We start from the raw sequence: 144179 nt of genomic DNA on the forward strand, positions 1-144179 counted from the left end.
ACTGCGGAGGGTTCCGTGGTGTACCCGTGACCAAGTCTCAGCTTGGGTCCTGGTTGGGATTACTCATCTATGGGCTCCTCTACCTACAGCATGCCTGCCCCTTTCATGTGTCTGAACCTTGAAGAACATCACTTGCCTCAGTAAAGTTCTAAGTAATTCCAAACAAAACTCAGATTAGAGTTTCGTTCCTAGGGAATTTGAAGGAAGATTACCTTAATATTTCCATGTGGTAGCCACCAGCGTGGAGGGCCTGAAACCATAACACATGAAAATAGTTACAGAATCTAGTGTCTCATAAGTCATATAGCCTTAATCTGTTGACAGAATGTAGTTCTAATGTAGTACCAAGAAAGCATGCAACAATGAAAACATTGTTTCATTTATACATATATTCATTCATTTTCTTAAAATGTGGGATAACTCTTCTACTCCTGGTAGATAATCAGCAGAGGACTCTACAGATGCATCACTACCAGTTAGTGTACCAGCTAATTGCTTTGATTAACTAATTAGCCGGGGCTTGAGAAGATTCAGAGCTGACAGCCAGTATATGAAAGAAATCAAGAAATGCTAGAAAAATTTTTATAATTATTTGTTTAATTGATTGATTGCTTTACAATATTGGTTTGATTTCTGTCATACATCAACATGAATAAACCATAGGTATACATATGTCCCCTCTCTCTTGAATCTCCCTCCCATCTCCCACCCTTCCCCACCCCTCTAGATTATTACAGAGTCCCAGTTTGAGTTCCCCGAGTTGCACAGCAAATCTCCATTGGCTGTCTATTTACATATGGTAATGCATATACTCCCATGCTACTCTCTTCATTCATCTCACCCTCTCCTTATGCTCCCCTGCCCTTGTCCACAAGTCTGTTCTCTATGTCTGCATCTCCATTACTGCCCTGCAAATAGGCTCAACAGTACCATCTGTATAGATTCCATATACATGTGTTAATGTATGATATTTGTTTTTCTTTCTGACTTATTTCACTCTCTCTAATAGGCTCTGGGTTCATCACATCATTAGAACTGACTCAAATGCATTTCTTTTAATGACTGAGTAGTATTCTGTTGTATGTGTGTGTGTGTGTGTGTGTGTGTACCACAGCTTCTTTATCCATTCGTCTGTCAAGGGACATGTAGAACATGGATTCCTTCCATGTTCTAGCTGTTGTAAATAATAATGCTACAGTGAACGTTGAGGTACATTTGTCTTTTTCAATTTTGGTTTCCTCAGGGTATATGCCTAGAAGTGTTGTTGCTGGGTTGTATGATGATTTTATGCCTAGTTTTTTTTTTTTTTTTTTAAAGAATCTCCATACTGTCTTCTATAGTGACTGTATCAATTCACATTCCCACCAGCAGTGCAAGAATGTTCCCTTTTTGCCACATCCTCTCCAGTACTTGTTCTTTGTGGATTTTTTGATGATGGCCATTCTGACCGATGTGAGGTGATATCTCACTGTAGTTTTGATTTGTATTTCTCTAATAATGAGTGATGTTGAGCATCTCATGTGTTTATTAGCCATCTCTGTGTCTTCTTTGGAGAAATGTCTGTTTAGGTTTTTTGCCACTTTTTGATTGGGTTGTTTGTTTTTCTGGCATTGTATGAACTGCTTGTATATTTTGGAAGTTAATCCTTTGTCAGTTGTTTCATTTGCTATTATTTTCTCCCATTCTGAGAGCTATCTTTTCACCTTGCTTATGGTTTCCTTTGCTGTGCAAAAGCTTATAAGTTTAACTAGGTCCCACTTCTTTATCTTTGTTTTTATTTTCTTTGTTTTATTTCAGGAGGTGGGTCATAAAGAACCTTGCTATGATTTATATCATACAGTGTTCTGCCTATATTTTCCTCTAAGAGTTTTTTAGTTTCTGGTCTTATGTTTAGGTCTTTAATCCATTTCAAGTTTATCTTTGTGTATGGTATTAGGAAATTTCAAGAAATGCTGGAATTTTAAAGAGATCTTTTAACCCCTTCCCATTATCTTATGAATTGCCCAAGAATTCATGACAGATATGGGAAAAAACTAAGCTCTTCAATCCTTGAAGCCAGATTTCCCTACATGACTTCTCTAAAAAGGACACAAAAGATAATTACCCACTCAAATATATGGCAAAAATTTTTTTAAAGTTATGAATTTTTGTGGTGCACTGTGGTGGAGGCTTATTGCCAGTCACTTTCACGTGTTACTTCACCCAGTCACACACACACATCATCCCCGTGAGTTAGGTCTCATAATTTGCATTAACAGGTGGGAAAGTTAAGGCCCCTGCCCTTTGACCCAGGGCCTTTTTTTTTTTTTAATCACACTTCATTGTATCTTTCTCCATAGATACAGATACATAAACATAGTAAAATGAAACACTTAAATAAAAATGTAAGTAAGAATTTCAAAGCATTCTCTTTCAGATTATAATGTCAGAACCCAGCAATCAACCTTATTACATCCCTGCCCAAAACAGCTGCCTTACTCACCAGAAGGTAACGCCAAATATATTGGGATAAAGAACAGTTGTGAGCAGAGTACTTCAAAGGGTATGGCCATTTGCCCTCCTGGCATGTCCTCAAAGTGATGCTCTGAGATGTTGTTTCAGGATGGTGTTACCTTTTGATGCAGTCACCAAAGAAAGGGTTACCAGGATATTGAGACCACTTTTGAAGTGAATATTCATCTCCAGTCTACCCATTGCATGCTAATTCCCCAAGGACAAATGCTCAGGAAAAGTTAAACTTTGACTAGTCATAAATAAATATAGAGCTCTCAGTGACAGATCTGTGACTACTTAGAAGTAAATGAGAGGATACTGTTTGGGAATAATTGTATTATTTTAGTATGGAGATATTTTAAGTGTATTGAACAGGCATCTTACCTGATGATTCTCTCTCTCTCTCTCTTTTTTTTTTGTTGTTGTTTGAGAGGATACAAAGAAAATGATGAGGCTGCTAGAGCCTTCTAGAAAAAAGAGCTTCTTAATAGAGGAAGCAGATCTGTACGCAGTCATAAAGCTGAGATTGTCTCTTGGGATTAAGACAGAGATTTGTAATACAGCAAATCCAGGCCTACTTGGCTGTGCTGAGAATCTTCTGGCTTGGAAAGCTAAACTCTCTTGGAGCATTCTGAGAGAGTGCATAGGGAGAAAAAAAGAATTATCCCCATAGGAATAAAAGCTATTTTCCTCCATACACAGAAAGGGAGAATGCAGTGAGCAAATCCTCCCTCGGGGTTGCTTGTCTTGAAGCAGCCTTTCCAACCCTAGAGAATGGTGTGTGGCGGTTCCAGGGTTGACTAAGGACCACACTGAACTCTCCCCATCTTCCTAATTCTGCAAAAGTGAGCTAGTCCTCCCTACTGTCCCAGAGGCCTTAATCTCTGCTTTGTAGCATATGCTGATTATGTAATTTACATAAACTCTTTGCCTTTACGTTATGGTATGATATTTGTTATCAAATATCACTGAAATGTCTCTGAAGTACTCTACTCTCAAGGATGGCTGAAGGCTCTTGGCACTGTGTCCAGAGCTGTCTACTTGGCCTGCTTCTGAGTCAGTCTGTGACTCCATGTTTTGCCTAAGTGGACCCCCATCTCTTCCTGACGTCTTCCCTGGCTTCCTTCAGGAGAGGAGCTTCAACAGTGGAAGATCCAGGTGCACTAGAACACAACGCCCACTCTCCCTACAGCGTGTACCCAGGTTGACATACCTCAGAAAGGAAGAGAGATGTAATGTGCTCCTTTGTGGCTGATGCCTCTCCTTTAAGGAACATATGTTAGAGCCTCGAGAGGGGGATAGCATAGCTATGTAGGAGAGAGAAGGCACTGATGCCTTTTGTGCTGGGCTGAGCAGGCCCTGGGAGGCCAAACACTTAGTGTGAGTTAAAGGCAAACTCAGCAGGAGTTTGGGAAGGTACTGGGAAGGGAGCACTGAGATGTCTATCAGACTTGGCCAAGTGGGAGTCGGGGTTGGGAGGGAGGAGGTGAGAACAGATCACTGACCAGGGTAGCCCTGGGCAGGCAATCCAAAGAGGCAGGAGCAGAAGGAACATACCACAGAAAGGAGCATAGCAGAAAAAATATAGGATGTTCCACAGCAATAATTAGCACCTTTGGCCCGAATGAAAAAATGTAGCAACAGCTGAGAAAGAGAGGAGGCTGCAGTGACAGATTAGGTCTGTGGATGCCATTTGCAGTGGGTCCAGTATGTCCTGCAACATTCCAGACCTTTGCAGCTTTGTAACAGGGAAGATACCTTGTCATGGTGGGTTTCCTCCTGCTTTCTGAACTTCTTGCCTTTATGTAATGTTTTGTAAAAAAAAAACAATTCTTCTTATATCAAGGAAATACAAGTTTACTCTAGAAAATTCAGAAAGCAAAAATATTGGAAAAGAAGTAAAAGACAAGAAACCTCAAAACCCATAAATAACTGTGAAACATACACTGCATTGAATTGTATCATTCCAGTTTTGTCAAAAAAAAATATGTATATATGCATACACAGAGATGCACATATATATACATATTCTTGTCATATTTAATCAGATTTTTGTAGTATACATTATTTTCTGCTTTTTTGACCTAGAAATGTCTTGATGTTCAAATACAGTCATATAAAACATGAATTTAGATGCCTTGTATTGTGTTCTGTCACATATATGGATTTTTATTATATTAAAATTTTTCTATAGTTGCTCAACTAGGTTGATTCCAATTTCATTATTATTAGCAATGCTGGAATGAACAAATTTTTACTTACCCAAGTTTATTTGTCTCATTATTTTAATAAAACTTGACAATAAACCTACTGAAAACTTCCAGAAAGGACTTGGGTCACCTAAAATATGAAAAAAGTGGTTTTCATCCAACCTGTAGGCTCTGTTCTTGTAAGTCTAATATGGAACATTTTGGATATACCCTGTCACTTTCCTAAGTAAGTCATTCATCTTGCAGTACACAGAGGTAGAGGCACTCCATTGTTTAGAAAGAATTCTGGACTTAAAAGCTGAAAATCAAGTTACAACATTTTGTCACCATGAAAACTTAATTTCTCCTCTCTGGACAGAATTTTCTCATTTGCACAATGGGTTAATCAAACCTCCCCTAAGAAACTCTTTGGAGGTTTAAGTGAGCTAACATTTCATCAACTGGAAAACTGCCTGCCTCGGGCTACTGATATAGGCACAGATTCATTGCATTGTATAAATATTCAAGGGTAATAATCAGTGTGAAATTGCTTCCCACCTGAAAATAATAAATAATTGCCATTTTCACCTTTGCTTTGTCACAGATTTTTTTAGGTTTTTACAAAATGTCTTTCTTATTTTAATGTTAGTTGTTATTTATTATTTTGTTTAATTGTTTATTTTTAGCTGCATTGGGCCTTGTTGCAATGTGCAGGATTCTCTATAGTTGAGGCACACAGGCTCAGTAGTTGTGGTGCACAGGCTTAGTTGCTCTGCGGCATGTGAAATCTTCCTGGGACCAGGAATCAGACTCAAGTCCCTTGCTTTGGAAGACAGATTCTTAACCACTGGACCACCATGGAAGTCCCATGTCACAGATTTTGTTATTAGTAGAACATCACTGGTTAAATGAGTTCCCACAGGCTTTTGCTGTCTGGGATTCTGGTTTCTCAGGAGTTGTATGGGCATAGTACTTCCCTGGTGGCTCAGCGATAAAGACTCTGCCTGCAAGGTGGGAGACACGGGTTCAGTCCCAGGGTTGGGAAGATCCCCTGGAGAAGGAAATGGCAAACCACTCCAATATATCTATATGCACTCCAGTATCTGTCTTATCTGTCTCATTCTGACAAACAGAATGAAAACCACAATTACAGAAAATTAACCAAACCGATCACTTGGATCACAGCCTTGTCTTAACTCAGTGAAACTTTGAGCCATGCCGTATAGGGCTATCCAAGATGGACGGGGCATGGTGGAGAGTTCTGATAAAACATGGTCCACTGGAGAAGGGAATGTCTAACCACTTCATTATTCTTGCCTTGAGAACCCCATGAAGAGTATGAAAAGGCAAACATATAGGACACTGAAAGATGAACTCCCCAGGTCAGTAGGTACCCAATATGCTACTGGAGAAGAGTGGAGAAATAGCTCCAGAAGCAATGACGGGGCTCAGCCAAAGCGAAAGCAATACCCAGTTGTGGATATGACTGGTAATGGAAGTAAACTCCAATGCTGTAAAGAACAGTACTGCATAGGAACCTGGAAATGTTAAGTCAAAGAATCAAACAGGAGATGGCAAGAGGGAAAATCAGCATTTTAGGAAACAGTGAACTAAAATGGACTGGAACGGGCCAATTTGATTCAAATGACCAATATATCTACTACTGTGGGCAGGAATTCCTTAGAAGAAATGGAGTAGCCCTCATAGTCAACAAAAGAGTCTGAAATACAGCACTTGGATGCAATCTCAAACACCACAGAATGATCTCAGTTCATTTCCAAGGCAAACCATTCAATATCATGGTAATCCAAGTCTATGCCCTGACCAGTAATGCTGAAGAAGCTGAAGTTGAATGGTTCTATGAAGACCTACAAGACCTTCTAGAACTAACACCCCAAAAGATGTCCTTTTAATTATAGGGGAGTGGAATACAAAAGTAGGAAGTCAAGAAACACCTGGAGTAACAGGCAAATTTGGCCTTGGAATACAGAATGAAGCAGGGCAAAGGCCTGCCAAGAGAATCCACTGGTCATAGCAAACACCCTCTTCCAACAACAGAAGAGAAGACTTACACATGGATATCACCAGATGGCCAACACCAAAATCAGATTGATTATATTCTTTGCACCCAAAGATGGAGAAGCTCTATATAGTCAGCAAAAAACAAGACTGGAAGCTGACTGTGGCTCAGATCATGAACTCCTTATTGCCAAATTCAGACTTAAATTGAAGAAAGTAGGGAAAATCACTAGACCATTCAGGTATAACCTAAATCAAATCCCTTACAATTATATAGTGGAAGTAAGAAATAGATTTAAGGGATTAGATCTGATAGCCAGAGTGCCTGAAGAACTATGGATGGAGGTTCATGACATTGTACAGGAAGCAGGGATCAGGACCATCCCCAGGAAAAAGAAATGCAAAAAGGCAAAATAGTTGTCTGAGGAGGCCTTACAAACAGCTGCAAAAAGAAGAGAAGTGAAAGGCAAAGGAGAAAGGAAAGATATACCCATTTGAATGCAGAGTTCCAAAGAATAGCAAGGAGAGTTAAGAAAGCCTTCCTCAGTGATCAATGCAAAGAAATAGAGGAAAACAATAGAACAGGAAAGTCTAGAGATCTCTTGAAGAAAATCAGAGATACCAAGGGAACATGTCATGCAAAGATGGTCACAATAAAGGACAGAAATGGTATGGACCAAACAGAAGCAGAAGATATTAAGAAGAGATGTCAAGAATACACAGAAGAACTATACAAAAGAGTTCTTCATGACCCAGGTAACCACAATGGTGTGATCACTCACCTAGAGCCAGACATCCTGGAATGCAAAGTCAAGTGGGCCTTAGGAAGCATCACTACAAACAAAGCTAGTGGAGGTGATGGAATTCCAGTTGAACTATTTCAAATCCTAAAAGATGATGCTATGAAAGTCTGGCAGTTAATATGCCAGCAAATTTTGGAAAACTCGGCAGTGGCCACAGGACTGAAAAAGGTCAGTTTTCACTCCAATCCCTAAGAAAGGCAATGCCAAAGAATGCTCAAACTACACAATTGCACTCATCTCACACGCTAGTAAAGTAATGCTCAAAATTCTTCAAGTCAGGCTTCAACAGTATATGAACCGTGAACTTCTGGATGTTCAAGCTGGATTTAGAAAAGGCAGAGGAACCAGAGATCAAATTGCCAATATCTATTGGATCATCAAAAAAGCAAGAGAGTTCCAGAAAAACATCTATTTGTGCTTTATTGACTATGCCAAAGCCTTTGACTGTGTGGATAACAACAAACTGTGTAAAATTCTTAAAGAGATGGGAACACCAGACCACCTGACCTGCCTCCTGAGAATTCTGTATGTAGGTCAGGAAGCAACAGTTAGAACTGGACACAGAACAACAAACTGGTTCCAAATCAGGAAAGGAGTATGTCAAGGCTGTATATTGTCACCCTGCTTATTTAACTTATATTCAGAGTACATCATGAGAAATGCTGGGCTGGATGAAATACAAGCTGGAATCAAGATTGCTGGGGGTAATATCAATAACCTCATTATGCAGATGACACCACCCTTATGGCAGAATGCAAAGAAGAACTAAAGAGCCTCTTGATGAAAGTGAAAGAGGAGAGTGAAAACATTGCCTTAAAACACAACATTCAAAAAATTAAGATCGTGGCATCTGGTCCCATCACTTCATGGCAAATAGATGGGTAAACAGGGAAAACAGTGACAGACAATTTTGGGGGGCTCCAAAATTACTGCAGATGGTGACTGCAGCCATGAAATTAAAAGATGCTTGCTCCTTGGAAGAAAAGTTATGACCAACCTAGACAGCATATTAAAAAGCAGAGACATTACTTTGCCAACAAAGGTCTATCTAGTCAAAGCTATGGTTTTTCCAGTAGTCATGTATGGATGTGAGAGTTGGACTGTGAAGAAAGCTGAGTGCCGAAGAATTGATGCTTTTGAACAGTGGTGTTGGAGATGTCTCTTGAGAGTCCCCGCAAAGAGATCCAACCAGTCCATCCTAAAGGAAATCAGTCCTGAATATTTACTGGAAGGACTGATGCTGAAGCTGAAACTCCAATACTTTGGCCACCTAATGCAAAGAACTGACTCATTTGAAAATACCCTGATGCTGGGAAAAATTGAAGGCAGGAGGAGAAGGGGACGACAGAGGATGAGATGGTTGGATGGCCTCACCAACTCAATGGACATGAGTTTGAGTAAACTCCAGGAGTTGGTGATGGACAGGGAGGCCTGGTGTGTTACTGTCCATGGGGTCACAAAGAGTCAGACATGACTGAGCGACTGAACTGATCGAACTGAAGGGAATATTATGCAAAGATGAGCACAATAAAGGACAGAAATGGTATGGACCTATCAGAAGCAGAAGTTATTAAGAAGTAGCAAGAATACACTGAAGAACTATACAAAAAAGATCTTCATGACCCAGATAACTACAATGGTGTGATCACTCACTTAAAGCCAGACATCCCAGAGTGTGATGTCAAGTGGGCCTTAGGAAGCATCATTACGAACAAAGCTGGTGGAGGTGATGGAATTCCAGCTGAACTATTTCAAATCCTAAAAGATGATGCTGTGAAAGTGATGCACTTAATATGCCAGCAAGTCTGGATAACTCAGCAGTGGCCAAAGAAATGGAAAAGGTCCATTTTCATTCTAATCCCCCCCCAAAAGCAATGCCAAATAATGCAAACTGCCACACAATTGTACTCATCTTACACACTAGCAAAGTAATGGTGAAAATTCTCCAAGCTAGGCTTCTATAGTACGTGAACTGAGAACTTTCAGATATTTAAGCTAGATCTGGAAAAGGCAGAGAAACCAGAGATCAAATTGCCAACATCTGTTGGATAATAGAAAAAGCAAGAGAATTCCAGAAAAATATCTACTTCTGCTTCATTGACTATGCTAAAGCCTTTGACTGTGTGGAGCACCAGAAACTGTGGAAAAGTCTTCAAGAGAGGGGAATACTGGACCACCTTGCCTACTTCCTGTGAAATCTGTATGCAGGTCAAGAAGCAACAGTTAGAACCAGACGTGGAACACCCTACTGGTTCCCAATTGGGAAAGGAGTACGTCAAGGCTGTATATTGTCACCTTGCTTATTTAAATATATGCAGAGTACTTCATGCAAAATGCCAAACTGGATGAAGTGTAGGCTGTAATCAAGATTGCCAGGAGAAGTATCAATAATCTCAGATATGCACATGACCCCACCCTTGTGGCAGAAAGCCACAAAGAGTCTCTTGACAAAGTAAAAGAGGAGAGTGAAAAAGGTAGCTTAAAATTCAACATTCAAAAACTAAGATCATGGCATCTGGTGCCATCACTTCATGGCAAATAGATGGGGAAACAGTGGAAACAGTTACAGACTTTATTTTTTGGGGCTCCAAAATCACTGCAGATGGTGCCTGCAGCCATGAAATTTAAAAATGCTTGCTCCTTGGAAGAAAAACTAGGACACACTTAGACAGCATATTCAAAACCAGAGAGAGACATTACTTTGCCAACAAACGTCTGTCTAATCAAAGCTATGGATTTTCCAGTAGTCATGTATAGATGTCAGAGTTGGACTATAAAGAAAGCTGAGTGCTGACGAATTGATGCTTTTGACCTGTGGTATTGATCTTGAGAGTCCCTTGGACATCAAGGAGATCAAACCCATCAACCCTAAAGGAAATCAGTCCTGAATATTCACTGAAAGGACTGATGCTGAAGCTGAAACTCCAATACTTTGGCCACCTGGTGTGAAGAGCCGAGTCATTTGAAAAGACCCTGATGATGGGAAACATTGAAGGCAGGAAGAGAAGGGAATGACAGAGGATGAGATGATTGGATGGCATCATTGACTCAATGCACATGACTTTGAGCAAGCTCCAGGTGTCGGTGATGGATAGGGAAGCCTGATATGATGCAGTGATGAAGTCCAAAGATTCAGATATGACTGAGTGACTGAACTGTACTATATCAGCTTAGAAAGTACAGTAGTGAATAAGAATGGCATCTTCTTTACCCTAATAGAGCTTATACCTTTGCAGGAGAACATTATTAAACAAATAATCACTCCTGGAAGGCAGACTTAAAGAAGAAAATTTAATATTTGAGGTTCCTGAATTTTGCAACATTCCAGTAATAATCATGGCCCCTCAGAGTCTCATCCATATCAACACTGATAAATCAACAATGAATTCCACAATAACACAGGATTATAAGCCATTATACTCCTGTTAAAAAAATAAATCCCACAAGTCTAATACATTGACTAGGTAAAAGTGAAGCAAACTTTCCTAGTGAAAGTGAAAGTTGCTCGGTCGTGTCCAACTCTTTAAGACCCCATGGATTATACAGTCCATGGAATTCTCCAGGCCAGAATACTGGAATGGGTAGCTGTTCCCTTCTTCAGGGTATTCTCCCACCCCAGGGTTAGACTGCAGTCTCCTGCATTGCAGGTGGATTCTTTACCAGCTGAGCTATATCAGACTGAGAAATCAAACATTAAATTCCACACTAACACAATATTGGAAGCCAATTATACTCCAATTAAAAAATGAATAAATCCTACAAGTCTAATACACTGATTAGGTAAAAGTAAAGTGAACTTTCCTAGTGAAAGTGAAAGTTACTCAGTCGTGTCCAACTCTTTAAGACCCCATGGACTATGCAGTTAAATAATAAAAGGAACTGGGGTTGCAGTGATATTCTCCTGCCAAGGTATAAGCTCCATTAGGGTAAAGAGATGCCATTCTTTTTCACTGCTGTACTTTCAGTGCCAATACAGTACAGTTCAGTCCCTCAGTTGTATCTGACTCTTTGCAACCCCATGTTAAATAAAAGGAATTGCATGTTTTTACCATGTGACTCTGTTTAATAGATGCAAAAATAAGATAACATAGAAAGGTATACAAACAGTATTTAAACCTAAAGCTCATAGAAGAAAAAGTAAAACATAGGAAAGAAATCAGACTGCAATATTTTTAGCTTTTCCAATGACCGCCAAATTCCAGTTGAACTAATATTATGAGTGGACAGTAGGTAAGACTGAGGGATCAAAGAATCCTTAGTCTGTGACTTCTTCACCATCTGTCATACCCATGGTTTACTTCCAGAAGCCACAATTTGGGGCTTTGTCCCTGGATGTCAGGCCCCTTTTCCTAGCTAGGAAATAATTCAATTTGTTTGTTCCAATATCATCTCAAATGAATACTTTAAAAAACTAACTCCTCACTCTGTAGTCCAAAGCAGATTCTTTTTCTTTTTCTTTTTTTCATTGAAGTATAGTTGACTTACAATGTTGTGTTAGTTTCAGGTAAGAATACATAGAATATATATATATATATATATATATATATATATATATTCTTTTTCAGATTTTTTCCATTATAGATTATTACACAATATTGAATGTAGTTCCCCATGCTATACAGCAGGTCCTTATTTTTTATTTCATATATAGTAGTGTGTATCTGTTAGCCTGAATCTCCTATTTTATCCCTCCCTCCTCCTTCCCTTTTGGTAACAGTAACTTTGTTTTCTACATCTGTCTGTTTCTGTTGTTTAAATAAGTTCATTTGTATATATTTTTTAAGTTTTCACATATAAGTGATATTATATTGATCTGATACTTACCTTTTACTATCTGACTTGCTTCTTTCAGTATGATAATCTCTAAGTGCATCCATGTGGCTATCAGATCAGATCAGTCGCTCAGTTGTGTCCGACTCTTTGCGACCCCATGAATCGCAGCACGCCAGGCCTCCCTGTCCATCACCAACTCCCGGAGTTCACCCAGACTCACGTCCATTGAGTCAGTGATGCCATCCAGCCATGCGGCTGTAAGTGGTATCGTTTCATTGCTTTCTACTTTAATGTAATAGCTGCACAGTGTTCCTTTGTATGCATGGGCCACACCTTCTTTATTCACTCCTCTGCCAGTGGACATCTAGATTGTTCTCATGTTTGGGCTACTGTGAATAGTGCTACTGTGAACATAGACGTGCATATGTCATTTTGAATTATAGTTTTTCCAGATGGATGTTCAAAAGTGGGATTGCTAGATCATATGATAGATCTACTTTTAGTTTTTTAAAGAGTCTCCATATTGTTCCCTATAGTGACTGCATCAGTTTGCACCCCCACCAACAGTGTGTGTTGTTGTTTTTTCCACTCCATCTCCAGAGTTTTGAATGATGGCCATTCTGTCTGGTGTGCAGTGTAGAGTTTTTAACGATGGCTATTCTGACTGGTGTGAGGTGACAGCTCATTGTAGTTCTGATTAATTTGTATTTTTCTAATGATTAGCAGTGTTGAGCATCTTTTTATGTGCCTGTTGGCCATCTATATGTCTTCTTTGGAGAAATGTCTATTTACGTCTTCTGCCCATATTTTGATTTTGTTGTTTGGGTTTTTTTAATTATTATTAAGCTGTATGAACAGTGTGTATTTTGGAAATTAATCCATTGTCAGTTGCATCATTTGCAAATGTTTTCTTCCATGCTGCAGGTTGTCTTTTCATTTTGTTTGTGCTTTTCTTTGCTGTGCAAAAGCTTTTAAGTTCAATTAGGTCCCATTTGTTTATTTTTGCTTTTAATTCTGTAACTCTAGAAGAAGGGTCCAAAAAAATATTGCTGAGGTTTATGTCAAAGAGTGTTCTGCCTATGTTTTCCTCTATGACTTTTATAATATCCAGTCTTACATTTAGGTCTTTAATCCATTTGGGGTTTATTTTAGTACATAATGTTAGAGAATGTTCTAATTTCATAATTTTACACATAGCTGTCCCATTTTCCCACTTAATGAAGCAGTTGTCTTTTTCCATTGTACATTCTTGCTTCCTTTGTTAAAGATTAATTGACCATATTTGTGTGGCCAAAGCAGATTCTTACTACCTTTAGGGATGTAAAAATCCTTCATAGGATTTAACCTAAGATTCCATGTTCTCCAGTAGGAAAGAAAGTCTCGATTTCCTCTGTCTAAACCATAGAACTGTCACAATCTAGATGAGATCAGATCAGATCAGTCGCTCAGTTGTCTCTGACTCTTTGCGACCCCATGAATCGCAGCACGCCAGGCTTCCCTGTCCATCACCAACTCCTGGAGTTCACTCAGACTCACGCCCATCGAGTCAGTGATGCCATCCAGCCATCTCATCCTCTGTCGTCCCCTTCTCCTCCTGCCCCCAATCCCTCCCAGCATCAGAGTCTTTTCCAATGTATCTTTCCCTTTCTCCTTTGTCTTTGCTTATTTTCTTTTCTCAGCTATTTGTAAGGCCTCCTCAGACAACCACTTCACCTTCTTGCTTGCTTTTTCTTGGGGATGATTTTGTTCACCACCTTTTGTACAATGTTACAAACCTCTGTCCATAGTTCTTCAGGCACTCTATCAGATGTAATCCCTTGAATCTACTCATCACCTCCACTGTATAATCATAAGGTGTTTGATGCTGGGAAAGATTGAAGGTGGGAGGAGAAAGGGACAACAGAAGATGAGATGGTTGGATGGCGTCATCGACTCGATGGACATGAGTTTGAGTAAGCTCCAGGAGTTGGTGATGGACAGGGAAGCCTGGGGTGCTGCAGTCCATGGGGTTGCAAAGAGTTGGACATGACTGAATGACTGAACTAAACTGATACCTGAATGGCCTAGTGGTTTTCCCTACTTTCAATAATTTGAGCCTGAATTTTGCAATAAGAAGCTGATGATTTGAGCCACAGTCAGCTCAAGGTCTTGTTTTTGCTGGCTGAATAGAGCTTCTCCAGCTTGGGCAGCAAAGAGTATAATTGATCTGATTTCAGTATTGGCAATCTGGTAATGTCTATGTGTAGAGTCATCTCTTCTGTTGTTGGAAGAGAGTGTTTGCTATGACCAGTGCGTTCTCTTGGCAAAACTCTGTTAACCTTTTCCTGCTTCATTGTGTACTCCAAGGCCAAACTTACCTGTTATTCCAGGTATGTCTTGCGTTTGCATTCCAGTCCCCTGTGGGGACTCTTGCATTCCAGTCTCTGTGATGAAAAGGACATCATTTTTTTGGTGTTAGTGCTAGAAGGTCTTGTGGGTCTTCATAGAACCGTTCAGCTTCAGCTTCTTTGGCATTAGTGGTTGGGGCATAGACTTGGATTACTGTGATATTGAATGATTTGCCTTTGAAACAAATGGATATCATTCTGTGGTTTTTGAGACTGCACCCTAGTACTGGATTTTGGACTCTTTTTTTGACTATGAGGTCTACTCCATTTCTTCTAAGGGATTCTTGCCCACAGTAGTAGATATTATGGTCATCTGAATTACATTTGCCCATTCCCATCCATTTTAGTTCACTGCTTCCTAAAATGTCAATGTTCACTCTTGCCATCTCCTGTTTGATCACATCCAATTTACCTTGATTCATGGACCTATTCCAGGTTCCTATGCAATATTGTTCTTTACAGCATCAGACTTTACTTTCACCACCTGATACATCCACATCTGGGTGTCCTTTCTGCTTTGGCTCAGCCTCTTCATTGCTTCTGTAGCTATATTTCCCCTCTTCTCCAGTAGTGTATTGGACACCTACCAACCTGGGAGACTCATCTTTCAGTGTCTTATCTTTTTGCCTTTTCATATTGTTCATGGGGTTCTCCAGGCAAGAACACTGAAGTGGTTTCCCATTCCCTTCTGCAGTGGACCACATTTTGTCAGGACCTGACTACCAGGGCCATGCCCTTCAGCTGCTTCACTTAGGTGGAAGACATGCCCAGTGCCCTGTTTCTCCCACTGCTGGTCCTCTTGGGACTGTAAAGCTTCACGGGCCGCCAGGTGTTGGTCAACATGCGGCCGGGGGTCCAGGGCAAAGGCCCTGCTGCTGGTGTTGGCTGAAGCTGATTGATGTTGGAGGATGCCCAGGGACAGAGGGCTCCCTGGCCTGACTATTGCCACTGGCTTCCCTGGGCCTGATCCGCCTCCCAGGCACCTACAATATGTAGACTTTGTCTTATTGTTGTTTTCAGTTAGGTCAATTGCTTATTATTATAGGGTCAACCCCCATGTACCCACCATCCCAGTCATGACCTAGAATGGCCATCAACCTTTAAGTCTCCTGTGTGTTACTGCCTGAATGTTTGCGTCTGCCCCGGCCCCCCTCACCAGCTCCAAATTCATATGTTGAAGCCTAACCCTCAGTGTGATGGTGTTAGGAGGTAGAACTGTTAGGGGATGGTTAGGTCATGAAGGCACAGCCCTCATGAATGGAATTAGAGGCCTGATGAAACAGAGTCTAGAGATCACCCTTACCCCTTCTACCACGAGAAGACACAGCAAGAAGACAGTAGCCTGTGAATCTGGAAGTGGGCTCTTGCCTGACGCCAAACCTTCTGTGTCTTAATCTTGGACTTCCCTGTTTCTAGAACTGTGAGAATATAAATTCCTGTTGTTTAAGCCACCCAATCTCTGCTATAGACAGTTTCTTAACAATTTTTTGACTTTATGGTGATGTGAAAGCAATACACATTTAGTAGAAGTTTTACTTTTAACTTTTATATTTTCCTGAGCTAGTGATAAGTAGTATAGTATTCTCTTGTGATGCTAGGCAGTGAGCTATAGTGCCTATTCAGCCAGCCAGACGATCACCAGGGTAAACAGCTTATATGCTGACAACCATTCTGTACCCACACAGCCATTCTGTTTTCCACTTTTGCAGTATTCAGGAAAGTACATGAGATACTCAGTGTTGTTGCTTGGCAATAAGTCATGTCTGACTCTGCAGGCCTATGGATTGTAGCCCACCAGGCCTCTCTGTCCATGGGATTTCCCAGACAAGAATACTGGAGTAGGTTGTCATTGCCTTCTCAAAGGGATCTTCCTGACCCAGGGATCAAACCTGCATCTCTTGCATTGGCATGTGGATTCTTAATTTCTGAGCCACCAGGAAAAGGATATTCAATACCTTATTATAAAATAGGCTTTGTGTTATATGACTTTCCCCAACTGTAAGCTAATATAAGTATTCTGAGCACGTTTAAGGTAGGTGAGGCTGGTAGGTAAGGTGTATTTTCAGTGTATGACATTTCCAATTTATGATGGTTTTCCTTGGAAGGAAAGTTATGCCCAACCTAGATAGCATATTCAAAAGCAGAGACATTACTTTGCCAACAAAGGTCCGTCTAGTCAAGGCTATGGTTTTTCCTGTGGTCATGTATGGGTGTGAGAGTTGGACTGTGAAGAAAGCTGAGCGCCGAAGAATTGATGCTTTTGAACTGTGGTGTTGGAGAAGACTCTTGAGAGTCCCTTGGACTGCAAGGAGATCCAACCAGTCCATTCTGAAGGAGATCAGCCCTGGGATTTCTTTGAAAGGAATGATGCTAAAGCTGAAACTCCAGTACTTTGGCCACCTCATGTGAAGAGTTGATTCATTGGAAAAGACTCTAATGCTGGGAGGGATTGGGGGCAGGAGGAGAAGGGGACAACAGAGGATGAGATGCTGGATGGCATTACTGACTCGATGGATGTGAGTCTGAGTGAACTCCAGGAGTTGGTGATGGACAGGGAGGCCTGGCGTGCTGCGATTCATGGGGTCGCAGAGAGTCAGACATGACCGAGCGACTGAACTGAACCCCATGCTAAGTGGAGGGAGATCTGTATTTTGTTATGGCAGCCTGGGCATACTAATATACAAGCTCATTGTGTGATTAAGACTGTCCCCCACCCCATCAGTTCTTGCTGGAATTTTATTAATTCTGAAGTATACTGTTTTTATATTTAGTAATCAGCTCTTTACAAAGTCTGTCTCTTTGACTAGCCTACAAATTCCTTAATGCCATGCAGGCTTCTCTTTGCCTCATTGTATTCCCTCTCCCCACAAGGTTCCCTCTCTAGTGACCTTTCTATATGTGTTGTTAGAAAAGTCACACAAATATTTACAGCATAGCTGGCAAGCGTTTAACCACTCTTTGCTAAAAATACATTGTGCTTTGGAAACATGAACTTACAGGGCATCACTGTGTGCTTATTTGCAGACTCGCTATTAAAAAATTCTTTACCAAGTTAAATATTTATCTGTGCACACTGTATTCAACTGAGTACTCTGTGGAGACACAGCCATGAGAAAGTTCTCATATCTCTACTTCCTGAGAGTCCAGCACATAGCCTCATATTTCTCAGGCTTTGTTAGTGACTTCACCATTTAGAGAGAGAGAGAGAGAGAGAGAGAGTGTGTGTGTGTGTGTGTGTGTGTAATCTCTTCCCCAACATGAACCATAAGGTACCTTCCTTTGCAGATGCCCACATGTGACTGAGCTCTGTTTAAATGGTGATACCTAAAGTATTATGTTATTCCTAGCCTGTTCTGATTCATTTATAGTGTTAAGGATTCTCACTCTTATCTTTCTGCAAATCTGGATTTTCCACTTTTCATTAGTGTAGCTAAAGGTAATGTAATAGTAATGGTCAGATACACACTTTGATCCATGTTTACTTAAAAAAATTTTTTTTAATGGGATGCTGAGAGCAGATTCTTTTTTCACCACTCTATGTACAATCTTTTCTAGCTTCCAACCTGAGTGGAAACAGAGGAAATATTCCTGTATGACTTATAGTTTAGGGAAAGGACCATAGGTATGAGAAGAACTGCATCCACAGAGAGAAGCCTGACAACTTTTTCTGCTGCGAATCTTTTATTGAAGAATTAAGTTCCATACACTTGTCCCCATAGCCATCCTAGAGAAACTGGTTCGCTGCCAAAGGAAACTTGGTGCGCTTGAACATCAGGGAGACTCAGAGCATGGTCCATATTTTACAAAATAAAGTGTGCCACGGCTCTCCCTACAAGAAAAATAATACTTTTAAAAGGGGAGCTTTGGAAATCTTAAGTTGAAAGTTGCATCATCTTAGATCAAGCCAGCCAGATGAATACATAACATGAAAGCTGAACAATTAATTACCAAGCTTCAGCATGGTGGAAAAAAGGGAATTCAGTGTACCAGTAAAAGCCAGTGTTAGGAGCCAAAAATTCTGTAAGTTTCTCTTTTATCTACCACTGAATAATATTATGATGACAATCAAATGTTTCTTCCCCTAACTTCAATTCTTATTCTTAGGCATTTTCTTTTTCTCTCATTTTCTCTCTTTTTCCTTCCTTTTGTAAAATATTATGATTTTCAGTCAGCCATCTCTTAGGCTTCATAGCAGCATCTGGCTTACATAGCTAAGATGGCTTCTGGTTCTGTGTGAGGGGCTCTTTCTACAAATAAAATACTGAATAAAGCACTTACACAACAGCATTGCAAAATACACATCTGTTGCCATATACTATCCCATCAGATCCACAGTGAGGTAGGTACTCCATGGTGCATATTTCTGAATATGTGGTGCACTCAACCTCCCTCTGTTCAAAAAAAAAAAAACCATTAAATCATAGAAAAGAAACTCTTTTAAAGCCTTGAGAGGATCATTAGTTCAGAATCCCACTTGCAGAAAGGTGTATTTTCTGCAGTTTACATAACCTGACCCAACATTGGTGAGAATACCATCACAGCAAGAGATTGCTCAGCCCAAGTTCAAGGCTGCCCTCTCTCTCATTCTCCCGTGTAGCTAATGAACAGAATCCATCCTGTGGCTTATGAATAAAGGAGTATAAATAAAGTTTCTGGAGTCGTCTGGGTAAATAAATTATATTTCAGATTTTCTGTTTAGGCTGGCCAGGTGTGTTACCTGTGACTACTCATAGTCATAGATAATTTGTAGAATAAATACCTTAAAATAGTTGTTCTTGATGAAAGGGAGGAATTGTTGAAACATTTTATATTAAGGATATGTAAAATTTTTGTGTATACTTACGCATTCATTATTATGAAGTTTCCTGAGTTGAGATCCTTTATCCCTGAAAAATAAGATTTTATTGAATCAGTAATTTGATATTTCTTAATCTACAGAGTAAAACATGGTCATATGTCATTCTGTGTTGTCTGACCTGAACTAAGTAGTTCTGGTTAATATTCTTCCCCAGTTAGTTAATATTTGTCATTAACATCTTTGATAAATGATCATTTTGCAAACAAATTAAAATATAAAAAAATAAGATCAACACTAAAAGGAGAGTAGATTGGGCATTTTTAAAATAATCCATGAATACTCAGATGGAAATCAAAGGTATAATAAAGTATGTGGATATTTTTGCAGTTTTAAAAGAAAATATTCACATATCCATATCTGGCACTTATAGTCTGTGTAATTTTGTTATAATCACTTCTCCTTTCTGAGTATTAGATTTCCTCCTTCTAAAAAGATACAAGATAATATAATCAATCCCATCTCAGTGTTTAGTCTCTGGTATTGCATATTCTGAGGGGTTTTATTTGACTAACACTTGCTATTATATTTGACTATGACTTTTCAGAAAGGCTAGAAAAGAAGGAGGAAAATGATTAAAAGGAAGAAAAGCTCATTTCTTTGAGTATTCACTCTGTGTCAGCTGCTTAGTTAAGATTTGACATGTTTTCTCACAATGAATCCTAAACACTATTATAATTTCTGCTTTGCTGAATACAGAAGTACATAGCAGAATGGGTATTTGTTTGCCTAATGTCAGAGATCTACTAAGTGCAGCCTGGATTTGAATCCAGATGTCTGACACAAAAGTCCACGATTTTAACTGCTAGTCGGAAAGCAGTGAATTCAAGTTGCTGGAGTGACTGGTAATAATCATTATTGTAAAGTCTCCTAGAAGCTGAGATGTTGTTTATAGTGAGAACTTAATGTGTGGGGATGATGGTGGTGAGGATTCCAACAAATTCCAACTATCCGTTTGTACTTTCATTCTCTTCCCTAGATTTTTCCAGACAATCAGAGAAGCAACATGATTTTCCTCTGGGGTGTGAAGGGTAGATCAAAGTGTTACAATAGTGTTCATGGCTTACAGCCCAAGTAGCAACATCTCTCTTCTGAGTTTCCATTAACTGATAAGAAAGATCATGAAAGTTTGACCAAAAATATGTTTCCTGCCTGAGACCCAGTTTCCTTAAATGTAATTTGGGAATAAAAATGCCTATATGTAACAGCTAATGCCTGAGGGATACCATGTAATATAATACACATGAGAATTTGGCCGGATAGCAAAGAAATATACATAATATATATCCCTAATATAACTAGTTTTGGGGTTTTTTTAAACAAAACAATGTCCACAGAGTAGTAGAGGAACATGACAAAAGGTAAGATGTCAAACCATGTTTTCAAAAGCCGAGTAGATTTTGGCCAATGTGACTTTTGTGATTGTAAAGCAAAACAAAACTGGGCTCCAAATTGAGTATAATACTTACCTATTTAGGAAACAGTACATACATTCATTACTGTAAGTTTTCATATCTATGCCACATATTGGACTCCATATCTTTGTGCACGCAATCCCGATACCTTTTATGTTGTATTTGGTGCAGTTCACCTGTAATTGGGACAAAATAATACTCTGCATTCTGTTTCTTCAATTCTGTTATCATTCTTATATCTAGATGGTGAAGAGTGAGAAGAGAGTAGGAAGATTCCCTCCTCAGCTTTTCAGCAAACATGTCTAGAAGGCCTTTTGTGGACCAGGTGCTGTGCTGCAAAAATAAATCAGACCTAGAACAGTATTTAAATGAGAATGAGCAGTTTAAGCAAGAAATATTAGTCTCTCTCTCTTTTTTTTTAGGGTTATAATGACAGTCCAGTAGAATAATGAATGATACTGAGAAAAGTTTAAAATACTACCTAAAAGTAAGAGCTTCCTTGATCTCCTGTTCTCCTTTTGCACAGAGACTCGTTTAAAGAAACACCATTAGAAAAGTAGAGTAGAAACAGTTTTTACCTCCCACGGAATTATTTCAGCCCACTGTGAGTCAATTTAGATACCTTCACCACTCATTTACATATTCACCCTGATTTCATTTTTACAAAGAGCATGCCAAAAAGGTACTCACCTCTATCCCTATTTCTTGATCACCAGAAGAGACTATGATGAGATGCATTTGGAGAGAAGGAATTAGAGAAATAGTAAATTCTACAGTTAGAAATGCAAAGCTGAATTCATTGTTCACAGTAACTAAAACCCATTTCCCAACATCCCTTGCCCAGACCAGACCGAAAAGAGGTCACTTCTTTAGTCAGGCCAGCTAAGGGTGAAGTCAGAGAAATATGATCCTGACCCCCTGACCCCACCAAAAAAAAAAAAAAAAAAATGAGGTTGGGGGCGAGAATCTCTGATCACTGGAGAAGGAACTGTAGAGGAATCCAGGAGATCCTGTGGGCATGCCCAGGGAGAGTTGGACTTAAGGTCCCAGAGTTGCATAGTTGATTTCTAAAAGGGCAAGTCAGAAACCTGAGAGATCTAATGAGGAACTGAGCAGGAACTTCTCAGTCCTTTTCTTCTCAGTCTCTCTTCCTCTTCCTGAAGGTCTGATTTACCCCTACTCTGTTGATCAGACCAATCTAAATAGATGCCTACTAAATTTTCTTTTGACTTTAATATTCTATGGGCTTCCCTTGTAGCTCAGCTGGCAAAGAATCCACCTGCAATGTGGGAGACCTGGGTTTGATCCCTGTGGTTGGGAAGATCCCCTGGAGAAGGGAAAGGCTACCCACTCCAGTATTTCACTTTCACTTAATATTCTATAATTACTGAAGGCCAAATATACTGCAGTTAACATAAGAGAATGAATATTGAAAAGGAATCCTAACTCACCAGGTGGAGTGACAGCCCATGTCATGGCTGCCAGAGTGAGGATGGCAAAAGTAGTGATGCTGTTCATAGTGATGATGAATGAGGGTATTCGAGAGCCGCTGCCCCGAGTCAAGAAGTTCAGAGAGAAACAGACAAAAAGCAGTCTGACAGATGCATGTATATATACACTCAGAGCAGAGACCTACCCTCATTAAAACTGGTCTTTGCAGTGATGATTGGCTGTTAATCCAAGCAAGGTTGTTTCTTTTCATTTGTCAAACAAAGCTTCCTTATTATCTTGAGTTACAGACAATTGGAATAGTTACATCCTGATACCAACTACCAGATGTTTTCCATAATAGTCCTTTGATCGCTCAGCAGTTATAATGGCATGGCTATATTTGAGGACAAATAAAGTCATAGGTGAAATGAATAGCAAATGGACTCTTAAATGACACGTAAAGGGATTTTACAGTTATGTGAAATGCAAGAATGTTGAAATAGATCAGAGAAATGCTGAGGACATTTCTTTAAAATGTACTGTAATAGACAACATTAATAGCACCATAAACCTTGCTTTTGTAAGTATGAACACACTTTACAACCTTCTGTGAAGGCTTGTTAAATGATTAACCTTATGAAATGTGAAGACAAGTATTATTGTTATTTTGCAAATAAAATAACAAAATCAGAAAGATTAAGTATATTCTTTTTAGTCACATTCTTAACAGTTAGGAGAGCTGGTCCCTTCCAATTCTAGGCCTACCTATACTTTAAAAAACAAAAAACTATGATATACTACTTTGGTCACTAAAATGGATATTTATAATGAAAACCTATATTCAACATGTTATCTCATGCCTTTTAAGATCATACCATGATATTGTGTATGACCCATTCTCCTGCACCCATATCTGTAAATATTCTGTTTATCCACATGACCAGTATTTTTTCAACAACACACACCCAGTGATTTCCAATTATTTAGCATTTTCACCTCTATTATCCCTTGTGCTCTTCACATCAGCTCTCCAGAAGACAGAGTTAATATAAAGGAAAAATTCATTCACAAAGGACAGATTCAGAGATTGGAGGAGGTAAGCAAATTCCCCAAAATAGATAGCTATTGTGATCTTCACTGAAACCAGATCTTCCAGTTTCAGATCTTACTATCTTCCAGTAATCACTGTATTTGTTTCTAATTTTTTAAGATATGTTTCTCTCATTTGTACTTCCCATTTTCCAATACCACCTCTTTTCTCTCTGAATTCTACAGTTTTAGTTTATTGTAAACATTTGAATACTTACATTTTACATATATTTCAAGGCTTTATCAACATTTGAAATATGTATACCACAATGAAGTGCAATCCAGAAGGTTTTCTGAATGGGGTAAATGGTCATCTTTCCAGGTTATAGTGAAACACCTGTTTAGAGGGACCGTGTTCTAAGCAGGTAACAGAAATGAGAACAATGACTCACAGAATGTGAGAATTGGTGAGTCCCAGAACAAACATCTGGATCTGTGGTCTTCAGACTTTCTGTTGTTGTTGTTCAGTCGCTAAGTTGTGTCCGACTCTTTGCAGCCCCTGGATTGCAGCACACCAGTCTTCCCTGTCCTTCACTATCTCCCAGAGTTTGCTCAAGCTCATGTCCATTGAGGCAGTGATGCCCTCCAGCCATCCCATCTTCTGTCACCCCCTTCTCCTCCTGCCCTCCATCTTTTTCAGCATCTGGATCTTTTCCAGTGACTTGGCTCTTTGCATCAGGTGGCCAAGGTATTTGAGCTACAGCTTCAGCATCAGTCCTTCCAATGAATATTCAGGACTGATTTCCTTCAGGATTGACTAGTTTGATCTCCTTGCTGTCCTAGGGACTGTCAAGAGTCTTTTCCATCACCACAGTTCAAAAGCATCAATTCTTTGGCGCTCGGTCTTCTTTATAGTCCAACTCTCACATCTGTACATGACTACTGGAAAAATCATAGCTTTGACTGTATGGACCTTTGTTGGCAAAGTGATGTCTCTGCTTTTTAATGTGCTGTCTATGTTTGTCATTTTTGTTATTGTTGTCAAATTTAAAAAGGGAACTTTTTCCACACTCAAATGCACTTTTATGAGGCAAATGATAAAGAAGCAGATTTTTTTTTTAAAAAAAAAGCTAAGTTAAATGGAAGCAATATAGGGCTCAAGAGTACTTGCATTTCTACCATGCACTTCAAGGCTCCATGGAAATCAATTTGGAAAAGAAAAGAAGGAAGTGAGGCCCTCAGAGGAAGAGTACCATGATGAGGCCATTCAGTGAATTAGATCACCTGATTAGAGTACAGGATTCTTCCTGCTACTTCATATCTTCTCACGAGCACACAGCTCTAAGTCAACATGTCTGGCCTGACTTACTTTCCCAAATAAGATGAGGGAAGATTTGCTACCTGGGTCCTAGACTCAGGTCTCTACTGTTTACTGAGGAGTGCCTTCTGGGCATCCTGTAGGATCTTCCAGGTCAACTTGCTCCCCCAAAACCTTGCTGCTTAATCTCACTTTTAGGCTTCTCTCCAGTTTCACTGTGCTGATAGCTGTCAGTAGTAACCCAACCCAGGAAAATTTAGGAGTCTTCATATCCTGTCTAATTTTCACACCATCTAATCTCTCTACAATTAGGTTTTAATTTGTGTATGTGCTTTCCTCTCCATGAAGTTTTTTTTTTTTTTTTTTTAACTTTGTTTCATTGATTCATTCCTTTAAATCCAGAGTTTAAGAAGAATGACCTATATGTCTACCTCCCATGTTCTTCTCTTTCTGGAAATCTTCATTAAAAAAAATGAATCTGCTCAACAAACTAATAAGACTCCATTTCTCTTTCTTCCTTTATCTATTCAGTAACTAAGGATTTAAAAATAGTATGTAGAATTACATTAAACTCAACATCCTCATAATACATTGCCCATATCAAAAAACCCATCAGTAAATCCACACCTATTTCTATTACCAGTTCCTTAACAGGCACAAAGTTTTTGTTTCAAAACTCGTAGGTTGGCTGTGATTCTGAGGTAGCCAGGCCTTGATGCAGACATGCACTGCATGTGAATTCCTAGCAATCCCCAACATGGTTCCATGGAGTAGGTGTCAGTTTTGATCAGTAAATGTAGATATACAATACTGTCTGTCGTTTTCTCTAAATAAAATTACAGAATTCTGAGCTCTTCACTCTGCTTGGATTTGAGTAGATTTAGTCTCATTCATTATTAGAGTTTGTGATTATCTGAAATGCGTAAGCAGTGCATGGGAAATGAGAGCAGGCCCTCTTATCTCTGGACAGGCATGGTTTCTACCTGCATCTCTGCCGTGCATGCCAGCCTTAAATGGCTCCCTTCACTGAGGCAGCTCCCTATTCCATGCCACACAGGAGACAGGGTGATTTTTGACTGAGATTGAAAAACTCCTGAGTCCAGGGTTCAGCAGATAACTTTGTATAGGCAGGCACTCAGCAGTCTCTGCCTCTTCAGGAAGCGGCCAGCAGCAGTCTCAGTCAGTGTTAGAACTCAGTCCTTTTGATTTCTCTTGAAAATTTAATTTCTTCTGTTTTTGCATTCCTTTCTAAAGTACTCAAGCCACTAATGTTACCACCCAAATCTTGGCTTTCTCTGCCCTCTGATGCCAAGTAAATAACACAGAGACAAAGTCTGGAGGAAATAGAAAGGCTGTTTTGATCCTCAGCTGGCCTAGCGGAGAGAGAACACAGCAGGCTGGTACCTCAAGAACCGTGGTTCTCCCCCTACCCTACCCCCACCTCCCCACATGGGGAATCTGAGGAGATCCTGTAGATGGGGCTCCAAGTCTGGGGTAAGTGATAAAGACCAAAGTAGTGAGTCTTGCATATTCATCCTACTGGGCCTACTTTCTGAAATGCAGAAAGCTACAAGGTCTGCTTGTATTCATTGTATTTATTACATTCATTGGAAGGACTGATGCTGAAGCTGAAACTCCAATACTTTGGCCACCTGATGTGAAGAACTGATTCATTTGTAAAGACCCTGATGCTGGGAATGATTGAAGGCAGGAGGAGAAGGGGACAACAGAGGATGAGATGGTTGGATGGCATCACTGATTTAATGGACATGAATCTGAGTAGGCTGTGGGAGTTGGAGATGGACAGGGAAGCTGGGGTTGCAAAGAGGCAGAAAAGACTGAGCGACTGAACTGCTTGACAAGGTCTGCAAAGGGAGTGCCAGAAAGGAAAGCACCGGGTACAGGGTGTAATTTGCATAGAGTTAAGGGGTTGTAGGTCTGAGATGTAATTTACATAGTGTCAAGTTAGTTTTGTAAAATAGACTACAGGTTAGTAACAGTTAAAGTAAAACTTAAAAAAATTTTTTCGATAGGGCAGTCAAGAAAAAAGCATTCTTAGTGAAATTTTCATACTTTGTGTTGGCATTTCCTACTGTGCTTATAATATCTTGTCTTTGTTATATAATATCAATTTTTCAATAATATTTTTACCTCATCCTATGATTTTTCTTCAAGGTTGATCATGAATATTTAATGAGAATATACTATCAGTCACAGTGAAAATAAAGCAGCATTTTACTAAATAATTTTTTCTTTTAAATAAAATAACTAAAAGAAAAAAATAAAACTAGGTGTTATTAACTCTTTCACGCACACTTATGTTTCTTCTTTAGTCTGTTCTTTGTTCCCTTTACTTTCCTCGTTCTCAGGAGAGGAAAAACTCCATTTCTATTTTTGCTGCAACACTAGGAGTAATATTTTACCTATTTTTATGTTTTTGTCCAGGGAATTACTAAGGCAAAAATTCATATCATTTCTTGCAAGTTTTGTCCAAGGAATTACTAAGGCAAAAATTCATATCATTTTTTGCAAGCTTTGTTCTTGATGGTAAAGGAAAGATACAAAGAAAACTAGTTAATAGCTTTTAACTACTGCTTGAGTTGTTGATGCTGTGTTACTATTTCTTGTTTGACATACTGGCATTAAAATGACTATCACGATTCCATTCTCCTTTAGAGTCTTATCTTGTGCTTCTGCTGCTGCTACTGCTAAGTCTCTTCAGTCATGTCCGACTCTGTGCGACCCCATAGATGGCAGCCCACCAGGGTCCCCCGTCCCTGGGATTCTCGAGGCAAGAACACTGGAGTGGGTTGCCATTTCCTTCTCCAATGCATGAAAGTGAAAAGTGAAAGTGAAGTCGCTCAGTCGTATCCGACTCTTTGCGACCCCATGGACTGCAGCCTACTTCTATGGGATTTTCCAGGCAAGAGTACTGGAGTGGGGTAAGTGCTAATATGGGGGGTGGGGGGAAGAGCTCTACCAGAAATTCTTCAGTGGGCAATTATAACTGGAGGTTATCCAACTGCCTACACATCTTCTGAGTGCCTGGCACAGCGTCTGGGCAGAGACGGATGTGGCATTTCCTGCTTGATTCATCAATGCCCATCTTGCAACCAGAGGCTGGGCCCTGAGCAAATATCCTTTGCAAGCACAATTGTCAGCAGCTCATTTTAGAGACTTCTGCAATGGAGTTTTGGCAACTTTTTCTCACTTAAAATTTTAGGAGCAGATAGAATCCAGACGAGAATATACTAGCTGGCAGTTTTCTGTTTCATTACTATTCCAAGGACTTCTTTTGTGTTGTCATTAGAATTTACTTTTCGTTGTTAATTCTGTTACTCTTTGCTAACAAATCTGCATGTGTACTTACCCCATAGATTTGGAATTGAAGTATTCCACAAATGAACAGAAGTGACATTTCTGTAGGTAATAAACAGTTTTCTAGGATCACTGGATATAAACGCCACCCTTTTGTCTGAAAACATAATCACATGGTTAGTTATTTTCATGAAAAGTGTAGAACTGTGGTTCATGAGGCCAGAGGGAGTGGTGTAAGGGACATGAAATTAAAAACCATTTATTTGAATTTATACCTCATTTACTCCCATCTGGGTAAGCTCAGAAAATCACTTCCTCTCTTTTGGCTTTAGGATTCCTATATATTAAACATGCTGGATAAATCATGGGGTAGTTTTATTCTAGCTCTGTCAATCTAGGAGTTTATCAACCTGAAATAAAATAATTGAGATTTTCTTTATCACTATGTATCATATATTTAGTTGACTAAGAGCAGTTAATTAGTTGAAATTAAGGTTAATTATAACAATATACTTCATAGCTTTTTTTTTTTTTCTGGGCTCCTACTGCTTTTGCATTCCTCTTTAGCTACAACCTTTTCTAATATTTCTAAGAAATACCTCATGAATCTAGCCTTGTCTAGGGAGAAGATACATTTTATAAGTTCATATTTTCATTTAACTAGCTTGTTTCCAACCATCATTGCCAGCAGTTTTTGAAGAGAAAAGTCCTTGTAGGCATTGACAGTAACTAAGAGGCGTGTTCTAAATTTCCTTTAAAAACTCTAAGCGAGTATAGCTTTACCCAACAACTTTAATAAGTAATAGCTCCAAGTTAAGTATTACAGTATGTATGAACTAGAAAGAAAAGCAAGAATATTAAGCCATCTTTTCTTCTCTTAAAGCAGTCACAGTCTAGTGAGAGAGACAGACTTGTAAATAAGCAACTAGGAAACAAGTGACAGCTGGTAATCTGGGTGTAGGGAGAAGAGGTTATGGGAGCATAAGAGAGGAATAACTAATTCACATTCAGAGGGGAAAGAAGTTGTGGAAGGTTTCTAGAAAAAAGCCTCACCTTTAATGAGGTGAAAATAAATTTATCCTCGAGTTTAAAGGAATGAACCTTAAAAGATGGAAGGAAAAAAATGGGAGAAGGACCAGAGGTGAATACAGAGGCTATGTTAGGAGGAGAGGACATATATAAATAAATTTCAGGAAATTATTCAAGGGTAGAAGGGAAAAAGGATAATATAGGAGCTGAGACTAAAGAGGTAGACAGAGGCCTTACACGCCAGAGGGAGTTTGGTATTCATCTTGGGGACTAGAGAAATCACTTAAAGGCTTTATGCATAATACTACCAAATTGGGATTTCAGATCAGTACTCTGCAGGGAGATCATGTATAAAGTTGTTACAGTCAGTCATAAGAGGATGATGGCTTAAACGAAAGAGTTAATAAATTTATTGATAAGTGAATAGAGGACAAAAGGGAGTAGGGAACACATTGCCTTGGTTTCAGGTTTGTCTTGTTTTACTGTGTTTTAGTGCACCCTGGCTGCTTAGGAGGAATTTTCCAAAAAACAAAACAAAACATTAAACTGGGGAATTAAGCAGATCTGTGTTTCAAAGAGGTCATTGGAAGATTGTTTTAAAAGAGAGGGCTGTAAAGGATGGCGACAAGCACGTCTGGTAGGCCATTGAAAAAGTCCACTGAAAAGATAGAAGGTCTAAAATTCATTAAAGAAAAAAAGTTAAAAAGTAAATTGTCTTTAGGCTTGAAAGGTATTTACAAGGACTGTAATAGGACAGAGTGTATAGAACAGCCTGGAGGAAGACAGCACATCATCCCGCAAAATGATCCACAAGAACTACCGTCTTGTGAAAAGTCCCTCAAGGATGACCAATGTTTTATTAGATTCTTTTCCCTATGACTCCTTTTCAGATGACCAAGTCTTTCTCTCTGTCCTCCCTTCATGCTTAAAGAGTGACTTATGGTTACATATTATTTATATTGAGCTTTAATTACAATATTGGAAAGAAAAAGGTATTTCTGTGGCAGGATGGTACCAGGGAAAGAATAAGATGCCTTGTTATGCTCGTTACTAAGAGGGAAACAAGTATTATCTATTACTGGTAAAGGTCACAGGGAGTGTAATTTGAGGGTACATTCACTTCATTTACCATAATCCGTGTTATATATGAGACTGGCCTTGGTCAAAGTCAACCAGCAAGGCCACAGAGAGTGTTGGATTGGGGTACAAATGTGAGTCTGATTATATGCTTGTCTCAGTTTTAGGCACATACTAAATGTTTAAATGTCAACATTTGTTACTTTTTATTATTATTTTCATCGAATAAGAAGTGTGGTTTTTATTTAAATGTATAGAAAGGAGCAAAGAGAAGACAACCACTAATAACTTACAAAGAAGGACAAGAGACTCTTTTTTAAAAAAATAGAAATGTAGTTAATTTACAATATCACATTAGTTTTGGGTATATAGCAAAGTGGCTTAGTTATCTATCTACATAGATATATATTTTCAGGTTATTTTTCACTATAGATTACTGTAAGGCATCGAATATAGTGCCCTGAGCTACAGTAAATCCTTGTTGCTTGTCTATTTTATGTAAAGTGTGTGTGTCTGCGAGTTCAGTTGTTCAGTCGTGTCTGACTCTCTGTAGTAGACTGTAGTCCCCCAGGCTCCTCTTGTCCGTGGAAATTTTCAGGCAAGAATACTGGAGTGGGTTGCCATTTTCCTCCTCCAGGGGATCTTCCCAACCCAGAGACTGAAACCCTGTCTCTTGCATCTCCTGCATTGGCAGGCAGATTCTTTACCACTGTGCCACCTGGGAAAGCCCTTATGTACAGTAGTCCGTATATGTTAATCTCGTATTCCTCATTTATCCCTCCGCCCCTTCCTTTCACCTTTGGTAATTATAACTTTCTTTTCTATGTTTGTGAATCTGTTTCTGCTTTGTATGTAGATTTACTTACATTATTTTTTTAGACCTCACATATAAGTGATATCATATAATACTTCTTTCTTTGTCTGACTTTACTTAGTATGATATTCTCTAGGTCCATTCACGTTGCTGAAAACGGCAGTGTTTCATTCTTTTTGTGGCTGAGTAATATTCCATTGTGTGTGTGTGTGTGTGTGTGTGTATATATATATATATATATATATATAAACCACATCTTCTTAAACCAATCATCTGTTAATGTATACTTAGGTTGCTTCTATGTCTTGGCAATTATAAATAGTGCAGCTGTGAACGTTGAGGGTGCATGTATCTTTTTGAATTAGCATTTTTGTCTTTTCTGGCTATATACCAAGGAGTGAGATTGCTGAATCATATGGTAGTTCTGTTTTTAGTTTTTAAGGAACCTGCATACTCTGCTTCATAGTGGTTGAGCCAGTTTACATTCCCACCAACAGTTTTCTCCATATCCTTGCCAACATTTGTTATTTGTATGCTTTTCAATAATAGCCATTCTGGTCAGTGTGAGGCGATAATTCATCCTGATATTGATTTGCATTGGATGGAAATGCAATGTCCATCCTTCCTGATGGACAAGGAGGCCTGGACGGGCTGCAATTCATGGGGTTGCAAAGAGTGGGACATGACTGAGCAACTGAACTGAACTGAATGATTAGTGATGTTGAAAATCTTTTCTTGTGCCTGTTGACCATCTGTGTGTCTTCGATAAAATGTCTGCTTAGATCTTCTGCCCATCTTTTGATTGAGTTTGTTTTTTAATGAGATGTTTGTATATTTTGGAAATTCCTTGTCAGTCACAATGTATCCAAATATATCCTCTTGTTCCCTGGGTGGTCTTTTTATTTTGTTAATATTACCTTCACTGTGCAAAAACGTTTAAGTTTAGTTAGGTCCTGTTTGTTTATTTTTTCTTTCTTTTCCTTGGGAGACTGATGTAAGAAAATATTTCTGTGATTTATGTCAGAAAGTGTTTTGCCTATGTTCTCCTCTAGGAATTTTATGGTGTTATATTTATGTCTTTAAACCATCGTGAGTTTATTTTTGTGTATGGTATGAGGGAGCCTTCTAATGTCATTGATTTACATGTAGCTAAAGAGACCGATTCTTAACCATTACTGAGCTACCCACAGGTCAAACTTGGCCCACCACCTGTTTTTGTAAATACAGTTTTATTGGAACACAGCTGTCCATATGATCTTACATAATGTAAATTCATATATTTCTACAACAGCAGCATTGAGTGGCTGTGACAGGATTGTATGTCTCACAAGGTCTATCTGGCTCTTCAGTGGAAAAGTTTGTTGGCCTGTAGTCTCCACAAGTGCTCTCTGCACTTGTTTCTGAAGCCTTGAGAGAGAGAGAGGGAGACTTCAGGTGAGTTCCTTACAGGAAATATAGGAGTTGGACAGTGATAGTTCTCTGAAAACCCGCATTCTGCAAATGAAATCTGAAATATCAATTATAGAGAAATGCGTCAGTCTGTGGTAGTGACAGGAAGAGATAATAGAAATAGTTTGACTTTCTTAGTTCCATTTCAGGATCATTTGTCACTTCCCGGTTTAGAAGTTTAGGGCTGGTTTGGGGAACCTCAGTGAGATGGGTCTGGTTTTCATTTGCCTCCCATATGGATATCAAGATATAATTCAAGTAGCAACCCAGAAATTAGTTTACTTAATGCAGCTATTTTCTTGTGACCATTTGGACACAGGTGACGTTTTATGTTTGCCTCCAGGTTGTGTCTCCAAAATAAACAGCTTTCACACATTCACATCCTTAACGCCAATTCCTGAGCCTCCTTGGTCCCCATTCCATTCCTGACCTCTGCATCCCCACTTCACCCTTGACTTTCACCGGGTCCGTAGGCATTTCTCTATTCCTATGTCTCATCCAGTTCTAGACTACCTTATCCTTCACTTCACAGTATCCCTGAGCCACACTTTCCCTGGTGCTCAATATGGTTGTCGAAGGTTGCTTAAGTCTTGAATGTGCGATAACATAGTCTTTTGTGCATGTAACCTTATGACCATAATCATAATAATGATCAAAGCAGTACAAGGAATTTGCTATTTTTATCTCAATAAAATATTCATAATGATATAATAAAGTAACTATTTCTCAAACAATTATATATCTTGGTCAGGAAAATAGTGTTTTGGGATTCCCCAGAAATAACCAGGAAAGAGATACAATCTCATATGTTCTAGAATCTCGAAACCCATTCTGTATATCCTGGAATTACCAAAGAAAATAGCAATGTTGTTTTCTCACTTTTTCCCCCTAAAATGGCTCTGTGTTTTCATGCTTGAAAAATTATATGTAAGCCTTCTTTCTTTTTTCTTAATGATATCATAGAAAAAAAAAAAAAACACCTAGGGAATGATTTATCTTAACTTTAGTTAAAAAGGACAAAGATCACAAAATTTTGCTTTAATTGGCTTAGTGGCAACTTATCTAAAAGAAAAAGAACAGCATAATAAATACAAAATTAACTTCCCAAATCCAGGTAAGCCAACTATTCCTGGCATAGCTCTAGAGCTAAGAACAGTTTGAAGCACAATGGGTTCCCCATAGCTTCCTCCATCTACCATCTGAGCCACCAGGGAAGCCCAAGTCCTTGCATCAGGAAGATCCCCTGGAGAAGGGAACGGCAACCCACTCCAATATTCTTGCCTGGAGAATCCGATGGGTGGAGGAGCCTGGCAGGCTGCAGTTCATGGGGTCGCACAGAGTCGGATACGACTGAGTGACACACACTTTTACTTTCCTGCATCTATAGTGTGTTCAGCATCAGCCCAGAATCTGCATGGGGACAATAACTAGGGGCAAGCTGTAGCAAGAGTCTGAGCTTGACAGTGTTTCAGCATCGAGGCGGGAGCTCACACATTGTTCTGTCCCACTCCTGTCTAGCGCTTACTTTGTCTAGTGGTTCTCTCATGTGTTATAAGTCACTAGTAGCTTCCAGCTACATATAGCTCTTGAGCACTTGAAGTGTGTCTGGTCCAAATTTCAACATGCTGGAAGTTTAAAATACACACCAATATCAAAGACTTAGTAACAACAAGTTTATATTGATATTATGATTATCATATTATGTATGTATTTTGAAATGATAATAGTTTTGATATATTGGGCTACATAAAATATATTCCCAAAATTTATTTTACCCATTTCTTTTGTAGCTACTAGAAAATTTGAAATTACACATGTAACTACTATTATATTTCTACTAGTCAGTGCTGCTCAGACTTGCATACATTGGTTACTCTTGTTGCATTAGTCTTCCCCCAGACTATGTATGGGTTCAAGGCTCTGATACAGGAAATTATCAAGAGGTAGCATGATTCAGTTCAGTTCAGTTCAGTCGCTCAGTCATGTCCGACTCTTTGCGACCCCATGAATCGCAGCACGCCAGGCTTCCCTGTCCATCACCAACTCCCGGAGTTCACTCAAACCCCTGTCCATCGAGTCGGTGATGCCATCCAGCCATCTCATCCTCTGTCATCCCCTTCTCCTCCTGCCCCCAGTCCCTCCCAGCATCAGAGTCTTTTCCAATGAGTCAACTCTTCGCATGAGGTGGTCAAAGTACTGGAGTTTCAGCTTCAATGTCAGTCCTTCCAAACACCCAGGACTGATCTCCTTTAGGATGAATGTTCTTGCATGGTTGGATCTCCTTGCATGGTTGGATCTCCTTGCATGATTACTATGAGAAATTACTAATTTGTGTCACTGGATGAGACCCAAGTAACTGAGACAGTTATGCTATCCATGGAAATACAGAAGCTAGATAGAGGAGCTGGTAAGGTAACAGTGAAGGTGAGGTTGAGTCATAGCCTAGGAGCCCTTACCTCCTCACCTCTCTTCTAGACATTTCTTCTGAACTCTGAGAGCAACTAGAATTTGAGAAAAGGATTAAAGAAAAAAAAGGATATAGTTAATTTTCTTCAAAAAAAATTTCTGTTATCCAGACAGTGACAAAAAAAATCCCAGAAATGGCATTCTGCTGAGTTTACTTTTATTGAACAAGCAGTTGAACAGACAGCATTGTGATCAGGAGGCTTCCACAGCACAAACTGGTTAAGATGTCTCTGTGCCCTTAGATCACAGAATCTAGGAGGGAAGAGATGGAATAGACTGAAAGTCAATGAGTCCATTCCCCCAACAGTTCTGTATTGTTTTCTATAGTAAATAAGATGAGCTCTGAAGAATTCTTTGTATATACAGATGGTGAAGGTAGGTAATTCAGAAGTGGGGTATACATTTTCCCTCATGGCTTTTACCAACTTTTGCATCATTTGACCTAGACAAGAAGATGAAGAGGTTAGATGTTAGAAACTCAGAGACATTGTAGAAATGCTGGCTATGCATGTATTATTGTAACATAGTCAAAGAAATCTGTAGATTCCTGCATTCTGCCAAGAATACAGGATTTCAAATCACTTTCACATTTTATTTAATTGATTCAATGAGTATTTATAGAGTATCTAGTACATTTTACCTATTGAGCTGGATGCAAAAATGACCTCTGCTCTTGATTACTTGTGACCCTCATGATAATGAAAGAAGGAAGGTGTCATTCATATCTTTTCAAAAAGGAAGCAATTGAGCTTCAGAGAAGTTCACTGACTTGCCAAGGTCTCGCATTTGGTCAGGACTTAAGTCTAATTCCTCTAACAGTTAATACTTTACTATTATAGTTTTAGGCCATAAGCATTTAAGTAGCTGTCTTCGTGCCTGACTCATCCATGCATATTCTTAAAATCAACATTTAAAACATTAAGTCGACATTTAAAGTTTTTTAAATAGTGACTGCATCTTGTCTGCTGGCAATCCCTGGAAGACTAGCAGCATTATTATTACAAACTCAAACCTCCATTTTAGTTCTCACATGGAACACATCAGGCTTTCTTTGATTTGGGTTGGCAACTTATGGTCTTGAATCCTTGAAAATCTTTGTCATGGAATTGAGAATAGTCATTTCTTCATCTCAAAATAGTATTGATATTTTTCTTAATATAGGAATTTCCTTCCAGTGTAGCTAATCTTTATTTCGTTCAGATAATGCCTTTTCTAGAGCCCTCGGTTTTCAGAATCTCCTGACAACTAAAGGATGGTGGCAGGTCTACAGTTGACCCAGAACTTAATTCTAATGAACTTGTGGTAAATGGCAGGATTTCTCCCAGGCTGATTTTCTTTAAAATGGGAAAGATAACGATCCCTGCTCTAAATACAGATCTACTATGAGGATGCAAAAGGAAAGAGCACAGGGAACTCTCTAAAGAGTTATATAAATCTTAGAAGTTACCATATAATGAAAAATATTTCTTAGAATATTGGGTTTTCAGTCTGTTTTTCCAGGAAAGTTGTTACTGTCGGGTCTTTTATTCATTCTTGGGATTCTAGACTCTCTTAGAGAATCATCTACTCATGAACTAGGTTCAGGCAATAAGTTTCAACCTCTGGGATTTACACCCATAATAGTTATCAGAGCAATGCTGGGCCATGACCCACCCATACCACCTTGGTGTATCCAAGATCCTTTGTTCGATCAGATAAAACCATAAGTAATATCCATTATATAACTCCAGGGGAAAGAAAACACCCTCATATGAAAGGAAGGAACTTATAAAACGTTTTGGTCTTATCTCTGGCAAGATACGTCATTATTTGAATAAAAACATCTTAGTATTATTTTATGGCAAATTCCTCATAAAGTAGTTTTCATCAAGTTGTCTACGTGAGATTGCAGCAAGGGATAGTCTAAGGTGTGGTCTGTAGGACTTGCAGAAAGATTATTTTTACCTTCCTGTTTTGAGATATATGTGACCAGATGTGTTTGTAAGATGGGGAGACAGTATATTCTGGCAATAAAATGAGAAGCAAACCACTAACAGTTTCTATGTAGTAAGATAGCAAACCCCATATAGGGACTAGGGCAAAAGTTTAAAACCTCTCTTTGTACATGTGTAAAGACCCAGAGTAGATAAATGACTTTTTTAACCCAGAAGAAAAAACAGCAAAGGTCTCCTCATTTCATTCCAGTCCCCTGCCTTCCAGCTGCCAATGTAAAAGCAGAAACATCTAGCTTATAGCTCTTTTATTTTTCCACTTTCCCATATCAGTGCTTACTGAGTAGTTCTTTTGAATATGGTCTCATCTAGTGTTGCTTGAGATCCTCAAATGTGGTAGAATCGTTTTTAATTCCATTATTGCCAAAGTGTTATTGCCAAATGCTTAAAAGTATTTACTAAAAATTTTCAGTAACTCAGTGAGAACTTTGGTTTACATATTTATGTGATTTGCCAAAGGTCTCATACATGAAAAACACCAAAACTCTGAACTTATACTTATCTGGTAACAACATTTTTCTCTTATTTGAAACTTCCTAATATTTTTACCCAAGTCAAATATCCTCTTGCTTGAGGAGGAGATTACTCAAATGCCATCACCAGGGACAATGTAAAACTCAATACAGTAGTTCTCTTTACCCCCGAGGTATACATTCCAAGACCCTCAGTGGATGCCTGAGACCATAGATATACTATGTGTAAACTGAATTTCATATATGTTTTTTCCTATACCTACACACCTAAGATAAAGTTTAATTTTAAGTTAGGCATAGTAAGAGATTAACAACAATAAATCTAAAACAGAACATTATGTGAATGTAGTCCCCCCCCCCTCTCTATAAATATCTTATTTTACTGTACCCACCCCTTCTGTGATGATACAATACAATGCTTGTGTAATTGAGGTGATGTGAAAGAGGGAGGTTTTGTGACATAGCATTAGGCTATCACTGACTTTCTGAATACATCAGCCAGAGGATCATCTGCTTCAAGCGATCCTGTATCATCAAACTGTGATGGTGTGCATGGCTGGATGTCAGGAACTGATATCCATGGTTAGGAATCTGATAGCAAAAGGTTTTTTTGAGGAAAACTTTTGAAAGGATATTGTAGTTAGAAGTTGTTGCTCTTTCTAACTCAAAGTGTTGCTGCAAAAGTTGCAATCCTTTGGTGATCATATGGGTGACTTTAATGCTGGCTTCCATTCAAGGATTGTACTCGATGCTGCTGCTGCTAAGTTGCTTCAGTCGTGTCCGACTCTGTGCAGGCCCATAGACAGCAGCCCACCATTATATTCCATAATTTTGCCTTAATGTTTGTGCAGCTTGAAACACTGGCAAAGTTTGCTAATGTTTACATTGCTGGTTCTGCTTCAGTTTCTTCTTTGTCTTCCTCTCCCTCTGTGGATGACTCAGTAAGTTCTTCTAGCCCCTCATTCTTGGATACTTGTCAATGGCCTTCAATATGTTATTCCACTTCATCAAGCACGACAGAATATCCTTCTCCATCAACTTGTCTTCTCCTGTGAATGAATTTGCTAACTTCTCCATCAATCCCCAGGAAGCCTTTAAAATCATTCACAACTTCACTCCATTCATTTTTCCAGCAAGCATTTACACTTTCTGGTTCTAATTTATCCATTGTAGCTTTGAGGAGTGTTACTGTGTCAGCAATAGTAAGCGATTTCCAGTAGTGTTTTTTGTCCAAATGAAGGTCTGCATCAATTGCTGATCAAATGTAATTAAACATCAGGCAGGTGTATGTGACTTTGACAAATTGAACAATGCTCTGATCAAGGGACTGAAGCAATGAGATTGTATTTAGAGGCAAAAATACAACCTCAGTGTTTTTATTTTCATAGCAGATAGATTCAGGATGTCTAAGGGCATTGTCTTTTATTAGTAGTACTTTAAATCCCAAACTTTCCTCTTCCAAATATGTTTCACTTCTGGGATGGAGCACTGGTGGTACTATTCCATAAATAAGATGACTGTCCCCCACACTTTCTGATTTTGTTACCAGAACATGGGCAGTTAATATTTGTTCTTCAGAGCAGGGGGTTATTTGCTCTTCACACTTTGCCGGCCTTAATCCCCTGTGGCATTACTACGTAGTAGCAGAGTTAATCTGTCCTTCCCTGCTTTTATGACTTGGTGTCTCCTTTGTGCTTCTGCAAATGCAGGTTCTATTGGATATCTTCTTTCAGAGGAGCCCGGTCTCATTGTAATTGAAGATGTGCTTTGAAGGATAGTCTTTCTCTTTAATCAACCTTTCAACTCTGCTAGAAATGTGGCAGCAGCTTCTTCATGGCAGATGCATCCACTCCACTCACTTTTATATTTTTCGGTCCAGACCTATTCCTGAATCTGTGTAACCATACTTTATTATAGTAAATGGCTTGGTGTCACTAATTTCAGGGGATTCCTTACTGAAATCTCATTATAGTCTTAATGCTTTTTGGCCAAACACCTTGTCACCAGTCAGAACTCATTTGCTGTTCATGTCTTCCATCCAATAAATATAATGCCTTTTCCATCTTAACTAAGCACTTATCACATAATATGTCTTTAACTTTTGCCATTTGAGATGAAGCAGCAAAACTAAAATAAATTTCTTTCTCCTTCTTCACAATTTCATGGATAGAAGATTCATTTTTACAAAAGACCTGAGCAACCTCAGCAACCTTAATAAGTTGAGAACTTCCACTTTGCACATAAAGGAACTTTTTGGCTTCTCTTTGGCATATACGAATTGCCCGTGTCACTACCCTTGCACTCTAAGGGGCATTATTTAGCAAAATAAGGGTCTCTGGAACAAAAGATGGTAATATCACAAGAGTTGATCTGATAACCTAGATAGCTACTAAGTGACTAGGAGATGGGATGTGCTGGACAAAGGATGATTTACCTCCTGGGTGAGATGGAGCAGGATGGTGCAGGATTTCATCATGCTACTCAGAACAGCAAATGATTTAAAACTTATGAATTATTTATTTTTGGAGTTTCCCATTTAGTATTTGTGAACTTTGGGTAACTAAAACTATGGAAAACAAAACCTCGAATAAGGTGAGATTACTGTAGGGTGTGTCAAAACATCCTTCAGTTCAGTCGCTTAGTCATGTCTAACTCTTTGCGACCCCATGGACTGCAGCACTCCAGGCTTCCCTGTCCATCACCAACTCCCAGAGCTTGCTCAAACTCATTTCCATCGAGTCGGTGGTGCCATCCAACCATCTCATCCTCTTTTCCTTCTGCCTTCAATCTTTCCCAGCATCAGAGTCTTTTCAAATGAGTCAGTTCTTCACATCAGGTGGCCAAAGTCCTGGAGTTTCAGCTTCAGCATCAGTCTTTCCAATGAATATCCAGGATTGACTTCCTTTAGGATGGACTGGTTGGATCTCCTTGCAGTCCAAGGGACTCTCAAGCATCTTCTCCAGCACCACAGTTCGAAAGTATCAATTCTTCTGTGCTCACTTTTCTTTATGGCCCAACTCTGACATCCATACATGACTACTGGAAAAACCATAGCTTTGACTAGATGGACCTTTGTTGACAAAGTAATGTCTTTGCTTTTTAATATGCTGTCTAGGTTGGTCATAGCTTTTCTTCCAAGGAGCAAGGGTCTTTTAATTTTATGGCTACAGTCACCATCTGCAGTGATTTTGGAGCCCAAGAAAATAAAGGTTGTCACTGTTTCCATTGTTTCCCCATCTATTTGCCATGAAGTGATGGGACCAGATGCCATGATCTTAATTTTCTGAATGTTGAGTTTCAAACCAGATTTTTCACTTTACTCTCTCACTTTCATCAAGAGGCTTTTCAGTTCCTCTTCGCTTTCTGCCATAAGGGTGGTGTCATCTGCATATCTGAGGTTATCAGTATTTCTCCTGGCAATCTTGATTCCAGAAGATTCCAAAGTTGATTCCAGAAACTTCCTTATAGGGACTTAAATGAAAAGGTCAATTTTTCATGTTGGGGAACAGTTTAATGCAAAGTACAAGGATAGAAAGTTTAAGTCTGCTTCTATCCCTGTCTGGCCTCTGTATCATAGTCCACAGAAAATAAAAGCTACTCTAAAGAAGTGTTGGTGACATTATGTACATTGCTCATAAACAGTCTGTTATCAATCCCAGTAAACTATAAACATTTAGAAATGTTAACTACTATATTTTAAATCCCACACATTTCAGTAATTAATTATCTTCACAATGAAGATAATTCTGGGGTTACGTGACCTACTATCATCTCCCTGGCCAGAGAAACATCCATCACTTAATACAAGAGAACAGCAGCCGAACCACCTGGGTCTAAGACTGTGATTCTGAACGCCAGAGTACTCACGTCAAGAGGTGTTGTTTCTTCGATGCTGTTCTCCTCACACCTTCCTTTACTGCGTATGTGTGTATTCGTTTGGCGTATTCTAAAACAGAACAGGAAGTTTCAAAGCTGGGAAAACTCAGCTTTAATGAAAACAAAACAAAATACAATCAAGCATCAATATGAATGACATTTGGGCATCAAATCAAAACTGAAATCAGGGGTAGGAACTGGTATCCATTTCCTAGTAGGCATCATTCAGGTTTATTCTCCCTCTTCTGATTTAGCTCCAGATTTATGCCCCAGGCCTGGATCTGTTTCATCATATGTCATTCTCCTATACACTATATATTCATGGAATTGTTGAATGTTAGAAATAAACATCATCTAACACAAAAGCCATTATTTTATAGATGAGAAAACTGGATCCCAGAGAGGAGTTTGACTTTATTTGATATCTATAATGTGACTTGGGGATTATAAAATAGGACACATTTTACAAAATAAGTTTTACATAAATATATATAAATTATGTATACATGTTATAAAACATAACTATATGGTCATCGTGAATTTTATACTTGGAAAGAATCTTAAGATATATGAATTTTAATGCCTTTCTCATAAGAAATATTATATAGCAAACATCTACTTGTCTGCTTTGGTGATAGGAGACTAACTGTCTATCAGGACAGTTCATCTAGTCTTTGAACGTTGCAAAAATTGAAATTTCTTCCCTCTAGCTTCTTCTAAGACCTCAGAAATCAGTAATGTTCCATCTTGCCTGGGACAGCCTAAATCTTCTCTTTATAACATGTGTTCTCAGTTCTTGAGCTAAACAATCCATCTTGAGACATCCTTTATCAGTATTTTTATCATGGGCATTTCTGTAATTTCTAAAGTTCCTTTGAATAAAGTATAACTTATTATAGGTTTAAACAGTTAATGGAATGTTTGTAGAGCATTGCTTGGATAATTTAGGGCCTGGTATTTACAGTAAAGAGAAATTGAAGGATTTCTGGGAGAGAATAAGACACATGTTGTAACAGATTCATGAATGGTTTTATTCATTTCTTAAATGTTTAAGACATTTAAGAATTAAGATTCCTTAGTTATTAAAACTGTGTGATATCCATAGATGGACTTCAAGAGATTTATGTGCCCACAGATATTCTGCATACAGATTTTTAATGTTTCATCATTCTTTCTTTTGTAGAAAGAGATGACTTTCTCCATATTATCAAAGGAATCTTTGATCCCCTTTTGTTTACCTTTGATATAACAGTATTGTAGTAGACAGAAAAGCAAACTGTATTTAAACCCAAATCAACAAGGTTACAATCCGGTCTGTTCTATTTCCAAAACGCTGTCATTTTAAACAGATTACCTGGACTCTCTGAGCCTCAGATTAACCTTCTGTACAATGAAAATAATACCGCTCTATAGTAAGTAGTGAGGTCAGTGAAACTGAGAATATTAAAGTGTCTTACTTACAGATATAACACATAAAGGACTCATATTCAAGTTTTAGTCTACATATATGAACTGTAGAATGTTTTTTTTTTTCTTTCGTGAGTTAGTTGATTTTAAAGAAATAAATGTAAATTCAAATATCTTTCCAGAATTGAAAAGGAGGATATCAGGTCCATCTTCATATTCCGGGTCTTGTTTATGGTGTTCTAAGAAGGACAGGATGAACATTCAGGGACTGCATGTTCCTGAGGTGGGATGTGGTAGAAAAGGCAAGATTTGCCACCATGCCCTTTTTTAAAGCTGGTGTAATGCAGGCTGGAAACACGTGGAGAATGAAGGGAAATCTGTGACTAGAAGCTAGTCATAAGGTTATTAGAGATTAGAGCCTGGGCTGACTCTGTACAGCAGTGATTCTCAACTTTTTTCTCTTTACATAAAGTATAGCTGATGTTCACACTCCCATGAGTGAACATGGGCTTAGAGAGATTTTCTCTAGTTACGTTGTAACCCCACCACTTTTCCCTTTCTCTTCCACTCAGTAAAGTATATGAACAATTTTATTAAAGGCATACCCATAGATATTCTCTATTTTATGCATGAACAGAATCACTCACATCTGAATTTTAAACTTCTACGATGAGGTGCAGTACCTTGCATTCATATCAGTACTCTACTGTGGGTCAACACTGTCTTCAAGAACCTCTACACTAGAAGATGGACTCGTATACGTACAGATTTTCATGGCAGAGCATGCAGGGATTGTTATATGTCTGGCCGTCATCACCACAGACAGGCTGTAAATTCTTTGGACAAAGGTAACCCATCCTGGGTAATATTCGGTAGTGTTTGCACATCTCAGAATTCTGAACAAACAAAACATAAAGTAGATTTGCTCAATGGCACTTAAGAGATACGGACTTGGTGAAAACCTCTTGATTTCCTCAATCATGTGTGACTAAACAGTAAAGGAAGTGTAACATAGGTTATACAAACTCATATATTCATTTCCCATCACTGTTAGGTAACCTGGATTTAGTTTCTTTTTTACTAAGGAAGTAGCCAAACCAAGATACAAGGAAGAACAAAGCAATTAGAAAGCAGACATCCTACCAGATAGTGCTGTGCTTTGGAGAAGGCAATGGCACCCCACTCCAATACTTTGCCTGGAAAACCCCATGGACAGAGGAGCCTGGTGGGCTGCTGTCTATGGGGTCACATAGAGTCGGACACGACTGAAGCGACTTAGCAGCAGCAGCAGCAGCAGTGCTGTGCTTAGTCACTCAGTCATGTCTGACTCTTTGCAACCTCCTGTACTGTAGCCCGCCAGGCTCCTCTGTCCATGGGGATTCTCCAGGCAAGAATATTGGAGTGGGTTGCCATGCCCTCCTCCAGGGAAATCTTCCCAACCCAGGGGTAGAACCCAGGTCTCCGGGTTTCCCGCGTTGCAGATGGATTCTTTACCATCCGAGCCACCTAGGCACAGATAAACTGAGGTATGGGAGAAAACTCCCATACAGAAAATAATACCTTTTTTTTTTTTTGTCCTTTTAAATGAAGACATTGGTTATATACAATCTAGAAAGACTCAAAATAAATGTTAGGTAATCACATGGAGTTTTGAGTTCCAGCTCTGCCACTAACTAAAGTGAGTGATTTACTTGACTTCTTTGAGCCTTAGCTTCTCATCTGAAAAACATGAATAATAATAGCTCTTGCCTCATATTGTTGTTTTAGGGAATCAAATCAGATAATGTACTTATATGCATACATAATACAGTGTTTGGCACATACTAAGTGCTCAATATATGATAGTTGTTAGTTTCCTAAGGTAAAACATACATAACTTTTTCATGTAGAAAAAGGAACATATTTGTTCTTAGTAGTTTTTTGGAATTGTGAGTTTCATGATGATGATAATAAATTTATTAATCTTAAAGGAAGCAGGAAAAAGGAAAAAACACAGAAATTTTAAAAATAGGATTATGGAAGACAAATTCAGTGGTGTCAAAAATTACATTAAGTGTTAGCAGGACTAACTACTCCAGATAAAGAACAGAGACTCTTAGTCTGGAGAAACAAAATGACTCAACTTATAATATTTAAAAGAAGTATACTTTATATTTCAACTAATAGGGTGAACATGAAAGGATGGAAAATAGATATGTACAAACACTCATCACACAAAGGTGATATATCTATATTAATATCACACAAAGTAGAATTTAGGATAAGAACTAATGTCAGAGATAAAGAAGAGGATTTCTAATTATAAAATAATAGAGTCCATAATTAACAATCTCAAACATTTATGTACCTACAGTAGAGTCTTAAGATAATGAGGCAAAATTAGCTGAAAGGAGAAAAAGGCAAATTTATCAAACTTTATATTTAACACTTCTTTTTGTCATTAATACCACAGACACAAACATAAAAATATGTATTTGAAAAACAATATAATCAGCTTGACCTCAATGATATTTGTAGATCTCTATATCCAACAACTGCAGACTACACATTCTTCTTAAGTAGACATGAAATTGTTGCCCAAATAGACCACATTCTGGGCCATTAAGCCAGTATTGATAAATTTGAAAACTGAAGTCATAAAATGCAAGTTTTAGGATCACAGTGAAATAATATTAGTAATATATATGATAGCTATGAAGCTACTAGGCATTTAGAAGTTATGCAACATACTTCTAAATAAATCATGACTCTAAAGCCATAATGGAATACAGAAATGTTTTGAACTGAATGATAATGAAAATAAAAAATACTCAGTAGTTAATTCAGTGATTTGAAGGAAAGTTTTAGGTAGATACATAAATAGAAAAAAATCTTAAAATCAATCTAAACCTCCATTTCAAGAAGCTAGCAAATAATAGGCAAAATAAGCTCGAAGAAAATAGCAGAAAATGAATAAATTTATGAAATAGAAAACAGAAGGCCAAATGGTTGTTTGAAAAGATCAATAAATTGATAAACTATTTGCAAAATTGACAAAAGTCAAGAAACACACATTACCAATATTAAAAGTGGTGCTTATATATAGATATTAAAAGGATAATATGAAAATGTTATGAATAACTGAATGTCAATAAATTTGACAACTTAATAAATTCCTTGAAAACTAATTTCTGAAACAGACACTGAGTAGATATTTAATAGTAGTATAATTTTTGCCTGGAGAATCCCAGGGACAGCAGAGCCTGGTGGGCTGCTGTCTCTGGGGTCGCACAGAGTCAGACACGACTGAAGCGACTTAGCAGTAGCAGCATATCTATTGATAATCATTTCAGAGGTGTAAAGAAGTATTTGCTAATTTGTATTCTAAAATAATTCAAACATCTAAAGGGACTGCTTTAGATTGAGGTGAATTCCATGTCAATAGAGATATTCAGGGAGAGTTTAAACAAGCACCTTCTGTAAGTCACTGGCAAAGGTGGGACTGAACCAAGTATATCCTTAATGTTTTTCAGGTATCTGCCACTCCAAGGTTGAAAACTACCAAAATAAAGGGTGATAAAGAAGCAACAAGCAGAATTATGCCTTTTTTTCTTACATAGTACATCAACTCTGAACAAATTATCCACCTTCAAAATAGACCTAGGATTCAGCTACTTCTTATGACCTCCACTACTACCACCATAAACCAGCCTCTCTGGTTAGTGCTGTGGCTAACTAGCTGTCCAGCTTTTGCTCTTGCCTTCCTGCAGTGTATTTTCAATACAGCAGGTGCAGTATCCTTTTAAAACATAGATCATGTTACTCCTCTTTTCAAAACCTTCATTCAGACTAGTAGACAACATCCTTAAAATGGTCTACACAACCTTACATAACAGGCCTCCTGTTATTGGAATAATATCTTCCTGTATAACTCTCACTGAGGTCACTCTGTGTCAGCTGTACTGGGCTTCTGGCTGTACTGCAAGCCCTGTCTCAAGGCTTTGCTGTTCCTCTTCCTGGAATGTTCTTCCCTCACTTATATGTATGGAATTAATCTCCCTAGGAGGTGCAAATGGCACCTTCTCAGGGAGCTCTTTTCTGTACAAGATACTTAAAATTGTATCTCAGCATTTACTATGTCATTTTTCTATTGAGTCACATTGCCTGTGATCTATTATAGAGAGTTTTGTCTATTTTGTTTACGGCTATTGTTCTCATAAGGCTTCTCTGGTGGCTCAGTGGTGAAGAATCCGCCTGCCCATGCAGGAGCCTCAGGTTCAATCCCTGGGTCAAGAAGATCCCCTAGAGAAGGAAATGGCTACCCTCTCTAGTATTTTAGCCTGGAAAATTCCATAGACAGAAGACCCTGGCGGGCTACAGTCCATGGGTTGCAAAAGAGTAGGACACAACTTAGCAACTAAACCACCAGCACCACCGTTTTAATCATACACATAGTAATGCTTGGAAAATAACAAGTGCTCAATAATTATTTGTAGCATGCATAAATGATGGCTAAATGACAAACTGAATAAAGAATGTTGTTCTCTTCTCCAAGAGAAAGCTCAGCTCAAAACCAGGTTACACAGGAATAAGCACGATGGGATTTCTGGTCTGCTGGTGATACATTATTTCTTGACCTAGGTGTCAATATCACAGATGTGACCACTTTGTAATATTTAGTTGTATACTTATGATAGGTACACTTTTTCTTTTTGACTATTATACTGCAGTAAAATGTTAAATAACAGATTTTATTATGATAGCCAAGATACATACACACACACACATAGAAACAATAGGATATTATTCAGACATGAGAAAGAAGAAAATCCTTCCTTTAATGATAACTTGGATGAATCCTAAGGATGCTAAGTTAAATAAGTTAGACAAAGAAAGGCAAATACTGTACAATAAAGCCAATCGCATAGAGACAGAGAAAAGAATGGTGATTACTAGGGGATTGGAGAAAATAAGGAGACACTGGTCAAAGGATATAAATTTTTAGATACAATTTATGGTGCTGTAATATATGGTGTGATGATTATAGGCAGTCAGTTCAGTTCACTCATTCAGTCGTGTCCTATGGACTGCAGCATGCAGGGCCTCCCTGTCAATCATCATCTCGCGGACTTTACTCAAACTCATTTCCATTGAGTCGGTGATGCCATCAAACCATCTCATCCTCTGTCGTCCCCTTCTCCTCTTGCCCTCAGTCTTTCCCAGCATCAGGGTCTTTTCCAATAGGTCAGCTCTTCACATCAGGTAGCCAAAGTATTGCAGTTTCAGCTTCAACATAAGTCCTTCTAATGAATATTCAGGACTGTTTTCCTTTAGGATGGACTGGTTGGATCTCCTTGTAATCCAAGGGACTCTAAAGAGTCTTCTCCAACACCACAGTTCAAAAGCATCAATTCTTCGGCACTCAGCCTTCTTTATAGTCCAACTCTCACATCCATACATGACTACTGGAAAAACCATAGCTTTGACTAGATGGACCTTTGTTGGCAAAGTAATGTCTCTGCTTTTTAATATGCTGTCTAGGTTGGTCATAACTTTTCTTCCAAGGAGTTAGTCCCTTTTTATTTCATTGGTGCAGTCACCATCTGCAGTGATTTTGGAGCCCAAAAAAATAAAGTCAGCCACTGTTTCCCCATCTATTTGCCATGAAGTGATGGGACCAGATGCCATGATCTTCATTTTCTGAATGTTGAGCTTTAAGCCAATTTTTTCACTCTCCTCTTTCACTTTCATCAAGAGGCTCTTTAGTTCTTCTTCACTTTCTGCCATAAGGGTGGTGTCATCTGCATATCTGAGGTGATTGATATTTCTCCCAGCAATCTTAATTCCAGTTTGTGCTTCTTCCAGCCCAGCGTTTCTCATGATGTTCTCTGCATATAAGTTAAATAAGTATGGTGACAATATATAGCGTTGATGTACTTCTTTTCCTATTTGGAGCCAGTCTGTTATTCCATGTCCAGTTCTAACTCTTGCTTCCTGACCTGCATACAGATTTCTCAAGAGGCAGGTCAGGTGGTATGGTATTCCCATCTCTTTCAGAATATTCCACAGTTTATTGTGATCCACACAGTCAAAGGCTTTGGCATAGTCAATAAAGCAAAAGTAGATGTTTTTCTGGAACTCTCTTGCTTTTTTGATAATCCAGGGGATGTTGGCAATTTGATCTCTGGTTCCTCTGCCTTTTCTAAAACCAGCTTGAACATCAGGAAGTTCACGGTTCACATATTGTTGAAGCCTGGCTTGGAGAATTTTGAGCATTACTTTGCTAGCGTGTATGACGATTGCAATTGTGTGGTAGTTTGAGCATTCTTTGGCATTGCCTTTCTTTGGGACTGGAATGAAAACTGACCTTTTCCAGTCCAGTGGCCACTGCGGAGCTTTCCAAATTTGCTGGCATATGGAGTGCAGCACTTTCGCAGCATCATCTTTACTATTTGAAATAGCTCTACTGGAATTCCATCACCTCCACTAGCTTTGTTCATAGTGATGCTTCCTAAGGCCCACTTGATTTCACATTCCAGGATGTCTGGCTCTAGGTCAGTGATCACACCATCGTGATTATCTGGGTCATGAAGATTTTTTTTGTACAGTTCTTCTGTGTATTCTTGCCACCTCTTCTTAATATCTTCTGCTTCTGTTAGACCCATACCATTTCTGTCCTTTATTGAGCCCACCTTTGCCTGAAATATTCCCTTGGTATTTCTAATTTTCTTGAAGAGATCTCTAGTCTTCCCCATTCTATGGTTTTCCTCTATTTCTTTGCATTGATCGCTGAGGAAGGCTTTATTATCTCTCCTTACTATTCTTTGGAACTCTGCATTCAAATGGGTATATCTCTCCTTTTCTCCTTTCCTTTTTGCTTCTCTTCTTTTAACAGCTATTTGTAAGGCCTCCTCAGACAGCCATTTTGATTTTTTGCATTTCTTTTTTGTGGGGGATGGTCTTGATCCCTGTCTCCTGTACAATGTCATGAACCTCAGTCTATAGTTCATCAGGCAGTCTGTCTATCAGATCTTGTCCCTTAAATCTATTTCTCACTTCCACTGTATAATCGTTAGGGATTTGATTTAGGTTATACTTGAATGGTCTAGTGGTTTTCCCTACTTTCTTCAATTTAAGTCTGAATTTGGTAATAAGGAGTTCATGATCTGAGCCACAGTCAGAGCTCCTTGTCTTGTTTTTGCTGACTGTATAGAGCTTCTCCATCTTTGGCTGCAAAGAATATAATCAATCTGATTTCGGTGTTGACCACCTGGTGATGTCCATGTGTAGAGTCTTCTCTTGTGTTGTTGGAACAGAGTGTTTGCTATGACCAGTGCCTTCTCTTGGTAGAACTCTATTAGCATTTGTCTGGCTTCATTCTGTACTCTAAAGCCAAATTTGCCTGTTACTCCAGGTGTTTCTTGACTTCCTACTTTTGCATTCCAGTCCCCTATAATGAAAAGGACATCTTTTTGGGTGTTATTTTTAAAAGGTCTCATAGGTCTTCATAGATCCATTCAACTTCAGCTTCTTCAGCATTACTGGTTGGGGCATAGACTTGGATTACCGTGATATTGATGGTTTGCCTTAGAAACGAACAGGAAAACTATAGGAAATAGTAATGTGTAATATACTCAGAGTCTGTGAGTAGACTTTAAATATTCTCACCACAAAAAAGAAATGGTAATTATATAAGGTAATGGAAATGTTAGCTAACACTATAGTGGCAATCATTTTATAATCTATAAGTCTATCAAATCAATATGTTGTACACAGGTTTACATAATGTTACATGTCAACACACATACAATAAGGGCTTTGCAATGGCTCAGCAGGTAAAGAATCTCCCTGCAATGCAGGACATTTGGGTTTGATCCCTGGGTTGGGAAGATCCTCTGAAGAAGAAAATGACAACCCACTCTAGTGTTCTTGCCTGAAAAATCCCACAGACAGAGGAGCCTGGCAGACTACAGTCCAAAGGGTCGCAAAGAGTCAGATAGAACTGAGCAATTAAGCACACACACACACACAGACACAACACAATAAAGCTGGGGGGGGGGGAGCAGATTTTGTGGCTAGCACTTCTCCATGCTTAGGGATCCCCAGTCTGATTTACTAGAAATTTATAATTAGTATTTTGTTAGTGTAACTCATCTGTTGTTGTACTTGATTTGGGAAAATAATTCGATAAAATTCATGTTTGATACCTTTCTTTCTTTTTTGGGTCATCAGACTAGGTGCTAAAGTCTCCCTTCTAGGGACCAATTTGAGATTGCCCTTTGTGAATGAATATACTTCATGCTCTTATATCTTCTTCTTTCTACTCCTGACCTTGACAAAGCTCTAAAAAAGCAATCCCAAACAGGGTCAATGTAAATATGTAAATATAAGTATGTCATTTTACACTTCTTATAAATGTATAGTAAGTATAAATATGTTCAGCATAAATTTCCAGGTTATTGGGAAAAGGACTAGGTTTGGAGGGGGAGTAGGAAGTGGGTGAGGAGCCTTTCTAGTCTGCTGAAATTATAGGGTTGAGACTCCTAACTACTTATTTGACTGCATGTGCCAGAAGTTACATGCATTGTACACCCACTTTTTAAAATTTCAAAATAAATTCATTTAGAGCAAGACTAATAATCTCAAAGAGCACAGAATAATGCACCAGTGAGTAATCTTGAGACTCTTCCTAAGCATGAACTCCACGGATTCCTTGAAAGGACTTGAGGCTGTACTGAATCAGTCTTTCCTAGGCCTTTACATGAAATGAGGCTTATGGACGGCAAAAGGGGCAACAGCACTGCCCGCCCCCAGAATAAGTGAATTAAGTTAATAAGTAACTTTTTAGAAACAGCAGTTCTTACCAGAGAAGAAATGGAAGACTCTGAGCTGTCTTCCTCTTCAGAAGATCTAAAGTGGGATGGTTTTTCTTCAAGTCTTATCCTGTCCAAAGCTTCTTTTTCACTAGAAAAGAAGACAAAAGTAAATTTGGGTCCACAAAGACTGGCTCCTGTAATTTCTAGTTGGAAGTTAAACATTTCTAATAAAATATGATGGAACCACAGAACACTGCATGAGAAAGTGTCCAGGAAGACATGTTAAGAAAAGCACACAGCTGGGAACTGGCTTGGCACGCCCTTCACTTAACAGATGTGTGACATTGGACAAGTTCTTTAGAGTATTCCTTTCTCCAGGGGATCTTCCCGACCCAGGGATCAAACCTGGGTCTCCTGCATTGCAGGCGGAGTCGGTACCATCTGAGCCACCAGGGAAGTCCCATAAAAAGATGATAGTTCTGGTAATTCCTTCCTCAAGGAATGTTCTATGAGGAGCTAATATATACATATATATATATATATATATATATATATATAAAATATATTTAACTGTTGTGTTCATAGTGTTTTTTTTCAGAACCATCATCGTCCATCATGTTCATAGGTCCCCAAATATAGTTGTTCATCAGAATAAACTAGAAACCCTTTCTAAAAAACTAATTCCTTAGCCTTGGAGACTCTAACTTATTTTGAAGGACTAATCTGTGTGTGTGTGTGTGTGTTTAAGACCTCTCTTAAGTGTGATCTAGTTGTAGAACAGATTTGGAATAATTTTTTGTAACTATGATACTGAGGGTTGGAAACTTTTTTTAAGTGACATAGCTAGTAAATATGATTAGAACTTCCATCTGGATTTCCTGTCTTCAAGTCCAACTGTTCTTTCTCCTGTACTGGGTGTTGTCAACTTAAAAGCATTGCATCTAAAGACTTGGTTTAAAGCCTGCATGGATTCATGAGCACATGAGTATTTAATCAAGTCTCTAAAAATGCAGTCCCCGCAGTAGCTGAAGGGGGTACAGGATCCTATTACTCACAAGATGCTTCTGCACATGTAGCACTTGTTTTTGTATAACTTTCCATCAGCACCAAGCACAGGGTCGTTCTCTCTAGTGCACATGAGCTCATCATTCCTCACATGCTGCCGAAAGTTACTGCACTCATCCTAGAAAATAAGAAAAGGGAAGTGGGCATGGCTTTTTCCCTTTGTGACTTGGTTACTTTCTTAAACTTGGTTTTAGGAATTCCTCTCTTGGCTCTGATCTCAGACTCACTGCACTTATCCTGGCAATGGAGGCCAAGGAACGCCCAGACTCTCTAAACTTCCCATCCTCCGCTTCATTCCGAACCTCTCTGCACTGGTCCTGGAAATACAGGGAAACATAAAACAATATTTGAAAGACCTCCTGGTCTTGCTCGCTCTTTCCATCAATCTTTCCTTTCCTCTACTTTTCACGGGAGATACGCTCTTGACCAGAGGACAATCCCACAGTTGTCTAACTCTATGAATGACATTATCACTGGCAAAAGACTGATTGAAGATGTCTTCTTTGTGATCTTGAAAAGCAAATAGAAAAGGCAGCACCATGCATGTGCACTATTGATTCACTGATGCTCAGAAGACCCTCTGGAGAAAATGGGAAAGGCATCAAGGAGAGACGCTAAAAGAGAGACTTTGAGACTAGTTTATTTTACATAAATTGTTAAAATCAGTGTCAACAAGCAACATGAAGCCTCATTTCACATTTAAAGTGTCAGACATAAGCATGCAGTTAAGGTGGTAAAGAATTTTACCCACTATTTTTCAATCCACAATTCTCCCAAACAGGAGAAACCAAAGCAATAATCGATACACACTGCGGAGAATTCTCTATAAAATTGAGAAAAAAACATTAAACTTCAAAGCCAGGAGATAAATCTTATTATAACCCAACATGACAATATTGGCAAAATCAATTTTCTTTGAAGCAGAAGATTAGCAACTTTATTATCCAAAAAGTGAAGGGGAAGACAAGAATCTGAGGACGAAAAGTAAAATAGTTATCTTCGTATCTTAAAAAATAACCTTTGCATCATTTGAGGGCTTGGCTCTTGATTTTTCTTCTTCATTCTTTTTTCTTTCTTTAGCTTCTCGCTCACTGAAAAATTTTATAAAAGGGAGAGAGTAGTTTTTCCAGAGTCATTATTGAATTGTTTAACCAAATATTTCTCCAATTCTAAACATTAGAATGTCTAACACTGTTTTCTAGTATCTAAAAAATACATGAGATTCTTTTTAAACAAATAAGTTCTGATCATTGGGTTTTCATAATTGTGACAGTGCTGTCAATTTTCATAAACCCAGTTTCTATACCATCATCTAGAGTGATATACATCTGAAGGGTCATTACATTTTTTCCTAATAGGATTATTTATGACTCTCAGGTAGAGAGTTGCTTCATTTCTCCTTTTTATTTTTTTTATTGAATTATAATAACTCTTCTGTATTGATTGTTCTTTATATTACTATTATGCTTTAAAGTTTATAAACATTTTAAAAATATTATCTCCTTGAATCCCTACAAAAACTCTATTGTGTAGTTATTATTCTCTTTATATACAGGAGGAACTGAGGCTCTGCAGAGTGAATGGGTCTGTCCCATGTCACTTATCTGAGACACTTCCTCTTTGAAGGTCAGTGATGTTGGCATGATACAACAGGGTGTTCTCCTATCCCAGCTGCTCCTGGTATGATTATGCTTCTCATAATATTCAAAATAGAAATTCCTTATGAAAGTGCTTTGGAAACTTACTGTCCTCTTCTAAACTGAGGAGCTATTAGTATATATTTTTAATGTGTGATGCCAAACACCGTACGTTTTAAATCAAAAGGAACTGATTTCTGGGAAGCAGACACAGCATATCAAACTGATTCATAAACCTCTCTACTCACAAGATGCTCTGACACATAGCACACTTGTTGGCATACGTCTTGCCATATGGGCCTCGAACAGGGTTGTTTTCTTTGGTGCAAATAAGCTTTCCATCTCTCACCATGTTCCGGAATTCATGACACTGATCCTGCCAATAAGAACAACAACAAAAAAGAGCTGTTTCTACAATCATCTGATCTTTAAAACAGAAACTATGATCGGTTGGTTATATGTAAACTCATAACCCTTGAGGAGGAAAATTAAAATCTAGAGAAAATAAAATTTTAGAGATAAAATGTATTTTAAAGCAGCGGTGCCCAACCTCTTTGGCACCAGGGACCAGTTTGTGGAAGACGATTTTTCCATGGACTGGGGCTCGGGGGGTGGTTTTGGGATGATTCAAGCACATTACATCTATTGCGCACTTTATTTCTGTTATTATTACATCAGCTCCACCTCAGATCATCAGGCATTAGATCCCGGAGGCTGGAGACCCATTTTACGGGCACTATGTTCAGTATCTGCTTAAGAAGTCTGAATCCTCTCCACAGCATCCCTTCAAATACTTGTCAGCCCCAGTGGAATTTCACTGCCACCTAAGGCAGCCTGTGCCATTTTTATAGTTTCATTGGGTTGATCCCCAAACTTGTTGCACTGCACCTCAACTCATTACTTCACACATTAAAAAGCCCTAGACTGAATTGAAAGACATCCTTTGGCAAGGCGGCATATAAACATCTAAAGTTTTAGCTTTGTTCCTCAAGAACAAATTTTTTTTTTAATTGTTTCAGCAAATCTGTATTATACTCTTAGCATTTTGTTGTGTGTGGTAATGGATTTCTTTTGGTTGTCATTAAAAAGTCTGTAAGATAAGCACACATTATCCCCATTTTACAGATGAGAGGGAAAAAGTTCACAGATAGTAAGTGATTAAAATCAGTGTTGGAACAGAGATCAGAAACCTATTAATAACCAGGCTATAGGTTCCTTGCCTTCTTTGCCTTTACATGACAGAAGATAAAGACTCCTGGCACATCTCTAAGAACATGGAGCTAGCTGCCGTCTTTGCTCCTTGCAAAATAAGAACCTTAAAAAGAAGGCAATGGAACTGGGCCCACAGGATTTAACCCCTGTTGAAATTTTTGAACATCCATAGAAGTTTGTCTTAAACATTTTTTTTAAGCCCAAAGAGTTACAGTATATGAGAAATTATCTTTAAAAATGCTATCAATAACCTAGATTGGAGTTACCTTTCTTTAAATTGTGGTACCATGAATAACTCCAGACCTACTTTTCTTTGTTTAATAGCATTTTATTCTCTGGAACTGAACACCTGATCAACATGAGAAATGTCTCATAGCCATCATTTTTAAATTTGCTAGAATTTTGTTTTCCTCTTCCAGGTACCTAAAATGCCGCATACATCTGTGTCTATGATAGCACCCCTGTGAGGATATTGCAGCCTTTGCTCTTTGGGTGCAAATCTCTAGCTCTTCCATTTGTTATCTGTGGGTAGTTAACTTCTCTGAATTTTTTCCTCAACTGTAAAATTGGACGCTACCACCTACTGCACTGATTGTGGGCAGATTTAAATACGATGGTGCATGTACTTTATAAAGCTTATTTTAGTTTGCTTTTGTAGATAACACTGATTGTGGGCATATTTAAATACGATGGTGCATGTACTTTATAAAGCTTACTTTAGTTTGCATTTGTAGATAAGACTGTAGCTTTCTTTTTGCCACAGGCACAAAAAATATCTAGGTATTTTCTATACGTACATATAGGTTTTTTCCTTTTTAGAAATTCTTGAAATAGATATTTTTAAACTTGAAAGAAATTTAACAATCTAGAATACATGTCCAGTAGAGGTCATTTCAAGTTGTACAATAAAGTATTTTCTCAAAGCCGTTGATCTACCAAAATATGGGTAACAGATATTCCCAATTTATTTTTCAAAAATGACCATTACTACTACTGTTTCATTTTGCTTAGTCAGCATAAAACTAATGAAAAGTTGCCTCTTTAATGGGAAAACTTTCCTGGGGAAATTTCACTGTTTCACTCTTCTCAGTCCATAGCTGGATTAGAAGAGGTTGCACTGTGTCATCGTCTATGTGCTGGTAGTGTAAAACATTGAACCTCATTTTTAAAACCCCAAGTTGAACACAAGAGGGCACTAGAGTGCCAAGAATTTACCATCTGGAGCTCCAAGCTTTAGATCCTTTTCTTGTTTATAAATTTGGCATCTATTTGCATAACTGTTTTTAAACTTCAGGGGGGAGATCAAGTTGATAACAATAATTTGACAATTGCCATTGTTCCTATAATGTGTGGTAACTGCATCAGAGTTGCAGTTCAATTCAGTCCTGGTCGTGTCCGACTCTTTGCAACCCCATGAATCGCAGCACGCCAGGCCTCCCTGTCCATCACCAACTCCCCGAGTTCACCCAAACTCATGTCCATCGAGTCGGTGATGCCATCCAGCCATCTCAAGGACAGTTAAATTCCATGTTATTTCTTTGAATATCTGGTCATGTCTTTCTTGTTTATCATCAAGTTCACAACAACTGGGACAGAGTATGCATTCCATAATATGCATTCTGTTTATTTGTTGAATAAACCAAGCTTGCAACCACTCATCCAAATTTAAGCATAAGCATGCTCAGGTGGCACTAATGGTAAAGAATCCACCTGCCAATACAGGGGATGCAAGAGACGTGGGTTTGATTCCTGAGTCGGGAAGATCCCCTGGAGAAGAAAATGGCAAGCCACTCCACTATTTTTGCCTGGGAAATCCCATAGACAAGAGGAGCCTGGAGGGCTGCAGTCCATGAGGTTGCAGAGTCAGATGTGACAGCAGTTGAGCACAAGATACGTCTGGCATGTATTACCTGTTTTTCCTTGTCCTTTCCGGTTGTGTTCCTCGTGTATTCCCCCTCTTCCTTCTTTTTTTCAGCTGCTTCCCTTTCCCTTGAAGAGAAAAATGAGAAGAAACGTTTCAACCAAAATGAACAAAGACCTCAGGTATGCTTAAAAAAAAAAAAAGTTGTCTTGAATGGATGAGTGATTATTTAAGACTCAACAATTAAAAGCTCATTTTTGAAAAATACTCACAGCTTTTCCTTACACATAGCACACTTGTTACCATGTGTCTTGCCATCTGAACCCCGTACAGGGTCACTTTCTCGGGTACAAATAAGCTTTCCATTTTTCATTTGACTTCTAAACTCATCGCATACATCCTGAAAAGAAGCAAAAATTATATTGGAGATGGCTATTTTCACATAGTATTTGACTGAGCTTGAAAATTTTGAAGATTTTGACTTAGGAGTTGGGCAGCCACCTAATCTTGCTGTGGGAGGCTCTTTACTGGACCACAGAGGTGTCCAAGTGGTAATTTCTGAAGGTGAATTCCATCTTCAACCTTAATTCCTGCTTGCCATGTAAGGCTACATAGTCCAAAAATGATCACTTGGACACCTCTGTGGTCCAGTGTAGAGCTCCCCCACATCAAGGTTAGGTGGCTTTATAACCAGGTCACTTTAGAATGGGAAGATTATGCTGGATTATCTGGGTGGGCCCATTATAATCAAAAAGATTCTTATGAGTGAAACAGGAAGGCAGGCAAACCAGAGTCGGAATGATACAACATTAAAAAAAAAAAAAAGGCAAAGAAAAAGATCTTCCCCAGAACCTCCACCAAGGAAAGCAGCCTTTCTCTGACACCTTGACTTTAACACACTAAGACCTGTTTAGGACTTCTGAACTCCAGAAATATATGATGCTGAATCAGGGTTGTTTTAAGCTATTGTTGGTAATAATTTGTTATAGCAGCCAAACCTCATTTTCCCCATCTATAAAATGAGATAGGGAAAATCTTAGTTGACCAGGTTATTGAGATAATTAAATAAACTACTCTTTATAAAAGTGTTTTATAAAGTGTTAGGCTGGAAGATTTCCATTTGGTGTTAAATTTCTGCACCGAACAAGTTATCAGTGATATTCACATTCATGATGACTTCTGAGCTTCTAAGCATAAGATCTTGACTGGCAACAACTGGCATGCTCTTTCCACCTTTTTGATAGTCAAGTAATGACTTACAGAAAGACCATTCTTGCCCAAACCTAGTTAATGATTTACCTTTCCTGATGCTGAATCAGTCCCATTTGACCTGTAGACAGATTGCCTGTTTTTTTCCTCTGCTTCTCTTTGCCTAAAAAAGAAGAGTTCAGTAGTCATGTTGTTAACACATATCCAGGTTTGGAAGAGGCCTAAGAGTTTATGTATCCTAATCCACCTTCTTCATAGAGAATCTCTCTGCACCTCTCAGAGATGGACAGTCACCTTGGGTATTAAGAAGCTCCCCACCACAAGATATTCTAGTGAGATCAACTCAGTTAATGTCCAAGTCTCCTTCATATATGTCCAAATTAATCTCCCTGTAACTTTCATCCTTACTTCACACCCTCAGGAAAGCATGGAACAAGCCTGCTAAATCCATTATCTCTTCCTGATATTAATCCTTCTGATATTTAAAAGCAAGCTTCAGGTCTCCAAGTCCAGCTTCCTCAGTTCTTTCACCTTTTTTTCATAAGTTGTAGTTTTAATTCCTTACCAATTCATCATTCTTGTTCCTAAGCTTCCCTGGTGGCTCAGATGGTAAAGAATCTGCCTGCAATGCAGGAGACCCAAGTTTGATCCCTGGGTTGGCAAGATCTCCTGGAGAAGGAAATGGCAATCCACTCCAGTATTCTTGCCTGAAGAATTCCATGAGCAGAAGAGCCTGGTAGGCTACAGTCCATGGGGTCACAAAGAGTTGGACATGACTGAGTGATTAGTACTAATATTTCAATTTATCTAGGTTACCAGTGGATTCCAAGATAGAAGACAAGTGGTGTAGGAAGTACCTTAGGATTACGGTTTGGGGGGCAGGGGTTTCTTTAATCTTTTACCTTTCTGATAAAATATTTATGCTAGTGGTTCCTAAGTTTTCATGTACATTAAGAATGACCTGTGAGATTTTAAAAATCAGATTCACTGTCAATCCCAACAGTTTTACTGACAGGATCTACACTGAGATTCAGTAATCTGACTTTTAATAACCCAGGTGATTCTGATCCAAGATCCAAACAGTACAGAACTCTGGTACATGTATATCTCTTTCAAAGTTTCATTTGGCTTTATGCTTAAAAGAAATGTGTATGAATATATATAACATGAATATATGTGTGTGTGTATTTTAGGGAGCTCCCTTTTCATATATAAGAAATAGGTTGTTATATGACTCAGAGAACTCAAACCGGAGCTCGGTTTGAGTTTCATTTCTTTCAAACAACATAGAGGGGTGGGATGGGGAGGGAGGTGGGAGGGATGTTCAAGTGGAAGGGGACATGGGTAAACCTATGGCTGATTGATGTTGATGTTTGGTAGAAACCTATACAATACTGTAAAGCAATTATCCTTCAATTGAAAATAAAAATAGGGAAGTGGTAGTCAGTGTAACCTGAAGATTCAAACAAACATTAAGTCATGGAACCTTAACAAAATATTAGGAAAAAGAGACTAATGATTCAGTCTGGTGGAATTTAATTTACAGTCACGGATCTGATAAAAAATCTCCAGTGGCTTATAGTTCACAGAAGTATGATACAAAATAGAGTAGGAATCAGCTGCCCTTGTTTGGGCTCATTATTCCTTAGGAGATGCAATAGAAGGAGATATTTGAGAATTAACAGAAATTTCATGACAGAAACTACAGGCAAATGAGAAACAGCCATTAATTCAGGAGGAATATGTGTCTATCTCTTTTAGACAAACAGGTTGAGCAAAGTACTTACAGTATCTCTTTACACATGGTACACTTGTTGTTGTATGATTTGCCATCTGCGTCACGGACAGGATCACTCTCGCGAGTGCAGCTGAGTTTTCCATCTTTCATTTTTTCCCGATACTCAGCACATTGGTCCTGAAAAGGGAAAAGAGAGCAGGCCCCCTGGATGACTTGGTCTGTTGTATGTTTATTAAGTTTCTTAAATAATCTGAGTCAGAAGTTCTTATCTATCTCCTCTTATACAGCATGTAACACCTAGGATTGCTGTCAACAGAAGAGAGGCTGGAATCATCCATATTCTAAGAGGTCAGCTGTCATGGGTAATGTTGCTTTTAAGGTTTTACACAAGGAAATTATAAAGCTGGCTGGAATTTAATCGCATAGACCAAGGGTAAGCAGACTCTAGCCTACAACATTAATCTGTCCTGCTGTCTGTTCTTATATAGGAAGTTTTATATATAAAACTTGAAACACACCTTCACTCATTCATTTAGGTATTATTTATGGCTGATTTCCCATAGACGTGGCAGAGTTGAATAGTTGTAACAGAAACTGTGTAACCTGCAATACCTAAAATATTTGCTATCTGGCCTTTTACAGAAAACAAAAAAAAATTGCTGACCTCTAATGTAGATAGGAGAGAGAAAGAAGTGCTAGGAGAAAGCATAAAATCATGCAAAATGCCAAAGAAGACAGGCTTGAGTAAAGTCTAGACAAGATAGACAAAGGGTCTTAACAAGTCTGTACTTGAAAGTTAGAACTCAAACCTCCTATAGGAGAAAATACGTACAAACATAAAAGCCAAACTTTTTCAGAGGCAAATACTGGGCCTATGTCAGATCTGGAGGCAAAGAGAGGGTCTTAACATACCCAGGTCATACGACTAAAGACAAGGTGTCTGTGATCTTAGCAATTGTGTTCACATACCTGAGGAGTGGGCTTGTATGCAACATTGTCATAGTGACATTTAAAACATCTCAGGAAATGTGCCAACACTCGCCTAAGTTACTGTATCCCTATAAGAGTACTGCTAAGTATGAGAAACTATACAGTTGAATGAGATGAAGTGATTTATTCAATGCTTTGCAAGTCCAGGTGGCAAAGGTAGGATCACACCCTAAACTACCTGACTCAAAAACCTATGCTCTTTCACCATATTATCCTGTCTTGGAACAATAGCAAATATACCTCCCAAAAGTGGCTCCAGTCAGAGAGAGCGCATAATGAAAGGAACTAAAGAGCACGTGATGTGGATCATCGTTATATTTATGCCACTTCCTCTCCTAGGATCACGTATTGGCTTCAAAGCTAGATGACAGAAAGAGGAGTCAGGAGACTGGGATCAGGTCATCATGTTAATTATTTTCAAGTTCAGAGAAGTCAGAGTGAGCCCTAGAGAAACTAAAAATTGCTTGGATATTACTCTGCAGTCATAAGGGGGAAATCCCCTGTCCTTCCAAGGATGCTCTCCAGCTCAGCACTGTGTACACTCATAGCCTTTGACCACAGGCTCTGCCATGGCCCAGTGCCACTGAGTTGAGCCCACTCTGGTTATGGAACTCAGAGGCAGCTCTGACCTTAGCTTTCCCTCTTCCACCACCACTGGAACCATGGCCCGCAGCATTCCGCTGATCTTCCTCTTCTTTTCTCTTTCTTTCTTCATCTTCTTTCTGGCTGAAAATTAGAAAGTGGGAGGTAGGGAATAATAGATTACAGAAAGTGGAATGCATTTCTATGAGTTCCTCATCCTATGACCATATTAGATTTTTATAGAATCCGTCAGCTTTTATTGAACATCTGTTACATTGCAGGCCCTATTCTTTGAAAATAGAAAAATGCATTACGTTGCATCCTTTTGCCTGGAAGACTCTTATTGCAGTAGAAGAAAACCAGCATTTACGGAACCACAAGCAAGACTTGGTGAGCAATTAATTAGCATTTTGTAAATGCTCCCGTGAATCTCCAGAGGGATTTCTCTCAAACACCTCATATTAAAGAGGTCCCAACATAATTATCTCCTCTACCAAATGTGTTCTTCCCCCTGAATTCTCCTTCAGAAAGGACAAAACACTGGAGCCATCCCTAACTGCTCCCTCTTCTTTAGCTCACATGGCTATTTACCTTGGTTTCACTTTGCTGTGTCTCCCGTGTTGATGTACTCACCTTCTATTCTAGCTCTGTGTTCTAGTTACCTCTTGCTGGATTACTGTAACTCCCTACTACCACCAACAGTATTCTGAATTTTGGTACCTTGCTTTTCTTTTTACTGCTAACATATGAATCTTCCAAAAAGGAACCACATTTATGCCACTTATTCTCCTAGCTGAAAAATTTTAGCAGTTCACCACTATATACAAAATTGGCTTCAAAATCCATGATCTGGCCTTCAAAGCTGGTGAAGTAGATAAGTTCTAATTAAAATGACTTTCTCTTCTATGTACATACTACACCTTGCTTAATTTTAGATTTTACCTATGCTGTTCCCTGTTTTATCCTCATTCCTTCCTATACTGTTCACATATTATCCAAATTACCAGATCCAGTTTTATCCCTCCATAAAACTTTCTATTAACTCTCCCTTTCCTGAACTACCATAACACATTGTATACATCATTTTTCATTTAGCAATTACTCCTTTGTATTATATTAGTTTATTCCCACGTCTAATCCTTACTGAACTATATCATTTCTGGTAATACTATTTCATTCATCTTTGTATAACCATTATACACGTAAACATTCTAGATGTTCAGCAAATGACTGTTAAATGACAAATATTTCAGATGTACTTCCAAACCTTGTGTAAAGAGCTATCTTTAATTTCCTAAAAATGTGATTTTTTAAAAAAATGTAGGTAGAGGAGTTAGATTGGTAGTAAAATCTGTGCATTCTTTCCGATGAGGATTACAAAATAATCCAGAGAAGGGATCCACCTGACGGCACAGGACTTAGAATTTTATCAAGAAAGATGGTGTGATCCACTGTGAGGCGGTGTCCCAGGGCTAATGGAGAAGGTAGTGTAATAACTTGGCCATCTATTGTCTGTTTCTAGAATTGTGAATCTGAGCCTCTGTAAAGAAAGAGTCACCCTAAAATGATTTACACATGATCGTTTGTTGCTTTTACAATACATGTAAGGAAAGAACCAACACTATATACTATCCTCCCAGCTCTGCCACCCACAGCATGGACTTGATCTGCACACTCACAAGACTGCTTTGCACATGGCACACTTGTTGCCATGGGTCTTGCCGTCTGGGCCACGCACAGGGTCATTTTCTCGAGTGCAGAAAAGATTTCCATTTTGAAGAAGGCTCCGAAATTCACTGCATGCATCCTAAAAGGAGGAGAAAAGGCAAGAGCTTGGGTATTTTCTTGAAAATAACCCTACTGGGTCCCTACTAAGTGCTTCCTGGAGAAAAAAAAGGAAAAGGAAAATGACCTATGAATGTTTCTTTCTGGCAGTTGTTTTGTTCAATTCCTACTAAGACCACAGGACTTAAAAAGAGGTTCCTGTTTCTTTTTCCTTGAGATTTAGCTTCCAAGTCCAGACTGAACCTGGCAGTCACACATAAGCAAGAATCTCTTAATAAACTGGGTTCTCAGAGGATTGGACACAGTTCTTAATCAAGACTTCACTGTCTATCTCTATTATATTATAATGCAATAAGAACACTGTATATAGCATAGAATTTTAAAGAATTAAGGTTTAGGTAGAACTTTGAAGTTCACCTGATACTCCCCTTTATGTCACGCCTGCCAATAAGTTGTGTAATTTGCACTGTAACACCTGCAGTGATAAGGAGTTCATTACCCTCCAGATAATTCATTCCAGAATTTCTATTAGATCATTCCCACAAATTAGCCATGTGCTACTTAGGAGGATCTTGGAAGGGAACTCTAATCACTCCTATAGGATCCTTATTCATAGCGTTTTATTTTTCTAAGATGTCATTGCAAATAGGATGAGTATGTTCCTTCAAACCAGTAAGCAAAGTCAACATATCATACTTCCCTCAGAAAAACTGAGGATATTTTTCTTCCTCCACACGGACTCCTTCAAATATCTGGAGAAAATCCTCTTGTCCTTCTCCCATAGCAAAGCACCCCCAGATACTTCAGTCCTTTTGTTCCAGTCTTTTTCAGTCATTTGCACCATTTCTCATTCTGATTTCTTTCCCTTTCCTACAGAATTTAACATAATATTCCAGGTGTGTCCAGACAAACCCAATGTGTTGATGGCTATTTAATATTGTTAGTTAGAATTCTAATCTGTTGCCCTGCGACCTTGGGTGAGGGGTCTTACCCTCTCTGTGCCTCAACTGCCTCTTCTATAAAATGAAAATAATATAAATTCCACATAGTTAAAATAATAATGCCAATATTAAGTATTCAGTACATGTGCTGAATTATTATGACAATAATGTGAGATAATATATTTCTACACATATCTACAATGACTGACATCTCGGAAGTACTCAGTAAATTTATGAGGAATTGAGATGGAATAAGCAAATACTTAAGATCATATAATTAATTACTGATGGCAAGTAAGATTGACTTTGTATTTTTTTCTGTTTCTTTTAGTTCAAGTCGAAACTCAGTGAAGACAAGAGTGACTTTTCCTAGCTCTGCTGCAAGGTTCACTGCCAGATTCCCTAACTGGTCATATTTAGCAAAAGAAATATGAGAGGATAGTTTATTGGTAGTAGCTAATGTGAAATCAGAAATCATCTGATGCTAAAGACTAGTCTCCTATTGATGTTGAAAAAAGGAAAGCATATGAGCTAATATTTTAAAAATTCAGATTCTCAATTGTGGGAAATACAGTTGTAAAACAAACCAAATCATTCAGAATTCCAAGTGATATTTCATTAGAGATTATTTTTAACATCAATAGTTTTTGATGGGGGCAAGGAAATGACCACAAACCTGGAAAAATCTACCTGGAGTGAGTCCTTTTGGAACCAAGAAAATATTATTTGGGAGTGTTGCTCTAATTTTTGCTCAAATGCTGGCCCCAGAAATAATGAAAGCAAGGGACACTCCTGGTTTGACGAAATGTGTTCATCCAAAGCTCCATGTTGTATGGAGGTAATGCTAGATTTGGTGTCTTGAATTCTGTTGTTCCCATTTTTCAAGTGTGACAAATTTGGAAAAACATAAAGATTCTGAAACCAATATTCTCACTACCTTTGTACACAAGTTCTTCCTCTCTCTGGATTTTAAATCATTTAAAAATAGGGCAATGGAGTAAATTAGAAGTCTGAAGACTATGGCCTGTGAGCAAAACCTGGCCCACTACCTTATTGCATAAATAAAAAGTTACTGGAAAATTTTATTTATGCAAAATAAATGCCCATTTGTTTGCATATTATCCATGGCTGCCTTAGAGCTACAGTAGTAGAGCTGAGTAGTCATGACAGAGACCAAATAGTCGCAACCGAAAATATCTACTGACTCTTTAAGAAAATTTTATCGAGGCCTGGACTAACTGAACCTGAGTTCTCGCACATAGGCCTTCAGTGATCCCGTGAGTTATTTTTAAAGAGAAACTACAAAGCTTCATTGTGGTATGAAGCTTCCAGCATAACTACCTTTTCAGCTTCTCTCTTAGCTTTTCTGGATTTAGCGGCTGCTTTTTCTTTTGCTTCTTGCTGGCTGTAAGAGAAAGGCAAGAGGATCAATCCATTCCTAGTACCGTACCTATTATCCTAAAGGGGATCTCTCTAGATAGATATATTCCCTTACTTCTGCACCTCTTATTTTTAGTGTTACCTAAAGACACAGGCAGAAAAGGCAATGGCACCCCACTCCAGTACTCTTGCCTGGAAAATCCCATGGATGGAGGGGCCTGGTGGGCTGCAGTCCATGGGGTCTCTAGGAGTCAGACACAACTGAGCGACTTCACTTTCACTTTTCACTTTCATGCATTGGAGAAGGAAATGGCAACCCACTCCAGTGTTCTTGCCTGGAGAATCCCAAGGATGGGGGAGCCTGGTGGGCTGCCGTCCATGGGGTTACGCAGAGTCAGACACGACTGAAACGACTTAGCAGCAGCAGCAGCAAAGACAAGGGCATAGCCAACCAGTAAATAAATTTTCACTACTCTGCTTCCTTTGGAAAACAAAGATGTGGTCCTTCTTCCCAGGAAGCAATGAGGATACTTAAAAAATTGATGTGACGATAGGGTACTTTCAATTTGTTAGCACCCAGTGATTACATCTTTGGGTTATTCATGACAGTATGTATGCAGAACAAAAATGGCCAATCCTTGTATGCCATTAACTCTGGGGGAATTTCCCCTTAGTACATGGTCCCCCCTTAAGAGCAATTCAAGTACCTTTCAGAACACTGAGAACACTATAAAGAAATGCACTAAGTAGACAGCTTTGTAATAGTAAATCCCCAAACTCAGTGAAAAGGTCACCTTCACTGTCTGCCTCAGAGAGGGAGCCTTCAACATGCTCTCTCTCGCCCACCACAGACCTAGCCTCTCCAGCACTTAGGAGGAACAGTGGCCGCAGCTCTACTCACAAGAAGGCCTCACACATGGAGCAAGTGTTGCCGTGGATTTTCCCGTCGGGGCCCTCAATGGGGTCGTTCTCTCTGGTGCACGGAAGTTGTCCATTTCTCATGTAGTTACGATATTCACTGCACAGCTCCTGCCAAATGAGGGAGGAGTTAAGCATCAGGTAATGAAATACTGAACGCTTCCTCCACGTTACCGTTTTGAAAACTAGGATATAATGCCCCAAACATAATGGATGCATCAAGATGATGACACAGAAGGTCAATACTAGACAAGACACTTTTCAGATGCTGAGGTCACACATTATTGTGGAATATAAGATTACTATCACTTATCTCATTAGAAAACCTTCAACTTAATTCAAATATTATTCTGAAGTAAGCACTGTGAGAGATTAAAAACAGTTATTTATTGTCCCTTTCATAAAGCAGTTTGTGGTTGGCAGAATATTAGCTCCTGACCCGAAATCTATCCAAGTCTTGATATCCAGGACCTGTGAATATGTTGCAGAGCAAAGGTGACTTTGCAGTTGTGAAAAAGTTAAGGACCTAGAGATGGGGATATTATCATGGATTATCTTAGTGTGCCCAATGAAATCACAAGGGTCAAACCTTAAGACTGGACAAGTTAAGACTGCACAGTGAGAAGGAGCTGTGCCTACAGAAGAACAACTAGAGATGCAGTGTTTAAGGATGATGGAAAGAGTCCAAGACCCAAAGCACTTTCATGAAAGGCCTCTAGAAGCTAGAAAAAGCAGAGACAGGCTCTCCTGTAGAGATTTCAGAAAGGAACACAGCTCTGCCAATCCTGTGATTTAGCCCCTTGGGTCCATGTCAGAGTTATAACCTAAACAATCATAAAATCACAAGTTTGTAAGGTTTAAGCCAGTAAGTTTCTGGTAATTTGTCAGAGAAACCATAAAAAAAGTAGTACGTGGGGTCTTTCTCTCCCTTGCCCAGAGAGAATGGGGTGTTCATGCGGCTCCAAGGACCTGAAACAGTTACCTGTGCTGCTTCTCTCTTAACTTTCTCAGTCTCGGCTTTCTCATTTTCTTCCTTGCCAACATTTTTCTTCTCTTCTTCAAGTCTGCTGCAATTAAAAAAAAAAAAAAGATACAAACTAAATTCAGTTTTCCATTCTCTTTGGTAATATATTTTAAGAAAGAATGAGAGTTTTCCAGACCAAAAATCAGATTCAGTACAAATTTATCCAATCAAGAGGTGCTAACACTTTGCCCAATAATGCAGATAACTTCGATAGTTAACAATTGCCCTTAAAAATACAAAACTAGTATTTTTTTTTAATCAGTATGTGACCCTTGGGTGGACTTTTTTCTGTCAGTGACTTCAATCAATGATCTGAAAAAGAGCAACAATTGCCTTGATTTTTCAAAATTGCTATCTAAATAATTACAATTATAATGATGAGACTAAGGATTGCTACAATCCTATGATGGACCCATAATCAAAATAAACCATGTCTAACTATAAAATTAAAAATTTAAATATTATCTTGAATTAAAATTCAATTTTGAATTCAAGTTTTGGAGTATAATAATGATTCAAGTCCAAGAAGATTTCACACCTGATATTTTGAGGGAAATCATAAGCCTAAAATTTTGGCATCCTAGCTATTTTCTACTGACATGTACCATTATCAAAACTGGAAAAATCCTTAGCATATATCACACCTAGTATAGTCATTAATACAGCATTAGCAAATCAAGCGTGTGAGAGGAGAGCCCTGATTTCTTGAATCTCAGGCACTGTTTAATCTACTGGCTGCTTCTATCAATCTCTCCTCTAAGGAACTATGTGAATATACTTATATTAGACCAAAACATGTGACAGTTAAGAGACAATAACGCTGCACCTCTTTAAACAGATAAATTATTTAAGTTTTTTTTTCAGCATTTATTTTAGTGTGGGGCTCACTAGAGGACTGAGAATCTAAGAAGGAGTAGAATCAGAGGTGATAATGATTGCATTTCTATATTGTCCCACACGGTAGAGCTCTGGCCCCACTCAGGAAAACAGGGACCCAGAGGAACATGGATGTTGCTTAAAAAGAAGACAGTTCAGTAAACATCTATTATGTGGCCCTAAGTCTTAAGGCTTTCAATCTTTACAGTAACTCACTTATACAAATATTTATTTCATATGGTAATATGCATATGGTAACGCCCCTGAAAAGATAAATACAATCCATGCTATTCCATTTCTTGTTCAGGCTATTTTAGAAGTGTTTACACACTGATCCCAGAGACCTCTGTTCAGCTGGTTTTCCCTTAACCAGTATCTGAATATACTCAAGAATCATAAAATGTCAGGGGTGGGAAAAGAACCAAACATATAATCCCACCCAGATCATCCAATTTCTGCTTTTTGTTATGAATGATGGTTGTCAAGTGTTAAAAACAGTTAATCTCACCCAGATCAATCAACAAACTGCTGGTCTCTTTTTGTTACAAATGATGATTGTCAGGTGTAAAAATATATTTGCACTAAATTAAGATTCTCCCTATGCCTTAGGTAGAAGATAGAGAGATAGCTGAATAGAGAATAACATTGTCACTGTGACTCAGTGTTACTTAATGTCTTTTCCATGTGCTTTTAAAATTGTCTAGCATCTAAGTAATAGTCTATATTCTATACATTTATGAAGAAACTGAGACACAGGGCTGATAAATCATGAAGAGATTGAAAGGGAGGGAAGAGCTTAGACACTCACAACAGGCTTGCACACATGGCACACTTGTTTACATGCATTTTGCCATCCGGGCCACGGACAGGGTCATTCTCCCTGGTGCATATGAGCATTCCGTTCCTCACCTGGTTCTGAAACTCACTGCAGAGTTCCTGGAAAATGAAGAAAATATGCTCTCAGAGAGTGATTTTCTACCCTCTCTACACTTCTGTCTGTTTTGAAGAATAACTAATGCAGAGTAAGAAGGAAAAAGAAAAGTGAATACATATAGCAGTAAATCAAAAGCATTTAAAAAGTTTCTATCATGGACTCAAAATTGTGCTGACTCTATAGTGGATCTGAAAATGTTTAATGTCAGCATCCTCTTGAGGGTGCTTACAACAGAGGTGCAGAGGAAGGCTGATAAAATTGGTGGAGACCAATATAAAATATATATGTTTATGATGTGTCGCACATCACAATCTATAAAAGCTAGGAAACATTAAAGGGGAAGAGACTCAACAGGCCTAGAAGGGGAGGATTCCTAGAAAAACTTAGAATATTACTGGACCTTCATGAGAAAGAAGGAAATCCTGCCATTTACAATTTGGATAAAATGAGTGTATTCTCTCTGACATAAATTACAGCAAGATCTTCTATGACCCACCTCCCAGAGTAATGGAAATAAAAGCAAAAATAAACAAATGGGACCTAATTAAACTTAAAAGCTTTTGCACAATAAAGGAAACTATAAGTGAGGTAAAAAGACAGCCTTCAGAATGGGAGAAAATAATAGCAAATGAAGCAACTGACAAAGAATTAATCTCAAAAAATATACAAGCAGCTCATGCAGCTCAATACCAGAAAAATAAACGACCCAATCTAAAAATGGGCCAAAGAACTAAACAGACATTTCTCCAAAGAAGACATGCAGATGGCTAACCAACACATGAAAAGATGCTCAACATCACTCATTATCAGAGAAATGCAAATCAAAACCACAATGAGGTACCATCTCATGACAGTCAGAATGGCTGCTATCAAAAAGTCTACAAACAATAAATGCTGGAGAGGATATGGAGAAAAAGGAACCCTCTTATACTGAGGGATTACACTTAGTGGGAATGCAAACTAGTACAGCCACTATGGAGAACAGTGTGGAGATTCCTTAAAAAATGAAATAGAACTGCCTTATGACCCAGCAATCCCACTGCTGGGCGTACACACCAAGGAAACTAGAATTTAAAGAGATATGTGTACCCCGATGTTCATTGCAGCACTGTTTGCAATAGCCAGGACATGGAAGCAACCTAGATGTCCATCACAGACGAATGGATAAGAAAATTGTGGTACATATACACAGTGGAATATTACTGTTAATAAGAACACATTTGAATCAGGTCTAATGAGGTGGATGAAACTGGAGCCTATTATACAGAGTGAAGTCAGAAAGAAAAACACCAATACAGTATATTAATGCATATATATATGGAATTTAGAAAGATAGTAACGATGACCTTATACATGAGACAGTAAGAGAGACATAGATATAAAGAACAGACTTTGGACTCTGTGGGAGAAGGCAAGGGTGGGATGATTTGAGAGAATAGCATTGAAACATGTGAAATAGATCACCAGTCCAAGTTTGATGCATGAAACAGGGCATTCAATGCCGGTGCACTGGGACAACCCAGAGGGATGGGATGGGGAGGGGGGTTGTTCAGGATGGGGGACACATAATATACCCGTGGCAGATTCATGTCAATGTATGGCAAAAACCACAATATTGTCAAGTAATTAGTTTCCAATTAAAATAAATAAATAATTTTTTTTAATTTTTTATAAGTTTAAAAAAAATTTTTTTTAAATCTCCCGCCAATGCAGGAGACATGCGTTCAACCCCTTGTCTGGGAAGATCCCACATGCCATGGAGCAACTAAGCCCGTATGTCACAACTATGGAGCGGGTGCCCCAGAGCTTGGGAACCATAACACTGAGCCCATATGCTGCAGCTACTGAAGCCCATGTGCCCTAAAGCCTTTGCTTTGCAACAAGAGAAGCCACCGCAACGAGAAGCCTGTGCACCACAACTAGGGAAAAGTCCGAGCAGCAGTGAAGACCCAGCACAGCCCCAAAATTTAAAATCAAAATTTTTTTAAAAATGAGTTATGAAGCTGAAATAATATAAAATTTAGTAGGCATTATAGTGAATAGCAGTAAGACTGTGTGACAGTGTATTGTCCAACTGTTGGCCTTGACTTCTCTCTACTTTAGTCTCCTTAACTGTCAATTTATTACTATATCAATAAACATCATATATTAGATCAATAAATGTCATATCAGGGAGTCAAAAAAAAAAACTTGAATGTATTATGCTAAGTAAAATAAGTCAGAGAAAGACAAATACTATATGGTATCACTTATCTGTAGAATCCCCAAAAGCCAAAATTCACAGACACAGAAAGCAGATGGTGGCTACATGTATGTGTATGTGTGTGTGTGTGTGTGTGTGAGCAAGAGAAAAAGTGGTCAGAAGTACAAACTTGCAGATACAAGATGAATACATTCTAGTTCATGGTGATTATAGTTAAGAATACTGTATTATATACTTAAAAGTTCCTAAGAGATTCCATATTCTCCATACAGAAAACAGTTGCAATTATATGACATGATGGAACTTTTGCTAATGCTATGGTGACAAACACCTTTCAATTTATAAGTGTCCAGTGTATACACCTTCAATTTACCCAATGTTATAATCCAATTGTATCTCAATAAAGTTGGACATTTTTAAATTAAAATAATGTGCCCAAAAAACAAATATTATGACCCTTCTTTTGTCTTTAAAAGGCTGAAAAAGCAAAGACATTCCTAAGCTTAGAAATACATATCTGAAATAAAAATATGCGGAAAGAAAAATATAGGTATGATACCTAGAGAAACTGACAACTTTCTGGGAGTTTCTTGATAAAGTACAGGGATGGGAGATGCATATTTGAAACAGAAGAATAACAATGGCAATGGAGAGAAGGAAGCTTGTATTAAGACCATTCAAAAAACCTATGAGGATTTAGAAACTCTTCAGACATTATGGATAAAACACTTTCAGTTCTGAATTACTAACAAAAAGATGGTTCCAAGTAACAAAAAATTATTAAGAAAATGAGTCAGTTTAGAGGCAAATTTTTAGGCTGTGTCAACTATCCCCCCCCAAAAAAAAACACAATTATTAGAGTTATACTTTGGCAGCTGTTGTTAGGAAATAGAATAAATAAAGGTAAACCTTGTGAGGTTTACCTAAGACTATGTGAGAGTAGATGCAGAGTTTGCTGTGCTACTTGTAAATTGTAAAATTATAAAATAAGGTGAAGTCGATATAAAATAGTCAAAGGATTACTGAATAATCGTAATTGAAGGTGGGAGTACTGGTATTCCTCCATAGCTGGATGATGACAAACAGAAAATATGATAATTTATGTGCACTTTGTTTTGTAAATTAAACTAATGTGAATGATAGGGCTCTTGTATCCTGTTTTTGAAATTAATTAGAGGGAGAACAATTAGACATGCAGTGTTGTCAGCTTTGAAGATGATGGAAAAAGTCCAGGAATCAAGGAACAACAGCCGCCTCCAGAAGCTAGAAAAAGCAAAGGACCTTTCATAGAGATTCCAGGAAGGAAGCCAGCCCTATTAGCCCCTTGGGATCCATGCCAGATTATAACCTAAATAATCATAAGATAATACGTGCTGTTTTAAGCTACCCAGTTTGTGGTAATTTATCAAAGAAACCAATTAAAAAAAAAATAGAACACAGATTTTAGTTTCTTTGGATAAAATACGTAGATGCATCTATATGTTACAATTTTAAAATGGTATAATTGAGAAATAATAGATATTAGAGCTATTACATCTATGGAATAAATGGGGAAAATCTTTAAGAAATAGAAAATACTTAATCTGAGTCATGAGAAATGGTCAGAATTTTGACAGAAAGCCGCATAGAAGGCAGAGCTCACTGTATGTACAGTACTAAGGACCTAATGTGTGTAGGGCTGTGCTGTTATTCTTGGGTAGGTTTCTGGGGACTCCATAAACATAATATACATAATGATAACTATATTATTATTTTATAAGTGAGATGAAAATGCATAGATGTTAACTGTCTGACCTTACTGGTAAGGAGATGGAGCCAGTATTGAACCCTGACAGTCTGAGTCCAGAGCCCAGGACTCTAACCACAGTGTTCTTGAGTTCACAGGCTGGAAAGCCAGGAATCAATGCTTGGCATGTCCATGAAGCAACCAGGTGACCAGTACGGCACTGGGTAGAAGAGCAGGAAACTGGGTCTGAGAGGTGACAGAAGTCAGGTTCCATATAGCACTGTCAGTCACTAGAAGGACCTTGGTTCTTACTCTGAGTGAGATGAGAAGCCACTGGGTGGCATAAATAACCTGCCTTACATTTGTAAATAATTAGTCTTTCTTCAAAGTCAGAACCAAAGATGAGAGCAGAAAAAACAGTCAGAAATGAGATCTTCCAAGTTAGATAAAGACAAAGGAAAGGAGTGATGAAGACTGGAAGCACAGCCTTCAGAAATATCACACATGGAGGTTGGGGGCAACATCTAAAGAGCATCATAGGCTTCAGAGCCAGAACATGTGGTTCAAATGTTAGCCCCCAAGTTACTGTGCGTGTGTGTGTATGTATCTATATACACATATATAGTCACTAAATATATATTTCCTAACTTGTTATCTAAGCCTCCAGTTCCTTTTTTAAAATAAATACAGATAATAATATATACCTTGAATGGTTACTACAAAGATCAGTTATAAAATTGTTATACAACATGTCATACAGTAGCCACTACATAATTAATAGCCATGACCATCATCATTGTCATCATCATGTGAGATGTTATAGAATGTAAACTTGAGGCTTAAAGATGCTTTTAAGTAATTTTCTCAAGATCTTACAGAGAATTAACTGGGATTTTGTTTTAAACTAAACATTCTAATACAAAACAATGGGGAGAAAAGTCTAAACTCTACCTCTGTTGGTTTGCATTCAGATACATCTCCCGCGATTACTATAATTCACATGGTCAGTGGAGAAAAGGGTGGTTATCTTCTTAAACGCACAAGCACTAGATCAGATATTAGATAGATAAGCCGAGCAAAGAAGGAATCTTCTTAAGTATGGGGATCCAAATATAGCTCTTCAGTTTGCAGAGTCACTGAGGACAGTGGAAGCAGGAGCCTTGCCTAGAGAAAATGCAATGTTTATGTGGCTCTGATGATGTGAAACAATTACCTGCACTGTTTCTCTCTTAACTTTCACAGACCTAGCTTTATCCTTTTCTTTCTTGCCATTATTTTTCTTCTCTTCTTCTTCAAGTTTGCTGCAATAAAATACAGAAGATACAAGCTAAATGCAATTTCTCATTCTCTTCAGTAACGTATTTTAAAAAGGAGTAAGAATCTTCCAGACCAAACGTCAGATTTAGTCTTCAGTACAGATTTATCCAATCAAGATGTACTAATACTTTGCCCAATAATGCAGATAAATTCAGTAGTTTACAATCATCCTTAAAAAAAAATAAACCTAGTATGCTTTTTTATCAGTATGTGAACCTTGGCTAGTATTTTTTTTTTCGGTGACTTCAATCAATGATCTGGGGAAAAAATCACAGTTGCCTTGATTTTAATTTTTAAAAAATTTTTAAATTGCTTTTTATATCTAAATAATTACCATATTAATGATGAGAGCAAGGGGTGATACCATAGCAGGTGAGGGGCTCATATTGGTAATGAATCATGTTTTAATATAGAATTAAAAATTTTAATATTTTTTCATGGAATTAATATTCAAATTGAAACTCAAGTTTAATAATGATTAATGAGTATAATAATGATTCAAGTCCAAGAAGATTCAACAACTAACATTTTGAGGTCAGTCATGAGCCTAAAATTCTGACATTCTTGTTATTTTCTACTGACATATATCATATCAGAGCTGGAAAAATCCTTAGCATTTATCACATCTAATATAGTCATCTAATACAGTACTAGCAAATCAAGCCGATAAGAGGAAAACCCTGATTTCTTGAATCTCAGGCACTTTTTATTGACTGCCCCTGTTAATCTTTCCTCTAAGGAACTATGTGAATATACTTAGATTAGACCAAGACATGTGAAAGTTAAGGGGCAATAACTCTGCACTTCTTTAAACAAATATTATTTAAATATTTCTCAGCATTTTATGTGTGAGGCTCACTAGAGGATTGAGAATCTAAAGAGGAGGTGAAGCAGAGGTGGTAATAATCCATGTCTGTATTGTCCTACTCGATGGAGCTCTGGCTCCACTCAGAAAAACAGTGGCCCAAAGACCTGGACATGGCTAAAGAAGACGACTTTTAGTAAACATCCATATGGGACCTGCCTCTTACAGATTTCACTCTCTTACAGTAAGCCACTTATCCGAGTATTTCACCTGCATATGGTAATGCCCCTGAAAAGATAAATGCAATCCATTCTATTCCATTTCTTGTTTAGGCTATTTTAGACATGTTTACACACTGACCCCAGAGACTTCTGTTCAGCTGGTTTTCCCTTAACTGGCATCTGAGTATACTCACAGAATCATAAAATGTCAGGGGTGGGGGACCAAACACTTAATCTCACCCAGATCATCAAACTTCTGGTCTCTTTTTGTTACAAATGATGATTGTCAGGTGTTAAAAACATATTTGCACTAAATTAAGACTCTACCCATGCATTAGCTAGAAGATAGAAAGATAGCTGAATAGAGAATAACATTGTCACTGTGACTCAGTGTTACTTAATGTCTTTTCCACGTGCTTTAAAATTGTCTAGCATTCAAGTCATGGTCTATATTCTACACATTTATGGAGAAATTGAGACAGGGCTGATAAATTGTAAAGAGAATGAAGGGGAGAGAAGAGCTTAGACACTCACAACAGGCTTGCACACATGGCACACTTGTTTCCATGCATTTTGCCATCCGGGCCACGGACAGGGTCATTCTCCCTGGTGCATATGAGCATTCCGTTCCTCACCTGGTTCCGAAACTCACTGCAGAGTTCCTGGAAAATGAAGAAAATACACTCTCAGAGTGGTTTTCTACCCTTCCTACACTTCTTTCTGTTATGAAGGAGAAGTAATGCAGAGTTAAGGGAAAAAAAAGTGACTACATGTAGCAGTAAATCAGTAAGCATTTAAAAGTCTTCTTTCGTGGACTCAGAATTGTTCTGTTTAGTGGATCTGAGAATGTTTAACGTCAGCATCCTCTTGAGGGTGCTTACAATAGAGGTGCAGAGGAAGGCTGATAAAATCGGTGGAGACCAAAATAAAATATATATGTTTATGATGTGTCGCACATCACAGTCTATAAAAGCTAGGAAAGATCAAAGGGGAGGAAATTCAACAGGCCTAGAAGAGGAGGTTTCCTGGAAAAACTGAGAATATTACTAGGTCTTCATGAAAAAGAAGGAAATCCTGCCATTTACAACAATTTGGACAAACTTGAGTGTATTATGCTAAGTAAAGTAAGTCAGAGAAAAACAAGTACTGTATAGTATCACTTATCTGTGGGATCCCCAAAAGCCAAATTCACAGAAACTGAATTAGATGGTGTTTACTGTGTGTGTGTGTGTGTGTGTGTGTGTGTATGTGTGTGTGTGAGAGAGAGAGAGAGAAAGTAATCAAAGGATACAATCTTGCAGTTATAAGTTCTAGTTCATGGTGATTATAGTTAACAATACTGCATTATATATGTAAAAGTTCCTAAGAGACTAAATGTTCTCCACACAAAAGACAAATGTAATTATGTGACATGATGGAGTTGTTCACCAAAGCTTTGGTGGCAAGCATTTTCCAATTTATAAGGTACCAAATCAACAAGCTATACACCTTGCCCAATGTTGTAATTCAATTATATCTCAGTAAAGCTGAACATTTTTAAATGAATGTGCCCCCCCGCAAAGAATATTATGAGCCTCCATTTGTCTTTAAAAGGCTGAGAAAGAAGAGAAAAAACATTTTCAAACTAAGAAATAAAGACATATCTGAAATAAAGATCTGGGGAGAGTAAATAGGAAAGTATAATGGCTGGAGAAACTGGTTGACATCTTTCTGAGAGTTACTTGACAGACAGAGTCCAGGGTTGGAGGAGGCATATTTGAAACGAGAAGAATAACAGTGGAAGTGGAGAGAAGGAGGAATGTGTTAAGATCATTCAAAAAGCTTAGAGGATTTTAGAAACTGATCAGACATTCTGGATAGAACAAATTTTCAATTCTGAATTACTAATATTAATAAAAAGATCATTCCAGGTAACAGAGTTATTGAGAAAATTAGTCAGTATAAAGGAAAACTTTTAATTGCTGTTGACTCTGCCCCCCCCCCCACACACCTTCCAAAATTATTAGGCTTATACTTTTGCAACTCTTGTTAGGAACTAGAATAAAGATAAACTTTCTATAAGACTATTTGACTCTGGTGGTGGAGAAGACTCTTGATAGTCCCTAGGACAACAAGGAGATCCAACCAGTCAATCCTATAGGAAAGCAACCTTGCATATTCATTGGAAGGACTGATACTGAGGCTGAAGCACCAATACTTTGGCCACCTGATGTGAAGAACTGACTCATTGGAAAAAACCTTGATGCTGGGAAAGATTAAAGGCAGGAGGAGAAGGGGATGACAGAGGTTGAAATGATTGGATGACATCACCAGTTCAGTGGACATCATTTGAGCAAGCTCCGGGAGTTAGTGATGGACAGGGAAGTCTGGTGTAATACAGTCCATGGTGTCGCAAAGAGTTGGACATGACTGAGCGACTGAACTGAACTGAGAGTAATCCAACATAGTTTGCTCTGCTACTTGTAAAAATGTACAATTATAAAATCATGTGATATAGATTTAAAATAAAGAGTCAAAGGATTTACTTAATAATCATAATTGAAGGTGGGGATATGAGTATTCATCCATAGCTGGATCCCGACAAAGATCAAATATGATTCAGTTCAGTCACTCAGTCGTGTCTGACTCTTTGTAATCCCATGAATTACAGCATGCCAGGCCTCCCTGTCCATCACCAACTCCTGGAGTTCACCCCAACTCATGTCCATCAAGTTCATGATGCCATCCAGCCATCTCATCCTCTGTCGTCCCCTTCTCTTCCTGCCCCCAATCCCTCCCAGCATCAGGGGCTTTTCCAGTGATTCAACTCTTCACATCAGGTGGCCAAAGTATTGGAGTTTCAGCTTTAGCATCAGTCCTTCCAAAGAACACTGAGGACTGATCTCCTTTAGAATGGACTGGTTGGATCTTCTTGCTGTTTAAGGGACTCTCAAGAGTCTTCTCCAACATCACAGTTCAAAAGCATCAATTCTTCGGCACTCAGCTTTCTTCAGTTCAAGTCTCACATCCATACATGACCACTGGAAAAACCATAGCCTTGACTAGATGGACCTTTGTTGGCAAAGTAATGTCTCTGCTTTTGAATATGCTATCTAGGTTGGTCATAACTTTTCTTCCGAGGAGTAAGCGTCTTTTAATTTCATGGCTGCAGTCACCATCTGCAGTGATTTTGGAGCCCCCAGAAATAAAGTCTGACACTGTTTCCACTGTTTCCCTATCTATTTGCCATGAAGTGATGGGACCAGATGCCATGATCTTCGTTTTCTGAATGTTGAGCTTTAAGCCAACTTTTTCACTCTCCTCTTTCACTTTCATCAAGAAGCTTTTTAATTACTCTTCACTTTCTGCCATAAGGGTGGTATCATCTGCTTATCTGAGGTTATTGATATTCCTCCCAGCAATCTTGAATCCAGCTTGTGCTTCTTCCAGCCCAGTGTTTCTCATGATGTACTCTGCATAGAAGTTAAATAAGCAGGGTGACAATATACAGCCTTAACGCACTCCTTTTCCTATTTGGAACCAGTCTGTTGTTCCATGTCCAGTTCTAACTGTTGCTTCCTGACCTTCATAGAGGTTTCTCAAGAGGCAGGTCAGGTGGTCTGGTATTCCCATCTCTTTCAGAATATTTCACAGTTTATTTTGATCCACACAGTCAAAGGCTTTGGCATAGTCAATAAAGCAGAAATAGATGTTTTTCTGGAACTCTCTTCCTTTTTCCATGATCCAGTGGATGTTGGCAATTTAATCTCTGGTTCCTCTGCCTTTTCTAAAACCAGCTTGAACATCTGGAAGTTCATGGTTCATGTATTGCTGAAGCCTGGCTTGGAGAATTTTGAGCATTACTTTACTAGCATGTGAGATGAGTGCAATTATGCGGTAGTTTGAGCATTCATTGCCATTGCCTTTCTTTGGGATTGGAATGAAAACTGACCTTTTCCATTCCTGTGGCCACTGCTGAGTTTTCCAAATTTGCTGGCATATTGAGTGCAGCACTTTCACAGCATCATCTTTTAGGATTTGAAATAGCTCAACTAGAATGCCATCACCTCCACTAGCTTTTATTATATGTGCACTTTGTTTTGTAAATTGAACTAATGTGGATAGGTGACATATAGTTGATTTACAATGTTATGTTAGTGTACAGCAAAGTGAATCAATTATATATATATATATATTTATATATATAACATACATTATGTATTTATATAAATATAACATTATATATATATATATAAAATACAAAAATCATATTGATTATATTCTTTGCAGCCAAAAATGAAAAGCTCTATACAGTCAGCAAAAACAAGATTGGGAGCTAACTGTGACTCAGATCATGAACTCTTCATTGCCAAATTCAGACATAAAATGAAGAAACTAGGGAAAGCCACTGGACCATTCAGGTATGACGTAAATCAAATCCCTTACAGTGGAAATGACAAATAGATTCAAGGGATTAGAGCCGATAGAGTGCCTGAAAAACTATGGATGGAGGTTTGTGACACTGTACAGGAGGCAGGGATCAACACTATCCCCAAGAAAAGGAAATGCAAAAAGGCCAAATGGCTGTCTGAGGAGGCCTTACAAATAGCTGTGAAAAGAAGAGAAGTGAAAGGCTAAGGAGAAAAGGAAAGATATACCCATTTGAATGCAGAGTTCCAAGGAATAGCAAGAAGAGATAAGAAAGCCTTCCTCAGTGATCAATGCAAAGAAATAGAGGAAAACAACAGAATGGGAAAGACTAGATATCTCTTGAAGAAAATTAGAGATACGAAGGGAACATTTCATGCAAAGGTGGGTATGATAAAGGACGGAAATGGTATGGACCTAACGGAAGCAGAAGATATTAAGAAGAGGTGGCAAGAATACACAGAACTAAACAAAAAATATCTTCATGACCCAGATAATCACAATGGTGTGATCCCTCACCTAGAGCCAGACATCCTGAAATGCAAAGTCAAGTAGGCCTTAGGAAGCATCACTACCAACAAAGCTAACAGAGGTGATGGAATTCCAGCTGAGCTATTTCAAATCCTAAAAGATGATGCTGTGAAAGTGCTGCACTCAATATGCCAACAAATTTGGAAAACTCAGCAGTGGCCATAGGAATGGAAAAGGTCAGTTTTCATTCCAATCCCAAAGAAAGGCAATGCCAAAGAATGCTCAAACTACCACACAATTGTTCGTATCTCACACGCTAGCAAAGTAATGCTCAAAATTGTACAAGCCAGTCTTCAACAGTACATGCACTGTGAACTTCCAGGTGTTCCAGCTGGTTTTAGAAAAGGCAGAGGAACCAGAGATCAAATTGCCAACATCTGTTGGATCATCAAAAAAGCAAGGGAGTTCCAGAAAAACATCTACTTCTGCTTTACTGACTATGCCAAAGCTTTTGACTGTGTGGATCAAAATAAACTGTGGAAAAATCTGAAAGAGATGGGAATACTGGACCACCTGACCTGCCTCTTGAGAAATATGTATGCAGGTCAGGAAGCAACAGACTGGTTCCAGATAGGAAAAGGAGTACATCAAGGCTGTATATTGTCACCCTGCTTATATGCAGAGTACATCATGTGAAATGCTGGGCTGGATGAAGCACAAGCTGGATTCAAGATTGCCAGGAGAAATATCTATAATATCAGATATGTAGATGACACCACCCTTATAGCAGAAAGCAAAGAACTAAAGAGCCTCTTGATGAAAGTGAAAGAGGAAAGTAAAAAAGTTGGCTTAAGGCTCAACATTCACAAAACTAAGATCATGACATCTGGAATTATGACATGAGGAAACAGTGGAAACAGTGACAGACTTTATTTTCGGGGGCTCCAAAATCACTGCAGATGGTGACTGCAGCCATGAAATTAAAAGGCACTTGGTCTTTGGAAGAAAAGTTATGACCAACCTAGACAGCATATTGAAAAGCAGAGACATTACTTTGCCAAGGTCCATCTAGTCAAAGCTATGGCTTTTCCAGTGGTCATGTGTGGATGTGAGAGTTGGACTGTGAAGAAAGCTGAGCACTGAAGAATTGATGTTTTTGAACTGTGGTGTTGGAGAAGACTCCTGAGAGTCCCTTGTACTGCAATGATATCAAACCAGTCCATCCTAAAGGAAATCAGTCCTGAATATTCATTGGAGGGACTGACGCTAAAGCTGAAACCCCAATACTTTGGCCACCTGATGCAAAGAACTGACTCATTGGAAAAGACCCTGATGCTGGGAAAGATTGAAGGCAGGAGAAGGGGATGAAAGAGGATGAGATGGTTGGATGACATCACTGACTGAATGGACATGAGCTTGAGTAAACTCCAGGAGTTTTTTATGGACAGGGCGGCCTGGTGTGCTGCAGTCCATGAGGTCACAAAGAGTTGGACACGACTGAGTGACCGAATGGAACTGAAAATATATATATAGAGAGAGTTCCCTGTACTATATAGTAGGTTCCTGTTAGTTATCTATTTTATTTATAAAAGAAAAGAAAGTGAAGTCGCTCAGTCGTGTCCGACTCTTTGCGACCCAGTGGACTGTAGCTTCCAGGCTCCTCCATCCATGGAATTTTCTAGGCAAGAGAACTGGAGTGGGTTACCATTTCCTTCTCCAGGGGATCTTCCTGACCCAAGGATCAAACCCAGGTGTCCTCATTGCGGGTAGACATTTTACCATCTGAGCCACCAGGGAATCCCAGTTTTTGTATATAGTAATGTGTATATGTCACTCCCAATCTCTCAGTTTACCGCCCCTCCCAACTTTGCCTCTAGGTAACTTTAAATTTGTTTTCTACATCTGTGACTCTATTTCTGGTTTTTAAATAGGTTTATTTGTACCTTTTTTAGATTCCACATACAAGCAATATCATATGGTATTTGTCTTTCTGTGTCCCATAAAAATTAAACAGGGGAGCATTTACGCTAATGAGATACCTAGAGTGTTATTGTAGAGAAATCATGTCAGGGTATAATATAAGAACTTGTGAGAAAATTACCTTTGCATCTTCTCTTTTAGTCTTTGCTTTTGCTCTGTCTTCTTGCTGACTGTAAGAAATAGGAAAAAAGAGAAAAGAAATGAATCTTAATATGGTAGATTCTTAACACTCACTGGTTGATCATTCGTTGCTTTCATTATTCTCAAGCAACTCCCATGATCCAGTTATAGTAGGTGTCATTTTATTGGGTAATAATTAGAATGATTTATTTCATCTCAAGAGAATGGTATTCAAGAAATAATCATTTAATTAACAAGGAAACCTATTTAGCTTCTCAGCAAATAATTTGCAATGGGACTTTCTTACTTGCTGATTCTTTTGCATTTGCAAAAGGTACAAAACTCTTCATTGCAAGTCAAGGCGTTAGTGGCTCAGTCATGTCTGACTTTTTGCTACTCAATGGATTGTAGCCCACCAAACATCTCTGTTTATGGAATTCTCCAGGCAGTAATTCTGGAGTGGGTTGCCATTCTCTTCTCCAGGGGATTTTCCAGACCCAGGGATTGAATCTGCCTGGTTGCATGCAGATTCTTTACTGTCTGAGCCACCAGGGAAGTCCCCCTCCAAAAAAAAACTCTTTATAAAGTGGTAATATTTAGCTTCTGGGAGGAGTATAGCATGATGATTAAGAAGAAAGACTCTGCAGCAAAATTGAACAAGAAACACAGAAAGTGTCAACCTGTCTGTGTCTTTGTCATCTTTAACTGTGGGAGATAGAGTGGAAGGATAGGAGAAGTAATAAGAATACTTCTCTCATAGGACTGTTGTGAGCATTACATGAGTTGATACATAGCCAAGCAATGAGAATAAGTATCTGGTATATAATAAAGGGATTGATAAAAGTGATCAATATCATCAGCATTATCAGCATTATTGAAAATTAACTCTCCAAGAACAGGCCTATGTTTAAATGAGAGTAACAGCTCTTAGCCATTTTGGAAAAGTGACAGTGTTGCAAACTGAGTTTAATATGCTCAGTCTAGAGCATAATTTGATCTATAATGCAGATAATTCAATCATATAGAGACAAAAACAATTTTTATATGTTACAATCAGCATAAATTCTCATTGATCAAATTAAAACTTAAAAAGTTGAGAACTCTATTTGTATATGCTATTAAAGTGTGCAAGAAATGACTATGGAGGAAAGCATGATTCTTAAGAAAGGCAATAGCCTTTGCTAACATATCCTTAAAATATGAGATAATAAAACTTTAATTGAATAATTTTTACATTGATGGAAGAAACTAACTAAAATAGCTCCAAAATTGTGGAGTTTCTTAAACTTCATTATTTGAAAACTGATCCAAACTTTACTATGATGATTGTAAATTGTCTGTAAGATTTAACATATTTCCCTTTCATAATGTAGTTAGAGGAAACAGCAGAGATGACCATTAGGTGGCAGTCTTACTTCCTCATCTCTGAAAGATTAATATCAAGAATAGACTGAAATAAGCCTAAATACATGTAAATGTTACTACCAAAACAATGAGAAATCTTATCATTTTCTTCATTTTTCCTGTGCCAAAATTTATATCATCCTCATCTTCTCTGGGCCTTAATTTTTTTTCATCTATAACTTGTGATAATACCAAACCCATTACATACGGTTGCTGTAAAGATTAAATGAGACTGGGCAGCAAAGCCCTCAACAAGTATATGCAGATTATATGCATTCAATAAATGTTGGTTATGATAATTATATGGTCATTGTCATGATTTCCACGTAACAGATTTTTTTAATGTTTCCATGGCTCTCTCACACTAGGGGACAAATCTCCTGGGTTATATTGCTCTCAGCTAGGGGAGATGGAATGACTGAGTCCTTTCAGAAATTCTGCGGCTGCTGCCAAGTTGCTTCAGTCATTTCCGACTCTGTGCGACCCCATAAACAGCAGCCCACCAGGCTCCCCCGTCCCTGGGATTCTCTAGGCAAGAACACCGGAGTGGGTTGCCATTTCCTTCTCCAATGCATGAAAGTGTAAAGTGAAAGTGCAGTCGCTCAGTCGTGTCCGACTGTTAGCGACCCCATGGACTGCAGCCTACCAGGCTCCTCTGTCCATGGGATTTTCCAGGCAAGAGTACTGGAGTGGGTTGCCATTGCCTTCTCCTTCAGAAATTCTAGGCATATAGAAAATAGAATATCCCTTGGGACAAAGAGCAAAAGACTTAAGGAAAATCATTGACTCCGGTTTAAGAGGACATACCACGTTGTCTATTGAGAATAGAGTCATACTTTAGTCCCTATAAATGGGGTATTGAACTCCTGCACAATAAAATCATCATTCCTGAAGCAGTCCTTCTCTAACTATTGCAGAGTTCATCTTCATGTTGTATCCAAATCTGTCTCCCTGTATCTCTCATCAGTTTTAATCCTGTTGCTTGCGGTCACACAGAATGAGTAGAAAGAAAAATAGTGAACCAAAACAAAAAATTCCTAAAATCCGCTGTATACCATAATGATATCAATGTATATAATCTCATGTATTTCCTCTTTCAGTTAATAATCCTTCATAAAACTAAAAGCATTTAGTGTGGTTTTCACAGAGTAGTCTCTGCTCTGAAAAAAAGATCTTTCTGAAATGTCCTGAAATGATTCTGTATTCTTTGCATCACAGAAGTTATCATCTAAAAATTCTCCATTTGTTTTTTAGTTTTGGATTTGTTTTGTTTTTGTTTTTCAGTTCATTTAAATGTGACACAGAAAAAAAGGCTAGCTATGCCTAAGTGGAAAATGTGTTATTCATAATTATTTGAAAACTTCCCTTAGCAGTTCCCTGCCCCCAAGCCTCAGAAGCCCTGGGCTCTACTCACAAGAAGGCCTCACACATGGAGCAGGTGTTGCCATGCATCTTCCCATCTGGGCCCTGGACGGGATCGTTCTCTCGAGTACAGAGAAGCTGTCCATTCTTCCTGGATTTGCGGTATTCCCTGCACAGCTCCTGTGAAATCAAGGAGGGAAGTCTGAGCTGTTGAACACAAGTTGGATCAGATTGCAAAAAATCCTGAAGTTTAGACTTTTTTTCTCAAATGGGGTTCAGCAGTTGGTAAATTTTAGAATAACTTTGAGGACACAAGCAATTTTAAATGATGGAAGTTATAGACCCTCAACCTAGAAACAGTTATCTATGTAAATGTGTGCATGCACACATATAAACAAATACACAAACACAAACTATATTCGTGTTTCATACGGTTTTAGAGAATTTATGGGTGCCCTGAATGCCACCTATGGATCCCAGGTCCATATGCCTCTGACTTGTTGCAGAAGTTCCTCTTACCTCAAAGGAAGTTGTGGTCTCAGTTTGTCTTTTATTTCTTGATTCACCTTCCTTCTTTTTCTTTTCTTTTTCTTCTGCTTGGCTAAAAGAGAGTCATTTAAAGAGAAATGAGTAAGAATTCTAGACTATCCAGGTTGAAAGTGATCTAAAGTACTCAAATATTTGATTATTACAGTTGATATAAATTATGAACTAGGTATGCACTGTTGGGCATATTGATATGTTTGCTAGTGATCTGTCACATGATTTCCGATGATTTCATATCCCACTCCACAAGGGTGTGATCCTTGTTTCAGATCATTTACACTCCCATGGGAACTCAACCAGCAAGTAATACGCAAGAATCATTCTTGGATTCTTACAACATTGTGCTAAAATGTGCCACACACACACACATACAAACGCCATTGACAAGAAACAGACACAATTTAAGAAAGAGAATAAAGCTCCCAAAGAGAGAGAGATGAAGCAGAAAGGACAGAACCCTCCCTCATTTTCCCAGCAGCCGCTCTACTCACAAGAAGGCCTCACACATGGAGCAGGTGTTGCCATGCATCTTCCCATCTGGGCCCTGGACGGGATCGTTCTCTCTGGTGCATGGGAGTTTCCCATTTCTCACAAACTGGCGGTATTCACTGCACACCTCCTGCCAAAATAGAGAAGGTAATCTAGAAATACATTTCATCCCCATTCAAAGCAGAAGTTCAAAGCATCTCCACTGGTAGAAACTAATCTTTTGAATCCAGGACTTTAGTTGTGTTTCTCTCAAATATAAAATTCAACTCAAGGAACAGAACTCATGATTTGCTAAGAGACGGAAACAAACAAGACATCAGAGGATGCATAATAAAAGAGGGAGGCAAGTAAACTCTACTAGACATAGGATGAAACAAGTACACACATACAGGTCCAAGAAAATCTGAGAACCCAAATGTTGGGACCATGAAATCTGATTGTGGAAATCAGGGAAGATGTTTTCTGGGAATTACAATAACTTGAGTGAGACTTTGAAGAGTAAGTAGAATTTTCCTGGTTAAGAAATAGATTGAGAAATATACATTTGAGATTGCTAAAATGAGCTGAGGGGCACATGTTGGAGACTACATGGCATATATAGCAGCATATGAATTTCTGAACAGCAGTACGGAGCCAAATGAGAGCGAAGGAGACTAAAATGCATCCTTCAGTTGATAATGAGTGATTTGTGCATTTTAAGAAGATAAGTATTATGATCTGGTTGATATTTTGAAACTTTAGTCCAGCTGTGTTAGGGAGAATGGCTGGATAAGGAAAAAAAAATTAGAAAAGGAGGATTCGACTTTTATCATTTAAACAAGTTATGATAACTTACATAGGTCCATGAAAATGAATATTGTAGCATTTCAAAGGTAAAAATCATGTTTTTTCCAGGTGTGCAAGGTATTTTTTAACCCAACTCAGAGGTGAAATTTCAAAAATTCACCTGTAGAAAATACACACCAAGTGTCTCTGAAAACTGAGTAGCAAAAGCTAGTCCAGTCTGTTACATGATAAAAGTAGAACTAGTACTCAATTTTTTTTCCCAGACTGCAAATAAGTCCTTTTCATTGTACAGAGTTAGTCTCTGAAGCAGCAAAAATTGATCAATCTGCCATAGCATGCATCTCAATGTCATCTCTAGATTGAAGGGTTAAGGTTTTCTGGGGATTTTTGCAGGGCAGTATGCCAGCATTTAGGTTCTTTGAAGTGTGTTCAAATTATAGTCTACTCACTGCATATGAGGGTGCTTTTCCAGATTCTCTTTTACTTCTTGCTTTTGCTTCAGCCTTTTTCTTTTCTTCAGCTTCTGCTTGGCTGAATGAGGGGGTGGAAAAAGGACAGATCCATAGAACCAAACCCAGGCAATGGCTTCTCCATGTTCCTGCACCGCTAATCTGTCCTCCTTCCTTAGGAAGAAGCAACGTGGCCCCTTTATCACTACATATTAATGAGAAACAGCACACAACAGCCTCCACTGTGGTAAAGTACCATATCTTCTTCATAGTTTCTGCTTAACATTGAGATAAAGATAGCAATACTGGGAGACTTGCTTTCCGAAAATTACCTTTCTTGACCATGCTCAGAAAAGGAACATCATCGGCATTCATCAAGGAGATACCAAAACTACTAGCTTGGTGACATTATACCTGGAGGCTGAAAGTGGCCTTAACAGAGCACACCGACTGGTCCCCTTGTTTCACAGACACAAGGTGAAGTAGTGAGGGCTTTGCTTATAATCTCAGGATATGACCACAACTAACCAAGAGCTTTCATCTCAAGTCTATGTTCAATCTACCACCTCATGTATACCCTACATTTATTAATTCAATTTATATGTACTGCCTACTCATGACTGTGTTCTCTATAAGGAAATGTAGGATGGATAGAAAAAGATTAATAATTGCCATACCTTGATAAGCCAAATGAGCCTGTTTGTTCTATACAATGGAATTGTATGATATGTACAGTTAATTGATGGTATTTCAACTATACATGGTTGTCAGTCAAAGCAAAAGGTCAAACTAAATGTAGTGAACTACTTAATCTGAACTCAATCAAATAAACTGAGCCCAATCCCAGATTTTGAAACCAAACTCAATTATAACTTACTGAGAAATGTCACATTATAAAAAGCAACATGTACTGTTATTTTTGAGTTCATGGATGTTTCATGGACAACTTTAATAATCAATTTCTGCAGTTTGTGTGTTAATTTGGGGAAGACTAAATGCCTATAAACTTGTAGCTTCAGCAGTAGGAGAATTTGATATTTGTGTAAATCAGGATGTTCCAGTGCGAAGGAATAGATGTTGGGGGAAACAGACATCTTGGCATAAATAGCTCTAGATACGTACTCCCGCCTCTATTATTAACATTCTCTGTGTAACTTCTGTAGCTCCCTCCCCAGTTCTGAAAACAGGCTAGTTCTATTAAATTACTGTAGGATCCTTTTACTCCTCAACATTCTAAAAGTCTATACTCACTAGAAGGCTAGACACATGGAACACAGGTTGCCATGCATTTTCCCATCTGGTCCACGAACAGGGTCGTTTTCTCTGGTACAGAAAAGTACTCCATTCTTGGCACGATCCTGATACTCAATGCACAGTTTCTGAATAATGGAAATCAGACAGTTTAGAGATGGTTCTTTGTTTATAAATGTATGATATTCTTTATCAAAGATGTTAGAAAAGAGGAATTAAGGATCAAAAATAAAACTTTTAGGGTTTAGAATTTTCTAAAATTTGTGATATTTCTCCTTAAAATATTCATTCATTTAAGTATTCAACAGATGTATTAAGTTAGAGGGATTAAATATGAATGTGATTTGGCCCTTTTATGTTGAAAGAAGAGGATAAGGGATTACAATATAAAAAGCTAAGGGATATGACACATGTTTAAATTAAGTGTGCACAATGGCACTCCACTCTGGTACTCTTGCCTGGAAAGTCCCATGGACAGAGGAGCCTGGTAGGCTGCAGTCCATGGGGTCTCGAAGAGTTGGACACGACTGAACGACTTCACTTTCACTTTCATGCATTGGAGGAGGAAATGGCAACCCATTCCAGTATTCTTGCCTGGAGAATCCCAGGGACAGCGGAGCCTGGTGGACTGCCGTCTGTGGGGTCTCAGAGTCGCACACGACTCAAGCGACTTAGCAGCAGCAGCATAAAGGAAAGAATGATTCAAGGAAGTTCCCAGAAGAATTTATACATGAGTTGTATCTTTAGAATGTGTCTAGGAAAACAATGTGGCAAAAATGAACTCCAGGAGGAATTATGATATGCAAAGCCAGAGGCGTAAAGGAATAGGTTATTTTCAGATAATCTATCACAGCCATGAGTACAATGCTGCTGCTGCTGCTGCTGCTAAATCACTTTAGTAGTGTTCGACCCTACAGACGGCAGCCCACCAGGCTCTGCCGTCCCTGGGATTCTCCAGGCAAGAACACTGGAGTGGGTTGCCATTTCCTTCTCCAATGCATGAAAGTGAAAAGTGAAAGTGAAGTCGCTCAGTCGTGTCCAACTCTTAGCAACCCCATGGACTGCAGCCCACCAGGCTCCTCCATCCATGGGATTTTCCAGGCAAGAGTACTGGAGTGGGGTGCCATTTGGCTAAAGAATTATCAGGACACAAAGAGGAAGGTTTGGGAACTGGTCAAAAGGAGAATTTGAAGATAAGTCAGAAGCAGACCACTCAACTTTGAAAAGACTTCTGCACTTTATTCATTGGAAACAGGAAAACAATATTTATAGCAGAGAAAAATCTAATCAGATTTTTGTTTTAAAAAGTTTGTCCAGTCAGATATGTGGAGGGTTTAGGTGACTAAAGGCTGAAGTTAGGGAAACTATAGAAGACAAGGGAGGGATGGAGAGGGAAGGAAGGAAAAGAGAAGAAGGAAGAAACTGAAAATGAAACATAAAAGGATAGCTGGGGGGCATTTGATAGCTAAAATCAAAAGGCCTTTGTAACACAGAATTGAAGGGAGAAAGCAACTGAAACTGAGACCTTAACAATAAGAGTTACATGAAGACAGAAGGTGGACTAAGGGAGTGAGCTATTTGAAGTAGAGTTTCTTCATGGAGTGAAATGGCCCAGTATACTTTAAACATTAGATTTCCATAATGCCATTGGTTCATGGATGTTTCCTACTCTGAAAACAACATGGAAGATGAATCTTGAGGATTGAGGAGGATGCTGGCTAGAAGTATAGAGACCAGGCAGGATGCCTATGCATCAGTGCAAAGGAAAGCTGGTAGGTGTCTGAGCTAAGATGGTGAGTGAGTGAGTGAAAGTCGCTCGGTCATGTCCGATTCTTTGCAACCCCATGGGCTATATACAGTCCATGGAATTCTCTAGGCCAGAATATTGGAGCAGGTAGCCATTCCATTCTGGAGTAAAAGACACACACACACACCCCTATAAAAGTCATAACTAAGTTGATCAAACTAATCCTTACCTCAGTATCTCTTTTAGCTTTTTCATTAGCCTTTCTCAAGATTTCATCTGCTTTATTTTTTTCTTCTGAAAATTGCTGTTTGCTGAAGACAGAAACGAAAAGGGGAATGAATATAGATGTTTTGAATCTTCAAGCAGTAAAACAGTCATTTGGATGCAGGTAGAAACAAACAACTAAGTGTTCCTGAGTTTTAGAACAAACATTTTCAAATCACCCTGAAGCCCTGATTAAATTGAAATCTTTATTATTTTCCCAAAGAACCCCTTTCATTTTGCCTTCAAGTTTGCTGTTTGCCATTTCTTCCCGTTGTAGCAATCTTTTTTTTTCTTTTTTTGTCATCTTCTCTTTTAAATCTCCCCCAACTTAAATTCTACCTTCTTTAAGAAGACATCCCATACCTCAGAGTAGAAATGAGTTATACATCTTTTACTGTGTTTTCATATTGGATATTCTTCTCTTATAGGATAGTTTTCATTCTCTTTGGCAGAGAGAGTGTGTGTGCATGCACACACACATGTGCACATGTGCACACACATCCATGTATTGCTGTTAGCCTTAAAAAAGCTTCTTGAGAGCCGGGATCTTTGTCCATACATTCATCCATTATTTATTCGACATTTGGTTAGTAATTATTTGCTGGCAAGCATTAGATAGCACCCTGGGCATAGAGTACTTTGCAATATGAGCACATATTCTATCTTCTTAGAACTACGGACAAGTAGAGCAGAGTGATAGTCGATAGATAGTACTGGAAATAATTATACAAATATAAACTATTAAGATTGTTATGAAACTATTAAATGTTATAAAGACTGAATTTAATCAGTGATTTTAAGAGATCTTATCCAAAGAAGTATAATTTTGATATGAAATACACAGAAGAGACATTAGTTGACCAACAGAAGAACTAGCAGTTCAGAGGAAAGAGCTTATAGAGTTCAAGGACCTGAAAGAAAGTGTGATGAGACCTTTCCTGAGCCATCTTTATATATGTCCTCATTTATGTGTTGTGGGATTTGCTCTCTTCCCAGGGCCAGATGTCCAAGATGAAAAGATAGTTAATCTAGTTCACATATGAACATGAATTTTTTTGTGGGCATCCCATCTATTCTGCCACAGTGGGGTAATGTATGTATGTGTGTGCTCAGTTGCTTAGTCACGTCCACCTCTTTCGCGACCCTAAGGACTGTATAGCCCTCCAGGCTGCTTGCTCTGTCCATGGAATTCCCCAGGCAAGAATACTGGAGCAGGTTGCCATTTCCTACTGCAGGGGATCTTCCTGACCCAGGGAACAAATCCACATCTCTTGTGTCTCCTGCATTGGCAGGCAGATTCTTTACCACTGCACCACCTGAGCAGCCCTAATGTGGTAATAACTGAAGGAAAATAATCAGTCCTGGTGCCTACTTTTAACTCTCGATCTGTACATAGGTTTGCAAAGAGTGGGACATGACTGAGCACATGCATACTATGACTAGCTCACAAGAAGGCTTACAAAGGTGATGGGAAGAAATGGTAACAAGTATTTTGTGATCCAGTCATCTTACTGGAAACTAGAATCCACTTGTATTAAAAAAGAAATATTAGAGCTTGCTTGTTAGGTGGCATTATGATTTGTAGAGAATATAACATTGCTCAGATGTTCTCAACAGCAAATCTTCCCATAAACACTGTTCTTATCCCATCATTTTAGTCAATCTTTACTTCACCTTTGAGTCACTCCAAAGAAACCACGTCTATACTTACAAAATTTCAGCACACAGGGCACATTTGTTGCCATGTATCCTGCCATCAGGGCCACGGATAGGGTCACTTTCCCGTGTACAGAAAAGTCTTCCATTTCTCACTTGATTTTCATATTCCTTGCAAAGATCCTTTAAAAAAGACAAGTAATTACATTTAGCACTTTCCTACCCTTTAACCTAGAAAAATGTACATCATGTATTTATTTTCAAAGAATGTTATATCCAGAAGGTGTTCATAAACACATATATTAAGGAGAGTTAATGAGAAAATAGAAATTATATTGTCAAATTACTTGGTACTTGTATCTACTGTGTGGTTCATATACTAAAAGGTAAAAGAGCCTAGGAAAGAATCAGGCTGAGGAAATATTTTCTAAGATCAGATAGTTACTGTTAACTTGCAAATCTGTGAAAAAAATAAAAGGTCTGTCATGGGGTTCCAAAAGAATAAGAACATAACAAAACATAGCAGCCAAGACAAAAGAAATGTTGCCAATAAGCAGAATATAGAATCTGTGAGATAAGATATTTAAGAGCTGCTTAATAGAACAAGTCAAGAACAATCTGCATAATCTGCAAGGGAAAAGAAATAAGATGGCATCCAACAGTATGCTTACTCTGTTTTTCACTCTGTGGATCATTTTAATTTACTCTTCCTCATCAGTGCTCATTTCTAACACTGCAGGTGGAAACCTCAGAGAGTGAACCTAATTTTCTTCACTTTTCACTTAGAATTGTGGGCCATCAAGACTAATCTTTATCTTTTCTTGCTGTTCAGTTGCTCAGTCATGTCCAACTATTTGTGACCCCATGGACTACAGCATTCCAGGATTCCCTGTCCTTCACCATCTCCTGGAGTTTGCTCAAGATCATGTCCATTGAGTCAGTGATGAAAACCAACCATCTCATCCTCTGTCGTCCCCTTCTACTCCTGCCCTCAATCTTTCCCAGCATCAGGGTCTTTTCCAATGAGTTGGCTCTTCCCATCAGGTGGCCAAAGTATTGGAGCTTCAGTTTCAGCATCAGTCCTTCCAATGAATATTTACAGTTGATTTTCTTTAGGATTGACTGGTTTGATCTCCTTGCAGTCCAAAGGACTCTCAAGAGTCTTCAGCACCACAGTTCGAAGGCATCAATTCTTTGGCACTCAGTCTTTTTTATCATCCACCTCTCATACCCATATATGACTACGGGAAAAAACATAGCTTTGACTAGATGGACCTTTGTAGGCAAGGTAATATCTCTGCTTTTTAATACTCTGTCTAGGTTTGTCATAGCTTTTCTTCCAAGGAGCAAGCATCTTTTAATCTCATGGCTGCAGTCACCGTCTGCAGTGATTTTGGAGCCCAAGGAAATAGTCTGTCACTGTTTCCATTGTCTCCCCATCTATTTGCCATGAAGTAATGGGATGGGATGCCATGATCTTTGTTTTTTGAATGCTGAGTTTTAAGCCAGCTTTTTCACTTTCCCCTTTCACTTTCATCAAGAGGTTCTTCAGTTCTTCTTCGCTTTCTGCCATAAGGGTGGTGAAATCTGCATATCTGAGGTTACTGATATTTCTCCCGGCAATCTTGATTCCAGCTTGTGCTCCATCCAGCTTGGCATTTCATATGATGTACTCTGAATATAAGTTAAATAAGCAGGGTGACAACATACAGCCTTGACATACTAAAGGATTACTGGTCCCATTTTGGAACCAGTCTGTTATTCCATGTCTAGTCCTAACTGCTGCTTCTTGATCTGCATACAGATATCTCAGGAGGCAGGTAAGGTGGTCTAGTACTCTCATCTCTTTAAGAATTTTCCACAGTTTGTTGTGATCCACACAGTCAAAGGCTTTAGCATAGTTAATGAAGCAGAAGGAGGTTTTCTTCTGGAATTCTCTTGCTTTTTCTATGATCCAGCAGATGATGGCAATTTTCTAAATCCAGCTTGTATATCTGGAAGTTCTCACTTCACTGTTGAAGCCTAGCTTGAAGGATTTTGAGCATTATTTTGCTAGCATGTGATATGAGTGCAATTGTGTGATAGTTTGAATATTCTTTGGCATTGTCTTTCTTTGGGAATGAAAACTGACCTTTTCCAGTTCTGTGACTACTGCTGAGTTTTCCAGATTTGCTGGGATACTGAGTGCAGCACTTTCACAGCAACATTTTTAATGGTTTGAAATAGCTCAGCTGGAATTCCATCACCTCTACTATCTTTGTAGTGATGTTTCCTAAGGCCCACTTGACTTCACACTTCAGGATGTCTGGCCTTAGGGGAGTGATCACACTATCATGGTTATCTGGGTTATTAAGATCTTTTTTGTATAGTTCTTCTGCGTATTCTTCCACTCATTCTCAATTTCTTCTGCTTCAATTAGGTGCATACCATTTCTGTCCTTTATTGTGCCCATCTTTGCATGAAATGTTTCCTTGGTATCTCTAATTTTCTTGAAGAGATCTCTAGTCTTTCCTATTCTATTGTTTTTCTATTCTTCTGTTTTTCTATTGTCTTTCCTATTCTATTTTTTTGCATTGTTCACTTAAAAAGGCTTTCTTATCTCTCCTTGCTATTCTCTGGAACTCTGCATTCAGATGGGTATATCTTTCCTTTTCTCCTTTGCCTTTTGTTTCTCTCCTTTTCTTAGCTATTTTTAAGGCCTCCTCAGACAGCCATTTTGCCTTTTGTATTTCTTTTTCTTAGGGGTGGTTTTGATCACCACCTGTACAATGTTATGGACCTCTGTCCATAGTTCTTCAAGCACACTGTCTATCAAATTTAACCCCTTGAATCTATTTGTCACTTCCACTGTATAATTGTAAGGGATTTGATTTAGGTCATATCTGAATGGCCTAACGTTTTCCCTCGTTTCTTCAATTTAAGCCTGAATTTGGCAATAAGGGGTTCACAATCTGAGCCACAGTCAACTCCTGGTCCTGTTTTTGCTGATTGTTTAGAGCTACTCTATCTTTGGTTACAAAAAATATAATCAATCTGACTTAGGTATTGACCATCTGGTGATGTCACAGTGCAGAATCATCTCTTGCTATTACCAGAGTGTTGTCTTGGCAAAACTCTGTTAGACTTTGTCCTGCATTATTTTGTACTCCAAGACCAAACTTTCCTATTATTCCAGGTATCTCTTGACTTCCTACTTTTGCTTTCCAATCCCCTATGATGAAAAGGACATTTTTTTTTTTTTGGTATTAGTTCTAGAAGGTCTTGTAGGTCTTCATAGAACTGTTTAACTTAAGCTTCTTCAGCATTAGTGGTTGGGGTATATACTTGGATTACTGGGACATTGAATGGTTTGCCTTGGAAATGAACTGAGATCATTCTGTGGTTTCTGAGATTGCACCCAAGTACTGCATTTTGGACTCTTGCTGACTAAGAGGGCTATTCCATATCTTCTAAGGGATTCTTGCCCTCAGTAGTTCAGTTCAGTTCAGTTCAGTCACTCAGTCATGTCCAACTCTTTGCGACCCATGAATTGCAGCACGCCAGGCCTCCCTGTCCATCACCAACTCCCGGAGTTCACTCAGATTCACATCTATCGAGTCAGTGATGCCATCCAGCCATCTCATCCTCTGTTGTCCCCTTCTCCTCCTGCCCCCAATCCCTCCCAGCATCAGAGTCTTTTCCAATGAGTCAACTCTTCGCATGAGGTGGCCAAAGTACTGGAGTTTCAGCTTTAGCATCATTCCTTCCAAAGAAATCCCAGGGCTGATCTCCTTCAGAATGGACTGGTTGGATCTCCTTGCAGTCCAAGGGACTCTCAAGAGTCTTCTCCAACACCACAGTAGTAGATATATCTATTTAGAAAACCTAAGAAGGTTGCGACTTAATCCCCAAATTTGGAAGAAGTCTATATCCACAAATTTCCTGATTGATGCTTTCAGTATTTTTCAGTATTTTCAGTATTTCTCTCTGTGTTTTCAAAATTCTATTAGATGAGGGCCATAAATGTATACACATAAATATATATATGTGTGTATATATATGTGTGTATACATATATATATATAATTCTATTTGGTGAGGGCATATATATATGTATATATGAATAATGATGTATATAAGTAATGTTTTGGAATAAATATATATTTTAAACTTTTTATATATTTATAATATATATAATTAAATAAAACTATTTTGGCATATATATGTATATATCGAATCACTATGACGCATACCTGAAACTAGTGTGATACCATATGTTAATTATACTTCAATTAAAAACCTTATTTAATAAAAGAATGCGATTTGGAGTCAGAAGTGAAATGAAATTGTGGCTCTAACTCACTGGGAAACCATAGCAAAGTCCCCTCACCTTTGAGACTTCAGTCTCACTACCAACACAAAGGAGGTTTTCAGAACAGCTGCTCTTTAGGACCTTTCCTAGATCTAGTATTCTCTAATTTAAAAAGAATAACTCACATTTCACTAGGATACTTTAAAAGAGAATCTAATGAGAAGATACTTGTTTTTGGAGGAGTAATAGGTATGCTCTCAACTTCCTGATTGTAACAATCTAGGAATACAGACACAGAAGACTGTCATCTGATAATCATAGCATGGTAATAAAATTAATGCTCAATGGTTCCCATAAAAGAAACAATGATAATTTCAGTTTATAAGTTATGATTCATCCAAGGAGATTCTAAAGACATACTGTGTGATCAACCCACTGACAGGTTAATCATGGGGTAAATATTGAGCCATCACTCTAATGCAGTCCCATTCAACAAAATCACATCTAATGACCCCATCAAAACAATGACCCCAGCCATTGAGAGTAAAAGAAGGAAAAGTAGCTGAGACAGGATGAAAGACAAGGGAAAAGGAACTGTCTGTTGATAAGTAATGCAATATTGATCTCACAAGATGACCCAAAGTGTTAAACTGACATTTAACAACCACCACAAAAGAAGTGTTTTTGAAATCTCAGTGAGTGTTGAACAAAGTATTGATAATTATGAGTGTTCTGTGTTTCTTAAACTCTGAGTGCCCTATTTAGGGTGGGACATTTGATTCGTTGAATTGCATTATGAAGTGGAAGTTCAGCTCTTAACTACCAAGAATTGGACCTGCATGTCCCTTTAGGAAAATACAGGCCCTACAATCCGCAAAAATAGTATCCTTATATTAGCACAAAAGAGCGCAGGACACAGAATTGGAATCCAACAGGAGGGTGCGATTGAAATCATTTACCCAGCCTCCATATGTTACTAATAAGAAAATTGAGACATGGACAGAAGAGATGAGTTGCTCAGTTTGACACACTGAGAGCAGGACTAAAACTCAAGTGTCCTCACTTTTCAGCAAAAGACTTGGTTGTTGTCTGGTCACTCAGTCATGTCTGACTCTTTGTGACCCCATGGACTGTAGCCTGCTAGGCTCCTCTGTCCATGGGAATTCTCCAGGCAAGAATACTGGAGTAGGTTGGCATTTCCTTCTCCAGGGGACCTTCCCAACACAGGGATTGAACTCATGTCTTCTGCATTGGCAGGTGGCTTTTTTACCACTGAGCCACCAGGGAACCTTATTACCAAAATAACTACCATCATTTTCATTGACAGTAAGGTTTAATAACCTTGGTGATTTAAGAAATCCAGGTTACGTTACCTACAATGAGTATTCAATTAACAAAAAGAATAATTTTTTTATATTAGATTGAAAAGCTAAATCATCAAATAATTTGAAAAATCCTTAATTTTAAAGGTATTTTAAAAACCACAATATCAGTATTTGAAGTTTTTGTTTAATTAGAAGCATGACCTTTATAAATGCAGGCCTCTCTGAACATAATAACCATAATGGAAAAATGAATTACTAACTTGCATTAGTAGGATTATACAAAGACACCAGTGAATATACTGTTTAAAAGACTCTGGAATTGTTTTAAAGTTATTTCTGTCAAATTTATATTATATTGCTTTTTAAACTAACCTAGTCAAAGCAAAAGTAATTTAAGCCAAAGAGAAGACTGGTGGAAATGAAATAGTATTTAATTTGTATAAATTTTGTCTTTTTTTTTTAAGCAAGGACAGAAATTGCACATTTTGAGCTTTAGGTGGGAAAAGCTATTTTAAAGTTGAATCTAATGATTAATATACTAGGAAGATTATTCTAGGAGTAGTATAGCAGGAATTCAACTTGGGGAACTTTAAGGAAAAAAAGCTCAATATAATAATGGACAGTGACATTACTGAATTACCTTAAAGGTTCAAGTGTAAGTTGTTAATATTTATGTCCACAGGAACTAAATTATGTTGATGAGAAATTTACCTTTTCAGCACTACGTCGAATTCTAGTTTCATTTTCTCGCTTGGCATTTTCTTCAGCTTCTTTTAAGCTGTTAAGAAAACAGTTGATTGATTTATGACTGTATCAGATTTTCAATGTCCAGTTCTGTGCTAAGCAGTTCTATACCCTGTGCTCTAGCTTGCTAAACCCATCCACTTACATGAGACAAGCTTTCCCCTGTCTCAAATGTTTGAGCCAGAAAATTGCCAGAGATAAGGGTGGGTGTGAAACTGACTCACTGACAGTCAATTAGAAGCTTTGTTCTGTAAAACTGGATGGGTGTGGCTACTTGATTGACAAACATAAGACTGTCAGGAAAACTTGCTTTAACAAGCAGAACCAAGAGCTTTAAAACAATCCTGTGACAAGCGTGAAACCGAACTAAGCATCTGAAGTACATGTTGTCAAACACACCCTTATGTATAGCTTTTTATACCTTGTAAAGCATTTGTTTGTCTTCATGTAGAAGCACCCTTGTCACTAAAAAGTTACATTGAACAAAGCTTGGAAATCCTTTCAGATCTATTATATAATTGCAATCTTATCTTAGAAATAGGCATGACTATCTTAGTTCTATGGAGCAAGAAACCAACCAGGAGTCAAGGAGGTCAAATTCTCTTTTTTAGCTAGGGAATGAAAAGAAACACAAAATCACAGAATTAGGGCAGGTTTGAGCACTAAAAGTACATGCCTTGTAGATAAGAAAGTGGAAATGAGGATGATTTCCTGTCTGGAAACCAGTTAGTCTCTGCTTTGTAAACCTGAGAGGACACGCCCTTGAAATCCACAATGTGCTGTGCTTAGTCTGCTCAGTCATGTCTGACTGTTTGCGACCCCATGGACTGTAGCCCATCAGGCTCCTCTATCGATTGGGATTCTCCAGGCAAGAATACTGGAGTGGGTTGCCATGCCCTTCTCCAGGGGATCTTCTCAACCCAGGGATCGAACCCAGGTCTCCTGCATTGCAGGCGGATTCTTTACAGTGTGAGCCACCAGGGATACCCAAGAATACTGGAGTGGATAGCCTATCCCTTCCCCAGGGGATCTTCTTGGCCCAGGAATTGAACCTGGGTCTCCTGCGTTGCAGGCAGATTCTTTACCAGCTGAGTTACCAGGGAAGGCCTGAATTCTACAGTAGCATACTGTGATTTCCAAAGACAGGTGCAAAGTTCTTTAATCTGTTGAGTCTTTCTCTGTCGTGATCTTAAAGATCCAACAATGTAAGCAGAGCATTTAAGGCTTTCTAACACACAGATTAGAGAGTCTGTGCTTTGTTTAACAGCCAGAATATTAAAGACTACCTGGATCTTATTCATATCTGGGGCTCAGTGTTCAGAGTAGCATCAGGCACTGAGAGAAAGATTAACCCAAGAGTTCTTCCCTTTCACCAAGCCCACCCCACCTTTTATACAACTAATACATTTAGGCACACGACATAATTATTTTCAACTGCCATTTTCAGAAAGAGTATCTACACATGCCTGAATAAAGCAGTGCATGTCAAATTACTTATTTAGATTATTCCAGAAGAGAGCACCTTTTAAATTTTGAAATATTGTGCCTTAAACAACACTATGCATTTAAGTCATTATAATTAAAGAAATTAACAGTCTTGAATTAGATAACTAGTACAACCACTTTATCCACTCCCTTTAAGAAACATTATCAGATAATATGAAATAGAAAGAGAAGACACTGTGGAAGCAGGGACCATTTCACCCTATAAAGATCAAGGATAACATGCTTCAGGAAAAGGACTTTCTTGCTCTGTGGGGTGGTTCTCAGAACAGCAACCAAGTGCATTCTCAACAGACTCACCTGCGAGCCTGCGAGGGGTTGAGGATACTTACAAAAGCTCAGCGCACATTGCACACTTGTTGCCGTGCGTCCTTCCGTCAGGACCAAGAACTGGATCATTTTCCCTCGTGCATCCAAGTCTTCCATCCCTCACATAAGGCCGAAAATCACTACATATATCCTGAAGAACAGAGAAAGGAACGTGACGTTTACCATCCTGATGGTAATGCTTACAACACTGCCTTCAGAAATTTTATAGAGCCCAGTGGCCCTCTGCCCAGGACACACTAGCTACCTGGAGCAGTGCCAGTGTGTAGAAGCAGGTCATTAAGTGCTGTGTAATTCACATGGTTAACTATAGAGCTCATTTACTTGTTTATTCATTTGTTAGTAAACGTGGATAGCCTGTGATGTGCTAGAACCAAGTTAGAACACAGTCCTCGCCCTGAACTCGTTCACAATCTACTGGGTGATACAAAGAGACTTTTAAAATACAGTGTGCTGCAGAGAACTGTATTGAGTATCCTATGATAAACCATAATGGAAAAGAATATTAAAAACAATGTGTGTGTGTATCTGAATCACTTTGGTGTACAGAAGAAAAAACTGATACAACATTGTAAATCAACTGTACTTCAATTTTAAAAAATGAAAAAAGTATAGTTTAAATGAATCTGAGGAAAAAAAAAATACAACGTGTTAAATGTCTCGGTGGAGGTAACCTCAGGTGCTGCACTTGCATATTGGAAGGGCACCAGACTTTGACTCGGGAAAATCATCCCACTATAAAAAATCAAGTGTGAGGTGTACGAGGCACTCACTCACTTCCCCTATTATCACAGGCTCACAGAATTTTAGCATCAAAAGATGGTATGTGGTCCAATTCTCATTGTAGATATGGAAACACTGGTAAAGTGTGGTTGAGTAATCTGCCTGAGATCCTGACTGTCAGGGACAGGGCTTTCTACTCAGGTTCAGTAGCTGAAGTAGATCCCTTTGTACAACACATGTAGCTTCCTTTCTTTCCCTCCTTCCCTCCTTTTCTTTTCTCTTCTCTTCATAGAAAGCAGAAATAGAGATGAAAGGTCTAACTACCAAAGTAATCCACTCCAGTTTCAGGAGCTATCAGTTGCTTTTCATCTATATAAGCAGTATTCTACTTCAGGTGCAGCAAGAATTCGTTCTTTCCAAACACCTCCATCAAAGAAGGAAGAAGAGAGCATCTTCTTTCTTTTCAAAGTCAGTCCCCCCGTGTTTCCCCCCATTCTGACATTTATCAAAAAAAATTGTTGTCATTATTGTTATAACAAAATGTTTTAATTATAGATTTGAAAACGTAGAATATGGTCCTATGCCCTAGTATGCCACATAATACCAAAGATAAAAGTAGCACAGACACAAATGTAAAATACACTTGTGAACCAGAAGATTACACTGAGGAACTCTCCTAGAAGACAATTAAAAAGGAAAAAGAATTTAAACTAGAAAAGAAAATCTTTAAACATAGCCCAATCTTCATGTCGAATGTTTAGGAAGAAGTTAAAAATAGAGAGAAAACAGGATAAGCCATGGCCATATGTGGTATGTTATTCATTTGGTGGTTCATTTATTCCTCAAAACCAATTATATATTTACTAGTCTCTAGGTATTCCACTAGACTATGACCCTAGCATAGCACAAAAGAGAAATGGAATACGAACTCCAGGGGATTTACATTCTAATGGGACAAGACAGCCAGTGAACACAACAACGTTAAGTTATAGTAAGTGCTATGAAATGTAGCGTCCACACGGTGGCTGTTTTAAATATAGTGTCGAGACAGATCTTTCTGCAAAGGTAACATTTACTGTGAGATGAGATTCATGAGCAGGAGCCAGGCATTAAAGATCCGTGGGAAGAACATTCCAGGCGTGGAGAATTGCAAAGGACTGGGGATAGGAACTAGATTCTCCTGCTTAAGGAGCAGAGGGAAGAGAAGTGTTGCTGGAACATAAGGAAAAAGCAGGAGCATGAAGAAAAGCTGTTGATTTTCTCTCACAAATTATTTCTGGAGAAACTGAAGAAGCAAGGGGATAAGGACCCAAGCAATTAGCTTGGGGCCATCCCTCCTCTGCCCCTTCACCAATGAACTCAACAGCAGATACTAAGTCACAAGTGTTGGCAGGGTGATGGGCAGATGAAAAGCCCAGCTGGGAGGTGGTGAGAACAGGTGCAAGCATTTACTACTCCACCTCCACCTCCTCCTCCAAACTCCAAGGGCTGGTGGATCACAGCCCACAGAGAACACCTCTTCCTGATGCTGACAGTTTCTGAGAGCTTACAGGTGGATTCCTGACCTGGTCAAGAGGCAGCAAACTAGAGTTAGCAATGCTGGTTCTAGAACCTTCAGCTCTGGCACTTATCCCTTGTCCTCTCCTGACACTCACCAGGAGAGGCAGAGGCTGAAGCTTGGCCTTGAATATTTTCTAGCTCACTTTAGCAGAAAAAAAATTACTAAAAAAAATTAAAGTTGAAAAATACACAAATATAATAGGATAAGAAAAGTAACTAAGAAGAGAGCAGAAGCAACAATAATAATACTTAATATATAGAATTTAGTCCAAAATGCATCATAGATAACAAAGAAGGACATTACATAAGGGAAGAAAATAATGAGAAAGCATAATAATCATGAGCATATATTCAATAATATAGGTTCTAAATATGTCAAACAATAAGCAATAGAATGTAATCATTACATAAATCAATAACTGATATTAGAGGTTTTAACACACACTTCTCAGAAACTGACATATCAAAGGAAAAAATTAAGATGTTTAAGTTATTAGATTTTAATAGAAAATTACATCCAAGAAACAGAAAATAAACAATTTTTTCAGAACATATAAAACATTTATAAAAGCAGAATATTTATCAGGCCACAAAGTTTTATGAAATTCCAGAGGATCAATGTCAAATGGCCTATGCACTTTAGACATAATTCAATCACATTAAAGGTTAATTTTAAATGGAAAAATTATCACATATTTGAAAATCAAATAATGTATTACTAAATAACTTTGGGAGGGAGGAAAATTAAGAAATGACTGGCAAAGAATGACACAGGAAAACGCTTCAGGAGCAAATCTGAGGTAGATGATTACCGATACCTTCAAATACCCTTGTCATGAAATTTAAAAAAGGAAAATTTAAAGACCAAAGTATTGCTCAGCTCATTGTAAAATGAGCAGCAGAGCAGACATAAATAGGAATGAATGACATAAAGAACAGAAACTACAGAGAAAATTAATATAAAGCTAATGTTGGGCTTCTCTGGTGGCTCAGTAGTAAACTACTAAAGCACAGGTAACCTGGCGCCTGTGTTCAAGAGAAGCCACGCGCTGCAACTGAGGGGTGAGCCCCTGCTCAGTGCAGCTAGAGAAAAGTCCACAGAGCGATGAAGACCCAGCGTAGCCAAAAGCGAATTAATGCTCTTTTAAAAATCTAAGGTTATAGTTTCTAGTACAACTGATGAAAGAGAGGATAACAGTTTAAGGATAGCGACTTAGCACCCATGCACAATGATATTAGAAATAATTGTATCAACATTGAGAAACACAGTTGAAGCATACTGTGAGTATCTGTATGGATATCAAAATGGAGACATGGCTATAAAAATCATATAAAATATCCACACTGGGATAATAAGCAGGAGGAAAGTTGAACAGATGAATAAATATTAACTGATATATTAGTCTCGGAGAAGGCAATGGCACCCCACAGTTGGGCACGACTGAGCGACTTCACTTTCATTTTTCACTTTCATGCATTGGAGAAGGAAATGGCACCCCACTCCAGTGTTCTTGCCTGGAGAATCCCAGGGACGGGGGAGCCTGGTGGGCTGTCGTCTATGGGGTCGCACAGAGTCGGACACGACTGAAGCGACTTAGCAGCAGCAGATATGTTAGTCTAAGATATGCTCTCCCCAGAATGCCCAGTTCAAATAGCTTTAAAATCCATTTTTCTAAAACTTTGAATTCAAGGAGTATGTACTAGAGGCACAATTGCTTTTTTTTCTTAGCATATAACAATCTCAGCCTTTTTATTGGGATGTCAAAACCATTTCACTTAATATAATTATTCATAGGATAGTATCTATATATGCTATGTTTCTATTTGTTTTCAATACACTCTTGTTCTTTTTACTTCTTTATTCTACTACTGCCTTATTTTGGGTTAAATATTACTAGTGTGTCTCTTTTATTCTCATGTTGATTTTATGTATTTATTATACATGTCATTTCTTTTTTTAAATTTATTTTTAATTGGAGGTATACATGTCACTTCTGATTGGTTACTCTGGTGATTATAATAAGCATCCTAACTGATCACAATTTACTACCAATTAATACTTAATTTTAGTAAAATATAGAAACTTTGCCCTAATTGTAGCTCTATTTCCTCTATCCCTTTTTGTACTATAACTATTATATATGTTATATAATATTTGTACACCCAGTAAAACAGCATTATAATCATTGCTGTATGTAATATCTTCAAAAGAAGCTAGGTGAAAATAAGCAACATATATTTATAGAGTATACCATATTTACCATTTCTAGTGCTGTTTATTTCTTTGTATTATTCCAGGTTATCATCTGGTGGTCATTCCTTTTTCTAAAGAACTATATTATTACTTGTAAAATCTGTATGCAACAAATTCTCTCAGATTTCATTGATATGGGAATATCTTTATTTTGACTTAATTTTACAGGATAATTTTTGTGGATATAGAATATTGGTTAACATTTTTTTTTTTCTTTCAGCACTTTGAGCATCTCATTCCATTGCCTTCTGAACCTCATTATTTTAAATGACAAGCCAGTCATCAATTATAACCTGTATATATAATGCATTGTTTTTTCTTTTGCTGCTTTTAAAATTCTTTCTTGATCTCAGCATTTTCATCATAAGGAGCCTAGATGGTGGTGGAGGTACTGTTTAATCATAAGTCATGTCTGAGTCTTTTGTGACCCCATGGACTGTAGCCGGCCAGGCTCCTCTGTCCATGGAATTTTCCAGTCAAGAATACTGAATTGAGTTGCATTTTCTTCTCCAGGGGATCTTCCCAACCCAGGGATGGAACTCAAATCTCCTGTATAGGCAGGCAGATTATTTACCACTGAGCCACTAGGGAAGCCTGAGCCTAGCTGTAAATCTCCTTTATCCTATTTATAATTTGTTGAAATCCTTGACTATAAAGATTAATTTTTTCATCCAATTTGATACATGAAGTGAAAGTCACTCAGTCATGTCCAACTCTTTGCAACCCCATGGACTACACAGTCCATGGAATTCTCCAGGCCAGAATACTGGAGTGGGTAGCCTTCCCTTCTCCAGGGGATCTTCCCAACCCAGGAATCGAACCAGTGTCTCCTGCATTGCAGGCAGATTCTTTATCAACTGAGCTCTCAGGGAAGCCCAGTAATTTGATACATTTTAAGCTATTTTTTTCTTCAAATAACTTTTCTATCCAGTCTCCCTCTTTTATTTCTGACATCCCTGTTTCACATGTATTGATATACTTGTCTCAAGGGCTCTGCGACTCTGTACATTTTTGGTCAATATTTTTTTCCTTCTGTACTACTTCTGTTAAACTTTATTAATCTATCTTCAAGTTTCCTAATTTTTTAACATTTGCTTTTATTTATTTATTTGGCTGTGCCCAGTCCTAGCTGGAGCACACAGGATCTTCAATCTTCATTGCAGCATGAGGGATCTTTAGTTGTGGTACGCGCTCCTACTTTCAGCATGAGGATTCTTGGTTGCAGCATACAGACTCTCAGCCACGGCAGGTGGGATGTAGCTCCCAGACCAGGGATTGAATCAGGGCCCCCGGCACTGGAAGCACAGATTCCCAGCCACTGGACCACCAGAGAAGTCTCCTACTAATTCTTTTTTAATGCAGTCTCAGAGCTGCTTCTCCCTAGATCTGCGTAACTTAGCAGCAGGCCAATGATTGGACACAGTTTATGCACAAACTTCTCAAAGCCAGTAAAGTTTTCATCCTCCACAGAAGGACCTATGTATGTATGGGAGAATATTAAAAACTCAGGCTATTTTTATATCTGCCTCAGCATTTGCTTTTCTTGAGGATATTCTTGTGTCTTGTAAGTGCTTGCCCATAGCTTCATGATTGGCCAGGACTTTGTGAATTGCTTAGTCCCTTTTAGCCTCTGCTGCTCCTTTATGAAGACTTAGCCAGAAATATGCTTACTGCTACAGCCCTAAGATCTTTCTCCTCACTGGAGCAACCAAAAATATCTCTGGATATGACAGTTTCCCACAACTCCAAATTCAATAAACCCCTTTCAACATTGGCGATGCAGTTACTGATCCACAGTCTTCTCTTCTTTGGTAGACCCTTCGTATCAACCAAGCCATGGGGGTGAGATGTGATTATTATTAAGCAAGAGGACCATAGACTCCCATCATTCTTATCCAAAGTTCAACAGTTTTTAAAACATAACTGATTATCAGATTAACATAGGCTGCTGGTCAATTTCTAGAGTGCTAAAGTGGTTATTTTACTCAATTTTGGGTAGCATTATTGTTGTTCCTTGGGGAGGGAATTTGCTGAACTCCTGATTCAGCAATAGTTTGAAGTGCCACCCCTCAGGGTAATTTTACATTGATTCCCAACCACATGAGAATAATTAAAAGGGAAAAGTAGAGACTCATTTCACTTATAAAAATAGCTTCAAATTTTCTAAATATTAACAATGCAAATTCAACAGTGTACTAAAAATGCAATGTGATTAGTATGATTTACTCTGAGAAAATAATGATTTAGCATCAGTGTGGTTATCCAGAAATGTATTATATTAATTGATTGAAAGAGAAAAATTGTAAAATTATTTCAATAGTTGCCAAGAAGGCATGTGATAATGAGTAAAACATATTGAGAAGAATAAAAACAGAAAGGAACTTCTAAACTTATTAAAGTTTACAGAAAAAAAAAAACCTATAGTAAACATTATATATAATGGAGAAACTTTATAGATATATAGCATTTAAGATGGGCCGAGAAAGGGCTATCTTAAGGACTTCCCTGGTGCTCAGACAGTAAAAGCGTCTGCCTACAAGTGGGAGACCCAGGTTCGATCCCTGGATCGGGAAGATCCTCTGGAGAAGGAAATGGCAACCCACTCCAGTATTCTTGTCTGGAAAATCCCATGAACGGAGGACCCTGGCAGGCTACAGTCCATGGGGTTGCAAAGAGTCAGACACGACTGAGCAACTTCACAACAAGAAAGGGCAGTTTGAAGTTCATTATCATTGCTACTGTTGAACTACTGTATGAACTCTAGATTATTGCCAATGATGAAAGAAAAAGAAATAAAGTAACAAAATTGAAAAGTTACAGAACTTCTATTATTTACAGATGATGTGATCAACTTCCAAGAAAAATACAAGAGAATTAACATGTAAAAAATAATAATTAACAAGGTATCATAAAGGTTTTTAATATGAGATCAACTTATAGAAATCAATAGAATTTGTCTATGCCAACAATAATCAGGTATAAATACCATAAATAACAAAAATACCACTCAAAAGAGCAGTAAAATTGCCAATTTTCTAAGTCTTAGCAAAAACATAAAAATACCTGTGGAGAATATTTTTTGGATCTCATAAAGTGAAGTTGCTCAGTCATGTCTGACTCTTTGCAACCCCATGGACTGTAGCCTACCAGGCTCCTCAATCCATGGGATTCTCCAGGCAAGAATACTGGAGCGGGTTGCCATTTCCTTCTCCAGGGGATCTTCCCAATCCAGGGATCGAACCTGGGTCTCCCGCATTGCAGGCAGACACTTTAACCTCTGAGCCACCAGGGAAGCCACAAAAATTACATGAATTAATGATATGATATTCTATGCCTTTGGTGTAGGCAAGTTACTATTGTAAAAAGTCAATTTTATGCAAATTAATTTATAAATTCTCTGTAGCCTGAACTATCTCGAGTTCCCAAACTCGTTTGATTTTTTAATAAACTTAGTAAATTTTTTTATTTCAAATATTCATGTGGAAAATGTATTTCCTGTGCATAGGTAAGTCAACTTTGAAAAAGTGAGAAAGAGGAATTGCATTATTAGTTATTAAAGAAATGAACTAATATGAACAAATAAGGAACTCTGAAACACATACATGTAACCCTACTTAATATACTAGAAAGCTGGCAACCGAAATCAATGAGAAATACTGAATGAATGAAATGATCAATTAAAAAACAAAAGTTTCTACATAGACCAAAGATGTTATGCTTAGAAATTATGCAAGTTCAGAAAACTTGGGTGGTAGGAATGAAAATCATGAAAAGGAGTCAAATTGAAATATTAGTTGGAGGCAAAACCAACAAGTCTTGTTGATGGAATGGATATCAGAATTATAAGGTTAAAGAATGACAGATACACTAATGAAGAATAGATTGATGATGCAAGAGAGAGGATGTCTGCAGGAGAAACTTTCTTGAACAGGTAGAGCATCTTACTCTGAGAGTAAGAGGCAGGGTTAATTTTTGATGGGAGAAATCTAAACAGAGAGAGTAGATTGTTTTCTTTTATAGTGAGGAGAAAAATAGCAACAATAAAAATGTATAGTTGCATTAATCTATTCACAGACATGTAAAAATCTAGAAGGAAATTACTTTAAGGCACACAACCAAATATTAACTGCCTTCATTTATAAGTAAATCATTTCCTAGGTAGCAAAATATGTAACCATAAGAATGTTATTGAGAGGTCAAAATTATAATTCAGGCATAAAATGATAACAGAGAAGTATATTGTTTCGATATTCTAGAATTTTCTTAAAGCTCTTATTTTAAAATTCAGCAAATATATGTCTGTGTATGAAAACATATCACTAGTAATGTTTTAAAACAGTAGCATTAAAAATGATATGTGTGTGTGTGTGTGTGTGTGTGTGTGTGTGTGTGTGGTGTATTTGGGGGATTTTTGTCACTTACTTGTATTTTGAATTTTTTAAAGCACCATTGATATATATGCTTTTCATGAAGAAAAAAGAGGAGGAGGAGGAGAATGGATTTTACATTATAAGCCTCTCTCTAAATGTGACAACGAAAGGCAGATTTGAAAAATCAAGTAAACCTTTCTGACCCTCACAGATTTGGGGAGCATAAAAGCAGCCCCCTTTTCCTCAGAGTTTGTAGTTATTGATCAGTTGCATGGTGACTGTGTCATTGTTGTAAAAGTGAGACCGTTTGAGCCCAGGCAAAGACTTTGGTTGACCAGGTCTATTGTGGAAGCTGAGGTGCTCAGACAGTCCTGAGTAACACTGACAAGGAAGATGTTAGCTTGGTTAGACCAGGGATATTAAGGTAATTTGGGTGTGCCTTCCTTGACTGATCATTTTGGTTATGTGTCAGAGGCATGAGAGGAGGAAGAGAAAGAAGATATTGGAGAAGAAGCTACATAGGAGACCTGGAATAATATGACTAGTTGTCAGAACACCTTGTGATAGCTCCAGCTTCATCAATACCTTATTGTGAGATGTTGTAGGCCAGCCAGAGACTTTGCCCAATCAGGGCTTAGAATTTTCATTTATTTATACAAATAAAAATTTTTGTATCATGGAAAAATTATGTATAAAGGGAAGTGGTTGTGTGTTGGGTTGCATCTGTATAGTTTTTTCATTTTATTTAATTTTTTAAAAATTTTACCACAGAACAGTTTTCTCCAACAAATATTAGCCTGAATTCCAATTTGCAAAACAGATATAAACAAGCCAGTCTACTTGAATTAGAGGAAATCTCCAAGTATTAGAAAATATGTTCAGAGGAAAAGAGAAAGGAAATGAGTCACATGCCTGCTAACACATGTTAAACACTGTAGCTGACCTTTTAAATTTAGATTCTCATTTGACCCATGTTCCATATCAAAAGCGAATAAACTGAGACCCAGAGATACATAAATTGTCCAAATTCTGAGACTTGAACTTAGTTCTATAGTCCCATGAAGGCCTTGTTGGAACCAAGACAGGATAGTAGGAATGAGAAATGACCATGCAAGGCAGTCACCACACTGGTTTACTCTTACATCTGTTAGTGCCCAGAATGTTTTCAGAGAGTTGGGTCATGGGTTGGGCCTGTGGACAAGCGGTACCACATATTTAGCCCACCCCTGGACTAAGCCCTGTTCCCTCCCTTCTAAGTAGCTGGCTTTACAACAGGTGATGACCTAGTAATAAGGAAATAAACAGATCTGAATAGAGTTGAATGTGATCTCCAAAGCAAGTAAGACAAGTTGACTCAAAACAGTCTCACCTTTCCTGGGGCAGTAGCCCTGGAGGCTCTTGTTAAAAGCCTGTACCTTTTCTGGGATTTTGCTTCTTTTTCCCTGGAAGATAGCAAAGAATAGAATAGCTCAGACATGCTTGCCCAATTTTTAGGACTAACATCATACATGGTAAACTGAATTTTGGCTGTTCTCAGCCCAGTCTAGCTTGTCAGAAATGGAAGTATGTCCAGAATTGACCACAGATACCACAGACTTCTCCTGAGTACTGAAATACATCCATCTTAAATGTATTCCTATTGAAGGCAACAATCTCTATTGTTAACTGCACAGCACACTGCTGCTGCTGCTGCTGCCAAGTCTCTTCAGTCGTGTCCGACTCTGTGCAACCCCACAGACGGCAGCCCACCAGGCTCCTGTGTCCATGGGATTCTCCAGGCAAGAACACTGGAGTGGGTTGCCATTTCCTTCTCCAATGCAGGAAAGTGAAAAGTGAAAGTGAAGTCACTCAGTCGTGTCTGACTCTTAGCGACCCCATGGACTGGAGCCTACCAGGCTCCTCCGTCCATGGGATTTTCCAGGCAAGAGTACTGGAGTGGGGTGCCACTGCCTTCTCTGGCACAACACACTACCCACCATAAATACTGCCAACATCCAGATGGTCACCAGCTCTAAAAGCCATTTGTACTATTTTCAGAAGGCTCTCTTTGAAAGGCTGTATTCACATCAACCCCAAATCTGCTTGCCTGTCTTGGTCTTAGGCTCCAGCCTCTTAAGGACCCACAGAGCACACTGAGCAATTTAAAGAAAACCTTAATGCCTCATGCAGTCTCCTTCTTTCCAGGTTTCCAAGTTTATCTCAATGTAATTTACATAAGTAACATAATAATTGACTGAGTGACTTCAAAGTGATAAATAACCTGCCTTGCATATTTAAAGGCATTGTATTTTTGTTTTATTTTTCAATAAATTTATTTTACTCATAGTTTCAGTCTCCTATCTAAACATCTTATGTTAACAAGTAGAAAACTCTTTAGTAAGTAATATACCTACTGGTTTACAGTCAGCTTTCAAAAGACTAAGGATTCTTCAGCTTGCCCTGGGAGTCTCCCCTCCCTAAATTTTGCCCTGCCTTCCTTCATCTTCCAAAATGTCTTCATTAGAAGCATATGTGATCAGAGCTTTGTTATCCCAATATTAATAAGTATGTCAGATAAAATCCCTTGACACATTACCAGTTATAATTATCTTCAATGGGTTAGCTTAGTGTTGTCTTGGTACCAGAGTTGAAGTTTTGACGGTCAGAAACTGAGAATGGATTCCCTGTTCAAAAGTAAATTAAGTTTCTTTGATTTGAGGGTTTTCCTTTTCCAACCCAAACTTTTTTTGGGTGTCACTGGAGAGAAGGAAATCAAGTTAGGAAACATTGCAAAGGTGTCAGTAAACTTCCAGGATATTAATTCTGTGTTGCAGGCAGTTGGAAGCCACAATCGATTCTAGAGTCCTTTCATGCTAGCATAATCCTAGAGGTCTAAAGCCCTACTGGGAGCTCCCAGAGTCAGGCTATATCCTGCTTCTCCTGGTTGGCTATCACATCATTCTCAGGGATACAACAGTGTCAGGTCTTAACAGGCCCAAGAATCATTTTCTCCCAAGGTAAGAAAACTCAACTTGGAACCACATCCTCAAAAGACTATTAAGTACTACATAAGGTACTGATACTGAGTCCTCTGGGATATTTTGAAACACCATAAGTGCTTATTAAAATCTTTGTGGGTGGGTGGCATTTATCCAACTTTACTTGACAAAAGGTATCATCTGCTGAGCATTATTATTTACCAACTGAGATTCAGAAAAATATACGTGACAGAAAATAAAAATATATTGAGTTCACAGAATAGTGGTAATTCAAAACAATTGAAAGAAAGATAAACTTTACTCACAATATCATTTTGCACATAGCACATTTGTTGACAAACATTATTCCATCAGGACTTTGAAAAGGTTTTTTATCTTGGGAACAGAACAGTTTTCCATTTTTCATCAATACTCGATATTCACTGCATGTTTCCTTAGGAAAAATATGAAAAAAGTGTTTACAGAAACCTCATCACAGCAAGTTTTACCTTCTAAGAACAGTGTTATTTCATAACCACTACCCTCTTTGTATGGAAGACATTCACTCAACTTGATACAGATAATACAAATAAAATAATGAATCTGGATTGCCAGTTGGAGATTGAAAATTCACCTAAAAGCATTCATCTAAAACCATTAGCAAAATGGAAAGAACAAGGGACTTGGAGTCAAAAAATCTGAGCCTATATGACAGGGTTCTCATTTATAAGTCCAATAGTCATGGCAAATGAAATTCTCAAAGGCCCACTTATAAGTATACATGCTTCATAAGTTTTGTGTGGATTAAATATCATAAGCATGTAAATCCCTCAAAGAGGGCCTGATACTTTGTAGATATTCAATAATTAGATTCTCTACCTCACCTCTTCTTCCTGTTTAGTATAGCTGTTGTTGTTGCCACGCTTATTATTGGAATATGCTAAGCTCATACATATAAAAATGTCTAATGTCATAGTTCAATAATAATTGTCATTGAAAGGTATATGTAAAGGTTGCTGAGAAGGTTAGAAAGTGAAGGTAAAAGTGAAGTCGTGTCCAGCTCTTTGCGACCCCTTGGACTGCAGCCTACCAGGCTTCTTGTCCATGGGATTCTCCAGGCAAAAGTACTGGAGTCAGTTGCCATTTCCTTCTCCAGGAGATCTTCCTGACCCAGGGATCGAACCCAGGTCTCCCACATTGCAGGCAGACGCTTTAACCTCTGAGATACTCAATATATTTAATGAAGGCCGGGTATATGACACTCAATTTTTTTCTAGGAGCTTAGTATTAATGGTGCATTTGCACTACCTAGTAAAGCACTGATTTAAAATATTACATTGCCTATTAGTTTAGGAAATTCACTGGTCTATATTTTGTTTTGTTTTGACTTTGAAAAAAGGCTTCAATATCCTCATAACAGAAAACATAAGTAATTAAATCAAGCCTTTGATCCAATGCTGACAAATGCACCTCTTCCAAAGGATTGATTATAGAATTCTACTCAACCTCCTATATCTTTATAGTAATCATTCAGTCAGTCAACAAACACTATGAGGATACTATACTCTTCTAGGTGCCATGGATATAGCAGTAAATAAGGCAGAAGGATCCTTGGCCTAAATGGTGTTTACCATCTAATGGACAATGATGTACCTAACCCAGCATCCTACACTTGGGAGGCAGGTGATATCACTTGCAGAATGAAGAATGATTAATGGTGAAGAAGAATACATAATTTCAGAGACCAGCCCTGGGAAATTTTGCTAAGGGTAACCTACTAAGACATCTCTAAGATTATGATCACCAACCAGTGATTTTATCTGAGTAGCACAATAACAATTTATGGCAGCAGACTGACAACTAGGTCTCTTGAGATCCATGTCTGGTCTCTGATTCTGTAGTATTTTATGCCGATATTGCAAGTTACTGCTTAACTGGCCAGATATAACTGAACCTACAAAGTCCAGATAAAATTCCTGTCATGGAATGAGAGAAGAGCCTAGTGTCTTTGTAATAAATATATATTTCTTGTGAGGCAGGTCTTAAAGAACATACTAGAAACAAAAATTCATGAAGAATGAAGCTTTAAATAGTTTCTATTGGTCAACTCTAAAAGAACATTATCAACGAAAATAATTCCTGAATTGGATTTCTCCAATATCACAATTAGATAAATTCCCAAATCTGAGAAAGACCCTCTTCTCTTATTTTTTCCCACACAAATGGACAACAGAGTCCCAAAGAATAGGTTTAGAAATTTGTTCACAGTTTGTAATCAGTAAAGATGGAACTCAGTGCGATTTTTCTGAGTTATGAGGTTATCCAGTGTATTCTCTTGGGCAAGAGCAAAAGTCCATAAAAATTGAAAGAAACAGTTGCATTTTTCTTTGGGAAAAGTGAAATAGCTTCCCAAAGACCATAATAGAGAAGGTTGAAACAGGAACAGGTCTGGACCATCAGGGGTTCTGAGGTGGGGAGATGACTTCCCTGCAACTGTTTACTCATGATGTAATTTCCAGGCTTTGGCTCAATTTTGTTTGTTGCTCTCTGTGTTTTCTCCACTTATTTCAGAAAAACTGGAGCCCTGTAGGCCCAAGCTCTTTCTGTTTTCTTTCACTGGCTGTGATATCCATCTAATTGTCTTCGATTCCTCCCCAGGCATCCAAATAAACCCCAGGAGCTGGTATCACCCCTGCTCTATGTTAAAGCACCAACACGGTTGATGTGGCTTCGTAATTACCCTTCTGGGATGACAAATGTAAGCATTTAGTAAGGATCCTTGTAGATCACTCTGGTGCTTTTCTGTGCTGCTCTGGCTAATGTTTGTAACATTCAACATGTTTTATGGTACTAGAAAGACCTCGAGCTACCAAACTCGGAAAATAAAAAAATCCAGCATTGTAAGGAAGACCAAATCAATAGTTTTCATTTCTGACAAAATATTCAGACTATGATCTGAATTATTTCCAGATAAATAATCACTTTTCATATTCTTTTTGCTTTTGTCAACATAAGAGGAGGCTAAATTTCTGTTTTTAAAATGCTTTTCAGTGAAATAAGAATTTAACAGTATGAGAAATATCAGTGCAAAATTTGAAGTATGCACTAGAAACTACCACCCATTATCATAGACTCTGAAAAAATAAACATATTTCTTCATGCACAGAGAGATTTACATAATACGCTTTTTTTTGAGTATAAAATATCCAAACAAGCGTGCTCTTTGATTATCAAAAATCCAGTCTTTTTTCCTACCCTATCATCCCACTCTACTTATGCAATGGAAGTTTCTGAACCTCTTTAATCAGCAAACTTCAATGAAATAACAGAGACTATAATGGAATTCTCTAGAATATTCCTGTAACAAGTTTCTTTAAAAAAAAGTTAACAATAAAATACAGCAAGAGTATTTTAATCATGTTTATGAGTTTTGGTGTAGAAAACAATCTTTGTATTATTTTATTCTTCAAGTGTTCATGATCTTTGAGACACGTAAATATCTGCTTCATAACCAGAAATATTTTAAATCTGAAATAATGGCACAGTTGTGCATGCATGTGTGTGTGTGTGTGTGTGTGTATAATTGGCTCTCTCAATGTGGCTTTCAAATATATTAAAAAATATTTAATTTCTATAGAAATTAAACACAGGTGCTTCTGCTCAGTCTGCTGTGAGTTGCAAGTATCTTCATGATTCACTCCCTCTGCATCTTATGCTATCCTTATTCTAAGGCTATCTTCTCAGAGGAAACTTAGTTGACTATTGAGAAGAACTGATACCATTTCCATCCACAGAAATTCCTATCTTCTATCCTTCTAGCACTAATCATTATTTAATGTACTGTATATTTTGCTAAGTTACTTACTACCTTGTCTGTTTTCCCTTACAAGGTAAACTCCATGATGGCAGGATTCTTTTTTTGTTTTTATATTCCTGGCACCTCAAACAGGATCTGACATACAAAAGATGCTCAGTAAATATGTACTGAATGAACTATATACACTGAAAATATACAAGATATAGACAATTCCTTTTTGCATAGTGATCATAAGAAAACTTATTTCAGCTTCCTGTGTGCGTCATGACTTTTTCAGCTGTTAAGCTGAACAAGAGTAATTCACTAATGTGTTTGTTTGTGGAATTGTAAAGCATTCCTTTAGTGTGATAGACAACCTCTTGCCAACCTCTGTTATCATTAATGCATTGACGTGTGTGTGTGTGATTTATGCCTTGATTCATAAAGACCTGTTTCTGTGTTTTTAACAAAGCTATTAGTGCCCATCAGTATAATATGTCTGTATTATTAATATGAAGGTGTTGGTCACAGAACATTTTTCTTCAGGGATCTTGGAATGAATTCAATGAACAGAAAAAGCAGGACTAACCTGATTTACATCTTCACTGGCAGCATCTGGGACAAAAATACAGAAACCAAAGTTAAGGGAATGTACAACATTTAATAAGTAAAATGAACAATCCACTGAGTGTAGTGTCTTGCTTATTTTAACAACAATATATTTTAAAACCACAAATTGATTTGAACACATTAAAATGCACCATGGCAAGTAAAGTGAGGGCATTGCACCAGCAGTATATACAATAACAAAGACCTTTCATTCATAAAGTGCCAATTTCTTCGAAAAATAATATTCATATACTTTCTGACCCCCTCAAAATATCTAACTTCTTAAAAAATCCTTTCAGAACAAAGTATTGTAGGCTTCTTTTAAAATTATAACACACATATCCAATATATCAATCACAGTTTTAAGGAATAGTGTAGCATAAAGTTTATATCCTATATACATAAAATTAAATTTTCTGGATTCTGGTAATACCGTCTCCTCGTCACAGCCACAAAATTTAGAGATCTGGTAAATATTATGCCTTGATTCATAAACACCTGTTTCTGTGTTTTTTAACAAAGCTATTAGTGCCCATCAGTATAATATGTCTGTATTATTAATATGAAGGTATTGGTCACAGAACATTAAAATTAAAATTACAGACTAATACGCTATCTCATTAACAGACTATTTTTGGTACCAAGATACTCATTTTAGGAAAGTGGGTATCATTTGTATATAATAGTCTCCTCACTCTCCATATCTGAAGTTTCCTTTTAAAATACATAAAACTTCACAGCAAGTTAAGTCTAGGTAATCTATGTTCCCTTCAAATTCAGATAGCAAAAGCAAAAACCTATCATCTCCTGGCACCCAAAGAAGAAAGACCCTTACCATGTAGAAGAAATACTTCCAATTCATTTAGGATTTGAAAACACAAAAATAAAATTTGCTAGAAAGCATGCTGGTTTAAAACCAGATGATTGAATTTGATTTTTTAATGTTTATATATAAGTAGAGTATTAAAGTATACATATTAAGTACATCTAAGTTTTAAATATCTGTTGTATACATAATTCATATAATTATGTTTCATACATTTAATATTATAAATATGTATAATATATATATAATTCATATCACTATGAACTGATATGTTTGGTGAGGGGAATAAGGAGAAGACTCTATTAGCTTTTCAGAATTAATGTTGAATTAATGGAAGAATTTCTGATGGATAAAAATTCAGATTATCTCACACTACATGTCCTTTTTAAAGATACCCTATTTATAAAGTTGCATATCTAATTCTTCAAAACTCTATGTCTGGCAAGATAGTTCAGGGTTTTGTATACACATGCATGTGCGCGCGCGCACACACACACACACACACACACACACACACACACTGAGGAGGGAGGAAGGGAGAGAAGTCTCTGCCTAGAGCTTTGGAATGTGTGGCAAGAGGCTTAGATTACAGGCAAATTGCTCACCTTGTATGAGACAAACAGCCAGGGTCAGAAGCATTGGCACTGTGGTTATCTTCATGTTGATGATGATGTAAGTTGGTTACCAGTCTGCTTCTTGCATTGCTCACCAGCTGGTGCTCTAAGACTGAAGCCGTGGAGATGCAGCTCACTTTTATAATATAACTGTGGGTAACACCCACAACAGCCAACACTGCAAAACCAGTTGTTCAAGGTCATGCTAAACTTAATATACCACATCAATTTAGTTTCCATCTTTTAGGATCCTGTCAAGGTGGCAGATTCGCACAAAAGCTATTTCTAAAGTAGTTCTAATGTGTTTTCAAGATACCTGCCCTAGAAGGCAAGAGATTATGTCCAAAACTCAAAGTTTAACACTCCAGAGTCCAATATGAGAACTGAATTTCTCACCAACCCTAGACACATTTCCTCATACACAAACGTGTTTCTAATTCAGCTCCCTTCATAAGTGAGAAGGGAGGGGAAAATAAGGCAGATGGGTTGTCCTACAAGTCAGGTAAAGATTTAAAGACATCTGGAGAAAGCTGCTGCTAGCAAGAGCACCCAGGGTTCCTTTTGCTTCCATCTGCATCTGTCCTAGAGTGTTTCAATTCAGTGTCACAGACTCATATATAAGTTATAAAATGACCCTAAGGGATAACTATCAAAATTCAAACACTGAAGACTTGGGGAAACAGAAACTAACAGAAGAAGCTATGAGTTTCCCAAAAGCTCACCATTGAGATGGAAGAGAAGACCACAATTTCAACATTTTTTCAACTCCATACTCTTTCACCCACTATACATTAGTAAAGGCAGAAAGATGTGAAATCGAAACTTGTGCATAGCTACTCACATTCTCCACCAAAAAAAAAAAAAAAGCTTGCACACAGCTACTTTTAAAGTTTTTCAATCTGAAAGACATTTTAAATGTGCAAGCTTTTTCTGTAGCTAGCCAAACATCATAATCATAAACATTAGAGATGCACGGTTTAACTTTCCACAGTCCATCACTTTCCAAATTACTGTTTGGAAATTTTCACTTAAATCAGTTTTAGATTAAGTTTACTCCTGTAATACTTCATTATTTAGTTTCCCAAGAAGTAAAGAAGAAACAAAATATCTAAAAGTATAGATAACTTTTCCAGAGAAAGTATCTTCTCCTTAGTTCCTTCTTCCATTCTATAAGCAATGCCTTTTGTCTACTGGTTTATTTTACTCCATTCAATAAAGCACCTGGAGAATTACGCAAAGGTGACTGAAATCAAAGCCAAATGGTTGGATTCTGGTATTCTATACATTTCCAAATCTATAGAAAGGAAATTTGGATTCAATGGGATCAAAGCCCTTTTTAAAGATTGTTTCAGAAAACTGATCTAAGGCTAGCCAATGCTGAGGTCGTGTCAATATTCTGAATATACCATCAAAGCCATAGTGTTTCCTTTTCTTTCTTTCATGAAATAATTTCTTTCCTATAAAATATAATCATTGGTCTCAAAGTCTGTGCTGTATTTCTGTATTTCTTTCCAACAGTTTAGTAAAATTAGTAACCATAGAAAGCAAGTTCAGATTGCATTACTATTACAGATTAGAAAATTGATATCTGTCATAGCTTAATGGAAAGAGAATGGGACAGGGAATCAGAAAATTTTTCTGTTTCTGTCTTTGCAACTATACAGTGTAATGGAAATGAACATGGTTTTGGCTCACGGTAAACCTGGGTTAAAATCTTGATCATGAGTTACCAGCCATGTTGCCTTGGGCAAATCACTTATTTTCTTTCAGCCCGTTTCCAAATATGTAAAGCAGGGATAGTAAAACTATACTGTACAATTGTTATAAGAGTTAGAGGTAAATCATGTGTGTGTGTGTGTGTGTGTAATGTTCAGGGAAATTCCAAGTACATGTGATAAGCTTTATAGTTGATAGCTGGTCTTGCATTTTCATCTCATTATAATAATGTGGCTTCCTAGGTAATTTCTAAGATTCCAAGAAAAGTCAACATCTCTTACACGTGGTCCACAATGACAGATTTAAGTTTGCTCAGCATAGAAATAACAATCCCAAAACATTCTGAAGTAAAATCAAAAAGTCAAGATACAAGCTCTCTTTTTCATCCTATCATTGTGTTCTAAACCATGATACCTAAAACAAATCAAAGTATTAGCCATTTAAATTTGCTGAAGCTGTTGCTAGATTTTGGTCATCATTGATTCCTGTAAAAATCATCTTCTGTATAATGACATGCCAATACTAATTTTTTAATCTTCCATTTATTCTGGTAGAACATATGAAATGTGTTCTAACTATACACTCTTACTGATGGTGTGTGCGTGGGTGTGCGGTCAGTCATGTCCAACTCTTTGCAACCTCATGCACTGTAGCTTTTCAGGCTCCTCTGTCCATGGGATTTCCAGAATACTGGAGTGGGTTGCCATTTCCTTCTCCAGGGCATCTTCCTGACCCAGGGATTGAACCCATGTCTACTGCACTGGCAGGCAGATCCTTTACCACTGAGCCACCAGGGAAACCCATTATTGATAGTAGGAAAGTTTAATGCCTTAAATTGAATTGGTGACTATGTAATATGCAATGATGAAAATCAAATCTAGCCCAAATGGACAGTCTTCCCAGGAGTGGAAGTGGTGAGAGGGTGTAACAAAGAACTGAAAGATGATTGTGTCTCTAGAGTATCCCAGCTATGAGGAAGGATTGAAGGAGTTAGTTCCCTTCTTACTGGAGAAGAGTTCCTCACGGACACCCAGAACCTTATGAAACGATGCATAAGAGGATTGAAACTCATAACCTCTTCCAGGAGAATAAAATCGCCAAGAGAAGATTCAGCAAGCACTGCAATACCAGAAGCACGTGTCAGCTGGCTCTTGTCATCAGAGCTACTTCTCCACTTCATTTTAGACATGTAAATCCAGAGGTGATTGATCACATACTCTGTTAATCACGTCTTACTTCGAAAACCATAGACTTGAAATTCAAATGAAAGGAACCAAGGTTTTAGAGAGCTGGGTTAATAGAGTACTTTTGTATTAGGTTGTCAGAATACTTTCCTTAAATTCTAAATTTTTTTCCCAGCTCTTTTAGTTTTTCATCAAATATGCACAACCCTTTTCCTTCCCATTAAAAAGGAATGGAGTTAGGTTGCAAAAAGTATAGACCTTACAATTCAACACAGGTATCAAGTGGCCCAGAATCTGAATCCACATCAAGGATATTGACACGGGGAAGAGACAAGAAAACTATGAAGGAAACAAGACTTTGCAGATCAGCAGTATTACTAAAGACAAAGGTTACTTCTAAAATCCAAAGTTAGCAGATCACTGTTCAGATGGTCTCTTTTTCTATGCTGAGATTTCCTTGATGATCACAACAGTTTAATAACTATAGTCCCTTACAGTTAAACCACCTTCTGCATCTTTCCAAACAATCTGTCTTCCATGAGCTGTCTTGACTTGTTTATTCAATGCTGTGAGGCAGCAGAGCAGGTATCATTATCCTTTCCTTACCTGCCAGAAATGGTGTCATTCATAAACCTCAGAGTAGGAACTCGCCTCAATGGTAGTCCCAGCCTTGCCACTTTCTTATTTTTTACACCCTTCATTGGCAGCCCATAGATTTTCAGGCAGTTCAAGAGAATCTGGATGTTATAGTGCTTTAAACAAGGTACAACATTCTATTGCTAAAGTGGTCCTTTCTATTTATTGCCTGCTCTCGCACATTCATAGATACACACAACCATAAACCCATGATGATAAAAAGCATGCTGTGACCATGATTGACAAAGTATATAACCTAATAGTTCTTAGGAGATGAATTAATTTTTTATTTTCTTAATTTTTTGTTTCCTTTCCTAAGATTCTCATGTTTTTCCTGACTAAGAAGTCTGAATTCTCCTTTTTTGAAGACACTAACTGGAAAACAGCCTTTACCCCCCTTCTTTTTTTGAAAGTCCTATTAACAGGTATTGAAACCAATTGTGTTTTTTTCCGGGGCTCTGAAGAGCTCTGTTACCACAGTCCTTTATGCTTCAGCGCAGAGAAGAATTCAGTGTGAGCAAAGTGATAGATTAAGAAGTGATTTTTTTAGAATACGATTCTTCTGAAGTTTACAAGTGGGCAAGTGAGAAATGCCATGTTCTGAGAACTTATGGAACTACAGTTTTACAATCAAAGGAAAAGCGGGGAGAGAGAGAAGACCTTCTTTGTCTTTCTTAAGTAGATGTCACGCTTCCATCATTAGCTCCTCCTCCAGGTTGAGCAAGGGAGTTTTCTTGTCCCTACATGGTCAAGCTAGGTGCACAAATTATTATTTTTTATGTGTGCAGAGACCATGTCCTGGAGATCATTAACTTACTGAGCTCACTGGGCAGGATGGGAATCTCATGTCACCACTGTTTTATTGTTTTGGGGTCTGTCTCGTGCATCTTGCATGGTTTATTGCTGAGTAAATCTGCTTTCTTGAGTTATCCATTAACTTATAGGGGGCTCCCATATTTTTTTCTACTTACAATATCTTATAATGAATAATGAAATCACCCAGTCATGTCCGACTTCTTGACCCCATGGACTGTAGTCTACCAGGCTCCTCTGTCCATGGGATTTTCCAGGCAAGGGTACTAGAGTGGGATGCCATTTCCTTCTCCAGGGGTTCTTACTAACCCAGGTATTGAACCTGGGTCTCCCACATTGCAGGCAGGTGCTTTACTATCTGAGTCTCTAGGGAAGCCTACAATCCCTTAGTGGGATTATCTATTTAATCACCTCTTTGTATCTTACTCCCTCTATGAGAATTTCTTTTTGTCTGTCTAGAAAGGCTAAGAGACTATAGAGATAAGCATATCATTTTATCTAAGAACAAGATGAGATGGGTGCTGTTTGATCACTAAGCATACAGACCTTACTATTTATAGATATAATTGTTGTTTTTGTTAGATTAGGATTAAGAAAACAGAATGATTCAATACCTAATGTTTGACCGTATTAAGTTTCATGTATTGGTGTAATATTTGGTTCTTAAATACAATATTCAGCTTCTCCTACAGTTGATACTACAGAGACCCCTGTTCCATGACACTATACTATCCATTACCTGGGAATTCTGTATGTTCTGAAGTCTCCTAGGATTTATTCTGACTGTAGAAAACAGGTTTCTGAAGCCAAAGTCCTTTGGGGGAAAATTACAATGACTTAATTCTGAAGTAGCCAGTATACCGAATTTAGGTAAAAGAGTAATGCATATTTTATACTGAAATATTTTATGTGCATACTTACAATGAGAAAATTGTCAAATTTGTAGGTAAAATTAGGAAAATATATTTCAGTTCAGTTCAGTCACTCAGTCATGTCCAACTGTTTGCAACCCCATGAATCACAGCACACCAGGCCTCCCCGTCCATCACCAACTCCCGGAGTTCACCCAAACTCATGTCCGTTGAGTCGGTGATGCCATCCAGCCATCTCATCCTCTGTTGTCCCCTTCTCCTCCTGCCTCCAATCCCTCCCAGCATCAGGGCCTTTTCCAAGGAGTCAACTCTTCTCATGAGGTGGCCAAAGTACTGGAGTTTCAGCTTCAGCATCAGTCCTTCCAATGAACACCCAGGACTGATCTCCTTTAGGATGGACTGGTTAGATCTCCTTGCAGTCCAAGGGACTCTCAAGAGTCTTCTCCAACACCACAGTTCAAAAGCATCAATTCTTCAGTGCTCAGCTTTCTTTATTCAATTGTTTGCAAAGAAACAAAATTTGCTATCATTTATGGTGCATCATTTTATGTACCATAATGTACATCATTACATAAGGTACATACATAAAGTACATCATTAAGGTGTACTTACTAAGTGACAGGAACAACAATAAAGAGTAAATACCATTTTGTTCTGTTTTTAAAGGATGAAAAATAGAGGTTTCAGTTCAGTTCAGTCACTCAGTTGTGTCCAACTCTTTGCAGCCCCATGAACTGCAGCATGCCAGGCCTCCCTGTCCATCACCAACTCCTGGAGTCCAGCCAAACCCATGTCCATTGAGTCGGTGATGCCAACCAACCATCTCATCCTCTGTTGTCCCCTGCCCTCAGTCTTTCCCAGCATCAGGGTCTTTTTCAATGAGTCAGATCTTTGCATCAGGTGGCCCAAAAATTGGGGTTTCAGCTTCAGCATCAGTCCTTCCAGTGAACACCCAGGACTGATCTCCTTTAGGATGATGAACTGGTTGAATCTCCTTGCAGTCCAGGGGATTCTCAAGAGTCTTCTCCAACACCACAGTTCAAAAGCATCAATTCTTTGGTGCTCAGCTCTCTTTATAGTCTAACTCATGGTCATCCATGCTTGACCACTAGAAAAACCATAGCCTTGACTAGACGGACCTTTGTTGATGAAGTAATGTCTCTGCTTTTCAATATGCTATCTAGGTTGGTCATAACTTTCCTTCCAAGGAGTAAGTGTCTTTTAATTTCATGGCTGCAATCACCATCTACAGTGATTTTGGAGACCCAAAAAATAAAGTCAGACAGTTTCCACTGTTTCCCCATCTATCTGCCATGAAGTGATGGGACCAGATGCCATGATCTTAGTTTTCTGAACGTTGAGCTTTAAGCCAACTTTTTCACTCTCCTCTTTCACTTTCATCAAGAGGTTCTTTAGTTCTTCTTCACTATCTGCCATAAGGGTGGTGTCATCTGCATATCTGAGGCTACTGATATTTCTCCCAGCAATCTTGATTCCAGCTTGTGCTTCCTCCAGCCCAGCATTTCTCATGATGTGCTCTGCATATACGTTAAATAAAAGTGAAAGTGAAGTCATTCAGTCGTGTTCAACTCTTTGTGACCCCATGGACTGTAGCCTACCAGGCTCTTCCATCCATGGGATTTTCCAGGCAAGAATACTGGAGTGGGTTGCCATTTCCTTCTCCAGATCTTCCTGACCCAGGGATTGAACCTGGGTCTCCCACATTGTAGGCAGACTCTTTACCATCTGAGCCACCAGGGAAGTCCAAGTTAAATAAACAGGGTGATAATATACTGGCTTGACATACTCCTTTTCCTATTTGGAACAAGTCTGCTGTTCCATGTCCAGTTCTAACTGTTGCTTCCTAATCTGCATACAGGTTTCTCAAGAGGCAGGTCAGGTGGTCTGGTATTCCCATCTCTTTCAGAATATTCCACAGTTTATTGTGATCCACACAGTCAAAGGCTTTGGCATCGTCAATAAAGCAGAAATAGATGTTTTTCTGAAACTCTCTTGCTTTTTCGATGATCCGTCAGATGTTGGCAATTTAATCTCTGGTTCCTCTGCCTTTTCTAAAACCAGCTTGAACATCTGGAAGTTCATGGTTCACGTATTGCTGAAGCCTGGCTTGGAGAATTTCAAGGATAGTGAAGTATACTAGCATGTGAGATGAGTGCAATTGTGCAGTAGTTTGAGCATTCTTTGGCATCGCCATTCTTTGGGATTGGGATGAAAACTGACCTTTTCCAGGCCTGTGGCCACTGCTGAGTTTTCCAAAAAAATGCTGGCATATTGACTGCAGGACTTTCACAGTATCATCTTTCAGGATTTGAAATAACTCAACTGGAATTCCATCACCTCCACTAGCTTTGTTCATAGTGATGCTTTCTAAGGCCCATCTGACTTCACATTCCAGGATGTGAATGGGCTCTAGGTGAGTGATCACACCATCATGATTATCTGGGTCATGAAGATCTTTTTTTGTACAGTTCTTCTGTGTATTCTTGCCACCTCTTCTTAATATCTTCTGCTTCTGTTAGGTCCATACCATTTCTGTCCTTTATTGAGCCCATCTTTACATGAAATGTTGCCTTGGTATCTCCAATTTTCTTGAAGAGATCTCTAATCTTTCCCATTCTATTGTTTTCCTCTATTTCTTTGCACTGATTGCTGAGGACGCCTTTCTTATCTCTCCTTTCTATTCTTTGGAACTCTGCATTCAAATGGGTATATCTTTCCTTTTTTCCTTTGCTTTTCACTTCCCTTCTTTTCACAGCTATTTGTAAGGCCTCCTCAGACAGCCATTTTACTTTTTGGCATTTCTTTTTCTGGGGGGATGATCTTGCTCCCTGTCTCCTATACAATGTCATGAACCTCCATCTATAGTTCATCAGGCACTCTGTCTATCAGATCTAGTCCCTTAAATCTATTTCTCTCTTCCACTGTATAGTCATAAAGGATTTGATTTAGGTCATACCTGAATGGTCTAGTTCTTTTCTCCACTTTCTTCAATTTAATTTTTAATTTGGCAATAAGGAGTTCATGATTTGAGCCACAGTCAACTCCCGGTCTTGTTTTTGCTGACTGTATAGAACTTATCCATCTTTGGCTGCAAAGAATATAATCAATCTGATTTCGGTGTCGACCATCTGGTGATGTGAGGTTTGGTGAGACTCTATTACTTTTCCAAAGTCATATAGGCTGTAAGCAGTGGTTGTTGAAAATGCTAACAGTCAGTACAAATAGAGGCAGTTAAATTCAGAGCCCAAACTCCAAACTACCACACATTGTAGTGACCATACTATCTACACCTATAACTAACTTATCTCAGACACTCCCTGCAATAGACTGAACCGTGTCCCTCCAAAATTCATATTTTTAAGTCTTAATCAACCCCTAGTATTTCAGAACATGACTGTATTTAAGAAAAAAAATCCTTTCATAAGATGATCATGTTAAAAATGAGGCCATTAGGGTTGAGCCCTAACCCAACTGATTGGTGCCCTTATAAGAAGAAATTTGGACACAGACTTGGGGGATGCCTGTGCACAGGGACTTACCCCAGGCCACATGGTTTGTACGTGGTCAAGATGGAGCTCATGTCTAGGTTTTAAGACTTAAAATTTTGTTCTAAAAGCAGCAAGTTAAATAGTACAAACCATTGTGTCATATCACAATTCTGATTCATTAGACAGAAAAAAGGATTAATAAATTAGAGAATTTTCAAGTATGGGACTAAATTACCAAACTGTAGTTTTAAAAAGTTTTAAATCTAAGTCCAAAGTTAGGTGTTATGGTATTCCAATGGATTCCATAATATTGCCCACATGAATACAACACATAACCACTCAGTTCAGTTCAGTCGCTCAGTCGTGTCTGACTCTTTGCGACCCCATGAATTGCAGCACGCCGGGCCTCCCTGTCCATCACCAACTCCCGGAGTTCACTCAAACTCATGTCCATCTTGTCAGTGATGCCATCCAGCCATCCCATCCTCTGTTGTCCCCTTCTCCTCCTGCCTCCAATACCTCCCAGCATCAGGGCCTTTTCCAATGAGTCAACTCTTCGCATGAGGTGGACAAAGTATTGGAGTTTCAGCTTTGGCATCAGTCCTTCCAAAGAACACCTAGGACTGATCTCCTTTAGAGTGGACTGGTTGGATCTCCTTGCAGTCTAAGGGACTCTCAAGAGTCTTCTCCAACACCACAGTTCAAAAGCATCAATTCTTCAGCGCTCAGCCTTCTTCACAGTCCAACTCTCACATCCATACATGACCACTGTGGAAAAACCATAGCCTTGGCTAGATGGACATTTGTTGGCAAAGTAATGTCTCTGCTTTTGAATATGCTATCTAGGTTGGTCATAACTTTCCTTCCAAGGAGTAAGTGTCTTCTAATTTCATGGCTGCAATCACCAACTGCAGTGATTTTGGAGCCCCCCAAAATAGTCTGCCACTGTTTCCACTGTTTCCCCATCTATTTCCCATGAAGTAATGAGACCAGATGCCATGACCTTAGTTTTCTGAATGTTGAGCTTTGTTTTAAGCCAACTTCTTCACTCTCCACTTTCACTTTCATCAAGAGGCTTTTTAGTTCCTCTTCACTTTCTGCCATAAGGGTCGTGTCATCTGCATATCTGAGGTTATTGATATTTCTCCTGGCAATCTTGATTCCAGCTTGTGCTTCTTCCAGCCCAGCTTTCTCATGATGTCCTCTGCATATAAGTTAAATAAGCAGGGTGACGATATACAGCCTTGATGTACTCCTTTTCCTATTTGGAACCAGTCTGTTGTTCCATGTCCAGTTCTAACTGTTGCTTCCTGACCTGCATACAGATTTCTCAAGAGGCAGGTCAGGTGGTCTGGTATTCCCATCTCTTTAAGAATAAATGCCTACATTTATTTGATATCATTTGAGAGCCCAGTGTTATACTTGTGAATAAAAGATACGGTTTCTAATCTCTAAGAAAATATAGTCTAATTGAAAAAATAGAAATTAATCATACAAATCACTGTTCACCTGAATCTGTGAAAATCTTTTTAAAAGGGTGTCCATTGAGTCAAACTAGCATAAAATAAGATATCTGACCTCTAGAAGGGGGTTCCCTGATGATAATCTCAATTCTAAAAAATAAGCTGGAGTTAAAAAGGTATATAGACTTCATCCATATGAAAAATTCAGTAAATCAAAATGGATCATTCCTTGTAAAAAAATAAACTTATGGTTATTAGAGAGTAAGGGGCAAGGAGGTATAAATTGGGAGAATGAGATCGACCTAAACACACTACTACATATAAAATAGATAACTCATAAGGACCAACTGTATAGAATAGAGAACTCTACTCAATACTCTGTTATGGCCTATCTGGAAAAAGAATCTTAAAAACAAGTGGTTATATGTATATGTATAAATGATTCACTTGGCTGTACACTTAAAATTAACATAACATTGTAAATCAAGTATACTCCAATATTTTTTTGTTTTAAATAATGAATCACTCCTTAAATAATGAAGAAAGCCAACATTGTGCTTTAGTAAATTCTTTTATCTGAATTTTTAGCTTCCACTATATCACTAACAAACACTAAAAATGTTAGCTAACTAACAGTCTTTTGGGGGCAGGAGTTGAGTCTAAAAGTGAATGTAGAAATCACTTTGCATTTAGTGGGGTTTTGTTTCTTTTGAGTGACACCTCCTACATGATGTTAATGCATTGCATCACCAAGTCCTTACTATAAAACACCTCTATTTAAGAAAGTATTTTCCAGAAAGTAATTTTAATATTTCTGAGCAAGAAGTTGTATGTAGTGAACATTTATCTATATACACAGCCTTGGATTAGCCTACCATATAAGATAAGATTATTTTTCTTTCACTTCTAGACAGAAAATACTACTTATGCTTCTGAGAAGTATTATAAAAGGGTATAGGAAATTATTTCAGAACTCTATGCACTTACTAGCATTAATAAAGGCATTTACATTATTGAACTTACAGAGCAATTTTGTATAAGATTTTATAATATAATAATAATATTTATAGAATAACACAGTACAATAAGGATGTTGCCAGGTGACTCAGTAGTAAAGAATCCACCTGCCAAGTAGGAAATGTAGGTTCAATGCCTGCATCAGCAAGTTCCCATGGAGGAAGAAATGGCAACCCACTCTGGTATTCTGGCCTGGGAAATCCCATGGACAGAGGAGCCTGGCATGCTACAGCCCACGGGCTCACAAAGAGTCAGACATGACTCAGAGAATAAATAACAACAACAATAGGACAATACCAATTTGTACATAACATGTATATATAGAAATATTTATATACTGTCTATATTTTATATACCTGATCCTCACATTAACTCTTTCAGATAAGCAGATAATGTCTTATTTCCACTCATAATCAGTAAAACTGAAAATAAGCCCAGTTGAATGATTTCCCTCATGTCTATTAGCCATAAAAGGAATCACTGTCAGGAATTCAAGTCTCCTAATATCCATATATATATACATTCTGATATATATATATTTTTTATACTCTCCCATGAGGTCTAAACACCAATTCAGTGAGATTAGGATAAGAAAGAAGAAAACATGAAAAGAGTACAAAAGAGAGGCAGGTATTCAGAAAGAAAATAAAGAGAAGGACACCAAGTACGCTGAAAGAGAGAAATAATTCAATTTGAACCAATCTTGGTGATGAAGGGCAAATATTAACATGTCAAATGCTTTCCAAATTACAATTTTTAAAGATTTTTTTGATGCGGACCATTTTGAAGGTCTTCATTGTTACAACATTGTTTCTGTTTTATGTTTCTGGGGTTTTTTTTTGCCACTTGGCATGTGGGATCTTAGCTCTCTGACCAGGGATTGAACCTGCACCCCTACATTGAAAGGTGAAGTCCTAAACCACTGGACCACCAGAGAAGTCCCACAAATTAAAACTTTTAATACATATTCTCATTTGGGCCTCAAGATCAACTTTTGAGCAGGCTGGACCTACATTATTGTTAACATTCTCATTTTAACAAAACTTACAGATATAGTAACTTTCTCAAAGATACAAACAGTAAGTGGTGAAAGCTGGAGTTCAACAGAAGTCTGTTCAATCAAGATTCCATTGCCTTTTCCCTATGCCCTTAGGCTTTTCTAACACTGTGAAAGATGTTTCAAGGTACAGCTTTCATAATTTCATTAGAAAGGAAATGATGAGAAGGCAAATAAGAAAACTAAATACCTATTTTATTCTCTGAAAAGAGAAACAAAAAATTAATATGTATGCTAAGAGTTGCTAAGTCACTCAGTCATATCCGACTCTTTGGGACCCTATGGACGGTAGCTCACCAAGCTCTTTTGTTCATGGGATTCTCCAGGCAAGAATACTGGAATGGGTTGCCATTTCCTCTTCCAGGGAATCTTCCCAACCCACAGATCAAACCCGTGTCGCTTACGTCTCCTGCATTGGCATGCAGGTTCTTTACCACTAGCACCACCCGGGAAGCTCATGCTAAAGGATACACCAGGGGTTTTGTCTTTTATTTTGTTTTAATGATAAGATTTCTGTTTCTGGCCAAGATACAGGAACAAGGAAAGGAGGTTTCCTCCCCCTGAAATAATTTTTTTTAATTAGGATAAAAACTACATTAAACAATAGTTTTCTGATACTGGATATTAGATAATGCAGGTCATGATCCCTGGGAGTGAGAATAAAACCCCAGTTAGATCTACATTGCCACAGTTTACTGTCTATAGTTTCTAGGCTGTTGCATAGAGAAAACACAGATAGAGCACAACAATCTCCCTGAGATGAGGATAGAAAGCTGAGAGTTGGGGAGACCAAGAGAACTAAAATTTATGTGGCATGGTACCAAGAGGAGAGAACTTCAAGGAGAGATTTGTAGCAAATTACCCACCTAGAGTCTTCAAATGAATGATAATAAATAATTCTACATGAGAAAACTACTCAAGGCTGGGGGAAAAAATCACCCTAAGAAGTAGAGGGAATAATATTCGGGTTTAAACAGGAGAGGAGATGGCTTGTGTTCCCACCAATAAAATGGGGGAAAAATATGTCATTCGGTTAGAAATCTGAGAAGGTATTTCTCTAGTAGGGGGACAAAATAATCCACACAAGGCTGTTCTGCTTCTACCTAACAAAGCTTAAAAGCAAGGCTAGACATTATCTAAGTATTTTCAAGTAACTTTACTATGTTCCAGAACCAACTTCAAGGACATTTAGAGGAAAGAAAAATATGCATCACCTAACAAAGTAAATAGAAAATGACTAGCATACAATCCAAAATTACCACAGACAGACCAAGAAACAGGAAATGGAATTCACGTTAAGAAGGAAAATTCAACCCAAAGAATTGGCTGGACTCATGATCCCAGCAAAGTAGGAACTGGAGATATACTTCTGCAGTTACTGCAGAACTTACTACACTTCTGTAGTAAGTCAACAAATAAAAACAAACACATAAAATAGATGAAACAATGGTTTTCAAGATACTGAACAGCAGTCTCTTGAAATGGAGACAAGTGACCCATGATAAACAGATAGTAAACAAACAAGGTGAACCTTAAAATTGCCCCAGCTTACTGTCCTTAGAAAATTTACAGGTCACAGAGAACGGAGGAGAAACTCAGGTACAGCCATGCAGACCCTGTGTTAAGGAGACAGCTCAGACTCCAGGAAGGTGAAGTCAGTTGAAATTTATCAAAACAGAATATTGGAGATGAGAGAGCTGATCAGTGGAAACCCTAAAAATATGAATAACCCTAAGGATTCCACAGAATTCTGATCACCAAACACATGTGAGTAACTACTCAAGATCAAAGAAAGGTCCATCTGAAATGATTAAAGAGAACACTACCCTATGTTTATACAGGATCAGGACTAGTACCTGTTCCTATCAACCACACTGGAAAAATCTCAAAATTCATAAGGCAACTCAACCCTACTGGACAGAATACTCAAAAGGGCTGTGTCACAGTAGTAGGTGATAATTAGCTGTAGTGTGAATATTTCTCCCCTCTTACCTAACAAATGGTAATAGCAAGACCCAAAAGAATTCAGTTTTCAATGAACAGAACTGTATCTGAGAACAAAATTAAAAATTATTTACAGAAATAAAAAATCATTCTCTACTCAATAATATAAAACAATGTCTGGTATTCAATAAAAATTACCAAGCATGCTAAAGAAGCAAGAAAATAGTGAGGAGAAAAATCAATCAATTAAAACTAACTCAAAACTGTCACAGATGTTGTAATTATCAGACAAGGACAACAAAACAGTTATAACCATGCTCCATATTTTTGAAAATATAAAGAAGAGACATGGAAGATACAAATTACAAAAAAATAAAAATTGGACCTTGGAGTACAAAATTTAAAATATACTACATATGATTAATGGTAAATTGGATGTCATCAAAAAAAGATTAATTATATAAAGACATATGATATAAACGATGCAAAATAAAACACAGAGGAAAAAGATAAGAACATCAGTGGTCTGTGGGACAACTAATATAAGAAGACGGATAGAAATTTAACTAGAGTTCTCAAAAGTTGGCCTGGGAAAGCAGAAAAAATATTTGAAGTAATAATGGCCCCAAATTTTCCACACTATAAACCAACAGGTCAAGAATCTTAATGAACTCTAAATATAAGAAATAGAAAGGACCCATATCAAGGCATATCATTAGCAAGTTGCTCAAAAACAGTGAGGAAGTCTTAATAGCAACTACAGGGCCAGAGGGTGGTTGTAGAAAGGCTGTTATATATAGAATAATAAAGACTAGGAGAATGACAGTTTTTCTCTTTGGAAATAGCACAAGTAAAAACACAGTGAAGCAACATCTTTAAAGATCTTTAAAGCATGAAAGAAAATACTATCAATCTAGGACTCTGTGCCCGATAAAAACATCTTTTAAAAATGATGGTGAAATAAAGACTTTTTCACATACATAAAAGTTGAAAGAATTCATCCCTTACTGCATACCTTTACTAAAAGAAATGTTAAAGGTAGATTTTCAGGCAAGAGAAAAATACATATCACATGAAAATATGGATCTATACAAAGGAAAGAATATCATTAGAAAGAGTAACTACATGGGGAAATATATAAGAATTTTTCTTATTATTTACAACTCTTTTAAAAACAACTGCTTTAATAATAAAAAACTAAAAATCTATACATGATAATAAATTAACAAAGGAGATGCAATGAAATCATAAAATACTTGATTTATTCAAAAGCAGAAAAAAGGATAAAGGTAGTAAGAAAACAGATGGGACCAATAGGAAACATAAAGATGGCAGACTCAATAATCTATATTTAAATCTATATATTTTATTAAAAATATATATTAAATGTAAATATGTTTTATATAAAATTTCAAGGAAGATCAAACCAGTCAATCCTAAAGGAAATCAACTCTGAATATTCATGGGAAGGACTGTTGCTAAAGCTCCAATACTATGGCCACCTGATGCAAAGAGCCGACTCATTGGAAGAGACCCAGATGCTGGGATGGATTACGGCAGGAGGAGAAGAGGGTGGCAGAGGATGAGATGGTTAGATAGCATCACCAACTCAATAGACATGAATTTGAACAAACTCCGGGAGATAGTGAAGGACAAGAAAGCCTGGTGTTTCGCAGACCATGGAGTTACAAAGAGTAGGAGACGACTTAGTGACTGAACAACACAAAGTGTATTACACATAAAATATGTGTGTTATATGTAAGCGTGTAAATTGAAAGACAGATTGTCAAATTAGATGAAAAAGGAAAATCCAGCTATTTGCTGCTTTCAAGAAATGCACTTTAAATATAAAGATGCAGCTGCTGCTGCTGCTAAGTCGCTTCAGTCGTGTCTGACTCTGTGCGACCCCATAGACGGCAGCCCACCAGGCTCCCCCGTCCCTGGGATTCTCCAGACAAGAGCACTGGAGTGAGTTGCCATTTCTTTCTGCAATGCATGAAAGTGAAAAGTGAAAGTGAAGTCGCTCAGTCGTGCCCGACTTTTAGCGACCCCATGGACTGCCGCCTACCAGGCTTCTCCGTCCATGGGATTTTCCAGGCAAGAGTACTGGAATGGGGCGCCATTGCCTTCTCTGAAATATAAAGATAGAAATAGGTTGAAAGTAAAAAGATGATTAACATTAATCAAAAGAAAGCTTGATTGGCTATATGAATATCAGAAAATGTAGATTTCAGAGCAAAGAATATTACCAGGGATAAGGAGAATCATTTCAAGATGACAAAGAGATCAGTTTACCAAAGACGACTCTCTTACCACTCTTAATGTTTGTACCTAACAAAGGAGACCTAGACTTACAAAAATTACATGAGAGAATATTTCTTATTGTTTCATTAGCTGAAAACTATTCATATGTTTATAAATCATAGTATCTGTTTATAACTCACTTTAAGACAGAATTGTTACCCATTGGCATTTTGAATACTTAGGAAAGTCTTGAAATTCCTTATGATCAAGTAGAAAAAAAAAAATTTACTCCATGTAACCCAAGAGAGTAAAGCTAGAATCTGACCGAAGTTAGAGGCTGTTATGACTCCACTGAAAGGGAAATCTCTCTAGCAATGAAATCTGTCCAGAAATAAAGCAGGTGGTTGTCTTAGAGAGATCGTCTTTTACACCAGAGATGGCAGAAAAACCACAATTAACACTTAGGAGATCACATGCATGGGCTGCTACTATTTGAGCCTGGGTAGAATAAGTGGATTTTAAACTATAAAATTTGAATGCTATATAGAAACCTATGTAGAAATTAACTAGAAACAATGGGGTTGGTATAGGATTAAGAAAGCATTCAACATAGAGATTTGAAATTAAGCATTTTTCTCTTGGATCCTTATATATAAGGATACTAATGCCAACCAAAATTTTAGATCAATATTAATTTGTAGGCATCATGTTGAATTTTATTAATTGAAAGCTTGAAAATCATAGTTGCTGGAAGAATAAAAATATTAAAAAAATTTTTTCTGCATTAAGGAATCTAGCACCCTGGTAAGGAAGCCAATACTTACCTCAGAAATGATTCAACAGAACATAAAATATTAATGTGTCATAAAAGAAGTACAAGTGAAGTGTCCAGGAAAGATACATTATTTCTATCTGGAAGACAGCAGTGGGCCTTGAGGATTAAGAATATTTGAACATGTGGGGATGGTAATGTAACTGATTTTTCAGCAGAATGATGCACACAAAATTCCAGGAGCAAAATAATGTGGGGTCTCTATGAAAGAATATGTAGTATTCCTTTTGACTGTGTTGATATATGAGAAAGGAAAGAGCAGAAAGTAACTTTAGAAGAGTGGGATGCCAGAATGACTAAAATAAACAACAGTGACCATAGAATGCTGGCAAGTGTTTGGAGAAACCAGATCTCTCATATGTTTCTGGTAGGAATGTAAAATGGTGCAGCCGCTCTGGAAAGTAAGTTGGCAGCTGCTTACAAAACTAAACATATACTAATTATACTACCCAGTAATTGCACTCCTGGGCAATTATCCCAGAAAAATGAAAACTTACATCCACACAAAAACCTGCAGTAGCTTTATTTATAATATCTCCAAATTGGAAACAACTACAATGTCCCTCAATAGGTGAATGGTTAAACAAACTTTGGGCTTCCCTCATAGCTCAGTGATAAAAAATCTGTCTGCCAATGCAAGAGACGCAAATCTGATTCCTGGGTCAGTTGAGAAGATCCCCTGGAGCAGGAAATGGCAACCCACTCCAGTATTCTTGCCTGGGAAATGCCATGGACAGAGGAGCCTGGCAGGCTATAGTCCATGCGATTGCAACAAGTTGGAATACAACTAAAGCAACTGAGCATCTAAACAAATTTTAGTACATTGAGCCATGGAATCCTATTCAGCAATAAAAAGGAATCAATTATGTATACGTGTAACTACTTGGATGGATTTCAAGGGCATTATTCTAAGTGAAGGAAGGCTATCTCCAAAATGCATATAATGTAGGTCAATTTATATAACATTCAAAATTACAGACATGGAAAACAGATTGTCAGAGGTGAAGGATGGCTGTTGGAGAGGGAATGGAGTATATGGATGGACTCTACTGAAGTAGCACGAGGGAAATCTTTGTGGTGATGGAAAATCCTATATCCTGATTGATGACACAACTATGCATTCAATAAAATAACATGGAACCACTCAGATACATTTCATCAAAGTAAAATTCCTAGTTTTGCTTTTATACTATAATTATGTAAGATTTCATTATGGGGGACACTGGGTAAAGAATATACAGGACTTCTTCGTATGGTACTATCTTAGCAAAATTCCAAAAAAAAAGGTTTTAAAACATGTAGATTACAAAATCCTTTTTTTCTATAAAGCTAACCATATACTTATCATTGGACTCAGAAATCTCACTTTTAAGTATTTATTCAAAGGAAAATTAAAATATATGTTCACATAAAACTTAGAATATTTATAGCAATTACGTTCATAATCACTGAGAAACAGACATGATCCAAATGTACATCAGTTGGTGAATGGATTAAAAAAAAAACTATTGTACATCCTTACAGTGGATTTTTATTCAAGAATAAAAAGAAATGAACTACTCCACCATGGATGAACATTAAGAACATTATTCTAAGTGAAAGAAACTAGATACAAAATTCCATTCATATGACAGTTTTAAAGTGACAAAATTACAAGGGCAGAAATCAGATCAGTGGCTTCCAGGGGCCATGAACCAAAGGACAGGATACAGAATTGACCACAAAGGTGCACGTGAAAATACTCTGTGGTGAAGTGTGTTACACAAGTGACTGTTAATCGTAACTTATGCAAATATACACCCAAAATTTTGAATTTTGTCTTTATAAATTTCACTTCAATAAACTCAACTTTAGCAAAAAAATTGACATTCAATATCATACTATTTCAAAAAATTTACATATATATATATATATATCTCAAGGAAGACAGAAATGGATTTACATGACAGTCCTAACATTTGTTATCTCTGAGTGAATTACCTATGATTTTTCATATTTCTCTTTCATTTTTCTTGTCTGATAAGTTTTTTGCACAAAGTGGGTATTATCTTTAAGAACAAAAATGCTATTTTTAAAAATTAGTTGAGGATTTTTAGGGCAGGATAGGACACAAAGTCATCCAGCTCTCTTGTTTAGTTTACAGATGAAGATATGAGGGTTAAGACAAACAGAATGATTTTTCCTAATTACTTAAATTTAAAGGGTTTACCAGGTGGCTCAATGGTAAAGAATCTGCCTGCCAATGCAGGGGATGAAAGGGATACAGGTTCAATCTCTGGGTCAGGAAGGTCCCCTGGAGAAAGAAATGGCAACCCACTCCATTATTCTTGCCTGGAGAATCCCAAGGACAGAGGAGCCTGGTGGGATACAGTTCATGGGGTCACAAAGCACCATTTGCTAAGACTAACAGAATGATTTTTCCTAATTATTTAAATTTAAAACCACAAATCCACAGTACCTTGATCTCCTAAGTGGTATGATCTAACTGCAAATGTCATAATTTATTTTGATAGAGGGGACAGTTTTCATCCTTCCAGACTCCCGCTTCTTAATGCCAAAGCAAAGTGTTTCAGGATTCCTGGCCGATCTCCCGCAGGTGGATCCCAATACTGTCTGGACAGAGAAGATTAGTTCTCTAACCTGCACCACAGAAGACGAGTAGTTTTTGGAAATGTGTAACTTGCTAGCATATTGATCTCAGCAAACATGATAGGAGAATCATTCACTTTACAGAATTGTTGAGCAGACTGACATGATTTGTGAAAAGGTTAAAACAGCTATTATTATTGGTAGCAGTTCAAGTTATACATGCTGAAGCCTACTTAAAAGTCAATGGAGATATAACTTAGAAATGTTGGCTTTGGAGCAATGCTGCTGCTGCTGCTAAGTTGCTTCAGTTGTGTCCAACTCTGTGCGACTGCATAGACGGTAGCCCACAGGCTCCCTGGTCCCTGGGATTCTCCAGGCAAGAACACTGGAGTGGGTTGCCATTTCCTTCTCCAATGCATGAAAGTGAAGAGTGAAAGTTAAGTCGCTCAGTCATGTTGGATTCTTAGCGACCCCATGGACTGCAGCCTACCAGGTTCCTCCATACATGGGATTTTCCAGGTGAGAGTACTGGAGTGGGGTGCCGTTGCCTTCTCCTGGAGCAATGCTATCTGAATGCAAAAACTGACTTTTTGGCTGTGTGACCAGGGACATTTTTCCTAAACTCTCTGTCTCAATTTCTTAATGACTAACCTGAGAAGTGTTATATGATTGCCATGAGGATTACATGAGGTATTTCATGTAAAGTCTTTAGATGGTACCTGGACTATGGAGAGTGCCCAGTGCTATCTGTTGTTAGAAAGATTTTCTCATTAGGCTGCTGACTACATTGAATTAGAGACCACAACTGGGAAATCCACTTCTGGGTCTTTTAAACTGTTGAAATATTTTGTAGGAAGTGCTAAAAACCAGTGCTTAATTTTAGGTGCACACCTAATAGACTCTGCTTCTGTGAAAAGAAGAGAAGTGAAAAGCAAAGGAAAAAAGGAAAGATATAAGCATCTGAATGCAGAGTTCCAAAGAATAGCAAAGAGAGATAAGAAAGCCTTCCTCAGCAATCAATGCAAAGAAATAGAGGAAAACAACAGAATGGGAAAGATTAGAGATCTCTTCAAGAAAATTAGAGATACCAAGGGAACATTTTATGTAAAGATGGGCTCAATCAAGGACAGAAATGGTAGGGACCTAACAGAAGCAGAAGATATTAAGAAGAGGTGGCAAGAATACACAGGAGAACTATACAAAAAAGAACTTCACAACCTAGATAATCACGATGGTGTGATCACTGACCTAGAGCCAGACATCCTGGAATGTGAGGTCAAGTGGGCCTTAGAAAGCATCACTATGAACAAAGTTAGTGGAGGTGATGGAATTCAAGTTGAGCTATTTCAACCTGAAAGATGATGCTGTGAAAGTGTTGCACTCAATATGCCAGCAAATTTGGAAAATTCAGCAGTGGCCACAGGACTGGAAAAGGTCAGTTTTCATTCCAATCCCAAAGAAAGGCAATGCCAAAGAATGCTCAAACTACTGCACAATTGCACTCATCTCACACACTAGTAAAGTAATGCTCAAAATTCTCCAAGCCAGGCTTCAGTAATATGTGAACCATGAACTCTCAGATGTTCAAGCTGGTTTTAGAAAAGGCAGAGGAGCCAGAGATTAAATTGCCAACATCTGACGGATCATCGAAAAAGCAAGAGAGTTCCAGAAGAATATCTATTTTTGCTTTATTGACTATGCCAAAGCCTTTGACTGTGTGGATCACAATAAACTGTGGAAAATTCTGAAAGAGATGTGAATACCAGAACACCTGACCTGCCTCTTGAGAAACCTGTATGCAGGTCAAGAAGCAACAGTTAGAACTGGACATGGAACAACAGACTGGTTCCAAATAGGAAAAGGAGTACGTCAAGGCTGTATATTGTCACCCTTCTTATTTAACTTCTATGCAGAGTACATCATGAGAAACCCTGGGCTGGAAGAAGCACAAGCTGGAATCAAGATTGCCAGGAGAAATATCAATAATCTCAGATATGCAGATGACACTACCCTTATGGCAGAAAGTGAAGAGTAATTAAAAAGCCTGTTGATGAAAGTGAAAGAGGAGAGTGAAAAAGTTGGCTTAAAGCTCAACATTCAGAAAACGAAGATCATGGCATCTGGTCCCATCACTTCATGGGAAATAGATGGAGAAACCGTGGCAGACTTTATTTTTGGGGGCTCCAAAATCACTGCAGATGGTGACTGCAGCCATGAAATTAAAAGACGCTTACTCCTTGGAAGGAAAGTTATGACCAACCTAGATAGCATATTTAAAAGCAGAGACATTATTTTGCCAACAAAGGTCCGTCTAGTCAAGGCTATGGTTTTTCCTGTGGTCATGTATGGATGTGAGAGTTGGACTGTGAAGAAAGCTGAGAGCTAAAGAATTGATGCTTTTGAACTGTGGTGTTGGAGAAGACTCTTGAGAGTCCCTTGGACAGCAAGGAGGTCCAAACAGTCCATCCTAAAGGAGATTAGTCCTGGGTGTTCATTGGAAGGACTGAAGCTAAAGCTGAAACTCCAATACTTTGGCCACCGTATGCAAAGAGTTGACTCATTGGAAAAGACCCTGATGCTGGAGGGATTGGGGGCAGGAGGAGAAGGGGACGACAGAGGATGAGATGGCTGGATGGCATCACCGACTTGATGGACATGAGTTTGAGTGAACTCCGGGAGTTGGTGATGGACAGGGAAGCCTGGCGTGCTGTGATTCATGGGGTCGCAAAGAGTTGGACAAGACTGAGTGACTGAACTGAACTGAACTAATAGACTCCAGGTGAGGGGAGTTATTTCCTTCTTGGTACCCCTTGCTTTGGACAACTTATTGTACTCCAGCTGGTATAGTTTTGTAAGGAACTGGGTCGCTCTCATGGAACAATAGCCACAAATGCTGGACAGACTGACAGGTCTTCTGAGTCATCAAGAAGCGATACCTTTTCAAATAGTTCAGAAAATCAAACAGCTCACTCTAAGCCCATAAGTTTTCAAATACTTCACCTGTTGAAAAGAGAGGAAGTGGCTTATTATTCAGCAGGGAATGAGACTGGAGGGAATGCCTTTTCTTTCTGTTACCAGTCTCTTACGCCTTTAGCTCATTTGCAAGTTCATGAATAAAGTCAAAATAGTGTTTGATATGGAATTAGGAAGCCTTTTAATTCCAGTCCTCACTTTTACCCAAAGTGAGGGAGATTAAATTCCTAAATTACTAATGAGGTGAGGCATACTGGGAAATGAAAAAAGGGAACAAAAAGAAGGTAGACCAATTAAACTGTACTAATGAAGTGTATTGCTTCACAGAGGATATTTAAGATACTGAAAATACTCTGTATAATCCTATAATGGTGGAAATAGGCATTATACATTTTATACATTTGTCCAAACAAATAGAATGTACACTATCAAGAGTGAGCCCTAATACATGTATATATATGGCTGAATCCCTTTGCTGTCCACCTGAAACTATATTGCAATATAAAATTAAAAGTTTTTTTAAAAAAAATACAAAAGTGAACCTGAATGAAGATATAATTAAACAATATAAAAGGAAGGAATTTCTGAGCTATAAGGTGTTAGGAAGAAGCCAGTCACTCTTCTTGGTGAAGACTGGTATTGTGTGCCTCAGCTCCTGTCTTTATCAGGTATTATATATTCACCTACAAGTCTAGCTCGTCACATTTCAAAATCTCAAACAAGTATGTGAGGTTTGGAGAAGAAGAGAGGGAAGCTCTGACACAATTTTTTTTTTTTTTGCCTCTAGATGAATGACTATATGCAATTTTTAAATTAAAGTTAGTCCTTAAAAAATACAATTTGTTGTCATCTGGGCGAGGTTGCATTGTAAGATGCCACTGCTGTGAGGGTGACTGGCTGCGGCACCAGGCCAAATCCATTGTGGGTGTGGAGACATCCAGAATAATAAAGTATCACTCCACCCTGTTGTCTTGTCACCTAATTAACTGGTGTGCTCTGAAAACAACTCTTGGGAGTCAAAATAATCTCTCATCTTAGACTTGTGATGCAATGGGAAAATGGCAGCCTACTTAGGGCGGAAATGAAGAACATCCTCTGACGTTGGTTTTCTGGGAAGGGAGGCAAGAGGAGAGAAATGGGCACTGTAATTCCCATGGAAGTTCACTCTTGATTCCTTGCCCACTTGGCCTAGGCTTCTGAGCTCAGCAGAAGGTGCTTGCATAACCCAAACAGCTTGGCCCCAGGCCTCTTCTCCAGGGGTGGAAAAAATTAATATCATCTTAGGGCCAAATAAATGCCTTTGTCAGAGTTCAGTTTTTCCTTTCATTTCTCATGGAAGTAAACAGTGAGAGTAGATATGAGGTGAATCCTCTCACCAAAGGAAAAAATACTGAAAACCTTTCAGGTCAGATCCTAACAAGAAAACACACAGCCCTCTTGAGTCTCCAGTCTTTGCAAGAGTTCAATACCCAAAGAACTAGGTGTATTGATATATAAATTTATGAATAGTCACAAATGTGTCATAGTCTTTGAGCAGGAATGGGTCATAGTATATTCTACTATATTAAAATATCTTCATTTTATCAGTAAGGGGAAGCCATAGATTCAAGGACAAATAGCTCGAGACTAGGAGAGCTGAAACCTCATTTCACTTCTCCTGACTCCTAGCTTCATGTAATTTTTCCCAATCACAACTTTTTCACTCACTCATTCATTGCCTGATTTGAGGATTGACTATTCAACACCCTGTATGTCAGGGAATAAACTCAGACTCATAATGGGATTTGACTGCTCATTTACATTTTAAATAGTTTTAATTTAAGTAGAGGCAGTTTTGCCCCCCGGGGGACACTTAGCAATGTATGGAGATGTTTTTGTTTATCACAATTAGGGATATTCTATGGCCCCTAGCAGAAAGTGACTGGGAATGCTGTTAAACATTCTGAAAGGCACAACTCTCCCCACCCAAACAAAGAATTATCCAATCTAAAATGCCAATAGAGATGTTCAGAGACTATACTCTAGAGCTATTAACCAGAACTAACTACAAAGCTTCATTGATTATCTTGGTGATTATACAGTTGATTCTAGAACAAGGAATTTGGCTATATTCCACAGGGAGTATAATATACTGATAGAAAAGTCAAGTGATACTTATTTTTGAATGTTTTACAGGATTGGCCAATTTCTTATTTCTGATTTTAAAAATAAAATCCTCCCCTGAGTACAGAATATATGAACAAATCTTAAATCCATCAATAACACATTTTTGAGAGAAAGAACCATTAAAAAACATGTAGAATACTGGACATTTTACTTAGGTCTTCTGTTTCCTCCAAGCTTTCCAATCATTACTTTTTCAAAAGCATCTCCAGAGCTGAACTTCTTGTAGATCTAATGTCAAGATCCTTTCCTTCCAAGGATCTTTCATGAGTGACTTTTCACCTTTGATGAAACTTCACCAAGTTACTTACCTAGGGATTCACAGCTGGTCACATACAGAGGTTTATTTGTATTTCTGATCCTTTTCACTGTTAAAGCCATGGTTTACCTTATATTTGCATTCCAAAGGATGCTTTCCTCACTTCCATTCTTTCTGCTTCTTCAGAATTTTCCTAAGTGTTTTCTGTTCTTACTTTGGAGGTGGCAACATTTCTGTCTTTGCTATA

At 38.1% G+C, this 144179-nt stretch overlaps 2 protein-coding genes across 4 annotated transcripts; both read right to left on the reverse strand.

The window, feature by feature from the left end:
• Window positions 1-18326: 18326 nt before the first annotated feature.
• Window positions 18327-22546, reverse strand: LOC113895195 (double-headed protease inhibitor, submandibular gland-like). Its single transcript, XM_027546041.1, has 6 exons — window positions 22386-22546; window positions 21625-21656; window positions 20989-21110; window positions 19508-19550; window positions 18943-19055; window positions 18327-18493 (listed from the first exon to the last, which is right to left on the reverse strand). The coding sequence occupies exons 1-6, from the start codon at window positions 22450-22452 to the stop codon at window positions 18436-18438; spliced, it is 435 nt and encodes a 144-aa protein (XP_027401842.1). The 5' UTR covers window positions 22453-22546; the 3' UTR covers window positions 18327-18435.
• A 12454-nt stretch (window positions 22547-35000) lies between these two features.
• Window positions 35001-118835, reverse strand: SPINK5 (serine peptidase inhibitor, Kazal type 5). 3 transcript variants are annotated; one of them, XM_027546042.1, is made up of 34 exons: window positions 118653-118835; window positions 117202-117227; window positions 113143-113270; window positions 111229-111301; window positions 100958-101085; window positions 99090-99156; window positions 92819-92946; window positions 91073-91154; window positions 89097-89224; window positions 87846-87927; window positions 86613-86740; window positions 86095-86176; window positions 85628-85755; window positions 82811-82859; window positions 76366-76493; window positions 74702-74789; window positions 69434-69561; window positions 67708-67792; window positions 66709-66836; window positions 65769-65832; window positions 63381-63508; window positions 61749-61845; window positions 60179-60306; window positions 58482-58554; window positions 57455-57582; window positions 57232-57310; window positions 54358-54485; window positions 53491-53563; window positions 52700-52789; window positions 52463-52590; window positions 51456-51555; window positions 43378-43508; window positions 41197-41275; window positions 35001-35307 (listed from the first exon to the last, which is right to left on the reverse strand). In XM_027546042.1, the coding sequence occupies exons 1-34, from the start codon at window positions 118705-118707 to the stop codon at window positions 35299-35301; spliced, it is 3276 nt and encodes a 1091-aa protein (XP_027401843.1). In that variant the 5' UTR covers window positions 118708-118835; the 3' UTR covers window positions 35001-35298. The 3 variants fall into 3 exon arrangements, with proteins under 3 accessions (XP_027401843.1, XP_027401844.1, XP_027401845.1); XM_027546043.1 differs by lacking the exon at window positions 52700-52789; XM_027546044.1 differs by lacking the exons at window positions 85628-85755; window positions 86095-86176 and having other exon boundaries at window positions 35014-35307.
• Between the last annotated feature and the right edge of the window lie 25344 nt (window positions 118836-144179).

Source organism: Bos indicus x Bos taurus, chromosome 7 (assembly GCF_003369695.1).
Source record: "Bos indicus x Bos taurus breed Angus x Brahman F1 hybrid chromosome 7, Bos_hybrid_MaternalHap_v2.0, whole genome shotgun sequence".
NCBI lineage: Eukaryota > Metazoa > Chordata > Mammalia > Artiodactyla > Bovidae > Bos > Bos indicus x Bos taurus.

What these genes read in the sequence shown, in the direction of transcription:
- LOC113895195 (XM_027546041.1), bottom strand. Translation starts at nt 22,452, where the DNA reads ATGAACAGCATCACTACTTTTGCCATCCTCACTCTGGCAGCCATGACA. An exon ending in ATGGGCTGTCACTCCACCTG is followed by an intron (nt 21,657 to 22,385) that starts GTGAGTTAGGAT and finishes ATCTCATCATAG; the next exon opens with TCTCTTCTGGTGATCAAGAA. An exon ending in ATGTACTGTTTCCTAAATAG is followed by an intron (nt 19,551 to 20,988) that starts GTAAGTATTATA and finishes CTTATTTTTCAG; the next exon opens with GGATAAAGGATCTCAACTCA.
- SPINK5 (XM_027546042.1), bottom strand. Translation starts at nt 118,707, where the DNA reads ATGAAGATAACCACAGTGCCAATGCTTCTGACCCTGGCTGTTTGTCTC. An exon ending in TTCGACGTAGTGCTGAAAAG is followed by an intron (nt 92,947 to 99,089) that starts GTAAATTTCTCA and finishes TCTTTTTTAAAG; the next exon opens with GATCTTTGCAAGGAATATGA. An exon ending in AAGCTAAAAGAGATACTGAG is followed by an intron (nt 89,225 to 91,072) that starts GTAAGGATTAGT and finishes TCCATTATTCAG; the next exon opens with AAACTGTGCATTGAGTATCA.